At 53.7% G+C, this 144,179-nt stretch overlaps 2 protein-coding genes across 4 annotated transcripts in view; both read left to right on the top strand.

Annotated features, from left to right (window-relative positions):
* The window catches only part of LOC116937853 (uncharacterized), a 29,599-nt gene extending 26,138 nt beyond the window's left edge, over positions 1-3,461 (top strand). Inside the window, exon 4 of the mRNA XM_032944968.2 lies at positions 591-3,461. Within this exon, the coding sequence (XP_032800859.2) occupies positions 591-616 (26 nt within the window). The 3' untranslated portion in view covers positions 617-3,461. The remainder of the gene's footprint in view (positions 1-590) is intronic.
* Positions 3,462-24,997: 21,536 nt separating this feature from the next.
* On the top strand, positions 24,998-86,210 carry LOC116937814 (uncharacterized). Of its 3 annotated transcripts, none has more exons than XM_076059249.1 (10): positions 24,998-25,294; positions 31,079-31,131; positions 37,664-37,711; positions 48,358-48,466; positions 57,316-57,398; positions 62,815-62,891; positions 67,406-67,606; positions 70,559-70,788; positions 75,719-75,996; positions 83,358-86,210. In XM_076059249.1, exons 1-10 carry the CDS (start codon positions 25,236-25,238, stop codon positions 83,450-83,452), a joined length of 1,233 nt encoding a protein of 410 aa, XP_075915364.1. In that variant the 5' UTR covers positions 24,998-25,235; the 3' UTR covers positions 83,453-86,210. The 3 variants fall into 3 exon arrangements, with proteins under 3 accessions (XP_075915364.1, XP_075915365.1, XP_075915366.1); XM_076059251.1 differs by having other exon boundaries at positions 25,278-25,294; positions 37,671-37,711; XM_076059250.1 differs by lacking the exon at positions 37,664-37,711.
* The last annotated feature ends 57,969 nt before the right edge of the window (positions 86,211-144,179 follow it).

Genomic DNA, 144,179 nt, shown 5'->3' with positions numbered 1-144,179 from the left:
TCTCTGTGTGTCTCTGTGTGTCTCTGTGTGAGTCTCTGTGTGAGTCTCTGTTTGAGTCTCTGTGAGTCTCTGTGTGAGTCTCTGTGAGTCTCTGTGTGAGTCTCTGTGTGAGTCTCTCTGAGTCTCTGTGTGCGTCTCTCTGTGTGTGTCTCTGTGTGAGACTCTGTGAGTCTGTGTGTGTGTCTCTGAGTGAGTCTTTGAGTGAGTCTCTGAGTGTGTCTCTGTATGTGTCTCTGAGTGAGTCTCTGAGTGAGTCTCTGTGTCTCTGTGTCTCTCAGTGTGTAGCTGTGTGTCTCGGTGTGTAGCTGTGAGTTTCTGTGTGTCTCTGCGAGTCCCTGTGAGTCTCTGTGTGTCTCTGTGTGTCTCTGCGAGTCTCTGTGAGTCTCTGTGTGTCTCTGTGTGTCTTTGTGTGTCTCTATTTGTCTCTTTGAGTCTCTGTGAGTCTCTGTGTGTCTCTGTGAGTCTCTGATTCTCTCTGTGAGTCTCTGTGAGTCTCTTTGTGTCTCTTTGTGTCTCTGTGTCTCTGTGAGTCTCTGTGTGTCTCTGTGAGTCTCGGTGTCTGTAACTCTGTTTGTGTCTCTGTTTTGCAGGCCTATCGAGCAATGCTGGATTATAAATCACAGACACTCACACACACAGACATACACACATTATAACGCACACACATTATAACACACACATTATAACACACACAGACATTATAACACACAGAGACACACACATTATAACACACACATTATAACGCACACATTATAACACACACACACATTATAACACACATTATAACACACACATTATAACACACACACATTATAACACACACATTATAACACACACATTATAACACACACACATTATAACACACACACATTATAACACACACACACATTATAACACACACATTATAACACACACATTATAACACACACATTATAACACACATTATAACACACACATTATAACACACACATTATAACACACACACCACGCGAATTCAAATGTTAATGTTAACACAACGTTTACTTGATTTAAATGTTAATTTTAACACTCAACGTGTAATCGATTTAAATGTTCATTTTAACTCAACGTTTAATTGATTTAAATGTTAATTTTAACTCAACGTTTAATCGATTTAAAAGTAAATTTTAACACTCAAGGTTTAACTGATTTAATTGTTAATTTTAACACTCACCATAATTTTAACACTCAAAGTTTAATTGATTTCAATGTTAATTTTAACACTCAAAGTTTAATTGATTTAAATGTTAATTTTAACACTCAAAGTTTAATTGATTTAAATGTTAATTTTAACACTCAAGGTTTAATTGATTTAAATGTTAATTTTAACACTCAAAGTTTAATTGATTTAAATGTTAATTTTAACACTCAAGGTTTAATTGATTTAAATGTTAATTTTAACACTCAAAGTTTAATTGATTTAAATGTTAATTTTAACACTCAAAGTTTAATTGATTTAAATGTTAATTTTAACACTCAAAGTTTAATTGATTTAAACGATTTTATTATTCCTGGGGGGTGGGAGTGGGCTAGTGGTCAGATATAAAATATAACCACTTGGGATAATGCATGAACATTCGATAACAATGTTAATAATATTAACGTTTTGATTCAAAGCTTTCGTGACTGCAGTAATTCATATTCTTAGTTTTTTCGGTAAAGTCAAGAAAACTAAGAATATAATATTAACGTTAGCAACAATCCTAAGACATCATTACCACGATTATATAATTATTTTAAACACAAATTTGTGTGTGTGTATATTAGTTAAATTATTTCGATTGCTTTCGAAAGAAGCAATTAAACCGATGATTGCTTATTGATAACCGATCGATAACTCTGTGAGTCTTGAGAATGTCGCCCTAATTGCGGGTTTCTTCATTCAGGGTATCATCATCATCATCAGTAGTAGTATCATCATCAGTAGTATCATCATCAGTAGTAGTATCATCATCATCATCAGTAGTAGTATCATCATCATCAGTAGTATTAGTAGTATCATCATCATCATTAGTATCATAATCATCATCAGTAGTATTAGTAGTATCATCATCATCAGTAGTAGTATCATCATCATCAGTAGTATCATCATCATCAGTAGTAGTATCATCATCAGTAGTAGTATCATCATCATCAGTAGTAGTATCATCATCATCAGTAGTAGTATCATCATCAGTAGTAGTATCATCATCAGTAATAGTATCATCATCAGTAGTGTCATCATCATCATCAGTAGTAGTATCATCATCAGTAGTAGTAGTATCATCATCATCAGTAGTAGTATCATCATTATCAGTAGTATCATCATCAGTAGTAGTATCATCATCATCAGTAGTAGTATCATCATCATGAGTAGTAGTATAATCATCAGGAGTAGTAGTATCATCGTCATCAGTAATAGTATCATCATCTTCAGTAGTATCATCATCATCTGTAGTAGTAGTATCATCATCAGTAGTAGTAGTATCATCATCATCAGTAGTATCATCATCATCAGTAGTAGTATCATCATCATCAGTAGTAGTATCATCATCAGTAGTAGTATCATCATCAGTAATAGTATCATCATCATCAGTAGTGTCATCATCATCATCAGTAGTAGTATCATCATCAGTAGTAGTAGTATCATCATCATCAGTAGTAGTATCATCATCATCAGTAGTATCATCATCAGTAGTATCATCATCATCAGTAGTAGTATCATCATCATGAGTAGTAGTATAATCATCAGTAGTAGTAGTATCATCGTCCTCAGTAATAGTATCATCATCTTCAGTAGTATCATCATCATCATCAGTAGTAGTAGTTTGATCATCAGTAGTAGTATCACCATCAGTAGTAGTAGTATCATCATCATCAGTAGTAGTATCATCATCAGTAGTATCATCATCATCAGTAGTAGTATCATCATCAGCAGCAGTAGTAGTATCATCATCATCAGCAGCAGTAGTAGTTGTTCTTGTTTGGATGAATTAACTTTTGTAAGAGCTCTGAGATATCACATCTCACCCAATTCCCTCAACCACAGATCTGTTGATGATGATCGTGATGATGATCGTGATGATGATTGTCATGGTGATGATTGTGATGATGATCATAATGTTGATTGTGATGATTGGCATGATTGGCATGATGATCATTGTGATGATCATTATTGTAATCATGATTATGATGATTGTGATGATGGTGATTGTAATGATGATGACCATGATGGTGATTGCAATGATGATTATTGTAATTATGATGATTGTAATGACAATGATTGTAATGATGATGATGATGATTGTGATGACCATTTTGGTCATTGTAATGATGATGATTGCAATGATGATCATTGTAACCACTGTGATGATTGTGACGATGACGATGATGATGTATATCGGATGTCCGTGTCACCTTCATCTGTGATTGTGTGCCCAATAAACTCAAAACGAATGGTGAAAGCTCGAGCTGGAGATGTTGACTACCTCGCCTGGTCTACAGGAGGTCGTGGGTTCGATCTCAGACACTTTGAGATGTTGACTACCTCGCTTGGTATACAGGAAGTCGTGGGTTCGATCTCAGACACTTTGAGATGTTGACTACCTCGCCTGGTATACAGGAGGTCGTGGGTTCAATCTCAGACACTGAGAGATGTTGACTACCTCGCCTCGTCTACAGGAGGTCGTGGGTTCGATCTCAGACACTGAGAGATGTTGACTACCTCGCCTGGTCTACAGGAGGTCGTGGGTTCAATCTCAGACACTTTGAGATGTTGCCTACCTCGCCTGGCTACAGGAGGTCGTGGGTTCGATCTCAGACACTGAGAGATGTTGACTACCTCGCCTGGTATACAGGAGGTCGTGGGTTCGATCTCAGACACTGAGAGATGTTGACTACCTCGCCTGGTCTACAGGAAGTCGTGGGTTCAATCTCAGACACTTTGAGATGTTGACTACCTCGCCTGGTATACAGAAGGTCGTGGGTTCTATCTCAGACACTTTGAGATGTTGACTACCTCACCTGGTCTACAGGAGGTCGTGGGTTCGATCTCAGACTCTTTGAGATGTTGACTACCTCGCCTCGTCTACAGGAGGTCGTGGGTTCGATCTCAGACACTGAGAGATGTTGACTACCTCGCCTGGTCTACAGGAGGTCGTGGGTTCAATCTCAGACACTTTGAGATGTTGCCTACCTCGCCTGGCTACAGGAGGTCGTGGGTTCGATCTCAGACACTGAGAGATGTTGACTACCTCGCCTGGTCTACAGGAGGTCGTGGGTTCGATCTCAGACACTGAGAGATGTTGACTACCTCGCCTGGTCTACAGGAAGTCGTGGGTTCAATCTCAGACACTTTGAGATGTTGACTACCTCGCCTGGTCTACAGAAGGTCGTGGGTTCTATCTCAGACACTTTGAGATGTTGACTACCTCACCTGGTCTACAGGAGGTCGTGGGTTCGATCTCAGACTCTTTGAGATGTTGACTACCTCGCCTGGTCTACAGGAGGTCGTGGGTTCTATCTCAGACACTTTGAGATGTTGACTACCTCGTCTGGTATACAGGAGGTCGTGGGTTCAATCTCAGACACTTTGAGATGTTGACTACCTCGCCTGGTCTACAGGAGGTCGTGGGTTCAATCTCAGACACTTTGAGATGTTGACTACCTCGCCTGGTCTACAGGAGGTCGTGGGTTCAATCTCAGACACTTTGAGATGTTGCCTACCTCGCCAGGTCTACAGGAGGTCGTGGGTTCGATCTCAGACACTTTGAGATGTTGACTACCTCGTCTGGTCTACAGGAGGTCATGGGTTCGATCTCAGACACTTTGAGATGTTGACTACCTCGCCTGGTATACAGGAGGTCGTGGGTTCGATCCCCAGATCCTGAGAGATGTTGACTACCTCGCCTGGTCTACAGGAGGTCGTGGGTTCAATCTCAGACACTTTGAGATGTTGACTACCTCGCCTGGTCTACAGGAGGTCGTGGGTTCGATCTCAGACACTTTGAGATGTTGACTACCTCGCCTGGTATACAGGAGGTCGTGGGTTCAATCTCAGACACTTTGAGATGTTGACTACCTCGCCTGGTCTACAAGAGGTCGTGGGTTCAATCTCAGACACTTTGAGATGTTGACTACCTCGCCTGGTCTACAGGAGGTCGTGGGTTCAATCTCAGACACTTTGAGATGTTGACTACCTCGCCTGGTCTACAGGAGGTCGTGGGTTCGATCTCAGACACTTTGAGATGTTGACTACCTCGCCTGGTCTACAGGAGGTCGTGGGTTCCATCCCAGACCCTGAGAGATGTTGACTACCTCGCCTGGTCTACAGGAGGTCGTGGGTTCGATCTCAGACACTGGGAGATGTTGACTACCTCGCCTGGTCTACAGGAGGTCGTGGGTTCAATCTCAGACACTTTGAGATTTTGACTACCTCGCCTGGTCTACAGGAAGTCGTGGGTTCGATCTCAGACACTGAGAGATGTTGACTACCTCGCCTGGTCTACAGGAGGTCGTGGGTTCGATCCCAGACCATGGTAGCGTCCATCTTAGGTAGAGGGGGCGCCATCTTAGGTGGGGGGGGGGGGGAGGCGCCATCTTAGGTGGGGGGGGGCATCTTAGGTGGGCGTAACGCCATCTTCGGTTCGGGGGGGGGGGGGGGGGGACGCCATCTTAGGTGAGGGAGTGACGCCATCTTAGGTGAGGGAGTGACGCCATCTTAGGTGAGGGAGACTCCACGTTAGGTTAGACTTAAAGCTTCACGTGACTGCAGGAATTAATATTCTTTGGGTTTTATCGGTAAAGTCGCGACTGCCGGTTTATTCCAAATGCGCAGCGTTTGCTTGGAAATTGATCTCCACTCAATCGTTACGTTGACCAACAACTCAGACACGTGACAAAAAACTCAGCCACGTGATGAGCAGCTTAGCCACGTGACGAGCAGCTCAGCCACGTGACGAGCAGCTCAGCCACGTGACGAGCAACTCAGACACGTGACGAACAACACACACTACACACACCTGTACACACACACTACACACACCTGTACACACACCTGTACACACACACTACACACACACTACACACGTACACACACCTGTACACACACACTACACACTACACACACACTACACACTACACACACACACTACACACACCTGTACACACACACTACACACTACACACACACACTACACACACCTGTACACACACACTACACACAACACACACCTGTACACACACCTGTACACACACACTACACACTACACACACACACTACACACACCTGTTCACACACACACTACACACACCTGTACACAAACACTACACACACCTGTACACACACACTACACACACCTGTACACACACACACACTACACACACCTGTACACACACACTATACACACCTGTACACAAACACTACACACACCTGTACACACACACACACTACACACACCTGTACACACACACTACACACACCTGTACACACACACTACACACACCTGTACACACACACTACACACACCTGTACACACACACTACACACACCTGTACACACACACTACACACACCTGTACACACACTACACACGTACACACACCTGTACACACACACTACACACACCTGTACACACACACTACACACACCTGTACACTCACACTACACACACCTGTACACTCACACACTACACACACCTGTACACACACCTGTACAAAGACAAAGACAAAGATCCCCCATATAGCCTTAACAGACTGTAGGGGCAAGTGCTGTTAGCGAGCACCTATGAAGGCCGGAACGGTACACGAGGGGGTGGGTGGCCAGCACCACGCCCGACCGCCTTTGTCTCCCTAGTGGCAATGTTTACACACCGCACCAGGTACTCATTTGAGGCTGAGTCGACCTAGGGGAGGCCCGGGACCGGTTCAGATAATCGTCACTGGTGTTGGCCGTGAGCGGGAATCGAACCCGGGTCGCCAGGTTCATAGCGCAGCGTAGCGCTAACCACTACAATATCGCTCCCCACACACCTGGACACACACACTACACACTACACACACCTGTACAGACACCTGTACACACACACTACACACACCTGTACACACTACACACTACACACACCTGTACACACACACTACACACTACACACACACACTACACACACCTGTACACACACACTACACACACCTGTACACACACACTACACACTACACACACCTGTACACACACCTGTACACACACACTACACACACACTACACACTACACACACCTGTACACACACACTACACACACCTGTACACACACACTACACACACCTGTACACACACACACTACACACACCTGTACACACACCTGTACACACACACTACACACACTTGTACACACACCTGTACATACACACTACACACACACTACACACACCTGTACACACACACTACACACACACCTGTACACACACACTACACACACCTGTACAAACACACTACACACACCTGTACACACACCTGTACACACCTGTACACACACACTACACACACCTGTACACACACACACTACACAACAACAACAACAACAACCGCCATTCGCCACTAAGTGGTGGTGACGTCACCACGACGCTTGTGCCAGGCTATGTGCACCCTGAGGCCACGTGAAGTGTCGAACGCCCGCTGGCAGGAGGTCACGGGGCAGACCCAGCAGGTGCCACGGGTCGACTGACTGAGATGAGTGGCTGATGCACCACCTGTGCCCCCTACTGTGCCAACCTGCTGTGCTTTAGCCACCCGGCGCTCCGCTCGTTGTTCTGAGCGTCGCTCCTCCGCCCACCGTTGTTGTTGGAGGGCGACTGCCTCCAACTGCGCAGTAGCATCCTTCACGAGCCTCCTCCACAGAGGCCGATCTTGACACCGCTGGTACCAGTCATCGGCAAGTCCACTCAGCTCCACGTCCTCCTGTACCACGTCACTCCATCTCTTCTCTAGCCCGTGCCGCGCCCGTTTAGCCCCCTCAATCCGGCCGAACAAAAGCTGTTTCGGCATGCGGTGGCTGGGCATGTGGGCTACATGACCCAGCCATCGCAGCCTTGCCTACCGGAGGAGCTCACCGATGGGACCTTGCCCAGATCTTTCAAGGATTTGTGAGCTCCTCACACAATCCAGTCTGGTTAAACCCAGGATGGATCATAGGCAGGCCAGCCTAAATGTTTCTAACCGGCGAAGATGTTCCATTAGGGGGGTCCACGTTTCACAAGCGTAGAGAAGGGAGGGAATGACCGTGGTCGAGAAGACCTGAAGCTTAGTGCGGAGCGACAGACCAGGTAGCTTCCACACAGCGTTACGCAACCGATGAAAAGATATTGCCGCTCGACTGATTCGGAGTGAGACCTCTGCTATTAAACTGGAGCCAGTCATAAGCACACTGCCCAGGTATGGGAAACTCTCCACTCTCTCCACAACTGCCCCATCACCGACTGGGAGTTGTGGGGGTGGAGTGTCCGATGGTACAAAATACCCAGGCAGGTGCTTAGTTTTGGTGGGGCTGATGGTAAGGCCCCACCTCTTAGTGGCACGCTCCAGTCTCAGCAGCAGCGTCTCCAACTCCTCCTCTGACTGAGCAGCTATTACCAAGTCATCAGCATACATAACGTGGTTGAGCAATAGGGAGCCATCCCTTGACCGCACCCGGGCATCGATTAGCCTCCCATTATATCTGTACCATATGGAGATTCCCCCGGTACAGCTATTGAAGGCTTCACGAACTACGTGGTCAAAATAGATGTTAAATAATGTGGGAGCCAGAGGACATCCCTGTCGCACCCCAAGGTGTACAGGGAATGGCTCTGACTCCCGGCCACGTAGTTTTACCCGGGCCCGCTCACCATCATGAAGGTCCTTAATGATCGTGAGCAGAGGGTCAGGTACTCCAAAAGCACGAAGAACGACCCAGAGCCCAGGCCTACTGATGGTATCATAGGCCTTGACCAGGTCAATAAAGCAGAGATGTAGGTCTTGTTGGAATTCCCTACACCTCTGCTGTAGCAGACGGACAGAAAATATGGTATCTGTGCAGGACCGCCCTTTCCTGAAACCGCATTGGGGCTCCACAAGCCTCTCCTCAGCGTGCCTGGCAAGGCGATGCTGAATAATCCTTGCCAGGACCTTTCCCGGCACACTGAGTGAGATGCCCCTGTAGTTGTTACAGTCTGTGCGGTCCCCCTTCTTAAAAAGGGGGACCACCAGGGCATCCTTCCAATCCTGCGGAACCCGTCCAGTGGTCCAGACTGTTGTTATGATGTCATATAGGTCAGTCTGTGCACAAACGCCACCCTCCCTCAGCATTTCGCTTGGGAGATCATCTCTGCCCGCTGGCTTTCCTGGTCTCAGACTCCGGATCGCCTTCAATACTTCCTCAGCAGATGGCACCTCAGCCAGCCACTCACAGGGGGTGACTTCATCCAATATTTGAGGCACCGCAGCCTCAGCAGGGTCATCCTCACTTTGTGCCACGATGTTTTCCTGGCTGAGGGATTTTCCCTCCCCCAGGACCTCACAGAAAGGCTCAGCAAATCTGCGAACCTGTTCCTGGGGGTCGGAAATTGGATCACCGTTTTTTCCCCTAATGATGGTAATAGGTGTGGTGCTGCAGGTTACTTTTTTGATGGAGTTAAATAGAGATTTGTGATCACGGGCCACTGAGGCAGACTCCATCTCCTCAGCAACCCGCGACCACCACCCATCCTTGCAGCGCCTCACGGCTCTCCGAACCTCCGAGCGAAGGCTGCGGTAAGCCTCCTCATTCTCTGACGTGGGATTCTGTAGCCGATGACAGTGGGCCTGTCGCTTTTTCTCAACCATCCTGAACAACTCCTCTGTCATCCAGGGTGTCTGGGGAGGTCTGGACCGCGTACCCAAAGCAGCCATTGCAGCTGCATGAGTCACAGTCCTAAACCTCGCCCATTTACCCTCGACATCAGGAGGAGTCGGGGACGATGCCAATCCCAGCCGCAAGCGATGATGAAATTCTCGCTTGCAACTTTCATCAGATAACTGAGACCAGGCCACTTTAGGTTGGAATGGGGTCCTGGGTGTACACCCACCACCGGAGTGGAAGAATGGCAGGCGCATCTTACAGATGACTAGTCGATGGTCAGAGGGCAGATCAGCTCCACGGTAGGTCCTGGTGTCAAGGACATGGGCTCGCATTCGCTGGTCTGTCACTATGTAGTCCAGCAGATGTTCTTGCTTGGACCCGGCATGCATCCATGATGTTGTGTGGATGCGCCGATGCCGGAACAGCGTGTTGGTAATTACAAGCCCATGGGCTGCACAAAAATCTAGCAGCCTCCTACCGTTGTTATTGAGCTGATCTGGCCCATGCCCTCCAATCACTCCAGACCAGGTGCCAGTATCATGACCAACTCAGGCATTGAAGTCACCCAACATGATGACTCTATCCCGAGGGGCCACTTTAGCCAGCACCTGTGACAGGAGGTCATAGAAGGCATCTGACTCATCGGCTTTGCCTGCATCCCTCCACGGATGTTCATCTTCGGTGGGGGCATAAGTAACCACGACCACCATTCCTCGCCTCCGGTTGATGGGAAGGCGAGCCCAAAGTAGCCTGGGGCTTACAGCTTCCCACACCTCACCGCCACGCTCCCACGCCCCCTTTATTCTTTTGTTCAAAAGAAGACCCACACCCTGTTGTTTGGAGGTCTGCTGCCCCGAGTAGAGGACTGTCCACCCCTCATGGTGGCAGGAGCCAGAGCCGGTCCACCGGACCTCCTGAATGCCGCATAGAATCAGGCGGTACCGGTCCAGCTCCCGACAGAGGAGTGGCAGCCTCTCCTCTGCAGTGAGCGTTCGAACATTCCACGTGGCCACCCGTAGTGGCTTTTCGTTGTTTCTGGAGTAGCCCCGAGGGTAGGTATTCAATCTCCTAGCTCCGCCAATTGGGGTTTGGCCAGGAGACGTCATAGACGCCTGGCCCCCCGAGGCCTCCGGCACAAGCTTAGTTGTTACATATTTCAGTTTAATTCGTGGTTTCGTGGTAATTAATTGAAGGTGGAGGGGTTACCAGCCCCTCGCACTCGTCCAGAGCCCCCGTTTAGCCCCTGTGGTGGACACATATGCCATGAGGGGAGGAGCCAATCAAAATTGGATCTCCCCCCACAGCGCTGTCCACGACAGAGTTGCCCGTCCGGCACCGTGAGGAGGTAGGGGGTTGTTTTGCCGGACACACACACTACACACACACTACACACACCTGTACACACACACTACACACACACTACACACACACTACACACACCTGTACACACACACTACACACACACCTGTACACACACACTACACACACACTACACACACACTACACACACCTGTACACACACCTGTACAAACACACTACACACACTACACACACCTGTACATACACACACACTACACACACCTGTACCCACACATGTACACACACACACCTGTACACACACACACTACACACACACCTGTACACACACCTGTAAACACCTGTACACACACACTACACACACCTGTACACACACACTACACAACAACAACAACCGCCATTCGCCACTAAGTTGCGGTGACGTCACCACGACGCTTGTGCCAGGCTATGTGCACCCTGAGGCCACGTGAAGTGTCGAACGCCCGCTGGCATGAGGTCACGGGGCAGACCCAGCAGGTGCCACGGGTCGACTGACTGAGATGACTGAGATGACTGGCTGATGCACCACCTGTGCCCCCTACTGTGCCAACCTGCTGTGCTTTAGCCACCCGGCGCTCCGCTCGTTGTTCTGAGCGTCGCTCCTCCGCCCACCGTTGTTGTTGGAGGGCGACTGCCTCCAACTGCCCAGTAGCATCCTTCACGAGCCTCCTCCACAGAGGCCGATCTTGACACCGCTGGTACCAGTCATCGGCAAGTCCACTCAGCTCCACGTCCTCCTGTACCACGTCACTCCATCTCTTCTCTAGCCCGTGCCGCGCCCGTTTAGCCCCCTCAATCCGGCCGAACAAAAGCTGTTTCGGCATGCGGTGGCTGGGCATGCGGGCTACATGACCCAGCCATCGCAGCCTTCCCCGCCGGAGGAGCTCACCGATGGGACCTTGCCCAGATCTTTCAAGGATTTGTGAGCTCCTCACACAATCCAGTCTGGTTAAACCCAGGATGGATCATAGGCAGGCCAGCCTAAATGTTTCTAACCGGCGAAGATGTTCCATTAGGGGGGTCCACGTTTCGCAAGCGTAGAGAAGGGAAGGAATGACCGTGGCCAAGAAGACCTGAAGCTTAGTGCGGAGCGACAGACCAGGTAGCTTCCACACAGCGTTACACAACCGATGAAAATATATTGCGGCTCGACTGATTCGGAGTGAGACCTCTGCTGTTAAACTGGAGCCAGTCATAAGCACACTGCCCAGGTATGGGAAACTCTCCACTCTCTCCACAACTGCCCCATCACCGATTGGGAGTTGTGGGGGTGGAGTGTCCGATGGTACAAAATACCCAGGCAGGTGCTTAGTTTTGGTGGGGCTGATGGTAAGGCCCCACCTCTTAGTGGCACGCTCCAGTCTCAGCAGCAGCGTCTCCAATTCCTCCTCTGAATGAGCAGCTATTACCAAATCATCAGCATACATAACGTGGTTGAGCAATAGGGAGCCATCCCTTGACCGCACCCGGGCATCGATCAGCCTCCCATTATATCTGTACCATATGGAGATTCCCCCGGTACAGCTATTGAAGGCTTCACGAACTACGTGGTCAAAATAGATGTTAAATAATGTGGGAGCCAGAGGACATCTCTGTCGCACCCCAAGGTGTACATGGAATGGCTCTGACTCCCGGCCACGTAGTTTTACCCGGGCCCACTCACCATCATGAAGGTCCTTAATGATCGTGAGCAGAGGGTCAGGTACTCCAAAAGCACGAAGAACGACCCAGAGCCCAGGCCTACTGATGGTATCATAGGCCTTGACCAGGTCAATAAAGCAGAGATGTAGGTCTTAACACACACACCTGTACACACACACCTGTACACACACCACACACACACACACCTGTACACACACACACACACCTGTACACACACACACCTATAATCACACACACACCTGTACACACACCACACACACCTGTACACACACACACCTATAAACACACACACACACACCTGTACACACACACCTGTGCACACACACACCTGTACACACACACACACCACACACACACCTGTACACACACACACCTGTACACACAACACACCTGTACACACAACACACCTGTACACACACACCTGTACACACACCTGTACACACACACACCTGTACACACAACACACCTGTACACACACATCTGTACACACAACACACCTGTACACACAACACACCTGTACACACACACCTGTACACACACCTGTACACACACACCTGTACACACACACACACCTGTACACACAACACACCTGTACACACACACACACACACCTGTACACACACCTGTTCACACACACACACACACCCACCTGTACACACACACCTGTACACACACACCACACACACCTGTACACACACCACACATACACACCTGTACACACAACACACCTGTACACACACCACACAACACACCTAAATCTAGGAGAGCAAAACCTGTTAAAGCATCATCACCACACCTCGCCACACAGCAGCAGTCCCAGCATTCGCATTCGGGGCGAGTCAACTAAACGTTTGACCAAATGTAACAATTCACAATAAAGGTTTTTTTCGGTTAGATCGCGTTATTTATAAATGTGTCGTAACCCTCCACCACCCGACACGGCCTATCAGCATTAAAAAAAAGTGTCACGTTGACAAAAGACAAATAATTCACTACTTCAGCCCACCGGTGTGTTGAAGAGTTAATCCACATTTACAGTTTGAGTTGTACTGTGACGTCTCGCTGGTAAATACATCACCAGCATCATCATCATCGGGCAATTCGCCAGAATGGTGAAGTCCTCTCTTGCTCCCGGGTTTTATATGGAGCAGCGGCAAGGTGACATCATCACTTAACTCATATCAGGTGCAGTGATTAGAGGCGGAGGTGGTGGAGGGGGGTATTGTAATTATATAATCGATTAGTAATCAGTCATTGGTTATGATTAGCAATGAGTTGTAGACTAGCAATTAGTTGTAATGCTACTTGTTACTGTGATTATAATGCTACGTTAGTAATCCGTTAATTGGTATGTGTTTCCCCATATAAGGAATTGTAATGTGCATTATTTAACAAAACGCTGGCTTCTAGGCCGCACTAAGCCTGTAGCTGTCAGAGCGATTAAAGTTTCTTTTATTCAAATGTAACAAGGCTAATTTTTTTTCAAAGTTGATGAACTTTGCATGGACACTCGCATGAGGTTACGTGAATATCCAAGTGGCCCTTGGCAGACGAAAAAGGTTCCACACCCCTGCCCTAGCACGTGACGATCCCCTAGCCCACCACCACCCTCTGTGTATACCTTGCCGGTCACGTACCTCCCGGGGTCAAGCCAGAGCGCCGCTGGCCCGGCAAAAACCTCATCCCATTGGCTGACGCTCGCACACTCTCCTGTAGGAGCGGGAAGTGCACTGAGCCCCCTCTACACCTACGCGGTGTTCACTATGACGATTCATCAGACGCCATGCCCCTAGGGCTGGTACTACACCCACCTACGCAGTGTTCGCGATGACGATTCATCTCAAGCCCCTCTAGGGCTGGTACTACACCCACCTACGGAGTGTTCGCGATGACGATTCATCGCTAGCCGTGACCCTCTAGGGCTGGTACTACACCCAGCTACGCGGTGTTCACTATGACGATTCATCAGACACCCCTCTAGGGCTGGTACTACACCCAGCTACGCGGTGTTCACTATGACGATTCATCAGACGCCATGCCCCTAGGGCTGGTACTACACCCAGCTACGGTGTTCGCTATGAGGATTCATCACTCACCTAGGGCTGTACTACACCCACCTAGGGCTGGTACTACACCCACCCACGCGGTGTTCACTATGACGATTCATCAGACACCCCCCTAGGGCTGCTACTACACCCATCTACGGAGTGTTCACTATGACGATTCATCAGACACCCCTCTAGGGCTGGTACTACACCCACCTACGGAGTGTTCACTATGAGGATTCATCAGACACCCCCCTAGGGCTGGTACTACACCCACCTACGCGGTGTTCACTATGACGATTCATCAGACACCCCCCTAGGGCTGGTACTACACCCATCTACGGGGTGTTCGCTATGAGGATTCATCAGACACCCCGCTAGGGCTGGTACTACACCCACCTACGGAGTGTTCGCGATGACGATTCATCAGACACCCCCCTAGGGCTGGTACTACACCCATCTACGGAGTGTTCGCGATGACGATTCATCGCTAGCCCCCACTAGGGCTGGTACTACACCCATCTACGGGGTGTTCGCTATGACGATTCATCAGACACCCCTCTAGGGCTGGTACTACACCCACCTACGGAGTGTTCGCGATGACGATTCATCAGACACCCCGCTAGGGCTGTACTACACCCACCTACGAGGTGTTATCGATGACGATTCATCGCTCACCTAGGGCTGGTACTACACCCACCTATGAGGTGTTCGGGATGACGATTCATCAGACACCCCCCTAGGGCTGGTACTACACCCATCTACGGGGTGTTCGCGATGAGGATTCATCACTCACCGTGACCCGCTGGGGCTGGTACTACACCCACCTACGCGGTGTTCACTATGACGATTCATCACTCACCTAGGGCTGGTACTACACCCAGCTACGCGGTGTTCACTATGACGATTCATCACTCACCTAGGGCTGGTACTACACCCAGCTACGCGGTGTTCACTATGACGATTCATCACTCGCTCCCCACTAGGGCTGTACTACACCCACCTAAGGGGTGTTCGGGATGACGATTCATCAGACACCCCACTAGGGCTGGTACTACACCCAGCTACGCGGTGTTCACTATGACGATTCATCAGACACCCCGCTAGGGCTGTACTACACCCAGCTACGCGGTGTTCACTATGGCGATTCATCAGACACCCCACTAGGGCTGGTACTACACCCAGCTACGCGGTGTTCACTATGACGATTCATCAGACACCCCTCTAGGGCTGGTACTACACCCAGCTACGCGGTGTTCGGGATGACGATTCATCGCTAGCCGTGACCCTCTAGGGCTGGTACTACACCCACCTACGCAGTGTTCGTGATGAGGATTCATCAGACACCCCTCTAGGGCTGGTACTACACCCAGCTACGGGGTGTTCACTATGAGGATTCATCAGACGCCCCTCTAGGGCTGGTACTACACCCAGCTACGGGGTGTTCACTATGACGATTCATCGCTCACCTAGGGCTGTACTACACCCACCTACGCGGTGTTCACTATGACAGATTCATCGCTCACCTAGCCCCCTCTAGGGCTGGTACTACACCCACCTACGGAGTGTTCACTATGACAGATTCATCGCTCGCCTAGCCCCCCTCTAGGGCTGGTACTACACCCACCTACGCGGTCTTCGCGATGATGATTCATCGCTCACCTAGCCCCCCGCTAGGGCTGGTACTACACAGCGACGTCTGAGATGTCACCACACACGGCGACTGACAGCAGGATGGTCAAAACCCAGAGATCTTCAAGGGGGGGGGGGGGGGGGGGGGCTTTTCGAATTCAATGCCGGTGCATTCGTACGTCAATTTTCCCGTTGCGTTTCCACCGATCGTTTCCCCAAGGCAGAGTTCACCTCTTTAACTCGTGTGCAGGACAATGGTGTGCCCCCTGATGCAGAGGCACGTCTCCTTCCCCGCAGCCTTGCGGAAACGATATCCCTCCCCCGGCGGATGGTTTTAAAATCGCGTGTTGCCCATCCGTGCGAACGGGTTGTGTGCAGTGACACGGGCATTCACCCCAGGGCAGAGGTCGACCCACGCACGGGGGCATGGACATCGTTTCGAGACACCACAATGGCTCGGACGGCGGAGCATCTGCTGGTGAAACCATTGCAACATGCCCATTCGGCGGTCGGTTCGTCCGGAGAGGCCTTCACGTACGGGAGGGAGATGAGTTAGACGAAAGAATGCACGAGGTTTCGATTGCAGGACAAGCGGTCGGGTAGGCAGACACACACACACAGAGAGAGACACACAGAGAGACACACAGAGAGACACACAGAGAGAGACACAGAGAGAGAGGCACACACAACGTAGACACACAGACAGAGACATAGCATAGACACACAGAGAGGCACAGAGAGAGACACACAACACAGACACACAGGCAGACACACAAACACAGAGAGAGACACACAGAGAGACACACAGAGAGACACACAGACACAGACACACAGACAGAGAGAGACAACACAGATACACGTAGAGAGAGACACAGCATAGACACACAGACAGGCACACACAAGATAGACACAGAGAGAGACACACAACATAGACACACACAGAGAGAGACACAACATAGACACACAGAGAGGCACACAGAGAGACACACAACACAGACACACAGGCAGACACGCAAACACAGAGAGACACACACAACGTACACACACACAGGGAGAGACACACACAACATAGACACACACAGAGAGACACACAGAGAGAGACACACAACACAGACACACAGACATACACACAAACACAGAGAGACACGCACAACGTACACACACAGAGAGAGACTCACAGAACGTAGACACACACAGAGAGGCACAGAGAGAGACACACAACACAGACACACAGGCAGAGAGACACACAGAGACACACAGAGACACACAGAGAGAGACACACAGAGACACACAGAGAGAGACACAACACAGAGACACACAAGCAGAGACACACAGAGACACACAGAGAGAGACACAGAACATAGACAAACACAGAGAGACACACAACGTAGACACACACACAGAGGCACAGAGAGAGACACACAGACAGAGAGAGACAACACAGATACACGTAGAGAGAGACACACAACACAGACACACAGGCAGACACAGAGAGACACACACAACGTACATACACAGAGAGAGACACACAACGTAGACACACACAGAGAGACACACACAACATAGACACACACACAGAGACACACAGAGAGAGACACACAACAAAGACACACAGACATACACACAAACACAGAGAGACACGCACAACGTAGACACACAGAGAGAGACACACAACGTAGACACACACAGAGAGAGACACACAACGTAGACACACACACAGAGAGACACACAGAGAGAGACACACAACACAGACACACAGGCAGACACACAAACACAGAGAGACACACACAACGTACATACACAAAAAGAGACACACAACGTAGACACACACAGAGAGACACACACAACATAGACAAACACACAGAGACACACAGAGAGAGACACACAACAAAGACACACAGACATACACACAAACACAGAGAGACACGCACAACGTAGACACACACAGAGAGAGAGACACACAACGTAGACACACACAGAGAGAGACACACAACGTAGACACACACAGAGAGACACACAGAGAGAGACACACAACACAGACACACAGGCAGACACACAAACACAGAGAGACACACACAACGTACATACACAGAGAGAGACACACAACGTAGACACACACAGAGAGACACACACAACATAGACAAACACACAGAGACACACAGAGAGAGACACACAACAAAGACACACAGACATACACACAACACATAGAGAGACACGCACAACGTAGACACACAGAGAGAGAGAGACACACAACGTAGACACACACAGAGAGAGACACACAACGTAGACACACACAGAGAGACACACAGAGAGAGACACACAACAAAGACCCACAGACATACACACAAACACAGAGAGACACGCACAACGTAGACACACAGAGAGAGAGACACACAACGTAGACACACACAGAGAGAGACACACAACGTAGACACACACAGAGAGACACACAGAGAGACACACAACACAGACATACACACAAACACAGAGAGACACGCACAATGTAGACACACACACAGAGAGACACACAACGTAGACATACACAGAGAGAGACACACAACGTAGACACACACAGAGAGGCACAGAGAGAGACACACAACACAGACACACAGGCAGACACGCAAACACAGAGAGACACGCACAACGTAGACACACACACAGAGAGACACACAACATAGACACACACAGAGAGGCACAGAGAGAGACACACAGACACAGACACACAGGCAGAGAGAGACAACACAGATACACGTAGAGAGAGAGACACAGCATAGACACACAGACAGGCACACACAAGATAGACACAGAGAGAGAGACACACACACAACGTAGACACACACAGAGAGACACACAGAGAGAGACACACAACACAGACACACAGGCAGACACACAAGCAGAGAGAGACAACACAGAGACACGTAGAGAGAGAGAGACACAGCATAGACACACAGACAGACACACAAACACAGAGAGACACACAGAGAGACACACAGAGAGACACACAACATAGACACACAGACAGAGACACACAGAGACATAGAGAGAGACAACACAGATACACACAGAGAGAGACACACACAGAGACATACAGACAGACACACAGACAGACACACAGAGACACAGAGAGAGACAACACAGAGACACACAACATAGACACAGACACACAGAGAGAGACACACACCATAGACACACAGAGAGACACAACATAGACGCACAGAGACACACAGATAGACACACAACATAGACACACAGACACACAACATAGACACACAGACAGACACACAACATAGACACACAGACACACAGACAGACACACAGACAGACACACACACAGACACACAACATAGACACACAGACAGACACACAAATAGACACACAGACAGACACACAACATAGACACACAGACAGACACACAACATAGACACACAGAGACACACAGATAGACACACAACATAGACACACAAATAGACAGACACACAGACAGACACACAACATAGACACACAGACACACAACATAGACACACACAGATACACAACATAGACACACAGACAAACAGAGAGAGACACACAGACAGACACACAGAGACACATAACATAGACACACAGAGATAGACACACAACATAGACACACAGACACAACATAGACACACAGAGATAGACACACAACATAGACACGCAGACACACAACATAGACACACAGACACACAACATAGACACAGACAGACACACAGACACACAACATAGACACAACACAGACACACAACATAGACACACAGACACACAACATAGACACACAGACACAACATAGACACACAGACACACAACATAGACACAGACAGACACACAGACACACAACACAGAGACACAGACAGACACACAACATAGATACATAGACACACAACATAGACACACAGACAGAGAGAGACACACAGACAGACACACAACATAGACACACAGACACACAACATAGACACACACAGATACACAACATAGACACACAGACAAACAGAGAGAGACACACAGACAGACACACAGAGACACATAACATAGACACACAGAGATAGACACACAACATAGACACACAGACACAACATAGACACACAGAGATAGACACACAACATAGACACACAGACACACAACATAGACACACAGACACACAACATAGACACAGACAGACACACAGACACACAACATAGACACAACACAGACACACAACATAGACACACAGACACACAACATAGACACACAGACACAACATAGACACACAGACACACAACATAGACACAGACAGACACACAGACACACAACACAGAGACACAGACAGACACACAACATAGACACATAGACACACAACATAGACACACAGACAGAGAGAGACACACAGACAGACACACAACATAGACACACAACACAGACACACAACATAGACACACAACATAGACACACAGACACAACATAGACACACAACATAGACACACAACATAGACACACAGACACACAGAGAGAGACACACAGACACACAACACAGACACACAACATAGACACAACACAGACACACAACATAGACACACAACATAGACACACAGACACACAACATAGACACACAACATAGACACACAGACACACAACATAGACACACAGACACAACATAGACACACAACATAGACACACAGACACACAACATAGACACACAACACAGACACACAGACACACATAGACACACAGACAGACACACAACATAGACACACAGACACACAACATAGACACACAGACACACAACATAGACACACAACACAGACACACACAGACACACAACATAGACACACAGACACACAACGTAGACATACAGACACACAACATAGACACACAGACACAACATAGACACGCAGACACACAACATAGACACACAGACACACACAGACACACATAGACACACACACACAGACACACAACATAGACACACAACATAGACACACAGACACAACATAGACACACAACATAGACACACAGACACACAACATAGACACACAGACACAACATAGACACGCAGACACACAACATAGACACGCAGACACACAACATAGACACACAGACACACAACACAGACACAACACAGACACACAACATAGACACGCAGACACACAACATAGACACACAGACACACAACATAGACACACAGACACAACATAGACACACAGACACACAACATAGACACACAGACACACAACATAGACACACAGACACACAACATAGACACACAGACACAACACACACACAACATAGACACACAGACACACAACATAGACACACAGACACACAACATAGACACACAGACACACAACATAGACACACAACATAGACACACAACATAGACACACAGACACACAACATAGACACACTACATAGACACACAGACACAACATAGACACACAACATAGACACACAGACACAACATAGACACACAACATAGACACACAGACACACAACATAGACACACAGACACAACATAGACACACAGACACACAACATAGACACACAGACACACACAACATAGACACACAGACACAACACAGACACAACATAGACACACATAGACACACAACATAGACACACAGACACACAACATAGACACACAGACACAACAGAGACACACAACATAGACACACAGACACACACATAGACACACAGACACAACATAGACACACAGACACAACATAGACACACAGACACACAACATAGACACACAGACACACAACATAGACACACAACATAGACACACAGACACAACACAGACACAACATAGACACACAACATAGACACACAGACACACAACATAGACACACAACATAGACACACAGACACACAACACAGACACACAGACACACAACATAGACACACAGACACACAACATAGACACACAGACACAACATAGACACACAGACAGACACACAGAGAGAGACACACAACATAGACACACAACATAGACACACAGACAGACACACAACATAGACACACAGACACACATAGACACACAGACAGACACACAGACAGACACACAGAGAGAGACACACAACACAGACACACAGACACACAACACAGACACACAACATAGACACACAGACACAACATAGACACACAATATAGACACATAGACACACAACATAGACACACAACATAGACACACAGACACACAGACACACAACATAGACACACAACATAGACACACACAGACACACACAGACACAACATAGACACACAACATAGACACACAGACACACAACATAGACACACAACATAGACACAACATAGACACACAACATAGACACACAGACACAACACAGACACACATAGACACACAGACAGACACACAACATAGACACACAAACACACAACATAGACACACAGACAGACACACAGACACAACATAGACACACCATAGACACACAACATAGACACACAGACACACAACATAGACACACAACATAGACACACAGACACACACAACACAGACACACAACATAGACACACAGACAGACACACAACATAGACACACAGACACACAAGCTGATGAGGCGTTGATTTTTGGTGCTTTTTCTGGAAGATTTTTGCCGGGTTTTTTTTCCTGGATTTTTCTGTCTGCGCGTAAGTCACTTAAAGAAGTTTTCTTGTTCATGTTGTTTGTTTGTTGCGGTTGCACCCGATTCAATAGCCAGAATGGCTCACAGGGCTATTACCAAATAAATTAAACTGAATACTGAAACTGAAAGGTAAGGGAGGGCGCCATCCTAGGTGGGGAGACGCCATCTTAGGAGAGGTGGGGACGCCATCTTAGGAGAGGGGCGACGCCATCTTAGGTGAGTCGGGGGGGGCATCTTAGGTAAGGGAGGGCGCCATCCTAGGTGGAGAGACGCCATCTTAGGAGAGGTGGGGACGCCATCTTAGGAGAGGAAAGACGCCATCTTAGGTGAGTCGGGGGGGCATCTTAGGTAAGGGAGGGCGCCATCCTAGGTGGGGAGACGCCATTTTAGGAGAGGTGGGGACGCCATCTTAGGTGAGTGGGACGCCGTCTTAGGTAAGGGAGGGCGCCATCCTAGGTGGGGAGACGCCATCTTAGGTGAGTGGGGAGACGCCATCTTAGGTGAGTCGGGGGGGGCATCTTAGTTAAGGGAGGGCGCCATCCTAGGTGGGGAAACGCCATCTTAAGAGAGGTGGGGACGCCATCTTAGGAGAGGGGCGACGCCATCTTAGGTGAGTCGGGGGCCATCTTAGGTAAGGGAGGGCGCCATCCTAGGTGGGGAGACGCCATCTTAGGAGAGGGAGGGCGCCTTCTTATGTGAGTGGGACGCCGTCTGAGGTAAGGGAGGGCGCCATCCTCGGTGGGGCGACGCCATCTTAGGAGAGGTGGAGACGCCATCTTAGGTGAGTCGGGGGGCGCAGCTTAGTTAAGGGAGGGCGCCATCCTAGGTGGGGAGACGCCATCTTAGGAGAGGGAGAGCGCCATCTTAGGTGAGTGGGACGCCGTCTTAGGTAAGGGTGGGCGCCATCCTAGGTGGGGAGACGCCATCTTAGGTGAGTGGGGAGACGCCATCTTAGGAGAGGGGAGACGCCATCTTAGGTGAGTCGGAGGCGCATCTTAGTTAAGGGAGGGCGCCATCCTAGGTGGGGAGACGCCATCTTAGGAGAGGGAGGGCGCCATCTTATGTGAGTGGGACGCCGTCTTAGGTAAGGGAGGGCGCCATCCTAGGTGGGAGACGCCATCTTAGGAGAGGCGGAGACGCCATCTTAGGAGAGTCGAGACGCCATCTTAGGTGAGTCGGGGGGCGCATCTTAGTTAAGGGAGGGCGCCATCCTAGGTGGGGAGACGCCATCTTAGGAGAGCGCCATCTTAGGTGAGTGGGACGCCGTCTTAGGTAAGGGAGGGCGCCATCCTCGGTGGGGCGACGCCATCTTAGGAGAGGTGGGGACGCCATCTTAGGAGAGGGGAGACGCCATCTTAGGTGAGTCGGGGGGGGGGGGCATCTTAGTTAAGGGAGGGCGCCATCCTAGGTGGGGAAACGCCATCTTAGGAGAGGTGGGGACGCCATCTTAGGCGAGGGGAGACGCCATCTTAGGTGAGTCGGGGGGCATCTTAGGTAAGGGAGGGCGCCATCCTAGGTGGGGAGACGCCATCTTAGGAGAGGGAGAGCGCCGTCTTAGGTAAGGGAGGGCGCCATCCTAGGTGTGGAGACGCCATCTTAGGTGAGTGGGGAGACGCCATCTTAGGTGAGTGGAGGGCCGCCATCTTAGGTGAGGGTGGTTATTATTACAACTGTTATCATTGATTAATAACAACCACAACAACATCAATAATTATAACACAACCACCAACATATTGTGAAACCATGGAAGCTTTTTTTTATGCGTCAGGGGCGGGGTTACTCAACCTCCACGCAAGTTCCGGTTCCGTTTAGCGGTGGTGGTGGTGTTGGAGGCGGTGGTCGTGGTGCTGGTGCTGGTGGTTGTTGTTGTTGTTGCTTCTTCTCCTGGCGGTGGTGTCGTCTCGATCGCAGCCACGCCATTAAACAACCTGCCACGGCACTCGATCGGAAAAAGGGGGAGAGCGAGCAGAGAGAGAGAGAGGAGAGGCAGGGAGAGGGAGAGACAGAGACGGAGGCAGAGAGAGAGAGACGAGGCGTCAAATGGCGTCCGCCCGACACTTTCGCGTCAACGATGGCGACTGGATCTGCGGCGACAGAAAGTGAGGAGGAGGATGATGAGGAGGAGAAGGAGGAGGAGGGGAGCCTCCCTCCACTCCCTCGAACCGCGTTGATTCGCGTAGAGCGACCCCGACTTTACCTAAGATTTACCACGGGATTCGCTCTAGTCCGTGTGGTTAATGTACAGTGGCCATGTATGTGTGTGTGGCCTATCATTTGAAGGTTTTTACCATGGGCCTTGTCACGTTTACCATGGACGTGAGAGTGAATTCACCGCGAGATTCGCGTAGAGCGGCCACGACTTTACCTCAGATTCACCACGGGCTTCGCTCTAGGACCTGTGGTTAATGTACAGTGGCCATGTGTGTGTGTGGCCTATCATTTGAAGGTTTTTACCATGGGGCTTGTCACGTTTACCATGGACGTGAGAGTGAATTCACCGCGAGATTCGCGTAGAGCGACCACGACTTTACCTCAGATTCACCACGGGATTCGCTCTAGGCCCTGTGGTTAATGTACAGTGGCCATGTGTGTGTCTGTGTGTGGCCTATCATTTCAAGGTTTTTTTACCATGGGCCTTGTCACGTTTACCATGGACGTGAGAGTGAATTCACCGCGAGATTCGCGTAGAGCGACCACGACTTTACCTCAGATTCACCACGGGCGTCGCTCTAGGCCCTGTGGTTAATGTACAGTGGCCATGTGTGTGTGTGTGGCCTATCATTTGAAGGTTTTTACCACAGGCCTTGTCACGTTTACCATGGACGTGAGAGTGAATTCACCGCGAGATTCGCGTAGAGCGGCCACGACTTTACCTCAGATTCACCACGGGATTCGCTCTAGGCCCTGTGGTTAATGTACAGTGGCCATGTGTGTGTATGTGTGGCCTATCATTTGAAGGTTTTTTTTACCATGGGCCTTGTCACGTTTACCTCGGACGTGAGAGTGAATTCACCGCGAGATTCGCGTAGAGCGACCACGACTTTACCTCAGATTCACCACGGGCGTCGCTCTAGGACCTGTGGTTAATGTACAGTGGCCATGTGTGTGTGTGGCCTATCATTTGAAGGGTTTTACCACAGGCCTTGTCACGTTTACCATGGACGTGAGAGTGAATTCACCGCGAGATTCGCGTAGAGCGGCCACGACTTTACCTCAGATTCACCACGGGCGTCGCTCTAGGCCGTGTGGTTAATGTACAGGCGTGGTGTGTGTGTGCGTAGCCTATCATTTGAAAGTTTCCCATGGTCTGAGATTGAATTCACCGCGAGATTCGCGTAGATCCACCCCGACTTTACTTCGGATTCACCACGGGGTTTGCTCTAGGCCGTGTGGTTAATGTACAGGCGTGGTGTGTGTGTGTGTGCGTAGCCTATCATTTGAAAGTTTCCCATGGTCTGAGATTAAATTCACCGCGAGATTCGCGTAGATCCACCCCGACTTTACTTCGGATTCACCACGGGGTTTGCTCTAGGCCGTGTGGTTAATGTACAGGTGTGGTGAGTGTGTGGTATTTGTGCGGTGTGTGTCTGAGTGTGCGTGTGTCTGTGGTGTGGAGTGAGTGAGTGGGTGAGTGAGTGGGTGAGTGAGTGGGTGATTGTGGGGGTGAGTGAGTGGGTGAGTGAGTGGGTGGGTGAGTGTGCGGATGAGTGGGTGAGTGAGTGGCTGGGTGAGTGGCTGGGTGAGTGGGCGGGTGAGTGAGTGGGTGAGTGAGTGAGTGGGTGAGTGAGTGGGTGGGTGAGTGAGTGAGTGGGTGAGTGAGTGAGTGGGTGAGTGAGTGGGTGAGTGAGTGAGTGGGTGAGTGAGTGGGTGAGTGAGTGAGTGGGTGAGTGAGTGAGTGAGTGGGTGAGTGAGTGGGTGAGTGAGTGGGTGAGTGGGCGGGTGAGTGAGTGGGTGAGTGGGTGGGTGAGTGAGTGGGTGAGTGAGTGAGTGGGTGAGTGAGTGGGTGAGTGGGTGGGTGAGTGAGTGGGTGAGTGAGTGAGTGAGTGGGTGAGTGAGTGAGTGGGTGAGTGAGTAAGTGGGTGAGTGGGTGGGTGAGTGAGTGGGTGAGTGAGTGGGTGAGTGAGTGAGTGGGTGAGTGAGTGGGTGATTGTGGGGGTGAGTGAGTGGGTGAGTGAATGGGTGAGTGAGTGAGTGGGTGAGTCAGTGAGTTAGTGAGTGAGTGGGTGAGTGAGTGGGTGAGTGGGCGGGTGAGTGAGTGGGTGAGTGAGTGGGTGAGTGAGTGAGTGGGTGAGTCAATGAGTTAGTGGGTGAGTGGGTGGGTGTGTGGGTGAGTGAGTGAGTGGGTGAGTGAGTGGGTGAGTGAATGAGTGGGTGGGTGAGTGGGTGTGTGGGTGGGTGTGTGGGTGTGTGGGTGGGTGTGTGGGTGGGTGAGTGAGTGAATGGGTGGGTGATTGTGGGAGTGGGTGGGTGTGTCTGTGTGCTGCTGCTACTCACTACTAACAGCACTTGCCCCTACGCCCAGTTACAGGCTACATGGGGTTTCTTTGTCTTTGTGACTACCTTGCATGGTAGGCAGGAGGTCCGTCGGTTCGATCCCGGGCCCTGACGATGCCTAGCTGCTCTATTATTGGTCTATGCGGGTCTCTATGAGTCTACGGGTCTCTATGGGTGTCTGTGGGTCTCTATGGGTGTCTGTGGGAATCTATGAGTGGGGGTCTCTGTGGGTGTCTATGAGTGGGTCTCTGTTTGTCTCTGTGAATCTGTGGGTCTCTGTGAGCCTGGGGTCTCTGTGAGTCTGGGGGTCTCTGTGGGTGTCTATGATTGGTTGTCTGTGGGTCTCTATGGGTGTCTGGGTCTCTGTGAGTCTATGGGTCTCTGTGAGTCTGGGGGTCTCTGTCTGGGGGTCTCTGTGAGTCTATGGGTCTCTGTGAGTCTGGGGGTCTCTGTGGGTGTCTATGATTGGTTGTCTGTGGGTCTATGTGAGTCTGTGGGTCTCTATGGGTGTCTGTGTGACTCTGTGAGTCTATGGGTCTCTGTGAGTCTGGGGGTCTCTGTGGGTGTCTATGAGTGGGTCTCTGTGGGTCTCTGTGAGTCTGGGGGTCTCTGTGGGTGTCTACGATTGGTTGTCTTTGGGTCTCTGCGAGTCTATGGGTCTCTATGGGTGTCTGTGGGTCTCTGTGAGTCTATGGGTCTCTATGAGTGTCTGTGGGTCTCTGTGAGTCTATGGGTATCTGTGAGTCTGGGGGTCTCTGTGAGTGTCTGTGGGTCTCTGTGAGTCTGGGGGTCTCTGTGAGTATGGGGGTCTCTGTGGGTGTCTATGATTGGTTGTCTGTGGGTCTCTGTGAGTCTATGGGTCTCTATGGGTGTCTGTGGGTCTCTGTGAGTCTATGGGTCTCTGTGAGTCTGGGGGTCTCTGTGGGTGTCTATGAGTGGGTCTCTGTTTGTCTCTGTGAGTCTGTGGGTCTCTGTGAGTCTGGGGTCTCTGTGAGTATGGGGGTCTCTGTGGGTGTCTATGATTGGTTGTCTGTGGGTCTCTGTGAGTCTTTGGGTCTCTATGGGTGTCTGTGGGACTCTGTGAGTCTTGGGGTCTCTGTGAGTATGGGGGTCTCTGTGGGTGTCTACGATTGGTTGTCTGTGGGTCTCTGTGAGTCTATGGGTCTTTATGGGTGTCTGGGTCTCTGTGAGTCTATGGGTCTCTGTGAGTCTGGGGTCTCTGTCTGGGGGTCTCTGTGAGTCTATGGGTCTCTGTGAGTCTGGGGGTCTCTGTGGGTGTCTATGAGTGGGTCTCTGTGGGTCTCTGTGAGTCTGGGGGTCTCTGTGGGTGTCTACGATTGGTTGTCTTTTGGTCTCTGCGAGTCTATGGGTCTCTATGGGTGTCTGTGGGTCTCTGTGAGTCTATGGGTCTCTGTGAGTGTCTGTGGGTCTCTGTGAGTCTATGGGTCTCTGTGAGTCTATGGGTCTCTGTGAGTCTGGGGGTCTCTGTGGGTGTCTGATTGGTTGTCTGTGGGTCTCTGTGAGTCAATGGGTCTTTATGGGTGTCTGTGGGTCTCTGTGAGTCTATGGGTCTCTGTGAGTCTATGGGTCTCTATGGGTGTCTGTGGGACTCTGTGAGTATGGGGGTCTCTGTGGGTGTCTGATTGGTTGTCTGTGGGTCTCTGTGAGTCTATGGGTCTCTATGAGTCTGGGAGTCTCTGTGGGTGTCTATGAGTGGGTCTCTGTGAGTCTATGGGTCTCTGTGGGTCTCTATGAGTCTCTGTGGGTCTCTATGAGTCTCTGTGGGTGTCTATGTGTGGGTCTCTGTGGGTGTTTATGAGTCTACGGGTCTCTGTGGATCTCTGTGAGTCTGGGGGTCTCTGTGGGTGTCTACGATTGGTTGTCTGTGGGTCTATGTGAGTCTGTGGGTCTCTATGGGTGTCTGTGTGACTCTGTGAGTCTATGGGTCTCTGTGGGTGTCTATGATTGGTTCTTTGTGGGTCTCTGTGGGTGTCTGAGTCTACTGGTTTCTGTGGGTCTCTGTGAGACTGGGGGTCTCTGTGAGTCTGGGGGTCTCTGTGAGTCTGGGTGTCTCTGTGAGTCTGGGGGTCTCTGTGGGTGTCTATGGGTCTCTGTGAGTCTATGGGTCTCTGTGAGTGTCTGTGGGTATCTATGAGTCTGGGGGTCTCTGGGTGTCTATGAATGGGTCTCTATGGGTGTCTATGGGTCTCTGGGTGACTTTGGGTCTCTATGGGTGTCTATGAGTCTACAGGTCTCTGTGGGTCTCTGTGAGTATGGGGGTCTCTGTGGTTGTCTATGAGTGGGTGTCTGTATGTCTCTGTGAGTCTATGGGTCTCTGTGTGTCTCTGTGTGTCTCTGTGAGTCTCTGTGTGTCTCTGTGAGTCTCTGCGTGTCTGCGAGTCTCTGTGAGTCTGGAGGTCTCTGTGGGTGTCTATGAGTGTCTCTGTGTGTCTCTGTGAGTCTCTGTGGGTCTCTGTGAGTCTATGGGTCTCTGTGTGTCTCTGTGAGTCTATGTGAGTCTCTGTGTGTCTCTGTGAGTCTCTGTGGGTCTCTGTGAGTCTATGGGTCTCTGTGTGTCTCTGAGTGTCTCTGTGAGTCTATGTGAGTCTCTGTGTGTCTCTGTGAGTCTCTGTGGGTCTCTGTGTGTCTCTGAGTGTCTCTGTGAGTCTCTGTGAGTCTCTGTGAGTCTCTGTGTGTCTCTGTGAGTCTCTGTGGGTCTCTGTGAGTCTATGGGTCTCTGTGTGTCTCTGAGTGTCTCTGTGAGTCTATGTGAGTCTCTGTGTGTCTCTGTGAGTCTCTGTGGGTCTCTGTGTGTCTCTGAGTGTCTCTGTGAGTCTATGTGAGTCTCTGTGTGTCTCTGTGAGTCTCTGTAGGTCTCTGTGAGTCTATGGGTCTCTGTGGGTCTCTATGAGTCTCTGTGGGTCTATGTTGGTGTCTGAGTCAACAGGTCTCTTACATTGTGGGTCTCTGTGGGGGATGTTGATGACGATGCTGATGATGTTACTGATGATGATGCTACTGATGATGATGTTACTGATGATGCTACTGATGATGATGCTACTGATGATGATGTTCATGACGATGATGTTCATGAAGTTGAATATAATGATGATGTTACTGATGATGATACTGATGATGATACTTACGATGTTGCTGATGATGCTGATGATGATGTTACTGATGATGATGTTACTCACGATGATGTTCATGATGTTGATGTTGAATATGATAATGATGTTACTGGTGATGCTGATGATGTTACTGATGATGATGTTACTGATGATGATGATGCTGCTGCTGATGATGATGTTACTGATGATGCTGATTCTGCTGATGATGATGTTACTGATGATGCTGCTGCTGATGATGATGTTGCTGCTTCTTTCTAGATGTGGAAATGTTAACTTTGCTCGGAGAACCCACTGCAATCGCTGTGGACAAGGTGAGACACGGGGAGAGAGAGACACGGGGAGAGAGAGACACGGGGAGAGAGACACGGAGAAAGAGAGACACGGGGAGAGAGACACGGGGAGAGAGAGACACGGGGTGAGAGACACGGGGAGAGAGAGACGCGGGGAGAGAGAGACGCAGGGAGAGAGACACGGGGAGAGAGAGACACGGGGAGAGAGACACGGGGAGAGAGACACGGAGAGAGAGAGACACGGGGAGAGAGAGACACGGGGAGAGAGAGACACGGGGAGAGAGAGACACGGGGAGAGAGAGACACGGGGAGAGAGACACGGGGGAGAGAGACACGGAGAGAGAGAGACACGGGGAGAGAGACACGGGGAGAGAGAGACACGGGGTGAGAGACACGGGGAGAGAGAGACGCGGGGAGAGAGAGACACGGGGAGAGAGATACACGGGGAGAGAGAGACACGGGGAGAGAGAGACACGGGGAGAGAGAGACACGGGGAGAGAGAGACACGGGGAGAGAGAGACACGGAGAGAGAGACACGGGGAGAGAGTGAGACACGGGGAGAGAGAGAGACACGGGGAGAGAGAGACACGGGGAGAGAGAGACACGGGGAGAGAGAGACACGGGGAGAGAGACACGGAGAGAGAGAGACACGGGGAGAGAGTGAGACACGGGGAGAGAGAGAGACACGGGGAGAGAGAGACACGGGGAGAGAGAGACACGGAGAGAGAGACACGGGGAGAGAGTGAGACACGGGGAGGTTAGAGAGACACGGGGAGAGAGAGACACGGGGAGAGAGAGACACGGGGAGAGAGACACGGAGAGAGAGAGACACGGAGAGAGAGAGACACGGGGAGAGAGTGAGACACGGGGAGAGAGACACGGGGAGAGAGAGACACGGGGAGAGAGAGACACGGGGAGAGAGAGACACGGGGTGAGAGAGACACGGGGTGAGAGAGACACGGGGAGAGAGTGAGACACGGGGAGAGAGAGACACGGGGAGAGAGAGACACGGGGAGAGAGAGACACGGGGAGAGAGAGACACGGGGAGAGAGAGACACGGGGAGAGAGAGACACGGGGAGAGAGAGACACGGGGAGAGAGAGACACGGGGAGAGAGAGACACGGGGAGAGAGACACGGGGTGAGAGAGACACGGAGAGAGAGACACGGGGTGAGAGGGACGGGGAGAGAGAGACACGGGGAGAGAGAGACACGGGGAGAGAGAGACACGGGGAGAGAGAGACACGGGGAGAGAGAGACACGGGGAGAGAGAGACACGGGGAGAGAGACACGGGGGAGAGAGACACGGAGAGAGAGAGACACGGGGAGAGAGACACGGGGAGAGAGAGACACGGGGTGAGAGACACGGGGAGAGAGAGACGCGGGGAGAGAGAGACACGGGGAGAGAGATACACGGGGAGAGAGAGACACGGGGAGAGAGAGACACGGGGAGAGAGAGACACGGGGAGAGAGAGACACGGGGAGAGAGAGACACGGAGAGAGAGACACGGGGAGAGAGTGAGACACGGGGAGAGAGAGAGACACGGGGAGAGAGAGACACGGGGAGAGAGAGACACGGGGAGAGAGAGACACGGGGAGAGAGACACGGAGAGAGAGAGACATGGGGAGAGAGTGAGACACGGGGAGAGAGAGGGACACGGGGAGAGAGTGAGACACGGGGAGAGAGAGACACGGGGAGAGAGAGACACGGAGAGAGAGACACGGGGAGAGAGTGAGACACGGGGAGGTTAGAGAGACACGGGGAGAGAGAGACACGGGGAGAGAGAGACACGGGGAGAGAGACACGGAGAGAGAGAGACACGGAGAGAGAGAGACACGGGGAGAGAGTGAGACACGGGGAGAGAGACACGGGGAGAGAGAGACACGGGGAGAGAGAGACACGGGGAGAGAGAGACACGGGGAGAGAGAGACACGGAGAGAGAGACACGGGGTGAGAGAGACACGGGGAGAGAGTGAGACATGGGGAGAGAGAGACACGGGGAGAGAGAGACACGGGGAGAGAGACACGGGGAGAGAGAGACACGGGGAGAGAGAGACACGGGGAGAGAGAGACACGGGGAGAGAGAGACACGGGGAGAGAGAGACACGGGGAGAGAGACACGGGGTGAGAGAGACGGGGAGAGAGAGACACGGGGAGAGAGAGACACGGGGAGAGAGAGACGCGGGGAGAAAGAGACGGGGAGAGAGAGACACGGGGAGAGAGAGACACGGGGAGAGAGAGACACGGGGAGAGAGAGACACGGAGAGAGACACGGGGAGAGAGACACGGGGAGAGAGAGACACGGGGGGAGAGAGAGATGGGGAGAGAGAGACACATGGGGAGAGAGAGACACATGGGGAGAGAGACACGGGGAGAGAGAGACACGGGGAGATAGAGATACGGGGAGAGAGACACGGGGAGAGAGACACGGAGAGAGAGACACGGGGAGAGAGACACGGAGAGAGAGAGAGACAGGGAGAGAGAGACACGGGGAGAGAGACACGGGGTAAGAGACACGTGGAGAGAGGCACGTGGAGAGAGACACGGGGAGAGAGACACTGGGAGAGAGAGAGACACGGCGAGAGAGAGAGACACGGGGAGAGAGAGAGACACGGGGAGAGAGACACGGGGAGAGAGAGAGAGACAAGGGGGGAGAGACACGGGGAGAGAGACAAGGGGGGAGAGAGAGACACGGGGTGAGAGAGACACGGGGAGAGAGAGACACGGGGAGAGAGAGACACGGGGAGAGAGAGACATGGGGAGAGAGAGACACGGGGTGAGAGACACGGGGTGAGAGACACACGGGGAGAGAGACACACGGGGAGAGAGACACGGGGAGAGAGACACGGGGAGAGAGACACGGGGAGAGAGACACGGGGAGAGAGACACGGGGAGAGAGAGACACGGTGAGAGGGACACGGGGAGAGGGACATGGGGGGAGAGAGACGGAGATAGACACGAGGATAGACAGGCGTGTTATGTCTGCGTGTGTCTCAAATCATCCTCCACTCATCCCCACAATGTGTGTCCGTGTCTCTCTCTCTCCCCGTGTCTCTCTCTTCCCATGTCTCTCTCTCCCCGTGTCTCTCTCCGTGTCTCTCTCTCCCCGTGTCTCTCTCTCCCCGTGTCTGTGTGTGTGTGTCTCTGTCTGTGTCTTTGTGAGTGTCTCTGTGGCTGGCTCTGTGCTTGTTTCTGTGTCTGTGTGTGTCTCTGTCTCTGTGCGTGTCTGTGTGTGTGTCTTTGCGTGTGTGTCTGTGTCTATGTGCGTGTCTGTGTGTGTGTCTTTGTGTGTGTGTCTGTGTGTCTCTGCGGGTCTCTGTGTCTCTGTGCGTGTCTCTGTGTGTGTGTCTGTGTGAGTCTCTGTCTCTGTGTGTGTCTCTGTCTCTGTGTGTGTCTCTGTGTGTGTGTCTCTGTCTCTGTGTGTGTCTCTGTGTGTGTGTCTGTGTGTCTCTGTGTGTGTGTCTCTGTCTCTGTGTGTGTCTATGTGTGCGTGTCTCTCTGTCTCTGTGTGTGTCTGTGTGCGTGTCTCTGTGTGTGTCTCTGTCTATGTGCGTGTCTCTGTGTGTGTATCTGTGTGTCTGTGTGTGAGTCTCTGTGTTTGTCTCTGTGTGAGTCTCTGTGTGTGTCTCTGTGTGCGTGTCTCTGTGTCTCTGTGCGTGTCTCTGTGTGAGTCTCTGTGTGTGTCTCTATGTGTCTCTGTGTGTGTCTCTGTGTGCGTGTCTCTGTGTGTGTCTCTGTGTGTGTCTCTGTCTCTGTGTGTGTCTCTGTGTGTGTCTCTGTGTGTGTCTCTGTGTGTGTCTCTGTGTGCGTGTCTCTGTGTCTCTGTGTGCGTGTCTCTGTGTGTGTCTCTGTGTGTGTCTCTGTGTGTGTCTCTGTGTGTGTCTCTGTGTGTGTCTCTGTGTGAGTCTCTGTGTGTGTCTCTGTGTGTCTCTGTGTGTGTCTCTGTGTGCGTGTCTCTGTCTCTGTGTGTGTCTCTGTGTGTGTCTCTGTGTGTGTGTCTGTGTGAGTCTCTGTGTGTGTCTCTGTGTGAGTCTCTGTGTGTCTCTGTGTGTGTGTCTCTGTGTGTGTCTCTGTGTGTGTCTCTGTGTGTGTCTCTGTGTGTCTCTCTGTGTGTGTCTGTGTGTGTGTCTCTGTGTGTGTCTCTGTGTGTCTCTCTGTGTGTGTCTCTGTGTGTGTCTCTGTGTGTCTCTCTGTGTGTGTCTCTGTGTGTCTCTGTGCGTGTCTCTGTGTGTGTCTCTGTGTGTGTCTCTGTGTGTGTCTCTGTGTGTGTCTCTGTGTGTGTCTCTGTGTGTGTCTCTGTGTGTGTCTCTGTGTGTGTCTCTGTGTGAGTCTCTGTGTGTGTCTCTCTGTGTGTGTCTCTGTGTGTGTTTGTGTCTCTGTGTGTGTGTCTCTGTGTGTGTCTCTGTGTGTGTGTCTCTGTCTATGTTTGTGTCTCTGTGTGTGTGTCTCTGTGTGTGTGTCTCTGTGTGTGTCTCTGTGTGTGTCTCTGTGTGTGTCTCTGTGTGAGTCTCTGTGTGTGTATCTGTGTGTGTCTCTGTGTGTGTCTCTGTGTGAGTCTCTGTGTGTGTCTCTGTGTGTGTCTCTGTGTGTGTCTCTGTGTGTGTCTCTGTCTCTGTGTGTGTCTCTGTCTCTGTGTGTGTCTCTGTGTGTGTCTCTGTGTGTGTCTCTGTGTGTGTCTCTGTGTCTCTGTGTGCGTGTCTGTGTCTCTGTGTCTCTGTGTGCGTGTCTCTGTCTCTGTGTGTGTCTCTGTGTGTGTCTCTGTGTCTCTGTGTGTGTCTCTGTGTCTCTGTGTGTGTCTCTGTGTCTGTGTGTGTCTCTGTGTGTGTCTCTGTGTCTCTGTGTGTGTCTCTGTGTCTCTGTGTGTGTCTGTGTGTCTCTGTGTGTGTCTCTGTGTGTGTCTCTGTGTGTGTCTCTGTGTGTGTCTCTGTGTGTGAGTCTCTGTGTGTGTCTCTGTGTGTGTCTCTGTGTCTCTGTGAGTGTCTCTGTGTGTGTCTCTGTGTGTGTCTCTGTGTGTGTCTCTGTGTGTGTCTCTGTGTGTGTCTCTGTGTGTGTCTCTCTGTGTGTCTCTGTGTGTGTCTCTGTCTCTGTGTGTGTCTCTGTGTGTGTCTCTGTGTGTGTCTCTGTGTGTGTCTCTGTGTGTGTCTCTGTGTGTGTCTCTGTGTCTCTGTGTGTGTCTCTGTGTGTGTCTCTGTGTGTGAGTCTCTGTGTGTGTCTCTGTGTGTGTCTCTGTGTGTGTCTCTGTGTGTGAGTCTCTGTGTGTGTCTCTGTGTGTCTGTGTGTGTCTGTGTGTGTGTGTCTGTGTCTCTGTGTGTGTCTCTGTGTCTCTGTGTGTGTCTCTGTGTGAGTCTCTGTGTGTGTCTCTGTGTGTGTCTCTGTGTGTGTGTCTCTGTGTGTGTCTCTGTGTGCGTGTCTCTCTGTGTGTGTCTCTGTGTGTGTCTCTCTGTGTGAGTCTCTGTGTGTGTGTCTCTGTGTGTGTGTCTCTGTGTGTGTCTCTGTGTCTCTGTGTGTGTCTCTGTGTCTCTGTGTGTGTCTCTGTGTCTCTGTGTGTGTCTCTGTGTGTGTCTCTGTGTGTGTTTCTGTGTGTGTCTCTGTGTCTCTGTGTGTGTCTCTGTGTGTGTCTCTCTGTGTGAGTCTCTGTGTGTGTCTCTGTGTGAGTCTCTGTGTGTGTCTCTGTGTGTGTCTCTGTGTGTGAGTCTCTGTGTGTGTCTCTGTGTGTGTCTCTGTGTGTGTGTCTCTGTGTGTGTGTCTCTGTGTGTGTCTCTGTGTGTGTCTCTGTGTCTCTGTGTGTGTCTCTGTGTCTCTGTGTGTGTCTCTGTGTGAGTCTCTGTGTGTGTCTCTGTGTGTGTCTCTGTGTGTGTCTCTGTGTGTGTCTCTGTGTCTCTGTGTGTGTCTTTGTGTCTCTGTGTGTGTCTCTGTGTCTCTGTGTGTGTCTCTGTGTCTCTGTGTGTGTCTCTGTGTCTCTGTGTGTGTCTCTGTGTCTCTGTGTGTGTCTCTGTGTGTGTGTCTGTGTCTCTGTGTGTGTGTCTGTGTCTCTGTGTGTGTCTCTGTGTCTCTGTGTGTGTCTCTGTGTGTGTCTCTGTGTGTGTCTCTGTGTGTGTCTCTGTGTGTGTGTCTGTGTCTCTGTGTGTGTGTCTGTGTCTCTGTGTGTGTCTCTGTGTCTCTGTGTGTGTGTCTCTGTGTGTGTCTCTGTGTCTCTGTGTGTGTCTCTGTGTGTGTCTCTGTGTGTGTCTCTGTGTGTGTGTCTGTGTCTCTGTGTGTGTCTCTGTGTGTGTCTCTGTGTGTGTCTCTGTGTGTGTCTGTGTCTCTGTGTGTGTCTCTGTGTGTGTCTCTGTGTGTGTCTCTGTGTGTGTCTCTGTGTGTGTCTCTGTGTGTGTCTCTGTGTGTGTCTCTGTGTGTGTCTCTGTGTGTGTCTCTGTGTGTGTCTCTGTGTGTGTCTCTGTGTCTGTGTGTGTCTCTGTGTGTGTGTCTCTGTGTGTGTCTCTGTGTGTGTCTCTGTGTGTGTCTCTGTGTGTGTCTCTGTGTGTGTCTCTGTGTGTGTCTCTGTGTGTGTCTAGAGCGTAGTGGAGACTCTCGGCAGATGAAGCCGGGGGGAGTGGAGATCGGTAAACAGTCTCCTGTTGTCTCTCTGTTGTCTCTCTGTCTGTGTGTCTCTCTGTCTCTCTGTTGTCTCTCTCTGTGTCTCTCTCTGTGTCTCTCTGTCTCTCTCTGTTGTCTCTCTGTCTGTCTCTGTTGTCTCTCTCTGTCTCTCTGTCTCTCTGTTGTCTCTGTCTCTCTGTCTCTCTCTGTCTGTCTCTTCCTGTTGTCTCTCTGTCTCTCTCTGTCTCTCTGTTGTCTCTCTGTTGTCTCTCTGTTGTCTCTCTGTCTCTCTGTGTGTCTCTCTGTCTCTCTGTCTCTCTGTCTCTCTCTGTCTGTCTCTCTGTTGTCTCTCTGTCTCTCTCTGTCTCTCTGTTGTCTCTCTCTGTCTCTCTGTTGTCTCTCTCTGTCTCTCTGTTGTCTCTCTGTTGTCTCTCTGTCTCTCTGTCTCTCTGTTGTCTCTCTGTTGTCTCTCTGTCTCTCTCTGTTGTCTCTCTGTGTTGTCTCTCTGTTGTCTCTCTGTCTCTCTGTTGTCTCTCTGTTGTCTCTCTGTTGTCTCTCTGTTGTCTCCTGTTGTCTCTCTGTTGTCTCTCTCTGTGTCTCTCTGTGTCTCTCTGTCTCTCTGTTGTCTCTCTCTGTCTCTCTGTTGTCTCTCTGTTGTCTCTCTGTCTCTCTCTGTCTGTCTCTGTCTCTTCCTGTTGTCTCTCTCTGTCTCTGTGTCTCTGTTGTCTCTCTGTTGTCTCTGTCTCTCTGTCTCTCTCTGTCTGTCTCTTCCTGTTGTCTCTCTGTCTCTCTCTGTCTCTCTGTTGTCTCTCTCTGTCTCTCTGTTGTCTCTCTCTGTCTCTCTCTGTCTCTCTGTTGTCTCTCTGTTGTCTCTCTGTCTCTCTGTGTGTCTCTCTGTCTCTCTCTTGTCTCTCTGTTGTCTCTCTCTGTCTCTCTCTCTCTCTGTTGTCTCTCTCTGTCTCTGTCTGTGTGTCTCTCTGTCTCTCTGTTGTCTCTCTGTCTCTCTGTCTCTCTCTGTCTCTCTGTTGTCTCTCTCTCTGTCTCTCTGTGTCTCTCTGTTGTCTCTGTCTCTCTGTCTCTCTCTGTCTGTCTCTTCCTGTTGTCTCTCTGTTGTCTCTCTGTCTCTGTTGTCTCTCTGTTGTCTCTCTCTGTCTCTCTGTGTCTCTGTTGTCTCTCTGTTGTCTCTCTGTCTCTCTGTTGTCTCTGTCTCTCTGTCTCTCTCTGTCTGTCTCTTCCTGTTGTCTCTCTGTCTCTCTCTGTCTCTCTGTTGTCTCTCTCTGTCTCTCTGTTGTCTCTCTCTGTGTCTCTCTCTGTGTCTCTCTGTCTCTCTGTTGTCTCTCTCTGTTGTCTCCTGTTGTCTCTCTGTCTCTCTGTTGTCTCTCTGTTGTCTCTCTGTTGTCTCTGTCTCTCTGTTGTCTCTCTGTTGTCTCTGTCTCTCTCTGTCTCTCTGTTGTCTCTCTCTGTCTCTCTGTTGTCTCTCTCTGTCTCTCTCTGTCTCTCTGTTGTCTCTCTGTGTGTCTCTCTGTTGTCTCTCTCTGTTGTCTCTCTGTTGTCTCTCTGTTGTCTCTCTGTTGTCTCTCTGTCTCTCTGTTGTCTCTCTCTGTGTCTCTCTGTTGTCTCTCTGTCTCTCTGTTGTCTCTCTCTGTTGTCTCCTGTTGTCTCTCTGTTGTCTCTCTCTGTGTCTCTCTGTGTCTCTGTCTGTCTCTCTGTCTCTCTGTCTCTCTGTTGTCTCTCTGTTGTCTCTCTCTGTGTCTCTCTGTGTCTCTCTGTTGTCTCTCTGTCTCTCTGTTGTCTCTCTGTCTCTGTTGTCTCTATGTTGTCTCTCTCTGTCTCTCTCTTGTCTCTCTGTCTCTCTGTTGTCTCTCTGTCTCTCTGTTGTCTCTCTCTGTCTCTCTGTTGTCTCTCTGTTGTCTCTCTGTTGTCTCTCTGTTGTCTCTCTGTTGTCTCTCTCTGTCTCTCTGTTGTCTCTCTGTCTCTCTGTTGTCTCTCTGTTGTCTCTCTGTCTCTCTGTTGTCTCTCTGTTGTCTCTGTCTCTCTCTGTCTCTCTGTTGTCTCTCTCTGTCTCTCTCTGTCTCTCTGTTGTCTCTCTGTGTGTCTCTCTGTTGTCTCTCTCTGTTGTCTCTCTGTTGTCTCTCTGTTGTCTCTCTGTCTCTCTGTTGTCTCTCTGTTGTCTCTCTGTTGTCTCTGTCTCTCTGTTGTCTCTCTGTTGTCTCTGTCTCTCTCTGTCTCTCTGTTGTCTCTCTCTGTCTCTCTGTTGTCTCTCTCTGTCTCTCTCTGTCTCTCTGTTGTCTCTCTGTGTGTCTCTCTGTTGTCTCTCTCTGTTGTCTCTCTGTTGTCTCTCTGTTGTCTCTCTGTTGTCTCTCTGTCTCTCTGTTGTCTCTCTGTTGTCTCTCTGTTGTCTCTGTCTCTCTGTCTCTCTCTGTCTGTCTCTTCCTGTTGTCTCTCTGTCTCTCTCTGTCTCTCTGTTGTCTCTCTCTGTCTCTCTCTGTCTCTCTGTTGTCTCTCTGTGTGTCTCTCTGTTGTCTCTCTCTGTTGTCTCTCTGTTGTCTCTCTGTTGTCTCTCTGTTGTCTCTCTGTCTCTCTGTTGTCTCTCTGTCTCTCTGTTGTCTCTCTGTTGTCTCTGTCTCTCTGTCTCTCTGTTGTCTCTCTGTCTGTCTCTTCCTGTTGTCTCTCTGTCTCTCTCTGTCTCTGTTGTCTCTCTGTCTCTCTGTTGTCTCTCTCTGTCTCTCTGTTGTCTCTCTCTGTCTCTCTCTGTCTCTCTGTTGTCTCTCTGTTGTCTCTCTGTCTCTCTCTGTCTCTCTGTTGTCTCTCTCTGTCTCTCTGTTGTCTCTCTCTGTCTCTCTGTTGTCTCTCTCTGTCTCTCTCTGTCTCTCTGTTGTCTCTCTGTTGTCTCTCTGTCTCTCTGTGTGTCTCTCTGTCTCTCTCTTGTCTCTCTGTTGTCTCTCTCTGTCTCTCTCTCTCTCTGTTGTCTCTCTCTGTCTCTCTCTGTTGTCTCTCTGTCTCTCTGTTGTCTCTCTGTTGTCTCTCTGTCTCTCTGTTGTCTCTCTCTGTCTCTCTGTGTCTCTCTGTTGTCTCTCTGTGTGTCTCTCTGTTGTCTCTCTCTGTCTCTCTCTGTTGTCTCTCTGTCTCTGTGTTGTCTCTCTCTGTCTCTCTGTTGTCTCTCTGTTGTCTCTCTGTTGTCTCTCTGTCTCTCTGTTGTCTCTCTCTGTCTCTCTGTTGTCTCTCTGTTGTCTCTCTGTCTCTCTGTTGTCTCTCTGTTGTCTCTCTGTTGTCTCTCTGTTGTCTCTCTGTTGTCTCTCGCTGTCTCTCTGTCTCTCTGTGTCTCTGTTGTCTCTCTGTTGTCTCTCTGTTGTCTCTCTGTTGTCTCTCTGTCTCTCTGTTGTCTCTCTGTTGTCTCTCTGTTGTCTCTCTGTTGTCTCTCTGTCTCTCTGTTGTCTCTCTGTTGTCTCTCTGTCTCTCTGTTGTCTCTCTCTGTGTCTCTCTGTGTCTCTCTGTTGTCTCTGTCTCTCTGTCTCTCTCTGTCTGTCTCTTCCTGTTGTCTCTCTGTCTCTCTCTGTCTCTCTGTCTCTCTCTTGTCTCTCTCTGTGTCTCTCTGTGTGTCTCTCTGTCTCATCCTGTTGTCTCTCTGTCTCTCTGTTGTCTCTCTGTTGTCTCTCTGTTGTCTCTCTGTCTCTCTGTGTCTCTCTGTCTCTCTGTTGTCTCTCTGTTGTCTCTCTCTGTTGTCTCTCTGTTGTCTCTCTGTTGTCTCTGTCTCTCTGTTGTCTCTCTGTTGTCTCTCTGTTGTCTCTCTGTCTGTGTGTCTCTCTGTCTCTCTGTTGTCTCTCTGTTGTCTCTCTGTCTCTCTGTGTCTCTGTTGTCTCTCTGTTGTCTCTCTCTGTCTCTCTGTCTCTCTGTTGTCTCTCTGTTGTCTCTCTGTTGTCTCTGTCTCTCTGTTGTCTCTCTGTTGTCTCTCTGTTGTCTCTCTGTCTCTCTGTTGTCTCTGTCTCTCTGTTGTCTCTCTGTTGTCTCTCTGTTGTCTCTCTGTCTGTGTGTCTCTCTGTCTCTCTGTTGTCTCTCTGTTGTCTCTCTGTCTCTCTGTGTCTCTGTTGTCTCTCTGTTGTCTCTCTCTGTCTCTCTGTCTCTCTGTTGTCTCTCTGTTGTCTCTCTGTTGTCTCTGTCTCTCTGTTGTCTCTCTGTTGTCTCTCTGTTGTCTCTCTGTCTGTGTGTCTCTCTGTCTCTCTGTTGTCTCTCTGTCTCTCTGTCTCTGTGTCTCTCTGTCTCTCTGTTGTCTCTCTGTTGTCTCTCTGTTGTCTCTCTCTGTGTCTCCCAGTTGTCTCTCTCTGTGTCTCTCTGTCTCTCTGTTGTCTCTCTGTCTCTCTGTTGTCTCTCTGTCTCTCTCTTGTCTCTCTGTGTGTCTCTCTGTCTCTCTGTTGTCTCTCTGTCTCTCTGTCTCTGTGTCTCTCTGTTGTCTCTCTCTGTCTCTCTGTTGTCTCTCTGTCTCTCTGTTGTCTCTCTGTTGTCTCTCTCTGTGTCTCTCTGTGTCTCTCTGTGTGTCTCTCTGTCTCATCCTGTTGTCTCTCTGTCTCTCTCTGTCTGTCTCTGTCTCTCTGTTGTCTCTCTCTGTCTCTCTGTTGTCTCTCTCTGTCTCTCTCTGTCTCTCTGTTGTCTCTCTGTTGTCTCTCTGTCTCTCTGTGTGTCTCTCTGTCTCTCTCTTGTCTCTCTGTTGTCTCTCTCTGTCTCTCTCTCTCTCTGTTGTCTCTCTCTGTCTCTCTCTGTTGTCTCTCTGTCTCTCTGTTGTCTCTCTGTTGTCTCTCTGTCTCTCTGTTGTCTCTCTCTGTCTCTCTGTGTCTCTCTGTTGTCTCTCTGTGTGTCTCTCTGTTGTCTCTCTCTGTCTCTCTCTGTTGTCTCTCTGTCTCTGTGTTGTCTCTCTCTGTCTCTCTGTTGTCTCTCTGTTGTCTCTCTGTTGTCTCTCTGTCTCTCTGTTGTCTCTCTCTGTCTCTCTGTTGTCTCTCTGTTGTCTCTCTGTCTCTCTGTTGTCTCTCTGTTGTCTCTCTGTTGTCTCTCTGTTGTCTCTCTGTTGTCTCTCGCTGTCTCTCTGTCTCTCTGTGTCTCTGTTGTCTCTCTGTTGTCTCTCTGTTGTCTCTCTGTTGTCTCTCTGTCTCTCTGTTGTCTCTCTGTTGTCTCTCTGTTGTCTCTCTGTTGTCTCTCTGTCTCTCTGTTGTCTCTCTGTTGTCTCTCTGTCTCTCTGTTGTCTCTCTCTGTGTCTCTCTGTGTCTCTCTGTTGTCTCTGTCTCTCTGTCTCTCTCTGTCTGTCTCTTCCTGTTGTCTCTCTGTCTCTCTCTGTCTCTCTGTCTCTCTCTTGTCTCTCTCTGTGTCTCTCTGTGTGTCTCTCTGTCTCATCCTGTTGTCTCTCTGTCTCTCTGTTGTCTCTCTGTTGTCTCTCTGTTGTCTCTCTGTCTCTCTGTGTCTCTCTGTCTCTCTGTTGTCTCTCTGTTGTCTCTCTCTGTTGTCTCTCTGTTGTCTCTCTGTTGTCTCTGTCTCTCTGTTGTCTCTCTGTTGTCTCTCTGTTGTCTCTCTGTCTGTGTGTCTCTCTGTCTCTCTGTTGTCTCTCTGTTGTCTCTCTGTCTCTCTGTGTCTCTGTTGTCTCTCTGTTGTCTCTCTCTGTCTCTCTGTCTCTCTGTTGTCTCTCTGTTGTCTCTCTGTTGTCTCTGTCTCTCTGTTGTCTCTCTGTTGTCTCTCTGTTGTCTCTCTGTCTCTCTGTTGTCTCTGTCTCTCTGTTGTCTCTCTGTTGTCTCTCTGTTGTCTCTCTGTCTGTGTGTCTCTCTGTCTCTCTGTTGTCTCTCTGTTGTCTCTCTGTCTCTCTGTGTCTCTGTTGTCTCTCTGTTGTCTCTCTCTGTCTCTCTGTCTCTCTGTTGTCTCTCTGTTGTCTCTCTGTTGTCTCTGTCTCTCTGTTGTCTCTCTGTTGTCTCTCTGTTGTCTCTCTGTCTGTGTGTCTCTCTGTCTCTCTGTTGTCTCTCTGTCTCTCTGTCTCTGTGTCTCTCTGTCTCTCTGTTGTCTCTCTGTTGTCTCTCTGTTGTCTCTCTCTGTGTCTCCCAGTTGTCTCTCTCTGTGTCTCTCTGTCTCTCTGTTGTCTCTCTGTCTCTCTGTTGTCTCTCTGTCTCTCTCTTGTCTCTCTGTGTGTCTCTCTGTCTCTCTGTTGTCTCTCTGTCTCTCTGTCTCTGTGTCTCTCTGTTGTCTCTCTCTGTCTCTCTGTTGTCTCTCTGTCTCTCTGTTGTCTCTCTGTTGTCTCTCTCTGTGTCTCTCTGTGTCTCTCTGTGTGTCTCTCTGTCTCATCCTGTTGTCTCTCTGTCTCTCTCTGTCTGTCTCTGTCTCTCTGTTGTCTCTCTGTCTCTCTGTTGTCTCTCTGTTGTCTCTCTCTGTGTCTCTCTGTGTCTCTCTGTTGTCTCTGTCTCTCTGTCTCTCTCTGTCTGTCTCTTCCTGTTGTCTCTCTGTCTCTCTCTGTCTCTGTGTCTCTCTGTCTGTCTCTGTCTCTCCCTGTTGACTCTCTCTGTCTCTCTCTGTCTCTGTGTGTCTCTCTGTCTCTGTGTGTCTCTCTGTTGTCTCTCTGTCTCTCTCTGTCTCTGTGTCTCTCTCTCTGTCTGTCTCTGTCTCTCCCTGTTGGCTATCTGTCTCTCTCTGTCTCTGTGTGTCTCTCTGTGTCTCTCTCTGTCTATGTGTCTCTCTCTGTCTCTGTGTGTCTCTCTGTATCTGTGTGTCTCTCTCTGTGTCTGTGTGCCTCTGTGTCTCTCCCTGTCTCTGTGTGTCTCTGTGAGTCTCTGTGTGTTTCTGTGTCTCTCTGTGAGTCTGTGTGTCTCTGTGAGTCTGTGTGTCTGTGAGTCTGTGTGTCTCTGTGTGTCTCTGAGTCTGTGTGTTTCTGTGTCTCTGTGTGTCTCTGTGAATCTCTGCGTGTCTCTGAGTCTCTGTGTGTCTCTGTCAGTCTCTGTGTGTCTCCGCTTGTCTCTGAGTCTCTGTGTGTCTCTGTGTGTCTCTGTGAGTCTCCGTGAGTCTCTGTGTGTCTCTGTGTGTCTCTGTGAGTCTCTGTGAGTCTCTGTGTGTCTCTGTGCGTCTCTGTGTGTCTCTGTGAGTCTCTGTGTGTCTCTGTGAGTCTGTGTGTCTCTGCGAGTCTCTGTGTGTCTCTGTGTGTCTCTGTGAGTCTGTGAGTCTCTGTCTCTCTGAGTCTCTCTTTGCGTCTCTGTGAGTCTCTGTGTGTCTCTGTGTGTCTCTGTGAGTCTGTGAGTCTCTGCGTGTCTCCGAGTCTCTGTGTGCCTCTGCGAGTCTCTGTGTGTCTCTGAGTGTGTGTCTCTGTGAGTCTCTGTGTGTCTCTGTGAGTGTCTCTGTGTGTCTCTGTGTGTCTCTGTGAGTCTCTGTGTGTCTCTGAGTCTCTGTGTGTCTCTGTGTGTCTCTGTGAGTCTCTGTGTGTCTCTGCGAGTCTCTGTGTCTCTGTGTGTCTCTCCCTGTCTCTCTTTGTCTCTGTCTCTATCTGTCTCTTTCTCGCTCTGTGTCTCTCTGTCTCCGAGTCTCTGCGTGAGCCTCTCTGTGAGTCTTTGTGAGTCTCTTAGTGAGTCTCTGTGCGAGTCTCTGAGTGTCTCTGTGTGAGTCTCTGTGTGTCTCTGTGTGAGTCTCTGAGTGATTCTCTGAGTGAGTCTCTGAGTGTCTCTGTGTGAGTCTCTGTGCGAGTCTCTGTGTGTCTCTGTGAGTCTCTGTGTGAGTCTCTGTGTGAGTCTCTGTGCGAGTCTCTGTGTGTCTCTGTGAGTCTCTGTGTGAGTCTCTGTGTGAGTCTCTGAGTGAGTCTCTGTGTGAGTCTCTGTGTGTGTCTCTGTGTGAGTCTCTGTGTGTGTCTGTGTGTGTGTCTCTGTGTGAGTCTCTGTGTGAGTCTCTGTGTGAGTCTTTGTGTGTGTCTCTGAGTGAGTCTCTGTGTGAGTCTCTGTGTGTCTCTGTGTGTGTCTCTGTGTGAGTCTCTCTGTGTGTCTCTGTGTCTCTGTGTGTGTCTCTGTGTGAGTCTCTGTGTGCGTCTGTGTGTGAGTCTCTGTGTGAGTCTCTGTGTGTGTCTCTGTGTGTGTCTCTGTGTGTGTGTCTGTGTGTGTCTCTGTGTGTGTCTCTGAGTGAATCTCTGTGTGTGTCTCTGTGTGAGTCTCTGTGTGAGTCTCTGTGTGTGTCTCTGAGTGAGTCTCTGAGTGAGTCTCTGAGTGAGTCTCTGTGTGAGTCTCTGTGTGTGTCTCTGTGTGAGTCTCTGTGTGTCTCTGTGTGTGTCTCTGTGTGTGTCTCTGTGTTTCTCTCTGTGTGAGTCTCTGTGTGTGTCTCTGTGTGTGTCTCTGAGTGAGTCTCTGTGTGAGTCTCTGTGTGAGTCTCTGTGTGTGTCTCTGTGTGTGTCTCGGTGTGAGTCTCTGTGTGTGTCTCTGTGTGTGTGTCTCTGTGTGTGTCTCTGAGTGAGTCTCTGTGTGTGTCTCTGTGTAAGTCTCTGTGTGTGTCTCTGTGTGTGTCTCTGTGTGAGTCTCTGTGTGTCTCTGTGTGTGTCTCTGTGTGTCTGTGTGTGTGTCTCTGTGTGTGTCTCTGTGTGAGTCTCTGTGTGTCTCTGTGTGTGTCTCTGTGTGAGTCTCTGTGTGTGTCTCTGTGTGTGTGTCTGTGTGTGTCTCTGTGTGTGTCTCTGAGTGAATCTCTCTGTGTGTCTCTGTGTGAGTCTCTGTGTGTGTCTCTGTGTGTGTCTCTGTGTGTGTGTCTGTGTGTGTCTCTGTGTGTGTCTCTGTGTGAGTCTCTGTGTGAGTCTCTGTGTGAGTCTCTGTGTGTGTCTCTGTGTGAGTCTCTGTGTGAGTCTCTGTGTGTGTCTCTGTGTGTGTCTCGGTGTGAGTCTCTGTGTGTGTCGCTGTGTGTGTGTCTCTGTGTGTGTGTCTCTGTGTGTGTCTCTGTGTGAGTCTCTGTGTGTGTCTCTGTGTGAGTCTCTGTGTGTGTCTGTGTGTGTGTCTCTGTGTGAGTCTCTGTGTGTGTCTCTATGTGTGTCTGTGTGTGTGTCTCTGTGTGTGTCTCTGTGTGAGTCTCTGTGTGTCTCTGTGTGTGTCTCTGTGTGAGTCTCTGTGTGTGTCTCTGTGTGTGTGTCTGTGTGTGTCTCTGTGTGTGTCTCTGAGTGAATCTCTGTGTGTGTCTCTGTGTGTCTCTGTGTGTGTCTCTGTGTGTGTGTCTGTGTGTGTCTCTGTGTGTGTCTCTGAGTGAGTCTCTGTGTGAGTCTCTGTGTGAGTCTCTGTGTGTGTCTCTGTGTGTGTCTCTGTGTGTGTCTCTGAGTGAGTCTCTGAGTGAGTCTCTGTGTGAGTCTCTGTGTGTGTCTCTGTGTGTGTCTCTGTGTGTGTCTCTGTGTGAGTCTCTGTGTGTGTCTCTGTGTGTGTCTCTGTGTGTGTGTCTCTGTGTGTGTCTCTGAGTGAATCTCTCTGTGTGTCTCTGTGTGTGTGTCTGTGTGTGTCTCTGTGTGTGTCTCTGAGTGAATCTCTCTGTGTGTCTCTGTGTGAGTCTCTGTGTGTCTCTGTGTGTGTCTCTGTGTGTCTCTGAGTGAATCTCTGAGTGAGTCTGTGTGTGTGTCTCTGAGTGAGTCTCTGAGTGAGTCTCTGAGTGTCTCTGTGTGAGTCTCTGTGTGAGTCTCTGTGTGAGTCTCTGTGTGTGTCTCTGAGTGAATCTCTGTGTGTGTCTCTGTGTGTGTCTCTGTGTGTGTCTCTGTGTGTCTCTGTGTGAGTCTCTGTGTGTCTCTGTGTGAGTCTCTGTGTGAGTCTCTGTGTGTGTCTCTGAGTGAATCTCTGAGTGAGTCTCTGTGTGTCTCTGTGTGAGTCTCTGTGTGAGTCTCTGTGTGAGTCTCTGAGTGAATCTCTGAGTGAGTCTCTGTGTGTCTCTCTGTGTGAGTCTCTGTGTGTCTCTGTGTGTCTCTGTGTGTGTCTCTGAGTGAATCTCTGTGTGTGTCTCTGTGTGTGTCTCTGTGTGTCTCTGCGTGTGTCTCTGCGCGTGTCTCTGTGCGTGTCTCTGTGTGAGTCTCTGTGTGAGTCTCTGTGTGAGTCTCTGTGTTTGTCTCTGTGTGTGTCTCTGTGTGTGTCTATCTGTGTGTGTCTATCTGTGTGTCTCTGTGTAAGTCTCTGTGTGAGTGAGTCTCTGTGTGAGTCTCTGTGTGAGTCTCTGTGTGAGTCTCTGAGTGAATCTCTGAGTGAGTCTCTGTGTGTCTCTGTGTGTGTCTCTGTGTGTGTCTCTGTGTGTCTCTGTGTGTCTCTGTGCGTGTCTCTGTGCGTGTCTCTGCGCGTGTCTCTGTGTGAGTCTCTGTGTGAGTCTCTGTGTGGGTCTCTGTGTGTGTCTCTGTATGTGTCTCTGTGTGTCTCTCTGTGTGTGTCTCTGTGTGAGTCTCTGTGTGAGTCTCTGTGTGAGTCTCTCTGTGTGAGTCTCTGTGTGAGTCTCTCTGTGTGTGTCTCTGTGTGAGTCTCTGTGTGAGTCTCTGAGTTAGTCTCTGTGTGTGTCTCTGTGTGTGTCTCTGTGTGAGTCTCTGAGTGACTCTCTGAGTGAGTCTCTGAGTGAGTCTCTGTGTGTCTCTGTGCGTGTCTCTGCGCGTGTCTCTGCGCGTGTGTCTGCGCGTGTCTCTGCGTGTCTCTGTGTGTGTCTGCGCGTGTCGCTGTGCGTGTCTCTGCGTGTGTAGAGCGGAGTGGAGAATCGAGGCAGATGAAGTCAGGCGGAGTGGAGATTGGGAAGGCACTCGCTGATAAGTCCAAGGGCCTCTTCAGTGCCAACGACTGGCAGTGCAAGACGTGAGACACGCACAGAGACACAGAGACACACACAGACACGCACACAGACACACACAGAGACACACACAGAGACTCACACAGAGACTCACACAGAGACTCACACAGAGACACAGAGAGACACAGAGACACACACAGAGACACACACAGAGACACAGAGACACACACAGAGACACACACAGAGACTCACAGAGACACGCAGAGACACGCACAGACACGCACAGACACACAGAGACACACACAGAGACACACAGAGACACACAGAGACACACACAGAAACTCACACAGAGACACACAGAGACACACAGAGACACAGAGACACACAGAGACACACAGAGACTCACAGACACACACAGAGACACACACAGAGACACACAGAGACACACAGAGACACACACAGAGACACACAGAGACACACAGAGACACACACAGAAACTCACACAGAGACACACAGAGACACACAGAGACACAGAGACACACAGAGACACACAGAGACTCACAGACACACACAGAGACACACACAGAGACACACAGAGACACACAGAGACACACACAGAGACACACAGACACAGAGACACACAGAGACACACAGAGACAACAACAACAACAACAACAACCGCCATTCGCCACTAAGTGGCGGTGACGTCACCACGACGCTTGTGCCAGGCTATGTGCACCCTGAGGCCACGTGAAGTGTCGAACGCCCGCTGGCAGGAGGTCACGGGGCAAACCCAGGTGCCACGGGTCAACTGACTGAGATGACTGGCTGATGCACCACCTGTGCCCCCTACTGTGCCAACCTGCTGTGCTTTAGCCACCCGGCGCTCCGCTCGCTGTTGTGAGCGTCGCTCCTCCGCCCTCCGTTGTTGTTGGAGGGCGACTGCCTCCAACTGCCCAGTAGCGTCCTTCACGAGCCTCCTCCACAGAGGCCGATCTTGACACCGCTGGTACCAGTCATCGGCAAGTCCACTCAGCTCCACGTCCTCCTGTACCACATCACTCCATCTCTTCTCTAGCCCGTGCCGCGCCCGCTTAGCCCCCTCAATCCGGCCAAACAAAAGCTGTTTCGGCATGCGGTGGCTGGGCATGCGGGCTACATGACCCAGCCATCGCAGCCTTGCCTGCCGGAGGAGCTCACCGATGGGACCCTGCCCAGATCTTTCAAGGATTTGTGAGCTCCTCACACAATCCAGTCTGGTTAAACCCAGGATGGATCGTAGGCAGGCCAGCCTAAATGTTTCTAACCGGCGAAGATGTTCCATTAGGGGGGTCCACGTTTCGCAAGCGTAGAGAAGGGAGGGAATGACCGTGGCCGAGAAGACCTGAAGCTTAGTGCGGAGCGACAGACCAGGTAGCTTCCACACAGCGTTACGCAACCGATGAAAAGATATTGCCGCTCGACTGATTCGGAGTGAGACCTCTGCTGTTAAACTGGAGCCAGTCATAAGCACACTGCCCAGGTATGGGAAACTCTCCACTCTCTCCACAACTGCCCCATCACCGATTGGGAGTTGTGGGGGTGGAGTGTCCGATGGTACAAAATACCCAGGCAGGTGCTTAGTTTTGGTGGGGCTGATGGTAAGGCCCCACCTCTTAGTGGCACGCTCCAGTCTCAGCAGCAGCGTCTCCAACTCCTCCTCTGACTGAGCAGCTATTACCAAATCATCAGCATACATAACGTGGTTGAGCAATAGGGAGCCATCCCTTGACCGCACCCGGGCATCGATTACCCTCCCATTATATCTGTACCATATGGAGATTCCCCCGGTACAGCTATTGAAGGCTTCACGAACTACGTGGTCAAAATAGATGTTAAATAATGTGGGAGCCAGAGGACATCCCTGTCGCACCCCAAGGTGTACAGGGAATGGCTCTGACTCCCGGCCACGTAGTTTTACCCGGGCCCGCTCACCATCCTGAAGGTCCTTAATGATCGTGAGCAGAGGGTCAGGTACTCCAAAAGCACGAAGAACGACCCAGAGCCCAGGCCTACTGATGGTATCATAGGCCTTGACCAGGTCAATAAAGCAGAGATGTAGGTCTTGTTGGAATTCCCTACACCTCTGCTGTAGCAGACGGACAGAAAATATGGCATCTGTGCAGGACCGCCCTTTCCTGAAACCACATTGGGGCTCCGCAAGCCTCTCCTCGGCGTGCCTGGCAAGGCGATGCTGAATAATCCTTGCCAGGACCTTTCCCGGCACACTGAGGAGTGAGATGCCCCTGTAGTTGTTACAGTCTGTGCGGTCCCCCTTCTTAAAAAGGGGGACCACCAGGGCATCCTTCCAATCCTGCGGAACCCGTCCAGTGGTCCAGACTGTTGTTATGATGTCATATAGGGCAGTCTGTGCACAAACGCCACCCTCCCTCAGCATTTCGCTTGGGAGATCATCTCTGCCCGCTGCCTTTCCTGGTCTCAGACTCCAGATCGCCTTCAATACTTCCTCAGCAGATGGCACCTCAGCAAGCTACTCACAGGGGGTGACTTCTTCCAATATTTGAGGCACCGCAGCCTCAGCAGGGTCATCCTCACTTTGTGCCACGATGTTTTCCTGGCTGAGGGATTTTCCCTCCCCCAGGACCTCACAGAAATGCTCAGCAAATCTGCGAACCTGTTCCTGGGGGTCGGAAATTGGATCACCGTTTTTTCCCCTAATGATGGTAATAGGTGTGGCGCTGCAGGTTACTTTTTTGATGGAGTTAAATAGAGATTTGTGATCACGGGTCACTGAGGCAGACTCCATCTCCTCAGCAACCCGCGACCACCACCCATCCTTGCAGCGCCTCACGGCTCTCCGAACCTCCGAGCGAAGGCTGCTGTAAGCCTCCTCATTCTCTGACGTGGGATTCTGTAGCCGATGACAGTGGGCCTGTCGCTTTTTCTCAACCATCGTGAACAACTCCTCTGTCATCCAGGGTGTCTGGGGAGGTCTGGACCGCGTACCCAAAGCAGCCATTGCAGCTGCATGAGTCACAGTCCTAAACCTCGCCCATTTACCCTCGACATCAGGGTGAGTCGGGGACGATGCCAATCCCAGCCGCAAGCGATGATGAAATTCTCGCTTGCAACTTTCATCAGATAACTGAGACCAGGCCACTTTAGGTTGGAATGGGGTCCTGGGTGTACACCCACCACCGGAGTGGAAGAATGGCAGGCGCATCTTACAGATGACTAGTCGATGGTCAGAGGGCAGATCAGCTCCACGGTAGGTCCTGGTGTCAAGGACATGGGCTCGCATTCGCTGGTCCGTCACTATGTAGTCCAGCAGATGTTCTTGCTTGGACCCGGCATGCATCCATGATGTTGTGTGGATGCGCCGATGCCGGAACAGCGTGTTGGTAATTACAAGCCCATGGGCTGCACAAAAATCTAGCAGCCTCCTACCGTTGTTATTGAGCTGATCTGGCCCATGCCCTCCAATCACTCCAGACCAGGTGCCAGTATAATGACCAACTCGGGCATTGAAGTCACCCAACATGATGACTCTATCCCGAGGGGCCACTTTAGCCAGCACCTGTGACAGGAGGTCATAGAAGGCATCTGACTCATCGGCTTTGCCTGCATCCCTCCACGGATGTTCATCTTCGGTGGGGGCATAAGTAACCACGACCACCATTCCTCGCCTCCGGTTGATGGGAAGGCGAGCCCAAAGTAGCCTGGGGCTTACAGCTTCCCACACCTCATCGCCACGCTCCCACGCCCCCTTCATTCTTTTGTTCAAAAGAAGACCCACACCCTGTTGTTTGGCAGTCTGCTGCCCCGAGTAGAGGACTGTCCACCCCTCATGGTGGCAGGAGCCAGAGCCGGTCCACCGGACCTCCTGAATGCCGCATAGATCCAGGCGGTACCGGTCCAGCTCCCGACAGAGGAGTGGCAGCCTCTCCTCTGCAGTGAGCGTTCGAACATTCCACGTGGCCACCCGTAGTGGCTTTTCGTTGTTTCTGGAGTAGCCCCGAGGGTAGGTATTCAATCTCCTGGCTCCGCCAATTGGGGTTTGGCCAGGAGACGTCATAGACGCCTGGCCCCCCGGGGCCTCCGGCACAAGCTTAGTTGTTACATATTTCAGTTTAATTCGTAGTTTCGTGGTAATTAATTGAAGGTGGAGGGGTTACCAGCCCCTCGCACCCGTCCAGAGCCCCCGTTTAGCCCCTGTGGTGGTCACAGACGCCATGAGGGGAGGAGCCAATCAAAATTGGATCTCCCCCCACAGCGCTGTCCACGACAGAGTTGCCCGTCCGGCACCGCGAGGAGGTAGGGGGTTGTTTTGCCGGACACACACAGAGACACAGACACACAGAGACACACACAGAGACACACACAGAGACACACAGACACACACACGGAGACACACACAGACACACACACAGAGACACACAGACACACACAGAGACACACAGAGACACAGACTCACAGAGACACGCACAGAGACACACACAGAGACACAGACACACACAGAGACACACAGACACACGCACAGAGACACACACAGAGACACACACAGAGACACACACAGAGACACACAGACACACACACGGAGACACACACAGACACACACACAGAGACACACAGACACACACAGAGACACACAGAGACACAGACTCACAGAGACACGCACAGAGACACACACAGAGACACAGACACACAGACACACACAGAGACACACAGACACACGCACAGAGACACGCACAGAGACACACACAGAGACACAGAGACACAGACAGAGACACACACAGAGACACACACAGAGACACACACAGAGACACACAGAGACACACAGAGACACACACAGAGACACACACAGAAACTCACACAGAGACACACAGAGACACACAGAGACACACAGAGACACACAGAGACTCACAGACACACACAGAGACACACACAGAGACACACAGACACACACAGAGACACACACAGAGACACACAGAGACACACACAGAGACACACAGACACAGAGACACACAGAGACACACACAGAGACACAGACACACACAGAGACACAGACACACAGAGACACACACAGACACACACACGGAGACACACACAGAGACACACAGACACACACAGAGACACACAGACACACGCACAGAGACACGCACAGAGACACACACAGAGACACACACAGAAACACAGAGACACACACAGAGACACGCACAGACACACGCACAGAGACACACAGAGACACACAGACACACACAGACACACACAGAGACTCACAGAGACACAGACAGAGACACACACAGAGACACACACAGAGACACACACACAGACACACAGAGACACACACAGAGACACACACAGAGACACACAGACACGCACACAGACACGCACAGAGACACACAGAGACACACACAGAGACACACACAGAGACACACACAGAGACACACACAGAGACACACACAGAGACTCACAGAGACACACACAGACACACAGAGACACACAGAGACACAGAGACACACAGAGACACACACAGAGACACGCACAGAGACACACAGACACTCAGAGACTCACAGAGACACACAGAGACACACACAGACACACACACAGAGACACACACAGACACACACAGACACACACAGACACACACAGAGACACACACAGAGACACACAGACACACAGAGACACATAGACACAGACACACAGAGACACACACATAGACTCACACAGAGACTCACACAGAGACACGCACAGAGACACAGACACACACACACAGACACACACAGAGACACACAGACACACACAGACACACACACAGACACACACACAGAGACACACACAGAGACACACACAGAGACACACACCTAGACTCGCAGAGACTCACAGAGACACACAGAGACACACAGAGACACAGAGATTCACACAGAGACACACACATAGACTCACAGAGACACACAGACACCCACAGAGACACACAGAGACACACGGACACACAGAAACACACAGACATATAGACACAGAAACACAGAGAAACAGACACACAGATACAGAGAGACACAGAGATAGACAGACACGCACAGACACACAGAGACATGCACAGAGACACGCAGAGACACACAAACAGAGACACACAGACACACAGACTCACAGACACAGACACACAGTGACACACAGACACACAGACTTACTCACTGAATCACATATTGGTTGTAATGCATTGATGATGATGATGGTGGTAGTGATGATGGTGGTGGTAGTGATGATGGTGGTGGCGGTAGTGATGGTGGTGGTGGTAATGATGATGATGGTGGTAGTGATGATGATGGTGGTAGTGATGGTGGTGGTAGTAGTGATGATGGTGGTGGTAGTGATGATGATGGTGGTAGTGATGATGGTGGTGGTAGTGATGATGATGGTGGTAGTGATGATGATGGTGGTAGTGATGATGATGGTGGTAGTGATGATGGTGGTGGTAGTGATGATGGTGGTGGTAGTGATGATGGTGGTGGTGGTAGTGATGGTGGTGGTGGTAGTGATGATGGTTGTGGTAGTGATGGTGTTGGTAGTGATGATGGTTGTGGTAGTGATGATGGTGGTAGTGATGATGGTGGTGGTAGTGGTGATGGTGGTGATAGTGATGATGGTGGTTATAGTGATGATGGTTGTAGTAGTGATGGTGGTGGTAGTGATGATGATGGTGGTGGTAGTGATGGTGGTAGTAGTGATGATGGTGATGGTAGTGATGATGGTGGTGGTGGTAGTGATGATGATGATGGTGGTGGAGGTAGTGATGATGGTGGTAGTGATGATGGTGGTGGTAGTGATGATGGTGGTAGTGATGATGATGGTGGTAGTGATGATGATGGTGGTAGTGATGATGATGGTGGTAGTGATGATGGTGGTGGTAGTGATGATGGTGGTGGTGGTAGTGATGATGATGATGGTGGTGGAGGTAGTGATGATGGTGGTAGTGATGATGGTGGTGGTAGTGATGATGATGGTGGTAGTGATGATGGTGGTGGTAGTGATGTTGATGGTGGTAGTCATAATGGTGGTGGTAGCGATGATGATGATGGTGGTGGTGGTGGTGGTGATGGTGGTGGTGATGGTGGTGGTGGTAGTGATGATGGTGGTGGTGGTGGTGATGGTGGTGTTGGTGGTGATGGTGGTGATGGTGGTGGTGGTGATGGTGGTGATGGTAGTGATGATGGTGGTGGTGGTGGTGATGGTGGTGGTGGTGATGGTAGTGGTGATGGTGGTGGTAGTGATGATGGTGGTGGTAGTGATGGTGGTGGTAGTGATGATGATGGTGGTGGTAGTGATGATGATGGTGGTGGTAGTGATGATGATGTTGTTGGTGGTAATGATAATGATGTTGGTGGTAATGATAATGATGGTGGTGGTAGTGATGGTGGTGGTGATGGTGGTAGTGATGATGGTGGTGGTAGTGATGATGATGATGGTGGTGGTAGTGATGATGGTGGTGGTGGGAGTGATGATGGTGGTTGTGATGTTGATGATGGTGGTTGTGATGTTGATGATGATGATGGTGGTTGTGATGTTGATGGTGGTGGTAGTGATGTTGATGATGGTGGTTGTGATGTTGATGATGATGATGGTGGTAGTGATGTTGATGATGGTGGTTGTGATGATGATGATGATGATGGTGGTAGTGATGTTGATGATGGTGGTAGTGATGTTGATGATGGTGGTTGTGATGTTGATGATGGTGGTTGTGATGTTGATGGTGGTGTTGGTAGTGATGATGATGGTGGTGTTGGTAGTGATGATGGTGGTTGTGATGTTGATGATGATGGTGGTAGTGATGATGATGATGATGGTGGTTGTGATGTTGATGTTGATGGTGGTGTTGGTAGTGATGATGATGGTGGTGTTGGTAGTGATGATGGTGGTTGTGATGTTGATGTTGATGATGGTGGTAGTGATGTTGATGATGGTGGTAGTGATGTTGATGATGATGGTGGTTGTGATGTTGATGGTGGTGGTGGTGATGATGATGATGGTGGTAGTGATGATGGTGGTGGTAGTGATGATGATGGTAGTGATGATGGTGGTGGTAGTGATGATGGTGGTAGTGATGATGGTGGTGGTAGTGATGATGGTGGTAGTGATGATGGTGGTGGTGGTAGTGATGATGGTGGTAGTGATGTTGATGATGATGGTGGTTGTGATGTTGATGATGGTGGTTGTGATGTTGATGTTGATGGTGGTGTTGGTAGTGATGATGATGGTGGTGTTGGTAGTGATGATGGTGGTTGTGATGTTGATGATGATGGTGGTAGTGATGATGATGATGGTGGTTGTGATGTTGATGTTGATGGTAGTGTTGGTAGTGATGATGATGGTGGTGTTGGTAGTGATGATGGTGGTTGTGATGTTGATGATGGTGGTAGTGATGTTGATGATGGTGGTAGTGATGTTGATGATGATGGTGGTTGTGATGTTGATGGTGGTGGTGGTGATGATGATGGTGGTTGTGATGTTGATGATGATGATGATGGTGGTAGTGATGATGGTGGTGGTAGTGATGATGATGATGATGGTGGTAGTGATGATGGTGGTGGTAGTGATGATGGTGGTAGTGATGATGGTGGTGGTAGTGATGATGGTGGTAGTGATGATGGTGGTGGTAGTGATGATGGTGGTAGTGATGATGGTGGTGGTAGTGATGATGGTGGTAGTGATGATGGTGGTGGTGGTAGTGATGATGGTGGTTGTGATGTTGATGATGATGGTGGTAGTGATGTTGATGATGGTGGTAGTGATGATGGTGTTTGTGATGTTGATGATGATGGTGGTAGTGATGTTGATGATGGTGGTAGTGATGATGGTGGTAGTGATGATGGTTGTGTGTGATGTTGATGATGGCTGCTGTTGTTGTTGTTGTTGACAGCTGCGGCAACGTGAACTGGGCCCGCCGCAGTGACTGTAACATGTGCAACACTCCCAAGTTCGGCAAGCTGGAAGAGCGTACCGGTGACTACCAACAACCACCACCACCACTCACATACCTCACATACCTACACTCAACTACACACACACACACCTCACGTACCTACACACTCACGTACCGGTGACTACCAACAACCACCACCACCACCACTCACATATCTCACCTACCTCACGTAGCTACACACTCACACACCTCACGTACCTCACGTACCTACACACACACACACCTCACGTACCTACACACACCTCACGTACCTACACACTCACACACCTCACGTACCTACACACTCACACACACACCTCACGTACCTACACACACCTCACGTACCTACACACTCACACACACTCACACACCTCACGTACCTACACACACCTCACGTACCTACACACTCACACACCTCACGTACCTACACACACCTCACATACCTACACACTCACACACACTCACACACCTCACGTACCTCACGTACCTACACACACCTCACGTACCTACACACACCTCACGTACCTACACACACCTCACGTACCTACACACTCACACACACTCACACACCTCACGTACCTCACGTACCTACACACTCACGTACCTACACACACCTCACGTACCTACACACTCACCTCACGTACCTACACACTCACACACTCACGTACCTACACACTCACCTCACGTACCTACACACTCACGTACCTACACACTCACGTACCTACACACACCTCACGTACCTACACACACCTCACGTACCTACACACACCTCACGTACCTACACACTCACACTCCTCACGTACCTACACACTCACGTACCTACACACCTCACGTACCTCACGTACCTACACACACCTACACTCACCTCACGTACCTACACACACCTCACGTACCTACACACACCTCACGTACCTACACACACCTCACGTACCTACACACTCACACACACTCACACACCTCACGTACCTCACGTACCTACACACTCACGTACCTACACACACCTCACGTACCTACACACTCACGTACCTACACACACCTCACGTACCTACACACTCACCTCACGTACCTACACACTCACACACTCATGTACCTACACACTCACCTCACTTACCTACACACTCACGTACCTACACACTCACGTACCTACACACACCTCACGTACCTACACACACCTCACGTACCTACACACACCTCACGTACCTACACACTCACACTCCTCACGTACCTACACACTCACGTACCTACACACCTCACGTACCTCACGTACCTACACACACCTACACTCACCTCACGTACCTACACACACCTCACGTACCTACACACACCTCACGTACCTACACACACCTCACGTACCTACACACTCACTCACCTCACGTACCTCACGTACCTACACACACACCTCACGTACCTCACGTACCTACACACTCACACACCTCACATACCTACACACACCTCACGTACCTCACGTACCCACACACTCACGTACCTACACACTCACACTCCTCACGTACCTACACACACCTCACGTACCTACACACTCACACCTCACGTACCTACACACCTCACATACCTACACACCTCACGTACCTACACACTCACACACCTCACGTACCTACACACTCACACACCTCACGTACCTACACACCCCTCACGTACCTACACACTCACACCTCACGTACCTACACACCTCACATACCTACACACCTCACGTACCTACACACTCACACACCTCACGTACCTACACACTCACGTACCTACACACCTCACATACCTACACACTCACACACCTCACGTACCTACACACTCACGTACCTACACACTCACGTACCTACACACTCGCACACACTCACGTACCTACACATTCACGTACCTACACACTCACACACACTCACGTACCTACACACTCACGTACCTACACACTCACGTACCTACACACACCTCACCTACACACACTCACGTACCTACACACTCACGTACCTACACACTCACCTCACGTACCTACACACACCTCACGTACCTACACACTCACCTCACGTACCTACACACTCACGTACCTCACGTACCTACACACTCACCTCACGTACCTACACACTCACGTACCTCACGTACCTACACACGTACCTCACGTACCTACACACTCACACACTCACGTACCTCACGTACCTCACATACCTACACACTCACACACCTCACGTACCTACACACTCACACACTTCACGTACCTACACACACCTCACGTACCTACACACTCACGTACCTACACAAACCTCACGTACCTACACACTCACACACTTCACGTACCTACACACACCTCACGTACCTACACACTCACGTACCTACACAAACCTCACGTACCTACACACTCACCTCACGTACCTACACACTCACACACCTCACGTACCTACACACACCTCACGTACTTACTCACACACTCACGTACCTACACACCTCACACACCTCACGTACCTCACGTACCTACACACCCCTCACGTACCTACACACACCTCACTCACCTCACGTACCTACACACACCTCACACACCTCACGTACCTCACGTACCTACACACCCCTCACGTACCTACACACTCACACACTCGCGTACCTACACAACTCACACACCTCACGTACCTACACACACCTCACGTACCTACACACACCTCACGTACCTCACGTACCTACACACACCTCACGTACCTACACACACCTCACGTACCTACACACTCACGTACCTACACACTCACGTACCTCACGTACCTCACGTACCTACACACATCTCACGTACCTACACACTCACACACCTCACGTACCTACACACATCTCACGTACCTACACTCACCTCACGTACCTACACACTCACACACCTACACACACCTCATGTACCTCACGTACCTACACACTCACACACCTACACACACCTCACATACTTACACACTCACTCACCTCATGTACCAACACACTCACACACCTCACGTACCTCACGTACCCACACATACCTCACGTACCTACACACTCACACACCTCACGTACCTACACACTCACGTACCTCACGTACCCACACACATCTCACATACCTACACACTCACGTACCTACACACACCTCACGTACCCACACACACCTCACATACCTACACACTCACGTACCTAAACACTCACGTACCTCCACTCACCTCACGTATCTACACACACCTCACGTACCTAAACACTCACGTACCTCCACTCACCTCACGTACCTACACACACCTCACGTACCTACACACTCACGTACCTACACACACCTCACGTACCTACACACTCACGTACCTACACACACCTCACGTACCTACACACTCACGTACCTACACACACCTCACGTACCTACACACTCACGTACCTACACACACCTCACGTACCTACACACTCACGTACCTACACACACCTCACGTATCTACACACTCACGTACCTACACACACCTCACGTACCTACACACTCACGTACCTACACACACCTCACGTACCTACACACTCACGTACCTACACACACCTCACGTACCTACACACTCACGTACCTACACACACCTCACGTACCTACACACTCACGTACCTACACACACCTCACGTACCTACACACTCACGTACCTACACACACCTCACGTATCTACACACTCGCGTACCTACACACACCTCACGTATCTACACACTCACGTACCTACACACACCTCACGTACCTACACACTCACGTACCTACACACACCTCACGTACCTACACACTCACGTACCTACACACACCTCACGTACCTACACACTCACGTACCTACACACACCTCACGTACCTACACACTCACGTACCTACACACACCTCACGTACCTACACACTCACGTACCTACACACACCTCACGTACCTACACACTCACGTACCTACACACACCTCACGTACCTACACACTCACGTACCTACACACACCTCACGTACCTACACACTCACGTACCTACACACACCTCACGTACCTACACACTCACGTACCTACACACACCTCACGTACCTACACACTCACATACCTACACACACCTCACGTACCCACACACACCTCACATACCTACACACCTCACGTACCTACACACTCACACACCTCACGTACCTACACACTCACGTACCTACACACTCACACACCTCACGTACCTATACAACTACCACCACCATAACTACCAACACCACCACACCTACCACTCTGAGTACCACCGCTACCACCACTACTACCACTGGGCACTATTGCCAACGTGCTGATGGTGATGCTGCTGCTGATGATGATGATGATGTTACTGACGATGCTGATTATGTTAATTATGTTAATGATGTTACTGATGATGCTGATGATGTTACTGATGATGCTGATGATGTTACTGACCACGATGATGATGCTGATGGTGATGCTGCTGCTGATGATGATGCTGTTACTGATGATGCTGATTATGTTAATTATGTTAATGATGTTATTGATGATGCTGATGATGTTACTGACGATGATGATGATGATGCTGATGGTGATGCTGCTGATGATGATGATGTTGTTGTTACTGATGATGCTGATTATGTTAATTATGTTAATGATGTTACTGATGATGCTGATGATGTTACTGATGATGATGATGATGCTGATGGTGATGCTGCTGATGATGATGTTGTTGTTACTGATGATGCTGATTATGTTAATGATGTTACTGATGATGCTGATGATGTTACTGACGATGATGATGCTGATGGTGATGGTGATGCTGCTGCTGATGATGATGTTGTTACTGATGATGCTGATTATGTTAATTATGTTAATGATGTTACTGATGATGCTGATGATGTTACTGACGATGATGATGATGATGCTGATGGTGATGCTGCTGCTGATGATGTTGTTGTTACTGATGATGCTGATTATGTTAATTATGCTAATGATGTTGCTGATGATGTTACTGATGATGTTACTGATGATGATGATGATGCTGATGGTGATGCTGATGATGATGTTGTTACTGATGCTGATGATGATGTTGTTACTGATGATGCTGATTATGTTAATGATGTTACTGATGATGCTGATTATGTTAATGATGTTACTGATGATGCTGATGATGTTACTGACGATGATGATGTTACTGATGATGATGATGATGTTACTGACGATGATGATGTTACTGATGATGATGATGTTACTGATGATGATGATGTTACTGATGATGATGATGATGTTACTGATGATGATGATGCTGATTATGTTAATGATGTTACTGATGATGCTGATGATGTTACTGACCACGATGATGATGCTGATGATGCTGATTATGTTAATGATGTTACTGATGATGCTGATGATGTTACTGACGACGATGATGATGCTGATGCTGATGATGCTGATTATGTTAATGATGTTACTGATGATGCTGATGATGTTACTGATGATGATGATGCTGATGCTGATGCTGCTCCAGGCTACGGAGGAGGATTCAATGAGCGTGAGAACGTTGAGTACATAGAGAGAGAGGAGTCTGATGGCGAATACGATGAGGTGAGTGTCTCTCTCTGTCTCTGTCTGTCTGTGTCTCTCTGTGTCTCTGTGTGTCTCTCTGTGTCTCTGTCTGTGTCTGTCTCTCTGTGTCTCTGTCTGTGTCTGTCTCTCTGTGTCTCCGTCTGTGTCTGTCTGTCTCTCTGTGTCTCTGTGTGTCTCTGTCTGTCTCTCTGTGTCTCTGTCTGTGTCTGTCTCTCTGTGTCTCTGTGTGTCTCTCTGTGTCTCTGTGTGTCTCTGTCTGTCTCTCTGTGTCTCTGTCTGTCTCTCTGTGCCTCTGTCTGTGTCTGTCTGTCTCTCTGTGTCTCTGTGTGTCTCTGTCTCTCTCTGTGTCTCTTGTCTCTCTGTGTCTCTGTCTGTCTCTCTGTGTCTCTCTGTGCCTCTGTCTGTCTCTGTCTGTCTCTCTGTGTCTCTGTGTGTCTCTGTCTCTCTCTGTGTCTCTCTGTGTGTCTCTGTCTGTGTCTGTCTCTCTGTGTCTCTGTGTGTCTCTGTCTGTGTCTGTCTCTCTGTGTCTCTGTGTGTCTCTGTCTCTCTCTGTGTCTATTGTCTCTCTCTGTTTCTCTGTGTCTCTCTGTCTCTTCCTGTTGTCTCTCTGTGTCTCTCTGTGCCTTTGTCTCTGTCTGTGTCTGTCTCTCTGTGGCTTTGTCTCTCTGTGTCTCTGTGTGTCTCTGTCTCTCTCTGTGTCTATTGTCTCTCTGTTTCTCTGTGTCTCTCTGTCTCTGCCTGTCTCTGTCTCTCTGTCTGTCTCTCTCTGTCTCTCTGTGCCTGTCTGTCTCTGTCTGTCTGTCTGTGTCTGTCTCTGTCTCTCTGTCTTTGTCTTTGTCTCTCTCTTTGTCTTTGTCTGTCTCTCTCTGTCTGTCTCTGTCTCTCTCTTTGTCTCTGTCTGTCTGTCTCTGTCTCTCCGTGCCTCTGTCTCTCTCTCTCTGTTTCTTTGTCTCTGTGTCTCTGTATCTGTCTGTCTCTGTGTCTCCGTGTGTCTCTGTGTGTGTCTGTGTCTCTCTGTAAGTATATGTCTGTCTCTGTCTGTGTGTCTCTGTCTCTGTATCTCTCTCTCCCCGTGTCTTTCTAACCGTGTCTCTCTCCCCGTGTCTCTCTCTCCCCGTGTCTCTCTCTCTCTCCCCGTGTATCTCTCTCCCCGTGTCTCTCTCTCCCCGTGTCTCTCTCACCGTGTCTCTCTCTCCCCGTGTCTCTCTCCCCGTGTCTCTCTCCCCGTGTCTCTCTCCCCGTGTCTCTCTCCCCGTGTCTCTCTCCCCGTGTCTCTTCCCGTGTCTCTCTCTCCCTGTGTGTCTCTCCCCGTGTCTCTCTCACCCCGTGTCTCTCTCACCCCGTGTCTCTCTCATCCCGTGTCTCTCTCTCCGTGTCTCTCCCCGTGTCTCTCTCTCCCCACGTGTCTCTCTCTCTCTCTCCACGTGTCTCTCTCTCCCCGTGTCTCTCCCCGTGTCTCTCTCCCCGTGTCTCTCTCCCCCCATGTCTCTCCCCGTGTCTCTCACTCACCGTGTCTCTCTCTCACCGTGTCTCTCTCTCCCGTGTCTCTCTCTCTCCCGTGTCTCTCTCTCCCCGTGTCTCTCTCTCCCGTGTCTCTCTCTCCCCATGTCTCTCTCTCTCCCTGTGTCTCTCTCTCTCTCTCCCCATGTCTCTCCCTGTGTCTCTCACCGTGTTTCTCTCACCGTGTCTCTCTCACCGTGTCTCTCTCTCTCCCCACGTGTCTCTCTCTCTCCCCATGTCTCTCTCTCCCCGTGTCTCTCTCTCTCTCTCTCCCCGTGTCTCTCTCTCACCCCGTGTCTCTCTCTCCCCGTGTCTCTCTCTCCCCGTGTCTCTCTCTCCCCGTGTCTCTATCTCCCTGTGTCTCTCTCTCTCCCCATGTCTCTCTCTCCCCGTGTATCTCTCTCTCTCTCTCTCCCCGTGTCTCTCTCTCACCCCGTGTCTCTCTCTCCCCGTGTCTCTCTCTCCCCGTGTCTCTCTCTCCCCGTGTCTCTCTCTCCCCGTGTCTCTCCCCGTGTCTCTCTCCCCGTGTCTCTCTCCCACTGTGTCTCTCCCCGTGTCTCTCACTCACCGTTTCTCTCTCTCACCGTGTCTCTCTCTCCCGTGTCTCTCTCTCCCCGTGTCTCTCTCTCCCGTGTCTCTCTCCCTGTGTTTCTCACTGTGTCTCTCTCCCCATGTCTCTCTCTCTCCCTGTGTCTCTCTCTCCCCATGTCTCTCTCTCTGTCTCTCCCTGTGTCTCTCCCCGTGTCTCTCTCTCCCCGTGTCTCTCTCTCCACGTGTCTCTCTCTCTCCCCGTGTCTCTCTCCCCACATGTCTCTCTCACCACGTGTCTCTCTCCCCGTGTCTCTCTCTCCCCGTGTCTCTCTCCCCGTGTCTCTCTCTCCCCGTGTCTCTCTCTCTCCACGTGTCTCTCTCTCTCTCTCTCCACGTGTCTCTCTCTCTCCACGTGTCTTTCTCTCCACGTGTCTCTCTCACCGTGTCTCTCTCTCCCCGTGTCTCTCTCCCCGTGTCTCTCTCTCCCCATGTCTCTCTCTCTCTCTTCACGTGTCTCTCTCTCTCCCCGTGTCTCTCTCACCGTGTCTCTCTCTCCCCGTGTCTCTCTCTCCCCGTGTCTCTCTCTCCGTGTGTCTCTCTCCCCGTGTCTCTCTCTCTCTCTCTCCCCGTGTCTCTCTCTCCCCGTGTCTCTCTCTCCCCGTGTCTCTCTCTCCCCGTGTCTCTCTCTCCCCGTGTCTCTCTCTCCCCGTGTCTCTCTCTCCCCGTGTCTCTCTCTCTCTCTCCCCGTGTCTCTCTCTCTCTCACCTCGTGTCTCTCTCCCCGTGTCTCTCTCTCTCCCCGTGTCTCTCTCACCCCGTGTCTCTCTCCCCGTGTCTCTCTCTCCCCGTGTCTCTCTCTCCCCGTGTCTCTCTCTCTCCCCGTGTCTCTCTCTCACCGTGTCTCTCTCTCCCCGTGTCTCTCCCCGTGTCTCTCTCTCCCCGTGTCTCTCTCTCCCCGTCTCTCTCTCCCCGTGTCTCTCTGTCCCCGTGTCTCTCTCTCTCCCCGTGTCTCTCTCTCCCCGTGTCTCTCTCTCTCCCCGTGTCTCTCTCTCCCCGTGTCTCTCTCTCCCCGTGTCTCTCTCTCACCGTGTCTCTCTCTCTCTCTCCCCGTGTTTCTCTCTCCCCGTGTCTCTCTCCCCGTGTCTCCCCGTGTCTCTCTCTCCCCGTCTCTCTCTCCCCATGTCTCTCTCTCTCCCCGTGTCTCTCTCCCCGTGTCTCTCTCTCCCCGTGTCTCTCTCTCACCGTGTCTCTCTCTCTCTCTCCCCGTCTCTCTCTCTCCCCGTGTCTCTCTCTCCCCGTGTCTCTCTCTCCCCGTGTCTCCCCGTGTCTCTCTCTCCCCGTGTCTCTCACCACGTGTCTCTCTCACCGTGTCTCTCTCTCTCTCCCCGTGTCTCTCCCCATGTCTCTCTCCCCGTGTCTCTCTCTCTCCCCGTGTCTCTCTCTCCCCGTGTCTCTCTCTCCCCGTGTCTCTCTCTCACCGTGTCTCTCTCTCTCTCTCCCCGTGTTTCTCTCTCCCCGTGTCTCTCTCCCCGTGTCTCCCCGTGTCTCTCTCTCCCCGTGTCTCTCTCCCCGTGTCTCTCTCTCCCCATGTCTCTCTCTCTCCCCGCGTCTCTCTCTCCCCGTGTCTCTCCCCATGTCTCTCTCCCCGTGTCTCTCTCCCCGTGTCTCTCTCTCCCCGTGTCTCTCTCTCACCGTGTCTCTCTCTCTCTCTCCCCGTCTCTCTCTCTCCCCGTGTCTCTCTCTCCCCGTGTCTCTCTCTCCCCGTGTCTCCCCGTGTCTCTCTCTCCCCGTGTCTCTCTCTCTCCCCGTGTCTCTCACCACGTGTCTCTCTCACCGTGTCTCTCTCTCTCTCACCGTGTCTCCCCGTGTCTCTCTCCCCGTGTTTCTCTCTCCCCGTGTCTCTCTCTCCGTGTCTCTCTCTCCCCGTGTCTCTCTCTCTCCGTGTCTCTCTCTCTCCGTGTCTCTCTCCCCGTGTCTCTCTCTCCCCGTGTCTCTCTAACCTCCCCGTGTCTCACTCTCTCCCCGTGTCTCTCTCTCCGTGTCTCTCTCTCCCCGTGTCTCTCTCTCCCCGTGTCTCTCTCTCCCCTTGTGTCTCTCTCTCCCCTTGTGTCTCTCTCTCCCCGTGTCTCTCCCCGTGTGTCTCTCTCCTCGTGTCTCTCTCTCCCCGTGTCTCTCTCTCCCCGTGTCTCTCTCTCTCTCTCACCGTGTCTCTCTCTCTCTCCCCGTGTCTCTCCCCGTGTCTCTCTCTCTCCCCGTGTCTCTCTCTCCCCGTGTCTCTCTCTCCCCGTGTCTCTCTCTCCCCGTGTCTCTCTCTCTCCCCGTGTCTCTCTCTCTCCCCGTGTCTCTCTCCCCGTGTCTCTCTCTCTCCCCGTGTCTCTCTCTCACCGTGTCTCTCTCTCTCTCTCCCCGTGTTTCTCTCTCCCCGTGTCTCTCTCCCCGTGTCTCCCCGTGTCTCTCTCTCCCCGTGTCTCTCTCTCTCTCCCCGTGTCTCTCTCCCCGCAGTTTGGCCGTAAGAAGAAACGCTTCCGTGGGTCTCTCTCGGCTTCGGGCTCCACCGAGACACGAGGACACGGAGGGAGACATCAGCGGGCAGACAACGCCCGGAGACACGGCGAGAGAGACACGAAGGGGCCGGAGGAGGAGGAGGAGGAGGAGGAGGAGGAGGACGAGGAGGAGGCGGATTTGTCTAAATACAAACTGGACGTAAGAGAGACACGGGGAGAGAGAGAGACACGGGGAGAGGGGAGAGAGACACGGGTAGAGAGAGAGACACGGGGCGAGAGAGAGACACGGGGAGAGAGAGAGACACGGGGAGAGAGACACGGGGAGAGAGAGACACGGGGAGAGAGAGACATGTGGGGAGAGAGAGACACGGGGGGAGAAAGACACGGGGGGAGAGAGACACGGGGAGAGAGAGAGACACACGGGGAGAGAGAGAGACACGGGGGGGGGAGAGACACGGGGAGAGAGAGACACGGGGAGAGAGACACGGGGGGAGAGAGAGACACGGGGAGAGAGACACGGGGAGAGAGAGACACGGGGGGAGAGAGAGACACGGGGGGAGAGAGACACGGAGAGAGAGACACGGGGAGAGAGAGACACGGGGAGAGAGAGAGACACGGGGAGAGAGAGAGACACGGGGAGAGGGGAGAGAGAGAGACACGGGGAGAGAGAGAGACACGGGGAGAGGGGAGAGGGGAGAGAGAGAGACACACGGGGAGAGAGAGAGACACGGGGAGAGAGAGAGACACGGGGAGAGAGAGAGACACGGGGAGAGAGAGACACGGGTAGAGAGACATGGAGAGAGAGAGACACGGGGAGAGAGAGACACGGGGAGAGAGAGAGACACGGAGAGAGAGACACGGGGAGAGAGAGAGACACGGGGAGAGAGAGAGACACGGGGAGAGAGAGACACGGGTAGAGAGACATGGAGAGAGAGAGACACGGGGAGAGAGAGACACGGGGAGAGAGAGAGACACGGAGAGAGAGAGACACGGGGAGAGAGAGACACGGGGGGAGAGAGAGACACGGGGAGAGAGAGACACGGGGAGAGAGACACGGAGAGAGAGAGACACGGAGAGAGAGAGACACACGGGGAGAGAGAGACACGGGGAGAGAGAGACACGGGGAGAGAGACACAGGGAAAGAGAGACACGGGGAGAGAGAGACACGGAGAGAGAGACACACGGGGAGAGAGAGAGACACGGGGGGAGAGAGAGACACGGGGAGAGAGAGACACGGGGAGAGAGAGACACGGGGAGAGAGAGACACGGAGAGAGAAAGACACAGGGAGAGAGAGACACGGGGGGAGAGAGAGACACGGGGAGAGAGAGACACGGGGAGAGAGACACGGAGAGAGAGAGACACACGGGGAGAGAGAGACACACGGGGAGAGAGAGACACGGGGAGAGAGAGAGACACGGGGAGAGAGAGAGACATGTGGAGAGAGAGACACGGGGAGAGAGAGAGACACGGGGAGAGAGAGACACGGGGAGAGAGAGACACGGGGAGAGAGAGACACGGGGAGAGAGAGACACGGGGAGAGAGAGACACGGGGAGAGAGAGACACGGGGAGAGAGAGAGACACGGGGGGAGAGAGACACGGGGAGAGAGAGACACGGGGGTAGAGACACGGGGAGAGAGACACGGGGAGAGAGACACGGGGAGAGAGAGAGACATGTGGAGAGAGAGACACGGGGAGAGAGAGACACGGGGAGAGAGAGACATGGGGAGAGAGAGACACGGGGAGAGAGAGAGACATGTGGTGAGAGAGACACGGGGAGAGAGAGACACGGGGAGAGAGAGACATGGGGTGAGAGAGACACGGGGAGAGAGAGACACGGGGAGAGAGAGAGACACGGGGAGAGAGAGACACGGGGAGAGAGACACGGGGAGAGAGAGACACGGGGAGAGAGAGACACGGGGAGAGAGAGAGACACGAGGTGAGAGAGACACGGGGAGAGAGAGACACGGGGAGAGAGAGAGACACGGGGAGAGAGAGACACGGGTAGAGAGACATGGAGAGAGAGAGACACGGGGAGAGAGAGACACGGGGAGAGAGAGACACGGGGAGAGAGAGACACGGGTAGAGAGACATGGAGAGAGAGAGACACGGGGAGAAGAGAGAGACACGGGGGAGAGAGAGAGACACGAGAGAGAGAGACATGGGGAGAGAGAGACACGGGGTGAGAGAGACACGGGGAGAGAGACACGGGGAGAGAGAGAGACATGTGGAGAGAGAGACACGGGGAGAGAGAGACACGGGGAGAGAGAGACACGGGGAGAGAGAGACACGGGGAGAGAGACACGGGGAGAGAGAGAGACACGGAGAGAGAGACACGGGGAGAGAGAGACACGGGGAGAGAGAGACACGGGGGAGAGAGAGACACGGGGAGAGAGAGACACGGGGAGAGAGAGACACACAGGGAGAGAGAGACACGGGGAGAGAGAGACACGGGGGAGAGAGAGACACGGGGGAGAGAGACACGGAGAGAGAGAGACACACGGGGAGAGAGAGACACGGGGGAGAGAGAGAGACACGGGGGAGAGAGAGAGACACGGGGGAGAGAGACACGGGGAGAGAGAGACACGGGAGAGAGAGAGACACGGGAGAGAGAGAGACACGGGGGGAGAGAGACACGGGGAGAGAGAGACACGGGGAGAGAGAGACACGGGGGAGAGAGAGACACGGGGAGAGAGAGAGACACGGGGAGAGAGAGAGACACGGGGGAGAGAGACACCGGGGGAGAGAGACACCGGGGGAGAGAAACACGGGGAGAGAGAGACACGGGGAGAGAGAGACACGGGGAGGGAGAGACACGGGGAGAGAGAGACACGGGGAGGGAGAGACACGGGGTGAGAGAGACACGGGGAGAGAGAGACACGGGTGAGAGAGACACGGGGAGAGAGAGACACGGGGAGAGAGAGACACGGGGAGGGAGAGACACGGGGAGAGAGAGACACGGGGAGAGAGAGACACGGGGAGAGAGAGAGACACGGGGAGAGAGAGACACGGGGAGGGAGAGACACGGGGAGAGAGAGACACGGGGTGAGAGAGACACGGGGAAGAGAGACACGGGGGAGAGAGAGAGAGAGACACGGGTAGTGTTTAGTATTCGCTGTTGATGATGCTGATGATGCTGATTGTGTCTGCAGGATGACGATGATGACGATGATGACGATGATGACGATGACGTGGACTTGTCTAAGTACGCCCTGGACGACGAGGAGGAGGAGGAGCCGGGCGTGAAGGAGGCGGACAAGCCGAGAGACAGCGAGGACAAGCCGGTAGACACCGCGGACAAGCCGAGAGACAGCGAGGACAAGCCGGTAGACACCGCGGACAAGCAGAGAGACACTGACGATGCAGAGAAAGACGGAAAAGGGTGAGTGAGTGGGTGAGTGGGTGGGTGAGTGAGTAGGTGAGTGAGTGGGCGAGTGAGTAGGTGAGTGAGTGGGTGAGGTGGGTGAGTGAGTGAGTGAGTGGGTGAGTGAGTGAGGTAGGTGAGTGAGTGAATAGGTGAGTGAGTGAGTAGGTGAGTGAGTGGGCGAGTGAGTAGGTGAGTGAGTGAGTGGGTGAGTGAGTGAGTGGGTGAGTGAGTGAGTAGGTGAGTGAGTGAGTAGGTGAGTGAGTGAGTAGGTGAGTGAGTGGGCGAGTGAGTAGGTGAGTGAGTGGGTGAGTGGGTGAGTGAGTGAGTGGGTGAGTGAGTGAGTAGGTGAGTGAGTGGGTGAGTGAGTGGGTGAGTGGGCAGGTGGGTGGGTGAGTGGGTGAGTGGGTGGGTGAGTGAGTGGGTGAGTGAGTGAGTGAGTGGGCGGGTGGGTGGGTGAGTGGGTGACTGAGTAGGTGAGTGAGTGGGTGAGTGAGTAGGTGGGTGGGTGAGTGAGTGGGTGAGTGAGGGAGTGAGTAGGCGAGTGAGTAGGTGGGTGAGTGAGTAGGCGAGTGAGTAGGCGAGTGAGTGAGGGGTGACTGAGTAGGTGAGTGGGTGACTGAGTAGGTGAGTGAGTAGGCGAGTGAGTGAGTGGGTGAGTAGGTGACTGAGTAGGTGAGTGAGTAGGCGAGTGAGTTGAGTGAGTGGGTGAGTAGGTGACTGAGTAGGTGAATGAGTAAGTGAGTGGGTGAGTGGGTGACTGAGTAGGTGAGTGAGTAAGTGAGTGAGTGGGTGACTGAGTAGGTGAGTGAGTAGGCGAGTGAGTGAGTGGGTGAGTGGGTGACTGAGTAGGTGAGTGGGTGACTGAGTAGGTGAGTGAGTAGGCGAGTGAGTGAGTGCCTGAGTGAGTGGGTGAGTGAGTAGGTGAGTGAGTGAGTGGGTGAGTGAGTAGGTGAGTGAGTGACTGAGTAGGTGAGTGGTGGGTGAGTGAGTGAGTGAGTAGGTGAGTGGGTGACTGAGTAGGTGAGTGAGTAGGCGAGGTGGGTGAGTGAGTGAGTGAGTAGGCGAGTGAGTAGGTGAGTGGGTGACTGAGTAGGTGAGTGAGTGGGTGACTGAGTAGGTGAGTGAGTAGGCGAGTGGGTGAGTGGGTGACTGAGTAGGTGAGTGGGTGACTGAGTAGGTGAGTGAGTGGGTGAGTGAGTGGGTGAGTGAGTGAGTGGGTGAGTGAGTGAGTGGGTGAGTGAGTAGGTGAGTAGGTGAGTGAGTGAGTGGTGAGGAGTGAGTGGTGAGTGAGTGGTGAGTGAGTGGGTGGTGAGTGAGTGGTGAGTGAGTGGGTGAGTGAGTGGGTGAGTGAGTGAGTGGTGAGTGAATGAGTGGGGTGAGTGAGTGGTGAGTGAGTGGTGAGTGAGTGAGTAGGTGAGTGAGTGGTGAGTGAGTGGTGAGTGAGTAGGTGAGTGAGTGGTGAGTGAGTGGTGAGTGAGTGGTGAGTGGTGAGTGAGTGGTGAGTGAGTGGTGAGTGAGTGGGTGAGTGAGTGGTGAGTGAGTGGTGAGTGAGTGGTGAGTGAGTGGTGAGTGAGTGGCGAGTGAGTGGGTGAGTGAGTGGGTGAGTGAGTTAGTGGTGAGTGAGTGTTTGAGTGGTGAGTGAGTGGTGAGTGAGTGGTGAGTGGTGAGTGAGTGGTGAGTGAGTGAGTGAGTGGTGAGTGGGTGGTGAGTGAGTGAGTGGGTGAGTGGGTGAGTGAGTAAGTGAGTGGTGAGTGAGTGGTGAGTGAGTGGTGAGTGAGTGGGTGAGTGAGTGGTGAGTGAGTGGTGAGTGAGTGGTGAGTGAGTGGGTGAGTGGTGAGTGAGTGGTGAGTGAGTGGTGAGTGAGTGGGTGAGTGGTGAGTGAGTGGTGAGTGAGTGGGTGAGTGAGTGGTGAGTGAGTGAGTGGTGAGTGAGTGAGTGGTGAGTGAGTGAGTGGTGAGTGAGTGGTGAGTGAGTGAGTGGTGAGTGAGTGGTGAGTGAGTGGTGTGTGAGTGGTGAGTGAGTGGTGAGTGAGTGAGTGGTGAGTGAGTGGTGAGTGAGGGGTGAGGGGTGAGTGAGTGAGTGGTGAGTGAGTGAGTGAGTGGTGAGTGAGTGAGTGGTGAGTGAGTGGTGAGTGAGTGAGTTGGTGAGTGAGTTGGTGAGTGAGTGGTGAGTGAGTGGTGAGTGAGTGGTGAGTGGTGAGGTGAGTGGTGAGTGAGTGAGTGGTGAGTGAGTGGTAAGTGAGTGGGTGGGTGAGGGGAGTGGGTGAGTGAGTGGGTGAGTGAGTGGGTGAGTGAGTGGGTGAGTGAGCGAGTAGGCGAGTGAGCGAGTAGGCGAGTGAGCGAGTGGGCGAGTGAGTGAGTGGTGAGTGAGTGTGTGGTGAGTGAGTGGTGAGTGGGTGAGTGGTGAGTGAGTGGTGAGTGAGTGAGTGGTGAGAGTGGGTGAGTGGTGAGTGAGTGGGTGAGTGAGTGGTGTGAGTGAGTGGTGAGTGAGTGGTGAGTGAGTGGTGAATGAGTAGGTGAGTGAGTGGTGAGTGAGTGGTGAGTGAGTGAGTGGTGAGTGAGTGGTGAGTGAGGGGTGAGTGAGTGGTGAGTGAGTGGTGAGTGAGTGGTGAGTGAGTAGGTGAGTGAGTGGTGAGTGAGTGGTGAGTGAGTGAGTGAGTGGTGAGTGAGTGGGTGAGTGAGTGGGTGAGTGAGTGGGTGAGTGAGTGAGGGGTGAGTGAGTGGGTGAGTGAGTGAGTGGTGAGTGAGTGGGCGAGTGAGTGGGCGAGTGAGTGGGCGAGTGGTGAGCGAGTGGTGAGCGAGTGAGTGGTGAGTGAGTGGTGAGTGAGTGGCTGGATGAGTGAGTGTGCGAGTGAGTGTGCGAGTGAGTGGTGAGTGAGTGAGTGAGTGGTGAGTGAGTGAGTGGTGAGTGAGTGGTGAGTGAGTGAGTGGTGAGTGAGTGGTGAGTGAGTGGTGAGTGAGTGGTGAGTGAGTGGTGAGTGAGTGAGTGGTGAGTGAGTGAGTGAGTGGTGAGTGAGTGGTGAGTGAGTGGTGAGTGGTGAGTGAGTGGTGAGTGAGTGGTGAGTGAGTGAGTGGTGAGTGAGTGGTGGGTGAGTAGTGAGTGGTGAGTGAGTGGTGAGTGAGTGGTGAGTGAGTGAGTGGTGAGTGAGTGAGTGGTGAGTGAGTGGTGAGTGAGTGGTGAGTGGTGAGTGAGTGGTGAGTGATTGGTGAGTGATTGGTGAGTGAGTGGTGAGTGAGTGGTGAGTGGTGAGTGAGTGGTGAGTGAGTGGTGAGTGATTGGTGAGTGATTGGTGAGTGATTGGTGAGTGATTGGTGAGTGATTGGTGAGTGATTGGTGAGTGAGTGGTGAGTGAGTGGTGAGTGAGTGAGTGGGTGAGTGAGTGGTGAGTGAGTGAGTGAGTGGTGAGTGAGTGGTGAGTGAGTGAGTGAGTGGTGAGTGAGTGGTGAGTGAGTGGTGAGTGAGTGAGTGGTGAGTGATTGGTGAGTGAGTGGTGAGTGAGTGAGTGAGTGGTGAGTGAGTGGTGAGTGAGTGGTGAGTGAGTGGTGAGTGATGTGAGTGAGTGAGTGGTGAGTGATTGGTGAGTGATTGGTGAGTGAGTGGTGAGTGAGTGGTGAGTGGTGAGTGAGTGGTGAGTGAGTGGTGAGTGGTGAGTGAGTGGTGAGTGAGTGGTGAGTGGTGAGTGAGTGTGAGTGAGTGGTGAGTGAGTGGTGAGTGAGTGGTGAGTGAGTGAGTGGTGAGTGAGTGAGTGGTGAGTGAGTGGTGAGTGAGTGGGTGAGTGAGTGAGTGGTGAGTGAGTGAGTGGGCGAGTGAGTGAGTGAGTGAGTGAGTGAGTGAAGTGAGTGAGTGAGTGAGTGAGTGGTGAGAGAGGTGGTGAGTGAGTGGTGAGTGAGTGAGTGGTGAGTGAGTGGTGAGTGAGTGGTGGTGAGTGAGTGGTGAGTGAGTGGTGAGTGAGTGGTGAGTGAGTGGGTGAGTGAGTGGTGAGTGAGTGGTGAGTGAGTGGTGAGTGAGTGGGTGAGTGGTGGGTGAGTGAGTGGTGAGTGAGTGGTGAGTGAGTGGGTGAGTGAGTGGTGAGTGAGTGGTGAGTGAGTGGTGAGTGAGCGGGTGAGTGAGTGGTGAGTGAGTGGGTGAGTGAGTGGGTGAGTGAGTGGTGAGTGAGTGGTGAGTGAGTGGTGGTGAGTGTGAGTGAGTGAGTGAGTGAGTGGTGAGTGAGTGGTGAGTGAGTGAGTGGGGGTGAGTGGATGGTGAGTGAGTGGTGAGTGAGGATGGGTGAGTGAGGTGAGTGAGTGGTTGAGTGAGTGTTGAGTGAGTGTGGTGAGTGTGAGTGAGTGGGTGAGTGAGTGGGTGAGTGAGTGGGTGAGTGAGTGGTGAGTGAGTGGTGAGTGAGTGGGTGAGTGAGTGGTGAGTGAGTGGTGAGTGAGTGGTGAGTGAGTGAGTGGTGAGTGAGTGGTGAGTGAGTGGGTGAGTGAGTGGTGAGTGAGTGGTGAGTGAGTGAGTGGTGAGTGAGTGGTGAGTGAGTGGGTGAGTGAGTGGGTGAGTGAGTGGTGAGTGAGTGGTGAGTGAGTGGTGAGTGAGTGGTGAGTGAGTGAGTGGTGAGTGAGTGGTGAGTGAGTGGTGAGTGAGTGGTGAGTGAGTGAGGAGTGAGTGAGTGGTGAGTGAGTGGTGAGTGAGTGGGTGAGTGAGTTGAGTGAGTGGGTGAGTGAGTGGGTGAGTGGTGAGTGAGTGGGTGAGTGAGTGGTGAGTGAGTGGTGAGTGAGTGGGTGAGTGAGTGTGTGAGTGGTGAGTGAGTGGTGAGTGAGTGAGTGAGTGGTGAGTGAGTGGTGAGTGAGTGGTGAGTGAGTGTGTGAGTGGTGAGTGAGTGGTGAGTGAGTGAGTGAGTGGTGAGTGAGTGGTGAGTGAGTGGTGAGTGAGTGGTGAGTATCTCCACACCCCTCCCTACACCCTGCAGGTCCGAGTCTCTTAAACGTCGCCATCGCTCCTCCAGCTCCTCCGGCTCCTCCAAATCCCTCCGGTTCTCGTCCTCAGCGTCGCTCCTCGTCCACCTCCTCGTCCACCTCCTCGTCCACCTCCTCCTCCACCTCCTCCTCCTCCAGCTCCACACCAGCTCACCCCTCCCCAGGCCACTCCTCCAGCTCCTCACCCCCCGGCCGCTCACCACCATCACCACCACCACCACCACAAGCGGCAGAAGCAGCAACAGCAGCAGCAGCGTGGCTCACGGGACAGGTTTGGTCGCACGGTCACACGGTCACACGGTCACGAGGTCACGAGGTGACACTGTCACGAGGTCACGTGGTCACGAGGTCACACGGTCACGTGATGACACAGTCACGTGATGACACGGTCACGTGATGACACAGTCACAAGGTCACGTGATGACACAGTCACACAGTCACGTGATCACAAGGTCACGTGATCACACGGTCACGTGATGACACGGTCACACGGTCACATGGTCACGTGATGACACAGTCACGTGATCACATGGTCACGTGGTGACACTGTCACGTGATCACACGGTCACACGGTCACATGGTCACAAGGTCACGCGATGACACAGTCACATGGTCACGTGATCACAAGGTCACGTGATGACACGGTCACGAGGTCACGTGGTGACACGGTCACGTGATGACACGGTCACATGGTCATGCACGGTCACCACCGTCACCCATCACCACCACCATCACCACCACCATCACCACCACCATCACCACCATCATCACCATCACCACCACCATCACCACCACCATCACCACCACCATCACCACCACCATCACCACCACCATCATCACCACCATCACCACCACCATCACCACCATCACCACCACCACCATCACCACCATCACCACCATCACCACCACCATCACCACCGTCACCCATCACCATCACCACCATCACCACCACCATCACCACCATCATCACCATCACCACCACCATCACCACCACCACCACCATCATCACCACCATCACCACCACCATCACCACCACCATCATCACCACCATCACCACCACCATCACCACCACCACCATCACCACCATCACCACCACCACCATCACCACCATCATCACCATCACCACCATCACCACCACCATCACCACCGTCACCCATCACCATCACCACCATCACCACCATCACCACCACCACCATCATCACCATCACCACCATCACCACCATCACCACCACCATCACCACCACCGTCACCCATCACCACCATCACCACCACCACCATCATCACCACCACCACCATCACCACCACCATCACCACCACCACCACCATCACCACCACCACCATCATCACCACCACCATCATCACCATCACCACCACCATCACCACCATCACCACCATCACCACCACCATCACCACCACCATCACCACCATCACCACCATCATCACCACCATCACCACCATCATCACCACCATCACCACCACCACCATCATCATCACCACCACCACCATCACCACCACCACCATCATCACCACCACCACCATCACCACCATCATCACCACCACCATCACCATCACCACCACCATCACCACCATCACTACCACCACCATCACCACCATCACCATCACCACCATCACCACCATCATCACCACCACCATCATCACCACCACCATCACCACCACCACCACCATCACCACCATCACCACCACCATCACTACCACCATCACCACCATCATCACCACCACCACCATCATCACCACCACCACCATCACCACCATCACCACCACCATCACCACCACCACCATCACCACCACCATCACCACCACCATCACTACCACCACCATCACCACCATCACTACCACCACCATCACCACCATCACCACCATCACCACCATCATCACCACCATCACCACCACCATCACCACCACCATCACCACCATCATCACCATCACCACCATTACCACCATCACCACCATCACCACCATCATCACCATCACCACCATCACCACCATCACCACCACCATCACCACCACCACCATCACCACCACCATCACCACCATCACCACCACCATCAAAGACAAAGAACAACAAAGATCCCCCATATAGCCTTAACAGACTGTAGGGGCAAGTGCTGTTAGCGAGCACCTATGAAGGCCGGAACGGTACACGAGGGGGTGGGTGGCCAGCACCACGCCCGACCGCCTTTGTCTCCCTAGTGGCAATGGTTACACACCGCACCAGGTACTCATTTGAGGCTGAGTCGACCTAGGGGAGGCCCGGGACCGGTTCAGATAATCGTCACTGGTGTTGGCCGTGAGCGGGAATCGAACCCGGGTCGCCAGGTTCATAGCACAGCGTAGCGCTAACCGCTACACTATCGCTCCCCATACCACCACCATCATCACCATCATCACCACCATCACCACCATCACCACCACCATCACCACCATCATCACCACCACCACCACCATCACCACCATCATCACCACCACCACCACCATCACCACCACCATCACCACCACCATCACCACCACCACCATCACCACCACCATCACCACCACCATCATCACCACCATCACCACCACCACCATCATCACCATCACTACCACCATCACCACCACCATCACCACCATCACCACCACCATCACCACCATCACCACCATCACCACCACCATCACCACCACCACCACCATCACCACCATCACCACCATCACCACTACAATATCGCTCCCCATACCACCACCATCACCACCATCATCACCACCACCATCACCACCACCCACCACCATCACCACCACCATCACCACCACCATCACCACCACCATCACCACCACCATCACCACCACCATCACCACCACCACCATCATCACCACCATCACCACCATCACCACCACCATCACCACCACCACCATCACCACCACCATCACCACCACCATCACCACCATCACCACCATCACCACCACCATCACCACCACCATCACCACCACCACCACCATCATCACCATCACCACCATCACTACCACCACCATCACCACCACCACCACCATCACCACCACCATCACCACCACCACCACCACCATCACCACCACCACCATCACCACCATCATCACCACCATCACCACCACCACCATCACCACCACCACCATCACCACCATCACCACCACCACCATCATCACCATCACCACCACCACCACCATCACCACCACCACCATCACCACCATCATCACCACCATCACCACCACCACCATCACCACCACCACCATCACCACCATCACCACCACCATCACCACCATCACCACCACCATCATCACCACCACCAGGACCGGTTGAGATGATCGCTCTCACCGGTGTTGGCCTTGAGCGGGAATCCAACTCGGCTCACCGTGTTTGACGCGCTGTCTGCTCCACGACCCCTAACCCCACGACCCCTAACCCCACGACCCCTAACCCCACGACCCCTAACCCCACGGTGACACCGACACACTCATCAGCCAACCTAGCCAGTTAGGACGTCTCTCTAGCCAAGCCACCTAGACCCATAATGTGGTGTCATTCCATGTTACTTTGACGTCACTGTCACCGTGATGTCACCGTGATGTCACCGTGACGTCACCGTGATGTCACCGTGATGTCGCCGTGATGTCACCGTGATGTCACCGTGATGTCACCGTGATGTCACTGTGATGTCACCGTGATGTCACTGATGTCACCGTGATGTCACCGTGATGTCACCGTGATGTCACCGTGATTTCACCGTGATTTCACGGTGATATCACCGATGTAACTGATGTCACGCCACGTGACTGTGATGTCATTGCGATGTCACTGATGTCACCGTGATGTCACCGTGATGTCACTGATGTCACCGTGATGTCACTCTGTGTCACTGAACAAGATTAACAAAATATCTCTTCCCTGTCTCTCTCTGTCTCTGTCTGTCTCTGTCTGTGTCTCTGTCTGTCTATCTCTGTGTCTGTCTGTGTATGTCTCTGTGTCTGTCTGTGTGTGTCTCTGTGTCTGTCTGTGTGTGTCTCTGTGTCTGTCTGTGTGTGTCTCTGTGTCTGTCTGTGCGTGTCTCTGTCTCTGTCTGTCTATCTCTGTGTCTGTCTGTGTGTGTCTCTGTGTCTGTCTGTGTGTGTCTCTGTGTCTGTCTGTGTGTGTCTCTGTGTCTGTCTGTGTGTGTCTCTGTGTCTGTGTGTCTCTGTGTCTGTGTGTCTCTGTGTCTGTGTGTCTCTGTGTCTGTCTCTGTGTCTGTCTCTGTGTCTGTCTCTCTTTGTGTCTCTGTGTGTGTCTGTGTGTCTGTCTCTGTGTCTATCTCTGTGTCTCTGTCTGTCTCTGTGTCTGTCTCTCTCTGTGTCTGTCTCTGTGTCTGTCTCTGTGTCTATCTCTGTGTCTCTGTGTGTCTCTCTCTGTGTCTCTGTGTGTGTCTGTGTGTCTGTCTCTGTGTCTATCTATGTGTCTGTCTCTGTGTCTGTCTCTCTCTGTCTCTGTGTCTGTCTCTGTGTCTGTCTCTCTCTGTGTCTGTCTCTGTGTCTGTGTCTCTCTGTCTCTCTCTGTCTGTCTATCTCTGTGTCTGTCTAACCCTGTCTATCTCTATCTCTGTGTCTGTCTCTGTGTCTCTCTGTCTCTGTCTCTCTCTGTCTGTCTCTGTCTATCTCTGTCTCTGTGTCTGTCTCTGTCTGTCTCTGTCTGTCTATCTCTGTGTCTGTCTCTGTCTGTCTATCTCTGTGTCTGTCTCTGTCTATCTCTGTGTCTGTCTATCTCTGTGTCTGTGTGTCTATCTATCTCTGTGTCTGTGTCTCTGTGTCTGTCTCTGTCTGTGTCTCTGTGTCTGTCTCTGTCTGCCTATCTCTGTGTCTGTCTCTGTGTCTATCTCTGTGTCTGTCTGTGTGTCTCTGTCTCTCTGTGTCTGTGTGTCTCTGTGTCTGTGTGTCTCTGTGTCTGTCTTTGTGTCTCTCTGTCTATCTCTGTGTCTGTGTGTCTCTGTGTCTGTCTGTGTGTGTCTATCTCTGTGTCTGTCTCTGTGTCTCTATGTCTATCTCTGTCTGTCTCTGTGTCTCTGTGTCTGTCTCTGTGTCTCTGTGTCTGTCTCTGTGTCTGTCTGTGTGTCTCTGTGTCTGTCTCTGTGTCTCTGTCTGTGTCTCTGTGTCTGTCTGTGTGTCTCTGTGTCTGTCTCTGTGTCTCTGTGTCTGTGTGTCTGTCTGTGTCTCTGTGTCTGTCTCTCTGTCTGTCTATCTGTGTCTGTCTCTGTGTCTGTCTCTGTGTCTCTGTGTCTGTTTGTCTGTCTGTGTCGCTGTGTCTGTCTATCTCTGTGTCTGTCTCTGTGTCTGTGTGTCTGTCTCTGTGTCTCTGTGTCTGTGTGTCTGTCTGTGTCTGTGTGTCTCTTTGTGTCTCTTTCTGTCTCTCTGTCTCTGTGTCTCTGTGTCTGTGTATCTGTCTGTGTCTGTGTGTCTCTTTGTGTCTCTCTGTCTCTTTCTGTCTCTCTGTGTCTGTGTATCTGTCTGTGTCTGTGTGTCTCTTTGTGTCTCTCTGTCTCTTTCTGTCTCTCTGTTTCTGTGTCTCTCCGTCTGCCTCTCCGTGTCTCTGTCTCTCCGTGTCTCTCCGTGTGTCTCTGTCTCTCCGTTTGTCTCTTGTCTCTCCGTGTGTCTCTGTCTCTCCGTGTCTCTCCGTGTCTCTCCGTGTGTCTCTGTCTCTCTGTGTCTCTCCGTCTGTCTCTCCGTGTCTCTCCGTGTCTCTCCGTGTGTCTCCGTGTGTCTCTGTCTCTCCGTGTCTCTCCGTGTGTCTCTGTCTCTCCGTCTGTCTCTCCGTGTCTCTCCGTGTCTCTCCGTGTGTCTCTGTCTCTCCGTGTCTCTCTGTCTCTCCGTGTCTCTCCGTGTGTCTCTGTCTCTCCGTCTGTCTCTGTCTCTCTGTGTGTCTCTGTCTCTCCGTGTCTCTCCGTGTGTCTCTGTCTCTCCGTGTCTCTCCGTGTCTCTCCGTGTCTCTCCGTGTGTCTCTGTCTCTCCGTGTGTCTCTGTCTCTCCGTGTGTCTCTGTCTCTCCGTGTGTCTCTGTCTCTCCGTGTCTCTCCGTGTCTCTCCGTGTCTCTCCGTGTCTCTCTGTCTCTCCGTGTCTCTCCGTGTGTCTCTCCGTGTGTCTCTATCTCTCCGTGTGTCTCTGTCTCTCCGTGTCTCTCCGTGTCTCTCCGTGTGTCTCTGTCTCTCCGTGTCTCTCCGTGTCTCTCTGTCTCTCCGTGTGTCTCTGTCTCTCCGTGTGTCTCTGTCTCTCCGTGTCTCTCCGTGTCTCTCCGTGTGTCTCTCTCTCCGTGTGTCTCTGTCTCTCCGTGTCTCTCCGTGTCTCTCCGTGTGTCTCCGTGTCTCTGTGTGTCTCTCTGTCTCTCCGTGTGTCTCTGTCTCTCCGTGTGTCTCCGTGTCTCTCCGTGTGTCTCTGTCTCTCTCCGTGTGTCTCCGTGTCTCTCTGTGTCTCTCCGTGTGTCTCTGTCTCTCCGTGTGTCTCTGTCTCTCCGTGTGTCTCTGTCTCTCCGTGTCTCTCCGTGTGTCTCTATCTCTCCGTGTCTCTCTGTCTCTCCGTGTCTCTCCGTGTGTCTCTCCGTGTCTCTCCGTGTGTCTCTGTCTCTCCGTGTGTCTCTGTCTCTCTGTGTCTCTCCGTGTGTCTCTGTCTCTCCGTGTCTCTCCGTGTCTCTCTGTCTCTCCGTGTGTCTCTGTCTCTCCGTGTGTCTCTGTCTCTCCGTGTCTCTCCGTGTCTCTCCGTGTGTCTCTCTCTCCGTGTGTCTCTGTCTCTCCGTGTCTCTCCGTGTCTCTCCGTGTGTCTCTGTCTCTCCGTGTGTCTCTCCGTGTGTCTCTGTCTCTCCGTGTGTCTCCGTGTGTCTCTGTGTGTCTCTGTCTCTCCGTGTGTCTCTGTCTCTCCGTGTGTCTCTGTCTCTCCGTGTCTCTCCGTGTGTCTCTATCTCTCCGTGTCTCTCTGTCTCTCCGTGTCTCTCCGTGTGTCTCTCCGTGTCTCTCCGTGTGTCTCTGTCTCTCCGTGTGTCTCTGTCTCTCTGTGTCTCTCCGTGTGTCTCTGTCTCTCCGTGTCTCTCCGTGTCTCTCTGTCTCTCCGTGTGTCTCTGTCTCTCCGTGTGTCTCTGTCTCTCCGTGTCTCTCCGTGTCTCTCCGTGTGTCTCTCTCTCCGTGTGTCTCTGTCTCTCCGTGTCTCTCCGTGTCTCTCCGTGTGTCTCTGTCTCTCCGTGTGTCTCTCCGTGTGTCTCTGTCTCTCCGTGTGTCTCCGTGTGTCTCTGTGTGTCTCTGTCTCTCCATGTGTCTCTGTCTCTCCGTGTCTCTCCGTGTCTCTCTGTCTCTCCGTGTCTCTCCGTGTGTCTCTGTCTCTCCGTGTGTCTCTGTCTCTCCGTGTCTCTCCGTGTCTCTCCGTGTCTCTCCGTGTGTCTCTGTCTCTCTGTCTCTCCGTGTGTCTCTGTCTCTCTGTCTCTCCGTGTGTCTCTGTCTCTCCGTGTCTCTCCGTGTCTCTCCGTGTGTCTCTGTCTCTCCGTGTCTCTCCGTGTCTCTCCGTGTGTCTCTGTCTCTCCGTGTCTCTCTGTCTCTCCGTGTCTCTCCGTGTGTCTCTGTCTCTCCGTGTCTCTCCGTGTGTCTCTGTCTCTCTTGTCTCCAGATCCTCCAAGTCGTCCTCGGCATCGCGATCTCCCAAAAAAACTACTTAGACACAGACACAGATTGACACAGACACAGACAGACACGGATACATAGATACTCAGACAGGACGCAGAGTTATAACTCGCACACATAGACACACAGAGTTATAACTCGCACACATAGACACACAGAGTTATAACTCACACAGACACCCAGAGTTATAACTCGCACACATAGACACACAGAGTTATAACTCACACAGACACCCAGAGTTATAACTCGCACACATAGACACACAGAGTAATAACTCACACAGACACCCAGAGTTATAACTCGCACACATAGACACACAGAGTTATAACTTACACAGACACCCAGAGTTATAACTCGCACACATAGACACACAGAGTTATAACTCACACAGACACCCAGAGTTATAACTCGCACACATAGACACACAGAGTTATAACTCACACAGACACCCAGAGTTATAACTCGCACACATAGACACACAGAGTTATAACTCACACAGACACCCAGAGTTATAACTCGCACACATAGACACACAGAGTTATAACTCACACAGACACCCAGAGTTATAACTCGCACACATAGACACACAGAGTTATAACTCATACAGACACCCAGAGTTATAACTCGCACACATAGACACACAGAGTAATAACTCACACAGACACCCAGAGTTATAACTCGCACACATAGACACACAGTTATAACTCACACAGACACCCAGAGTTATAACTCGCACACATAGACACACAGTTATAACTCACACAGACACCCAGAGTTATAACTCGCACACATAGACACACAGAGTTATAACTCACACAGACACACACAGACGTTCACGTTTAGAGACACACACACAGACACACCCAGAGTTATAACTCACACACAGAGACACACAGACACACACACACAGAGTTATAACTCACACACAGAGACACACACAGAGTTATAGCTCGCACACAGACACACACACAGAGTTATAACTCACACACAGAGACACACACAGAGTTATAACCCACACACAGACACACACACAGAGTTATAACTTACACACAGACACACACACAGAGTTATAACTTACACACAGACACACACACAGAGTTATAACTCACACACAGAGACACACACACAGACACACACACAGAGTTATAACTCACACACAGACACACACACAGAGTTATAACTCACACAGACACACACACAGAGTTATAACTCAGACAAACAGAGTTATAACTCACACACAGACACACACACATAGACACACAGAGTTATAACTCACACAGACACACACACAGAGTTATAACTCACACAGACACACACACAGTTATAACTCACACACAGACACACACACAGAGTTATAACTCACACACAGACACACACACAGACACACACACACAGTTATAACTCGCACACACACTCACACACAGACACACACAGAGTTATAACTCACACACAGACACACACACACAGACACACACACACACAGAGTTATAACTCACACACACACACAGACACACACAGTTATAACTCACACACAGACACACACAGACACACACACAGAGTTATAACTCACACACAGACACACACACAGAGTTATAACTCACACACATAGACACACACAGACACACACACAGAGTTATAACTCACACACAGACACACACACACAGAGACACACACACAGAGTTATAACTCACACACAGACACACACACACAGAGTTATAACTCACACACAGACACACACACACAGAGTTATAACAAACACACACACAGAGTTATAACTCACACACAGACACACACACAGACACACACACAGAGTTATAACTCACAGACACACACAGACACACACACAGAGTTATAACTCACACACAGACACACACACACAGAGACACACACACAGAGTTATAACTCACACACAGACACACACACACACAGAGTTATAACTCACACACACACAGAGTTATAACTCGCAAAGACAAAGATCCCCCGTATAGCCTGTGACAGACTGCAGGGGCAAGTGCTGTTAGCGAGTAGCAGCACCTATGAAGGCCGGCACGGTACACGAAGGGGTTGGGTGGCCACGCCCGGCCGCCTTTGTCTTCCCAGTGCTAGCGATGTTCACTACACCATCACCACCATCACCGCTACACCAGGTACTCATTTGAGGCTGAGTCGACCTAGGGGAGGCCCAGGACCGGTTCAGATAATCGTCACTGAGTGGTGTTGGCCGTGAGCGGGAATCGAACTCAGGTGGCCAGGTTCGTAGCGCAGCTTAGCGCTGACCACCACACACAGACACACACACAGACACACAGACACACACACAGACACCCACACAGAGACACACAGACACACACACAGACACACAGACACACACACAGACACACACGCACACAGACACACACACACAGACACACACAGACACGCACACAGACACGCACACAGACACACACAGACACACATACAGACACATACAGACACACACAGACACACAGACACACACAGACACACACAGACACACACACAGACACACACACAGACGCACACACAGACACAGACACACACAGACACACAGACAGACGTACACACACACAGTCACACACAGACACACAGACGTACAGTCACACAGACACACGCACACACAGACGTACACACACAGACAGACACACACACGCACACACACAGTTACACACAGACAGACTCACAGACACACACAGACAGAAGACAGACACACACAGACACACACACACAGTCACAGACAGACACACACACAGACACACAGGTACACACACAGACTGTGAACTGGCCATTATTAAATCTGAATAAAATTCACTACCACACAGACTCCCAGCTTTCTCTGTGTGGGTGGCTGACTGAGTGGGTCAGTGAGTGGTGAGTCGTGGGTGGGTGGTGAGTGGGTGGGTGAGGTGAGTGAGTGGTGAGTGGATGGGTGAGTGGTGAGTGGATGGGTGATTGAGTGGTGAGTGAGTGGTGAGTGGGTGAGTCGTGAGTGGGTGGTGAGTGGATGGGTGAGTGGTGAGTGGATGAGTCGTGAGTGGGTGGGTGAGGTGAGTGAGTGGTGAGTAGATGGGTGAGTTAGTGGTGAGTGGATGGGTGAGTGAGTGGTGAGTGGATGGGTGAGGTGAGTGAGTGGATGAGTGAGTGGTGAGTGGATGGGTGAGTGAGTGGTGAGTGGATGGGTGAGGTGAGTGGATGGGTGAGGTGAGTGAGTGGGTGGGTGAGGTGAGTGGATGGGTGAGTGGTGAATGGGTGGGTGAGGTGAGTGGATGGGTGAGGTGAGTGGTGAATGGGTGGGTGAGGTGAGTGAGTGGCACAGGAGGCTGCCCGTTACGACGAAGGCGGCGCAGGCGGAGGGAGGCTCAACAGCCTGGGCTAGGCCTCGACTAGAGCCAAGCCTGGGCTAGGCCTCCAATAGAACCAAGCCTGGGCTAGGCCTCGACTAAAACCAAGCCTGGGCTAGGCCTCGACTAAAACCAAGCCTGGGCTAGGCCTCGACTAGAGCCAAGCCTGGGCTAGGCCTCCAATAGATCCAAGCCTGGGCTAGGCCTCGACTAGAACCAAGCCTGGGCTAGGCCTCGACTAGAACCAAGCCTGGGCTAGGCCTCGACTAGAGCCAAGCCTGGGCTAGGCCTCGACTAGAGCCAGCCTGGGCTAGGCCTCGACTAGAGCCAAGCCTGGGCTAGGCCTCGACTAGAGCCAGCCTGGGCTAGGCCTCGACTAGAGCCAAGCCTGGGCTAGGCCTCGACTAGAGCCAAGCCTGGGCTAGGCCTCGACTAGAATGAACCCTGGACTAGGCCTCGACTAAAACCCAGCCTGGGTTAGGCCTCCAATAGAACCAAGCCTGGGCTAGGCCGCGAATTAAACAAACCCTAGGCTAGGCATCCACTAGAACTAGGACTGGGTTAGGACTCGAATAGATCTAGGCCTGGGCAAAGCCTCGACTAGAACTAGGCCTCCACTAGAACCAGGCCTGGGCAAAGCCTCGACTAGAACCAGGCCTGGGCTAGGCCTCGACTAGAACCAGGCCTGGTCAAAGCCTCGACTAGACCCAGGCCTGGACTAGGCCTCGACTAGAATCATGCCTGGGCAAGGCCGAGACTAGATCCAGGCCTGGACTAGGCCTCACCTAGGGCAAGGCCTGACTAAATCCAGGCCTCTCGTATCCTAGGTTGAGCCTGAACTAGGCCGCACATATCCTAAGTTGAGCCTGATTCAGGCCTCGACTAGAACCAGGCCTGGGCAAGGCCTCGTCAAGAACCAGGCCTGGGCTAGGCCTTGCCTAGAGCAAGGCCTCGTCAAGAACCAGGCCTGGGCTAGGCCTCGCCTAGAACCAGACCTGGGTAAGGCCTCGACTAGAACCAGGAGTGGACTAGGCCTCGACTAGAACCAGGCTTGGGCTAGGCTTCGACTAGAAACAGGCCTGGGCAAGGCCTCGTCAAGAACCAGGCCTGGGCTAGGCCTCGCCTAGAACCAGGCCTGGGTAAGGCCTCGACTAGAACCAGGCCTGGGCAAGGCATCGTCAAGAACCAGGCCTGGGCAAGGCCTCAGTTACAACCAGGCCCGGGCAAAGCCTCGACTAGAACCAGGCCTGGGCTAGGTCTCGACTAGAACCAAGCCTGGGCTAGGCCTCGCCTGGAACCAGGCCTGGGTAAGGCCTTGACTAGAACCAGGAGTGGACTAGGCCTCGACTAGACCCAGGCCTGGGCTAGGCCTCGCCTAGATCCAGACCTGGACTAGTCCTCGAATAGAACCAGGCCTGCACAAGGGCTCTTCAAGAACCAGGCCTGGGCAAGGCCTCGGTTACAACCAGGCCTGGGCAAGGCATCGACTAGAACCAGGCCTGGGCAAGGCCTCGACAAGAACCAGGCCCGGGCTAGGTCTCGACTAGACCCAGGCCTGAGCAATGCCTTGACTGGAACCACGCCTGGTCAAGGCCTCGACTAGAACCAGGTTTAGACTAGGCCTCGACTAGAATGAACCCTGGGCTAGGCCGCGACTTAAACAAACCCTGGGCTAGGCCTCCACCAGAACCAGGCCTGGGTTAGGCCTCGAATAGAACTAGGCCTGGGCTAGGCCTCCACTAGATCCTGGCCTGGGCAACGCCTCGACTAGAGCCAGGTTTGGGCTAGGCCTCAACTAGATCCAGGCCTTGGCTGGCCTCGCCTAGAACCAGGCCTGGGTAAGGCCTCGACTAGAAGTAGGAGTGTACTAGGCCTCGACTAGAACCAGACCTGGGCTAGGCCTCGTCTAGATCCAGGCCTGGGCTAGTCCTCGACTAGAACCAGGCCTGCACAAGGCCTCTTCAAGAACCAGGCCTGGGCAAGGCCTCAGTTACAACCAGGCCTGGGCAAGGCATCGACTAGAACCAGTCCTGGGCTAGGCCTCGACTAGAAACAGGCTAGAGCAAGGCCTCGACTAGAACCAGGCCTGGGCTAGGCCTCGACTAGAACCAGGCCTGGGTAAGGCTTTGACTAGAACCAGGAGTGGACTAGGCCTCGACTAGAACCAGGCCTGGGCTAGGCCTCGACTAGAACCAGGCCTGGGCAAGGCCTCGTCAAGACCCAGGCCTGGGCAAGGCCTCGACTAGAACCAGGCCTGGGCAAGGCCTCGACTAGAACCAGGCCTGGGCAAGGCCTTGTCAAGAACCAGGCCCGGGCAAGGACTCGACTAGAACCAGGCCTGGGCAAGGCCTCGGTTACAACCAGGCCTGGGCAAGGCATCGAATAGAACCAGGCCCGGGCAAGGCCTCGACTTGAACCAGTCCTGGGCTAGGCCTCGACTAGAAACAGGCTAGAGCAAGGCCTCGACTAGAACCAGGCCTGCACAAGGCCTCTTCAAGAACCAGGCCTGGGCAAGGCCTCGGTTACAACCAGGCCTGGGCAAGGCATCGAATAGAACCAGGCCCGGGCAAGGCCTCGACTTGAACCAGTCCTGGGCTAGGCCTCGACTAGAAACAGGCTAGAGCAAGGCCTCGACTAGAACCAGGCCTGGGCTAGGCCTCGACTAGAACCAGGTCTGGGCAATGCCTCAACTGGCACCAGGCCTGGTCAAGGCCTCGACTAGAACTAGGCCTCGACTAGTTCAAAGCCTGGGCAAGGCCTCGACTAGAACCAGGCCTGGGCAAGGCCTCGACTAGATCCAGGCCTGGACTAGGCCTCACCCAGAACCAGGTCAGGGCAAGGCCTGACTAGATCCAGGCCTCTCGTATCCTATGCTGAGCCTGAACTAGGCCGCTCATATCCTAGGTTGAGCCTGAATCAGGCGTCGACTAGAACCAGGCCTGGGCTAGGCCTCGACTAGAACCAGGCCTGGGCAAGGCCTCATCTAGAGCCAGGCCTGGGAAATGCCTGACTAGATCCAGGCCTCTCGTATCCTAGGCTGAGCCTGAACTAGGCCGCACATATCCTAAGTTGAGCCTGAATGAGGCCTCGATTATGCTGGGTAACTGAGTGGGTGAATGGGTGAGTGAGTGGGTTGGTGAGTGGGTGAGTGAGTGAGTGAATGGGTGAGAGCGTGGGTGAATGGGTGGGTGAGTGAGTGGGTGAGTGAGTGGTGAGTGAGTGGGTTGTTGAGTGGGTGGGTGAATTAATGGGTGAGTGAGTGGGTAAGTGGCTGGGCTGGTGGCTTAGTGGGTGAGTGAGTGGGTGGGTTTGTGGGTAAGTGAGTGAGTGAGTCGATGAGTGAGTGGGTGGGGTATTGGGTGAGTGAGGTGCTGCTGCTACTCGCTACTAACAGCACTTGCCCCAACAGTCTGCGAAAGGCTACAGGTGGGAGCTTTGGGTGAGTCTGTGAGTGAGTCTGTGAGTGACTCTGTGGGTGAGTCTGTGAGTGAGTCTGTGGCTGAGTTAAGTGAGTCTGAGTGAGTCTGGGTGAGTCTGTGAGTGATTCTTTGGGTAATGTTCAGATGTAAATACACAAATAAAGCATTTGCATTCAGTTTACAAGTGTCTGGTTGGTTTTGTGTGAGGGTGGGTGGGTGAGTGAGTGGGTGAGTGGGTAGGTGCGTGGGTGGGTGGGTGAGTGAGTGGGTGAGTGGGTGGGTGAGTGGGTGAGTGAGTGGGTGGTTGAGTGGGTGAGTGAGTTTGTGAGTGGGTGAGTGACTGGGTGGGTGATTGAGTGGGTGGTTGCGTGAGTGAGTGGGTGAGTGGGTGGGTGAGTGAGTGGGTGAGTGAGGTGAGTGAGTGGGTGAGTGAGTGATTTGGTGAGTGAGTGGGTGGGTGCGTGGGTGGGTGAGTGAGTTGGTGAGTTAGTGAGTGGGTGGATGAGTGGGTGAATGAGTGGCGAGTGGGTGAGGTGAGTGGGTGCGTGGGAGGGTGAGTGATGAGTGGGTGAGTGGGTGAATGAGTGAGTGGGTGATGAGTGTGTGATGAGTGAGTGATTGTGAGTGGTGAGTGTGTGGGTGTGTGTGATTGAGTATGTAACTCCAAACATCTCCATTGCTTCAATTATTTAATTCAAACAATGGCAAACTTCATCAGCAACATCATAACCTTGGTAACATCAGAAAATATTAATACCACCATCATCACCATCACCGTGATCACAGCTCTTTCCATGTGACAGCTTTTCATTACCTCCTCGCGGTGCCGGACGGGCAACTCTGTCGTGGACAGTGCTGTGGAGTGAGGTCCAATTTTGATTGGCTCCTCCCCTTATGGCGTCTGTGACCACCACAGTGGCTATACGGGGGCTCTGGACGGGTGCGAGGGGGCTGGTAACCCCTCCACCTTCAATAAATTACCACTAAACCGCGAATTAAGTATATAACTAATAAGCTTGTGCCGGAGGCCCCGGGGGGACAGGCGTCTATGACGTCTCCTGGCCAAACCCCAATTGGCGGAGCCAGGAGATTGAATCTCTACCCTCGGGGCTCCTCCAGAAACAACGAAAAACCACTACGGGTGGCGACGTGGAATGTTTGAACGCTCACTGCGGAGGAGAGGCTGCCACTCCTCTGTCGGGAGCTGGACCGGTACCGCCTGGATCTCTGTGGCATTCAGGAGGTCCGGTGGACCGGTTCTGGTTCCTGCCACCATGAGGGGTGGACAGTCCTCTACTCGGGGCAGCAGAACCAGGCCCGGGCTAGGCCTCGACTAGAACCAGGCCTGGACAATGCCTCGACTAGAACCAGGCCTGGTCAAGGCCTCGACTAGAACCACGCCTGGACTAGGCCTCGACTAGAACCAGGCCTGGACTAGGCCTCGACTAGATCCAGGCCTGGCTAGGCCTCGACTAGACCCAGGCCTGGGCTATGCCTCCACTACGACCAAGCCTGGGCTAGGCCTCCTCTAGAACGAACCCTGGGCTAGGCCTCAACTAGAACCAAGCCCTAGGCTAGGCCTCCATTAGATCCAAGCCTGGGCTAGGCCTCCATTAGAACCAAGCCTGGGCTAGGCCTCGACTAGAATGAACGCTGGGCTAGGTCTCCAATAGAACCAAGCCTGGGCTAGGCCTCGACTAGAATGAACCCTGGGCTAGGCCTCCACTACAACCAGCCTGGGTTAGGCCTCGAATAGAACTAGGCTTGGGCTAGGCCTCCACTAGAACCAGGCCTGCACAAGGCCTCTTCAAGAACCAGGCCTGGGCAAGGCCTCAGTTACAACCAGGCCTGGGAAAGGCATCGAATAGAACCAGGCCTGGCCTAGGCCTCGACTATAAGTAGGCCTGGGCAAGACCTTGTCGAGAACCAGGCCCGGGCAAGGCCTCGATTTGAACCAGTCCTGGGCTAGGCCTCGACTAGAAACAGGCTAGAGCAAGGTCTCGACTAGAACCAGGCCTGGGCTAGGCCTCGAGTAGAACCAGGCCTGGGCAATGCCTCAACTGGAACCAGGCCTGGTCAAGGCCTCGTCTAGAACCAGGCCTGGACTAGTCCTCGACTAGTGCCAAGCCTGGGCAAGGCCTCGACTAGAACCAGGCCTGGGCAATTCTTTGACTAGAACCAGGCCTGGTCAAGGCCTCGACTAGATCCAGGCCTGGGCAAGGCCTCGACTAGATCCAGGCCTGGACTAGGCCTCACCTAGAACCAGGTCAGGGCAAGGCCTGACTAGATCCAGGCCTCTCGTATCCTAGGCTGAGCCTGAACTAGGCTGCACATATCCTAAGTTGAGCCTGAATCAGGCCTCGACTACAACCAGGCCTCGGCAATCCCTCGACTAGAACCAGTCCTGGGGTAGGCCTCGACTAGAAACAGGCTAGAGCAAGGTCTCGACTAGAACCAGGCCTGGGCTAGGCCTCGACTAGAACCAGGCCTGGGAAATGCCTCAACTGGAGCCTGGCCTGGTCAAGGCCTTGTCTAGAAACAGGCCTGGACTAGGCCTAGACTAGTACCAAGCCTGGGCAAGGCCTCGACTAGAACCAGGCCTGGGCAATTCTTTGACTAGACCAGGCCTGGTCAAGGCCTCGACTAGAACCAGGCCTGGGCAAGGCCTCGACTAGAACCAGGCCTGGGCAAGGCCTCGACTAGATCCAGGCCTGGACTAGGCCTCACCTAGAACCAGGTCAGGGCAAGGCCTGACTAGATCCAGGCCTCTCGTATCCTAGGCTGAGCCTGAACTAGGCCGCACATATCCTAAGTTGAGCCTGAATGAGGCCTCGATTATGCTGGGTGAGTGGGTGAGTGAGTGGGTTGGTGAGTGGGTGGGTGAGTGAGTGGGTGGGTGGTGAGTGGGTGAATGGGTGAGGGAGTGGGTGAATGGTTGGGTGAGTGAGTGGATTGGTGAGTGGGTTGTTGAGTGGGTGGGTGAATGAATGGGTGAGTGAGTGGGTTAGTGGCTGGGCTGGCGGCTTAGTGGGTGAGTGAGTGGGTGGGTTTGTGGGTAAGTGAGTGAGTGAGTCGATGAGTGAGTGGGTGGGGTATTGGGTGAGTGAGGTGCTGCTGCTACTCGCTACTAACAGCACTTGCCCCAACAGTCTGCGAAAGGCTACAGGTGGGAGCTTTGGGTGAGTCTGTGAGTGAGTCTGGGTGAGTCTGTGAGTGAGTCTGTGGGTGAGTCTGTGAGTGAGTCTGTGGGTGAGTCTGTGAGTGACTCTGTGGGTGAGTCTGTGAGTGAGTCTGTGGCTGAGTTAAGTGAGTCTGAGTGAGTCTGGGTGAGTCTGTGGGTGATTCTTTGGGTAATGTTCAGATGTAAATACACAAATAAAGCATTTGCATTCAGTTTACAAGTGTCTGGTTGGTTTTGTGTGAGGGTGGGTGGGTGAGTGAGTGAGTGGGTAGGTGCGTGGGTGGGTGGGTGAGTGAGTGAGTGGGTCGGTGCGTTGGTGGGTGGGTGGGTGAGTGAGTGAGTGGGTAGGTGCGTGGGTGGGTGGGTGGGTGAGTGAGTGGGTAGGTGCGTTGGTGGGTGGGTGGGTGAGTGAGTGGGTAGGTGCGTGGGTGGGTGGGTGAGTGGGTGGGTGAGTGAGTGGGTGAGTGAGTGGGTGGTTGAGTGGGTGAGTGAGTTTGTGAGTGGGTGAGTGACTGGGTGAGTGGGTGGGTGATTGAGTGGGTGAGTGGGTGAGTGAGTGGGTGAGTGGGTGGGTGAGTGAGTGGGTGGGTGCGTGGGTGGGTGAGTGAGTTGGTGAGTTAGTGGGTGGTTGAGTGGGTGGATGAGTGGATGAGTGGCGAGTGGGTGAGGTGAGTGGGTGCGTGGGAGGGTGAGTGAGTGATACGTGGGTGAGTGGGTGAATGAGTGAGTGGGTGATGAGTGATTGTGAGTGGTGAGTGTGTGAGTGTGTGTGATTGAGTATGTGAGTAACTCCAAACATCTCCATTGCTTCAATTATTTCATTCAAACAATGGCAACTTCATCAGCAACATCATAACCTTGGTAACATCAGAAAATATTAATACCACCATCATCACCATCACCGTGATCACAGCTCTTTCCATGTGACAGCTTTTCATTACCTCCTCGCGGTGCCGGACGGGCAACTCTGTCGTGGACAGTGCTGTGGGGTGAGGTCCAATTTTGATTGGCTCCTCCCCTCATGGCGTCTGTGACCACCACAGTGGCTAAACGGGGGCTCTGGACGGGTGCGAGGGGCTGGTAACCCCTCCACCTTCAATAAATTACCACTAAACCGCGAATTAAGTATATAACTAATAAGCTTGTGCCAGAGGCCCCGGGGGGACAGGCGTCTATGACGTCTCCTGGCCAAACCCCAATTGGCGGAGCCAGGAGATTGAATCTCTACCCTCGGGGCTCCTCCAGAAACAACGAAAAACCACTACGGGTGGCCACGTGGAATGTTCGAACGCTCACTGCGGAGGAGAGCCTGCCACTCCTCTGTTGGGAGCTGGACCGGTGCCGCCTGGATCTCTGTGGCATTCAGGAGGTCCGGTGGACCGGTTCTGGTTCCTGCCACCATGAGGGGTGGACAGTCCTCTACTCGGGGCAGCAGAACCAGGCCTGGGCTAGGCCTCGACTAGAACCAGGCCTGGCAATGCCTCGACTAGAACCAGGCCTGGTCAAGGCCTCGACTAGAACCACGCCTGGACTAGGCCTCGACTAGAACCAGGCCTGGACTAGGCCTCGACTAGATCCAGGCCTGGCTAGGCCTCGACTAGAACCAGGCCTGGGCTAGGCCTCCACTACGACCAAGCCTGGGCTAGGCCTCCTCTAGAACGAACCCTGGGCTAGGCCTCAACTAGAACCAAGCCCTAGGCTAGGCCTCCATTAGATCCAAGCCTGGGCTAGGCCTCCATTAGAACCAAGCCTGGGTTAGGCCTCGACTAGAATGAACGCTGGGCTAGGTCTCCAATAGAACCAAGCCTGGGCTAGGCCTCGACTAGAATGAACCCTGGGCTAGGCCTCCACTACAACCAGCCTGGGTTAGGCCTCGAATAGAACTAGGCCTGGGCTAGGCCTCCACTAGAACCAGGCCTGCACAAGGCCTCTTCAAGAACCAGGCCTGGGCAAGGCCTCAGTTACAACCAGGCCTGGGAAAGGGATCGAATAGAACCAGGCCTGGGCTAGGCCTCGACTATAAGTAGGCCTGGGCAAGACCTTGTCGAGAACCAGGCCCGGTTAAGGCCTCGACTTGAACCAATCCTGGGCTAGGCCTCGACTAGAAACAGGCTAGAGCAAGGTCTCGACTAGAACCAGGCCTGGGCTAGGCCTCGACTAGAACCAGGCCTGGGCAATGCCTCAACTGGAACCAGGCCTGGTCAAGTCCTCGTCTAGAACCAGGCCTGGACTAGGCCTCGACTAGTGCCAAGCCTGGGCAAAGCCTCGACTAGAACCAGGCCTGGGCAATTCTTTGACTAGAACCAGGCCTGGTGAAGGCCTCGACTAGAACCAGGCCTCGGCAAGGCCTCGACTAGAGCCAGGCCTGGGCAAGGCCTCGACTAGATCCAGGCCTGGACTAGGCCTCACCTAGAACCAGGTCAGGGCAAGGCCTGACTAGATCCAGGCCTCTCGTATCCCAGGCTGAGCCTGAACTAGGCTGCACATATCCTAAGTTGAGCCTGAATCAGGCCTCGACTAGAACCAGGCCTCGGCAATGCCTCAACTGGAACCAGGCCTGGTCAAGTCCTCGTCTAGAACCAGGCCTGAACTAGGCCGCGACTAGTGCCAAGCCTGGGCAAGGCCTCGACTAGAACCAGGCCTGGCCAATTCTTTGACTAGAACCAGGCCTGGTCAAGGCCTCGACTAGAACCAGGCCTGGGCAAGGCCTCGACTAGAACCAGGCCTGGGCAAGGCCTCGACTAGATCCAGGCCTGGACTAGGCCTCACCTAGAACCAGGTCAGGGCAAGGCCTGACTAGATCCAGGCCTCTCGTATCCTAGGCTGAGCCTGAACTAGGCTGCACATATCCTAAGTTGAGCCTGAATCAGGCCTCGACTAGAACCAGGCCTCGGCAATGCCTCAACTAGAACCAGGCCTGGTCAAGGCCTCGACTAGAACCAGGCCTGGACTAGGCCTGGACTAGAACCAGACCTGGGCAAGGCCTCGACTAGAACCAGGCCTGGGCAATGCTTTGACTAGAACCAGGCCTGGGCAATGCTTTGACTAGAACCAGGCCTGGGCTAGGCGTCGACTAGAAACAGACCTGGGCAAGGCCTCGACTAGATTCAGGCCTGGGCTAGGCCTCGACTAGAACCAGGCCTAGGCTAGGCCTCGACTAGAACCAGGCCTGGGAAAGGCCTCATCTAGAACCAGGCCTGGGAAATGCCTGACTAGATCCAGGCCTCTCGTATCCTAGGCTGAGCCTGAACTAGGCCGCACATATCCTAAGTTGAGCCTGAATGAGGCCTCGATTATGCTGGGTGAGTGAGTGGGTGAGTGAGTGGGTTGGTGAGTGGGTGGGTGAGTGAGTGGGTGGGTGGTGAGTGGGTGAATGGGTGAGAGAGTGGGTGAATGGTTGGGTGAGTGAGTGAGTGGATTGGTGAGTGGGTTGTTGAGTGGGTGGGTGAATGAATGGGTGAGTGAGTGGGTTAGTGGCTGGGCTTGCGGCTTAGTGGGTGAGTGAGTGGGTGGGTTTGTGGGTAAGTGAGTGAGTGAGTCGATGAGTGAGTGGGTGGGGTATTGGGTGAGTGAGGTGCTGCTGCTACTCGCTACTAACAGCACTTGCCCCAACAGTCTGCGAAAGGCTACAGGTGGGAGCTTTGGGTGAGTCTGTGAGTGAGTCTGTGGGTGAGTCTGTGAGTGAGTCTGTGGGTGAGTCTGTGAGTGACTCTGTGGGTGAGTCTGTGAGTGAGTCTGTGGCTGAGTTAAGTGAGTCTGAGTGAGTCTGGGTGAGTCTGTGGGTGATTCTTTGGGTAATGTTCAGATGTAAATACACAAATAAAGCATTTGCATTCAGTTTACAAGTGTCTGGTTGGTTTTGTGTGAGGGTGGGTGGGTGAGTGAGTGAGTGGGTGAGTGGGTAGGTGCGTGGGTGGGTGGGTGAGTGAGTGGGTGAGTGGGTGGGTGAGTGGGTGAGTGAGTGAGTGGGTGGTTGAGTGGGTGAGTGAGTTTGTGAGTGGGTGAGTGACTGGGTGGGTGATTGAGTGGGTGGTTGCGTGAGTGAGTGGGTGAGTGGGTGGGTGAGTGAGTGGGTGAGTGAGGTGAGTGAGTGGGTGAGTGAGTGATTTGGTGAGTGAGTGAGTGGGTGCGTGGGTGGGTGAGTGAGTTGGTGAGTTAGTGAGTGGGTGGATGAGTGGGTGAATGAGTGGCGAGTGGGTGAGGTGAGTGGGTGCGTGGGAGCGTGAGTGATGAGTGGGTGAGTGGGTGAATGAGTGAGTGGGTGATGAGTGTGTGATGAGTGAGTGATTGTGAGTGGTGAGTTTGTGTGTGTGATTGAGTATGTAACTCCAAACATCTCCATTGCTTCAATTATTTAATTCAAACAATGGCAAACTTCATCAGCAACATCATAACCTTGGTAACATCAGAAAATATTAATACCACCATCATCACCATCACCGTGATCACAGCTCTTTCCATGTGACAGCTTTTCATTACCTCCTCGCGGTGCCGGACTGGCAACTCTGTCGTGGACAGTGCTGTGGGGGGAGGGCCAATTGTGATTGGCTCCTCCCCTCATGGCGTCTGTGACCACCACAGTGGCTAAACGGGGGCTCTGGACGGGTGCGAGGGGCTGGTAACCACTCCACCTTCAATGAATTACCACTAAACCGGTAATTAAGTATATAACTAATAAGCTTGTGCCGGAGGCCCCGGGGGGCCAGGCGTCTATGACGTTTCCTGGCCAAATCCCAATTGGCGGAGCCAGGAGATTGAATATCTACCCTCGGGGCTCTTCCAGAAACAACGAAAAGCCATTATGGGTGGCCACATGGAATGTTCGAATGCTCACTGCGGAGGAGAGGCTGCCACTCCTCTGTCGGGAGCTGGACCGGTACCACCTGGATCTATGTGGCATTTAGGAGGTCCGGTGGACCAGCTCTGGCTCCTGCCACCATGAGGGGTGGACAGTCCTCTACTCGGGGCAGCAGACTGCCAAACAACAGGGTGTGGCTCTTCTTTTGAACAAAATAATGTAGGGGGCGTGAGAGCGTGGCGGTGAGGTGTGGGAAGCTGTAAGCCCCAGGGTACTTTGGGCTCGCCTTCCCATCAACCGGAGGCGAGGAATGGTGGTCGTGGTTACTTATGCCCCCACCGAAGATGAACATCCGTGGAGGGATGCAGGCAAAGCCGATGAGTCAGATGCCTTCTATGACCTCCTGTCACAGGTGCTGGCTAAAGTGGCCCCTCGGGATAGAGTCATCTTGGTGGGTGACTTCAATACCCGAGTTGTTCATGACTCTGGGACCTGGTCTGGAGTGATTGGAGGGCATGGGCCAGATCAGCTCAATAACAACGGTAGGAGGCTGCTAGATTTTTGTGCAGCCCATGGGCTTGTAATTACCAACACGCTGTTCCGGCATCGGCGCATCCACACAACATCATGGATGCATGCCGGGTCCAAGCAAGAACATCTGCTGGACTACATAGTGACGGACCAGCGGATGCGAGCCCATGTCCTTGACATCAGGACCTACCGTGGAGCTGATCTGCCCTCTGACCATCGACTAGTCATCTGTAAGATGCGCCTGCCATTCTTCCACTCCGGTGGTGGGTGTACACCCAGGACCCCATTTCAACCTAAAGTGGCCTGGTCTCAGTTATTTGATGAAAGTTGCAAGCGAGAATTTCATCATCGCTTGCAGCTGGGATTGGCATCGTCCCCGACTCCTCCTGATGTCGAGGGTAAATGGGCGAGGTTTAGGACTGTGACTCATGCAGCTGCAATGGCTGCTTTGGGTACGCGGTCCAGACCTCCCCAGAGACCCTGGCTGACAGAGGAGGTGTTCAGGATGGTTCAGAAAAAGCGACAGGCCCACTGTCATCGGCTACAGAATCCCACGTCAGAGAATGAGGAGGCTTACCGCAGCCTTCGCTCGGAGGTTCGGAGAGCCGTGAGGCGCTGCAAGGATGGGTGGTGGTCGCGGGTTGCTGAGAAGATGGATTCTGCCTCAGTGGCCCGTGATCACAAATCTCTATTTAACTCCATCAAAAAGTAATCTGCAGCACCACACCTATTACCATCATTAGGGGAAAAAACGGTGACCCAATCTCCAACCCCCAGGAACAGGTTTGCTGATTTGCTGAGCATTTCTGTGAGGTCCTGGGGGAGGGAAAATCCCTAAGCCAGGAAAACATCGTGGCACAAAGTGAGGATGACCCTGCTGAGGCTGCGGTGCCTCAAATATTGGAAGAAGTCACCCCCTGTGAGTGGCTGGCTGAGGTGCCATCTTTTGAAGAAGTACTGAAGGCGATCCGGAGTCTGAGACCAGGAAAGGCACCGGGCAGAGATGATCTCCCAAGCGAAATGCTGAGGGAGGGCGGCGTTTGTGCACAGACTGCCCTATATGACATCATAACAACAGTCTGGACCACTGGACGGGTTCTGCAGGATTGGAAGGATGCCCTGGTGGTCCCCCTTTTTAAGAAGGGGGACCGCACAGACTGTAACAACTACAGGGGCATCTCACTCTTCAGTGTGCCGGGAAAGGTCCTGGCAAGGATTATTCAACATTGCCTTGCCAGGCACGCTGGCCATTATTAAATCTGAATATAATTCACTACCACACAGACTCCCTGCTTTCTCTGTGTGGGTGGGTGGGTGGGTGAGTGGGTGGCTGAGTGGGTCAGTGAGTGGTGAGTGGGTGAGTCGTGAGTGGGTGGTGAGTGGATGAATGAGTGGTGAGTGGATGGGTGATTGAGTGGTGAGTGGATGGGTGAGTGGTGAGTGGATGGGTGGGTGAGTGGTGAGTGGGTGAGTCTTGAGTGGATGGGTGGGTGAGTGGTGAGTGGGTGGGTGAGATGAGTGAGTGGGTGGGTGAGGTGAGTGAGTGGTGAGTGGATGGGTGAGTGGTGAGTGGATGAGGTGAGTGGATGGGTGAGTGGTGAGTGGATGGGTGGGTGAGTGGGTGAGTCGTGATTGGGTGGGTGAGTGGGTGGCTGACTGAGTGGGTCATTGAGTGGGTGAGTCGTGAGTGGGTGATGAGTGGATGAGTGAGTGATGAGTGGATGGGTGATTGAGTGGTGAGTGAGTGAGTGGTGAGTCGTGAGTGGGTGGGTGAGGTGAGTGGTGAGTGGATGGGTGGGTGAGTCGTGAGTGGGTGGGTGAGTGGTGAGTGGGTGGGTGAGGTGAGTGAGTGGTGAGTGGATGGGTGAGTGGTGAGTGGGTGAGGTGAGTGGGGTGAGTGGATGGGTGAGTGGTGAGTGGATGGGTGGGTGAGTGGATGGGTGGGTGAATGGTGAGTGGGTGAGTCGTGGGTGGGTGAGGTGAGTGGATTGGTGAGTGGGGTGAGTGGATGGGTGAGTGAGTGGATGGGTGAGTGATTGGATGGGTGAGTGAGTGGTGAGTGGGTGAGTGGATGGGTCGTGAATGGGTGGGTGAGATGAGTGAGTGGTGAGTGGATGGGTGAGTGGTGAGTGGATGAGTGGGTGAGCGGGTGAGTGGATGGGTGAGTGATTGGTGAGTGGATGGGTGAGTGATTGGTGAGTGGATGGGTGGGTGAGTGGTGAGTGGATGGGTGAGTGAGTGGTGAGTGAGTGGATGGGTGAGTGGTGAATGGGTGGGTGAGGTGAGTGAGTGATGAGTGGATGGGTGAGTGGTGAGTGGGTGGGTGAGGTGAGTGGTGAGTGGGTGGGTGAGGTGAGTGGTGAGTGGATGGGTGAGTTACTGGTGAGTGGATGGGTGAGTGGTGAGTGAGTGGTGAGTGGGTGGGTGAGGTGAGTGGTGAGTGGATGGGTGAGTGAGTGGTGAGTGGATGGGTGAGTGAGTGGTGAGTGAATGGGTGAGTGGTGAGTGGGTGGGTGAGGTGAGTGGTGAGTGGATGGGTGAGTGATTGGTAAGTGGATGGGTGAGTGGTGAGTGGATGGGTGAGTGAGTGGTGAGTGGATGGGTGAGTGGTGAGTGGATGGGTGAGGTGAGTGGTGAGTGAATGGGTGAGTGGTGAGTGGATGGGTGAGGTGAGTGATGAGTGGATGGGTGATGTGAGTGGTGAGTGAGTGGGTGGGGGAGGTGAGTGGTGAATGGGTGGGTGAGGTGAGTGGTGAATGGGTGGGTGAGGTGAGTGGATGGGTGAGTGAGTGGATGGGTGAGGTGAGTGGTGAGTGGGTGAGGTGAGTGAGTGGCACAGCAGGCTGCTCGCTACGACGAAGGCTGCGCAGGCGGAGGGAGGCTCAACAGCCTGGGCTAGGCCTCGACTAGAGCCAAGCCTGGGCTAGGCCTCCAATAGATCCAAGCCTGGGCTAGGCCTCGACTAGAACCAGGCCTGGGCTAGGCCTCGCCTAGATCCAGACCTGGGCTAGTCCTCGAATAGAACCAGGCCTGCACAAGGCCTCTTCAAGAACCAGGCCTGGGCTAGGCCTCGCCTAGAACCAGGCCTGGGCAATGCTTTGACTAGAACCAGGCCTGGTCAAGGCCTCGACTAGAACCAGGCCTGGGCTATGCCTCGACTAGAACCAGGCCTGGGCAATGCTTTGACTAGAACCAGGCCTGGTCAAGGCCTCGACTAGAACCAGGCCTGGACTAGGCCTCGACTAGAACCATGCCTGGGCAAGGCCGAGACTAGATCCAGGCCTGGACTAGGCCTCACCTAGAACCAGGCCAGGGCAAGGCCTGACTAGATCCAGGCCTCTCGTATCCTAGGTTGAGCCTGAACTAGGCCGCACATATCCTAAGTTGAGCCTGAATCAGGCCTCGACTAGAACCAGGCCTGGGCAATGCCTCGACTAGAACCAGGCCTGGTCAAGGCCTCGACTAGAACCAGGCCTGGACTAGGCCTCCACTAGATACAGGCCTGGGCTAGGCCTCGACTAGAACCAGGCCTGGGCTAGGCCTCCACTAGAACCAAGCCTGGGCTAGGCCTCCACTAGAACCAAGCCTGGGCTAGGCCTCGATTAGAATGAACGCTGGGCTAGGTCTCCAATAGAACCAAGCCTGGGCTAGGCCTCCATTAGAACCAAGCCTGGGCTAAACCTCGACTAGAATGAACCCTGGGCTAGGCCTCCACTACAAACAGCCTGGGTTAGGCCTCGAAAAGATCTAGGCCTGGGCAAAGCCTCGACTAGAACCAGGCCTGGGCTAGGCCTCGCCTAGAGCAAGGCCTGGGTAAGGCCTCGACTAAAACCAGGAGTGGACTAGGCCTCGACTAGAACCAGGCCTGGGCTAGGCCTCCACTACGACCAAGCCTGGGCTAGGCCTCGACTAGAAAGAACCCTGGGCTATGCCTCCTCTACGACCAAGCCTGGGCTAGGCCTCGACTAGAAAGAAACCTGGGCTAGGCCTCCACTAGAAACAAGCCTGGGCTAGGCCTCGATTAGAATGAAACCTGGGCTAGGCCTCCACTAGAAACAAGCCTGGGCTAGGCCTCGATTAGAATGAACGCTGGGCTAGGTCTCCAATAGAACCAAGCCTGGGCTAGGCCTCCATTAGAACCAAGCCTGGGCTAAACCTCGACTAGAATGAACCCTGGGCTAGGCCTCCACTACAACCAGCCTGGGTTAGGCCTCGAAAAGATCTAGGCCTGGGTGAAGCCTCGACTAGAACCAGGCCTGGGCTAGGCCTCGCCTAGAGCAAGGCCTGGGTAAGGCCTCGACTAAAACCAGGAGTGGACTAGGCCTCGACTAGAACCAGGCCTGGGCCAGGCCTCGACTAGAACCAGGCCTGGGCTAGGCCTCGCCTAGAACCAGACCTGGGTAAGGCCTCGACTAGAACCAGGAGTGGACTAGGCCTCGACTAGAACCAGGCTTGGGCTAGGCCTCGACTAGAAACAGGCCTGGGCAAGGCCTCGTCAAGAACCAGGCCTGGGCTAGGCCTCGCCTAGAACCAGGCCTGGGCTAGGCCTCGACTAGAACGAGGCCTGGGCAAGGCATCGTCAAGAACCTGGCCTGGGCAAGGCCTCGCTCACAACCAGGCCCGGGCAAAGCCTCGACTAGATCCAGGCCTGGGCTAGGTCTCGACTAGAACAGGCCTGGGTAAGACCTCGACTAGAACCAGGAGTGGACTAGGCCTCGACTAGAACCAAGCCTGGGCTAGGCCTCGACTAGTGCCAAGCCTGGGCAAGGCCTCGACTAGAACTAGGCCTGGGCAATTCTTTGACTAGAACCAGACCTGCTCAAGGCCTCGACTAGAACCAGGCCTGGGCTAGGCCTCGACTAGAACCAGGCCTGGTCAAGGCCTCGACTAGATACAGGCCTGGACTAGGCCTCACCTAGAACCAGGTCAGGGCAAGGCCTGACTAGATCCAGGCCTCTCGTATCCTAGGCTGAGCCTGAACTAGGCCGCACATATCATAAGGTGAGCCTGAATCAGGCCTCGACTAGAACCAGGCCTCGGCAATGCCTCGACTAGAACCAGGCCTGGACTAGGCCTGTACTAGAACCAGACCTGGGCAAGGTCTCGACTAGAACCAGGCCTGGGCAATGTTTTGACTAGAACCAGGCCTGCGCAAGGCCTCGACTAGATCCAGGCCTGGGCTAGGCGTCGACTAGAACCAGACCTGGGCAAGGCCTCGACTAGATCCAGGCCTGGGCTAGGCCTCGACTAGAACCAGGCCTGGGCAAGGCCTCATCTAGAGCCAGGCCTGGGAAATGCCTGACTAGATCCAGGCCTCTCGTATCCTAGGCTGAGCCTGAACTAGGCCGCACATATCCTAAGTTGAGCCTGAATGAGGCCTCGATTATGCTGGGTGAGTGAGTGGGTGAGTGAGTGGGTTGGTGAGTGGGTGGGTGAGTGGGTGGGTGGGTGGTGAGTGGGTGAATGGGTGAGAGAGTGGGTGAATGGGTGGGTGAGTGAGTGGGTTAGTGGCTGGGCTGGTGGCTTAGTGGGTGAGTGAGTGGGTGGGTTTGTGGGTAAGTGAGTGAGTGAGTCGATGAGTGAGTGGGTGGGGTATTGGGTGAGTGAGGTGCTGCTGCTACCCGCTACTAACAGCACTTGCCCCAACAGTCTGCGAAAGGCTACAGGTGGGAGCTTTGGGTGAGTCTGTGAGTGAGTCTGGGTGAGTCTGTGAGTGAGTCTGTGAGTGACTCTGTGGGTGAGTCTGTGAGTGAGACTGTGGCTGAGTTAAGTAAGTCTGAGTGAGTCTGGGTGAGTCTGTGAGTGATTATTTGGGTAATGTTCAGATGTAAATACACAAATAAAGCATTTGCATTCAGTTTACAAGTGTCTGGTTGGTTTTGTGTGAGGGTGGGTGGGTGAGTGAGTGAGTGAGTAGGTGCGTGGGTGGGTGGGTGAGTGAGTGGGTGGGTGAGTGAGTGGGTGAGTGACTGGGTGAGTGGGTGGGTGATTGAGTGGTTGGGTGGGTGAGTGATTGGGTGAGTGGGTGGGTGAGTGAGTGGGTGAGTGAGGTGAGTGAGTGTGTGAGTGAGTGAGTGGGTGAGTGCGTGGGTGGGTGCGTGGGTGGGTGTGTGAGTTGGTGAGTTAGTGGGTGGATGAGTGGATGAATGGCGAGTGGGTGAGGTGAGTGGGTGCGTGGGAGGGTGAGTGAGTGATGGGTGGGTGAGTGGGTGAATGAGTGAGTGGGTGATGAGTGTGTGATGAGTGAGTGATTGTGAGTGGTGAGTGTGTGAGTGTGTGTGATTGAGTATGTAACTCCAAACATCTCCATTGCTTCAATTATTTAATTCAAACAATGGCAACTTCATCAGCAACATCATAACCTTGGTAACATCAGAAAATATTAATACCACCATCATCACCATCACCGTGATCACAGCTCTTTCCATGTGACAGCTTTTCATTACCTCCTCGCGGTGCCAGACTGGCAACTCTGTCGTGGACAGTGCTGTGGGGGGAGGTCCAATTGTGATTGGCTCCTCCCCTCATGGCGTCTGTGACCACCACAGGGGCTAAACGGGGGCTTTGGACGGGTGCGAGGGGCTGGTAACCCCTCCACCTTCAATGAATTACCACTAAACCGCGAATTAAGTATATAACTAATAAGCTTGTGCCGGAGGCCCCGGGGGGACAGGCGTCTATGACGTCTCCTGGCCAAACCCCAATTGGCGGAGCCAGGAGATTGAATCTCTACACTCGGGGCTCCTCCAGAAACAACGAAAAACCACTACGGGTGGCCACCTGGAATGTTCGAACGCTCACTGCGGAGGAGAGGCTGCCACTCCTCTGTTGGGAGCTGGACCGGTACCGCCTGGATCTCTGTGGCATTCAGGAGGTCCGGTGGACCGATTCTGGTTCCTGCCACCATGAGGGGTGGACAGTCCTCTACTCGGGGCAGCAGACTGCCAAACAACAGGGTGTGGCTCTTCTTTTGAACAAAAGAATGAAGGGGGCGTGGGAGCGTGGCGGTGAGGTTTGGGAAGCTGTAAGCCCCAGGCTACTTTGGGCTCGCCTTCCCATCAACCGGAGGCGAGGAATGGTGGTCGTGGTTACTTATGCCACCACCGAAGATGAACATCCGTGGAGGGATGCAGGCAAAACCGATGAGTCAGATGCCTTCTATGACCTCCTGTCACAGGTGCTGGCTAAAGTGGCCCCTCGGGATAGAGTCATCATGTTGGGTGACTTCAATGCCCGAGTTGGTCATGATGCTGGCACCTGGTCTGGAGTGATTGGAGGGCATGGGCCAGATCAGCTCAATAACAACGGTAGGAGGCTGCTAGATTTTTGTGCAGCCCATGGGCTTGTAATTACCAACACGCTGTTCCGGCATCGGCGCATCCACACAACATCATGGATGCATGCCGGGTCCAAGCAAGAACATTTGCTTGACTACATAGTGACGGGCCAGCGGATGCGAGCCCATGTCCTTGACACCAGGACCTACCGTGGAGCTGATCTGCCCTCTGACCATCGACTAGTCATCTGTAAGATGCCCCTGCCATTCTTCCACTCCGGTGGTGGGTGTACACCCAGGACCCCATTCCAACCTAAAGTGGCCTGGTCTCAGTTATCTGATGAAAGTTGCAAGCGAGAATTTCATCATCGCTTGCGGCTGGGATTGGCATCATCCCCGACTCCTCCTGATGTCGAGGGTAAATGGGCGAGGTTTAGGACTGACTCATGCAGCTGCAATGGCTGCTTTGGGTACGCGGTCCAGACCTCCCCAGAGACCCTGGCTGAAAGAGGAGGTGTTAAGGATGGTTGAGAAAAAGCGACAGGCCCACTGTCATCGGCTACAGAATCCCACGTCAGAGAATGAGGAGGCTTACCGCAGCCTTCGCTCGGAGGTTCGGAGAGCCGTGAGGCGCTGCAAGGATGGGTGGTGGTCGCGGGTTGCTGAGGAGATGGAGTCTGCCTCATTGGCCCGTGATCACAAATCTCTAGTTAACTCCATCAAAAAAGTAACCTGCAGCGCCACACCTATTACCATCATTAGGGGAAAAAACGGTGATCCAATCTCCCACCCCCAGGAACAGGTTTGCAGATTTGCTGAGCATTTCTGTGAGGTCCTGGGGGAGGGAAAATCCCTCAGCCAGGAAAACATCGTGGCACAAAGTGAGGATGACCCTGCTTAGGCTGCGGTGCCTCGCCTAGAACCAGGCCTGGGTAAGGCTTTGACTAGAACCAGGAGTGGACTAGGCCTCGACTAGAACCAAGCCTGGGCAAGGCCTCGTCAAGAACCAGGCCTGGGTAAGGCCTCGACTAGAACCAGGCCTGGGCAAGGCCTCGACTAGAACCAGGCCTGGGCAAGGCCTTGTCAAGAACCAGGCCCGGGCAAGGCCTCGACTAGAACCAGGCCTGGGCAAGGCCTCGACAAGAACCAGGCCCGGGCAAGGCCTCGACTAGAACCAGGCTTGGGCTAGGTCTCGACTAGACCCAGGCCTGGGCAATGCCTCGACTGGACCCAGGCTTGGTCAAGGCCTCGACTAGAACCAGGCCTGGACTAGGCCTCGACTAGTACCATGCCTGGGCAAGGCCGAGACCAGATCCAGGCCTGGACTAGGCCTCACCTAGAACCAGGCCAGGGCAAGGCCTGACTAGTTCCAGGCCTCTCGTTTTCTAGGCTGAGCCTGAACTAGGTCGCACATATCCTAAGTTGAGCCTCAATCAGGCCTTGAATATAACCAGGCCTGGGCAATTCCTCGACTAGAACCAGGCCTGGTGAAGGCTTCGACTAGAACCAGGCCTGGACTAGGCCTCGACTAGAACCAGGCCTGGACTAGGCCTCGACTAGAACCAGGCCTGGACTAGGCCTCGCCTAGATCCAGGCCTGGGCTAGGCCTCGACTAGAACCAGGCCTGGGCTATGCCTCCACTACGACCAAGCCTGGGCTAGGCCTTGACTAGAAAGAACCCTGGGCTAGGCCTCAACTAGAACCAAGCCCTGGGCTAGGCCTATATTAGAACCAAGCCTGGGCTAGGCCTCGACTAGAATGAACCCTGGGCTAGGCCTCCACTACAAACAGCCTGGGTTAGGCCTCGAAACGATCTAGGTCTGGGCAAAGCCTTGACTAGAACCAGGCCTGGGCTAGGCCTCGCCTAGAACCTGGCCTGGGTAAGGCCTCGACTAGAACCAGGAGTGGACTAGGCCTCGACTAGAACCAGGCCTGGGCTGGGCCTCGAGCAGAACGAGGCCTGGGTAAGGCCTCGACTAGAACCAGGAGTGGACTAGGCATCGTCAAGAACCAGGCCTGGGCAAGGCCTCCGTTACAACCAGGCCCGGGCAAAGCCTCGAATAGAACCAGGCCTGGGCTAGGTCTCGACTAGAACCAGGGCTGGGCAATGCCTCGACTGGAACCAGGCCTGGTCAAGGCCTCGACTAGAACCAGGCCTAGACTAGGCCTCGACTAGAACGAACCCTGGGCTAGGCCTCCACTAGAACCAAGTCTGGGCTAGGCCTCCTCTAGAACGAACCCTGCGCTAGGCCTCAACTAGAACCAATCCCAGGGCTAAGCCTCGACTAAAACCAAGCCTGGGCTAGGCCTCAATTAGAACCAAGCCTTGGCTAGGCCTCGACTAAAACCAAGCCCCGGCTAGGCCTCGACTAGAACCAGGCCTGGTCAAGGCCTCGACTAGAACCAGGCTTGGGCAAGGCCTCGACTAGATCCAGGCCTGGGCAAGGCCTCGACTAGATCCAGGCCTGGACTAGGCCTCACCTAGAACCAGGTCAGGGCAAGGCCTGACTATATCCAGGCCTCTCGTATCCTAGGCTGAGCCTGAACTAGGCCGCACATATCATAAGTTGAGCCTGAATCAGGCCTCGACTAGAACCAGGCCTCGGCAATGCCTCGACTAGAACCAGGCCTGGACTAGGCATGGACTAGAACCAGACCTGGGCAAGGTCTCGACTAGAACCAGGCCTGGGCAATGTTTTGACTAGAACCAGGCCTGGGCAAGGCCTCGACTAGATCCAGGCCTGGGCTAGGCGTCGACTAGATCCAGACCTGGGCAAGGCCTCGACTAGATCCAGGCCTGGGCTAGGCCTCGACTAGAACCAGGCCTGGGCAAGGCCTCATCTAGAGCCAGGCCTGGGAAATGCCTGACTAGATCCAGGCCTCTCGTATCCTAGGCTGAGCCTGAACTAGGCCGCACATATCCTAAGTTGAGCCTGAATGAGGCCTTGATTATGCTGGGTGAGTGAGTGGGTGAGTGAGTGGGTTGGTGAGTGGGTGGGTGAGTGGGTGGGTGGGTGGTGAGTGGGTGAATGGGTGAGAGAGTGGGTGAATGGGTGGGTGAGTGAGTGGGTGAGTGGTGAGTGAGTGGGTTGTTGAGTGGGTGGGTGAATGAATGGGTGAGTGAGTGGGTTAGTGGCTGGGCTGGTGGCTTAGTGGGTGAGTGAGTGGGTGGGTTTGTGGGTAAGTGAGTGAGTGAGTCGATGAGTGAGTGGGTGGGGTATTGGGTGAGTGAGGTGCTGCTGCTAATCGCTACTAACAGCACTTGCCCCAACAGTCTGCGAAAGGCTACAGGTGGGAGCTTTGGGTGAGTCTGTGAGTGAGTCTGGGTGAGTCTGTGAGTGAGTCTGTGGGTGAGTCTGTGAGTGACTCTGTGGGTGAGTCTGTGAGTCAGTCTGTGGCTGAGTTAAGTGAGTCTGAGTGAGTCTGGGTGAGTCTGTGAGTGATTCTTTGGGTAATGTTCAGATGTAAATACACAAATAAAGCATTTGCATTCAGTTTACAAGTGTCTGGTTGGTTTTGTGTGAGGGTGGGTGAGTGAGTGAGTGAGTAGGTGCGTGGGTGGGTGGGTGAGTGAGTGGGTGGGTGAGTGAGTGGGTGAGTGACTGGGTGAGTGGGTGGGTGATTGAGTGGTTGGGTGGGTGAGTGATTGGGTGAGTGGGTGGGTGAGTGAGTGGGTGAGTGGGTGGGTGGGTGAGTGAGTGAGTGGGTGGGTGAGTGAGTGAGTGTGTGAGTGAGTGAGTGGGTGAGTGCGTGGGTGGGTGCGTGGGTGGGTGTGTGAGTTGGTGAGTTAGTGGGTGGATGAGTGGATGAATGGCGAGTGGGTGAGGTGAGTGGGTGCGTGGGAGGGTGAGTGAGTGATGGGTGGGTGAGTGGGTGAATGAGTGAGTGGGTGATGAGTGTGTGATGAGTGAGTGATTGTGAGTGGTGAGTGTGTGAGTGTGTGTGATTGAGTATGTAACTCCAAACATCTCCATTGCTTCAATTATTTAATTCAAACAATGGCAAACTTCATCAGCAACATCATAACCTTGGTAACATCAGAAAATATTAATACCACCATCATCACCATCACCGTGATCACAGCTCTTTCCATGTGACAGCTTTTCATTACCTCCTTGCAGTGCCGGACGGGCAACTCTGTCGTGGACAGTGCTGTGGGGTGAGGTCCAATTTTGATTGGCTCCTCCCCTTATGGCGTCTGTGACCACCACAGTGGCTAAACGGGGGCTCTGGACGGGTGCGAGGGGCTGGTAACCCCTCCACCTTCAATGAATTACCACTAAACCGCGAATTAAGTATATAACTAATACGCTTGTGCCGGAGGCCCCGGGGGGACAGGCGTCTATGACGTCTCCTGGCCAAACCCCAATTGGCGGAGCCAGGAGATTGAATCTCTACCCTCGGGGCTCCTCCAGAAACAACGAAAAACCACTACGGGTGGCCACCTGGAATGTTCGAACGCTCACTGCGGAGGAGAGGCTGCCACTCCTCTGTTGGGAGCTGGACCGGTACCGCCTGGATCTCTGTGGCATTCAGGAGGTCCGGTGGACCGATTCTGGTTCCTGCCACCATGAGGGGTGGACAGTCCTCTACTCGGGGCAGCAGACTGCCAAACAACAGGGTGTGGCTCTTCTTTTGAACAAAAGAATGAAGGGGGCGTGGGAGCGTGGCGGTGAGGTTTGGGAAGCTGTAAGCCCCAGGCTACTTTGGGCTCGCCTTCCCATCAACCGGAGGCGAGGAATGGTGGTCGTGGTTACTTATGCCACCACCGAAGATGAACATCCGTGGAGGGATGCAGGCAAAACCGATGAGTCAGATGCCTTCTATGACCTCCTGTCACAGGTGCTGGCTAAAGTGGCCCCTCGGGATAGAGTCATCATGTTGGGTGACTTCAATGCCCGAGTTGGTCATGATGCTGGCACCTGGTCTGGAGTGATTGGAGGGCATGGGCCAGATCAGCTCAATAACAACGGTAGGAGGCTGCTAGATTTTTGTGCAGCCCATGGGCTTGTAATTACCAACACGCTGTTCCGGCATCGGCGCATCCACACAACATCATGGATGCATGCCGGGTCCAAGCAAGAACATTTGCTTGACTACATAGTGACGGGCCAGCGGATGCGAGCCCATGTCCTTGACACCAGGACCTACCGTGGAGCTGATCTGCCCTCTGACCATCGACTAGTCATCTGTAAGATGCCCCTGCCATTCTTCCACTCCGGTGGTGGGTGTACACCCAGGACCCCATTCCAACCTAAAGTGGCCTGGTCTCAGTTATCTGATGAAAGTTGCAAGCGAGAATTTCATCATCGCTTGCGGCTGGGATTGGCATCATCCCCGACTCCTCCTGATGTCGAGGGTAAATGGGCGAGGTTTAGGACTGACTCATGCAGCTGCAATGGCTGCTTTGGGTACGCGGTCCAGACCTCCCCAGAGACCCTGGCTGAAAGAGGAGGTGTTAAGGATGGTTGAGAAAAAGCGACAGGCCCACTGTCATCGGCTACAGAATCCCACGTCAGAGAATGAGGAGGCTTACCGCAGCCTTCGCTCGGAGGTTCGGAGAGCCGTGAGGCGCTGCAAGGATGGGTGGTGGTCGCGGGTTGCTGAGGAGATGGAGTCTGCCTCAGTGGCCCGTGATCACAAATCTCTAGTTAACTCCATCAAAAAAGTAACCTGCAGCGCCACACCTATTACCATCATTAGGGGAAAAAACGGTGATCCAATCTCCCACCCCCAGGAACAGGTTTGCAGATTTGCTGAGCATTTCTGTGAGGTCCTGGGGGAGGGAAAATCCCTCAGCCAGGAAAACATCGTGGCACAAAGTGAGGATGACCCTGCTGAGGCTGCGGTGCCTCGCCTAGAACCAGGCCTGGGTAAGGCTTTGACTAGAACCAGGAGTGGACTAGGCCTCGACTAGAACCAAGCCTGGGCAAGGCCTCGTCAAGAACCAGGCCTGGGTAAGGCCTCGACTAGAACCAGGCCTGGGCAAGGCCTCGACTAGAACCAGGCCTGGGCAAGGCCTTGTCAAGAACCAGGCCCGGGCAAGGCCTCGACTAGAACCAGGCCTGGGCAAGGCCTCGACAAGAACCAGGCCCGGGCAAGGCCTCGACTAGAACCAGGCCTGGGCTAGGTCTCGACTAGACCCAGGCCTGGGCAATGCCTCGACTGGACCCAGGCCTGGTCAAGGCCTCGACTAGAACCACGCCTGGACTAGGCCTCGACTAGTACCATGCCTGGGCAAGGCCGAGACCAGATCCAGGCCTGGACTAGGCCTCACCTAGAACCAGGCCAGGGCAAGGCCTGACTAGATCCAGGCCTCTCGTTTTCTAGGCTGAGCCTGAACTAGGTCGCACATATCCTAAGTTGAGCCTCAATCAGGCCTTGAATATAACCAGGCCTGGGCAATTCCTCGACTAGAACCAGGCCTGGTGAAGGCTTCGACTAGAACCAGGCCTGGACTAGGCCTCGACTAGAACCAGGCCTGGACTAGGCCTCGACTAGAACCAGGCCTGGACTAGGCCTCGCCTAGATCCAGGCCTGGGCTAGGCCTCGACTAGAACCAGGCCTGGGCTATGCCTCCACTACGACCAAGCCTGGGCTAGGCCTTGACTAGAAAGAACCCTGGGCTAGGCCTCAACTAGAACCAAGCCCTGGGCTAGGCCTCTATTAGAACCAAGCCTGGGCTAGGCCTCGACTAGAATGAACCCTGGGCTAGGCCTCCACTACAAACAGCCTGGGTTAGGCCTCGAAACGATCTAGGTCTGGGCAAAGCCTTGACTAGAACCAGGCCTGGGCTAGGCCTCGCCTAGAACTTGGCCTGGGTAAGGCCTCGACTAGAACCAGGAGTGGACTAGGCCTCGACTAGAACCAGGCCTGGGCTGGGCCTCGAGCAGAACGAGGCCTGGGTAAGGCCTCGACTAGAACCAGGAGTGGACTAGGCATCGTCAAGAACAAGGCCTGGGCAAGGCCTCCGTTACAACCAGGCCCGGGCAAAGCCTCGAATAGAACCAGGCCTGGGCTAGGTCTCGACTAGAACCAGGGCTGGGCAATGCCTCGACTGGAACCAGGCCTGGGCAATTCCTCGACTAGAACCAGGCCTGGTGAAGGCTTCGACTAGAACCAGGCCTGGACTAGGCCTCGACTAGAACCAGGCCTGGACTAGGCCTCGACTAGAACCAGGCCTGGACTAGGCCTCGCCTAGATCCAGGCCTGGGCTAGGCCTCGACTAGAACCAGGCCTGGGCTATGCCTCCACTACGACCAAGCCTGGGCTAGGCCTTGACTAGAAAGAACCCTGGGCTAGGCCTCAACTAGAACCAAGCCCTGGGCTAGGCCTCTATTAGAACCAAGCCTGGGCTAGGCCTCGACTAGAATGAACCCTGGGCTAGGCCTCCACTACAAACAGCCTGGGTTAGGCCTCGAAACGATCTAGGTCTGGGCAAAGCCTTGACTAGAACCAGGCCTGGGCTAGGCCTCGCCTAGAACCTGGCCTGGGTAAGGCCTCGACTAGAACCAGGAGTGGACTAGGCCTCGACTAGAACCAGGCCTGGGCTGGGCCTCGAGCAGAACGAGGCCTGGGTAAGGCCTCGACTAGAACCAGGAGTGGACTAGGCATCGTCAAGAACAAGGCCTGGGCAAGGCCTCCGTTACAACCAGGCCCGGGCAAAGCCTCGAATAGAACCAGGCCTGGGCTAGGTCTCGACTAGAACCAGGGCTGGGCAATGCCTCGACTGGAACCAGGCCTGGTCAAGGCCTCGACTAGAACCAGGCCTAGACTAGGCCTCGACTAGAACGAACCCTGGGCTAGGCCTCCACTAGAACCAAGTCTGGGCTAGGCCTCCTCTAGAACGAACCCTGCGCTAGGCCTCAACTAGAACCAATCCCAGGGCTAAGCCTCGACTAAAACCAAGCCTGGGCTAGGCCTCAATTAGAACCAAGCCTTGGCTAGGCCTCGACTAAAACCAAGCCCCGGCTAGGCCTCCAATAGAAACAAGCCTGGGCTAGGCCGCGACTTAAACAAACCCTGGGCTAGGCCTCAACTACAACCAGGACTTGGCTGGCCTCGCCGAGAACCAGGCCTGGGTAAGACCTCGACTAGAACCAGGAGTGGACTAGGCCTCGACTAGAACCAGGCCTCGGTAAGGCCACGACTAGAACCAGGCCTGGGCTAGGCCTCGACTAGAACCAGGCCTGGGCTAGGCCTCCACTACGACCAAGCCTGGGCTAGGCCTCGACTAGAATGAACCCTGGGCTAGGCCTCCATTAGAACCAAGCCTGGGCTAGGCCTCCTCTAGAACGAACCCTGGGCTAGGCCTCAACTAGAACCAAGCCTGGGCTAGGCCTCAATTTAAACCAAGCCTGGGCTAGGCCTCGACTAAAACCAAGCCTGGGCTAGGCCTCAATTTAAACCAAGCCTAGGCTAGGCCGCGACTTAAACAAACCCTGGGCTAGGCCTCCACTACAACCAGGCCTGGGTTAGGCCTCGAGAAGATCTAGCCCTGGGCAAAGCCTCGACTAGAACTAGGCCTGGGCTAGGCCTCCACTAGTACCAGGCCTGGGCAAAGCCTCGACTAGAGCCAGGAGTGGACTAGGCCTCGACTAGAACCAAGTCTGGGCTAGGCCTCGCCTGGAACCAGGCCTGGGTAAGGCCTCGACTAGAACCAGGAGTGGACTAGGCTTAGACTAGAACCAGGCCTGGGCTAGGCCACGCCTAGATCCAGGCCTGGACTAGTCCTCGACTAGAACCAGGCCTGCACAAGGCCTCTTCAAGAACCAGGCCTGGGCAAGGCCTCGGTTACAACCAGACCTGGGCAAGGCATCGAATAGAACCAGGCCCGGGCAAGGCCTCGACTAGAACCAGTCCTGGGCTAGGCCTCGACTAGAAACAGGCTAGAGCAAGGCCTCGACTAGAACCAGGCCTGGGCTAGGCCTCGACTAGAACCAGGCCTGGGCAATGCCTCAACTGGAACCAGGCCTGGTCAAGGCCTCGACTAGAACTAGGCCTGGACTAGGCCTCGACTAGTGCCAAGCCTGGGCAAGGCCTCGACTAGAACTAGGCCTGGGCAATTCTTTGACTAGAACCAGGCCTGGTCAAGGCCTCGACTAGATCCAGGCGTGGGCTAGGCCTCGACTAGAACCAGGCCCTGTGAAGGCTTCGACTACAACCAGGCCTGGGCAAGGCCTCGACTAGAACCAGGCCTGGGCAAGGCCTCGACTAGATCCAGGCCTGGACTAGGCCTCACCTAGAACCAGGTCAGGGCAAGGCCTGACTAGATCCAGGCCTCTCGTATCCTAGGCTGAGCCTGAACTAGGCCGCACATATCCTAAGTTGAGCCTGAATCAGGCGTCGACTAGAACGAGGCCTCGGCAATGCCTCGACTAGAACCAGGCCTGGTCAAGGCCTCGACTAGAACCAGGCCCGGGCAAGGCCTCGACTAGATCCAGGCCTGGACTAGGCCTCACCTAGAACCAGGTCAGGGCAAGGCCTGACTAGATCCAGGCCTCTCGTATCCTAGGCTGAGCCTGAACTAGGCCGCACATATCCTAAGTTGAGCCTGAATCAGGCATCGACTAGAACCAGGCCTCGGCAATGCCTCGACTAGAACCAGGCCTGGTCAAGGCCTCGACTAGAACCAGGCCTGGGCTAGGCCTCGACTAGAACCAGGCCTGGTCAAGGCCTCGACTAGAACCAGGCCTGGTCAAGGCCTCGACTAGAACCAGGCCTGGGCAAGGCCTCGACTAGAGCCAGGCTTGGACTAGGCCTCACCTAGAACCAGGTCAGGGCAAGGCCTGACTAGATCCAGGCCTCTCGTATCCTAGGCTGAGCCTGAACTAGGCCGCACATATCATAAGTTGAGCCTGAATCAGGCGTCGACTAGAACCAGGCCTCGGCAATGCCTCGACTAGAACCAGGCCTGGTCAAGGCCTCGACTAGAACCAGGCCTGGACTAGAACCAGACCTGGGCAAGGCCTCGACTAGAACCAGGCCTGGGCAATGCTTTGACTAGAACCAGGCCTGGACAATGCTTTGACTAGAACCAGGGCTGGGCAAGGCCTCGACTAGATCCAGGCCTGGGCTAGGCCTCTACTAGAACCAGGCCTGGGCAAGGCCTCATCTAGAACCAGGCCTGGGAAATGCCTGACTAGATCCAGGCCTCTCGTATCCTAGGCTGAGCCTGAACTAGGCCGCACATATCCTAAGTTGAGCCTGAATGAGGCCTCGATTATGCTGAGTGAGTGAGTGGGTGAATGGGTGAGTGAGTGGCTTGGTGAGTGGGTGGGTGGGTGGTGAGTGGGTGAATGGGTGAGAGAGTGGGTGAATGGTTGGGTGAGTGGGTGAGTGAGTGGTGAGTGAGTGGGTTGGTGAGTGGGTTGTTGAGTGGGTGGGTGAATGAATGGGTGAGTGAGTGGGTTAGTGGCTGGGCTGGTGGCTTAGTGGGTGAGTGAGTGGGTGGGTTTGTGGGTAAGTGAGTGAGTCGATGAGTGAGTGGGTGGGGTATTGGGTGAGTGAGGTGCTGCTGCTACTCGCTACTAACAGCACTTGCCCCAACAGTCTGCGAAAGGCTACAGGTGGGAGCTTTGGGTGAGTCTGTGAGTGAGTCTGGGTGAGTCTGTGAGTGAGTCTGTGGGTGAGTATGTGAGTGACTCTGTGGGTGAGTCTGTGAGTGACTCTGTGGGTGAGTCTGGTGCGTTGGTGGGTGGGTGGGTGAGTGAGTGGGTAGGTGCGTGGGTGGGTGGGTGAGTGAGTGGGTGAGTGGGTGGGTGAGTGAGTGGGTGAGTGAGTGAGTGAGTGGGTGGTTGAGTGGGTGAGTGAGTTTGTGAGTGGGTGAGTGGGTGGGTGATTGAGTGGGTGGGTGGGTGAGTGAGTGGGTGAGTGAGTGGGTGGGTGCGTGGGTGGGTGAGTGAGTTGGTGAGTTAGTGGGTGGTTGAGTGGGTGGATGAGTGGATGAGTGGCGAGTGGGTGAGGTGAGTGGGTGCGTGGGAGGGTGAGTGAGTGATGTGGGTGAGTGGGTGAATGAGTGAGTGGGTGATGAGTGATTGTGAGTGGTGAGTGTGTGAGTGTGTGTGATTGAGTATGTGAGTAACTCAAACATCTCCATTGCTTCAATTATTTAATTCAAACAATGGCAAACTTCATCAGCAACATCATAACCTTGGTAACATCAGAAAATATTAATACCACCATCATCACCATCACCGTGATCACAGCTCTTTCCATGTGACAGCTTTTCATTACCTCCTCGAGGTGCCGGACTGGCAACTCTGTCGTGGACAGTGCTGTGGGGGGAGGTCCAATTGTGATTGGCTCCTCCCCTCATGGCGTCTGTGACCACCACAGGGGCTAAACGGGGGCTCTGGACGGGTGCGAGGGGCTGGTAACCCCTCCACCTTCAATGAATTACCACTAAACCGCGAATTAAGTATATAACTAATACGCTTGTGCCGGAGGCCCCGGGGGGACAGGCGTCTATGACGTCTCCTGGCCAAACCCCAATTGGCGGAGCCAGGAGATTGAATCTCTACCCTCGGGGCTCCTCCAGAAACAACGAAAAACCACTACGGGTGGCCACCTGGAATGTTCGAACGCTCACTGCGGAGGAGAGGCTGCCACTCCTCTGTTGGGAGCTGGACCGGTACCGCCTGGATCTCTGTGGCATTCAGGAGGTCCGGTGGACCGATTCTGGTTCCTGCCACCATGAGGGGTGGACAGTCCTCTACTCGGGGCAGCAGACTGCCAAACAACAGGGTGTGGCTCTTCTTTTGAACAAAAGAATGAAGGGGGCGTGGGAGCGTGGCGGTGAGGTTTGGGAAGCTGTAAGCCCCAGGCTACTTTGGGCTCGCCTTCCCATCAACCGGAGGCGAGGAATGGTGGTCGTGGTTACTTATGCCACCACCGAAGATGAACATCCGTGGAGGGATGCAGGCAAAACCGATGAGTCAGATGCCTTCTATGACCTCCTGTCACAGGTGCTGGCTAAAGTGGCCCCTCGGGATAGAGTCATCATGTTGGGTGACTTCAATGCCCGAGTTGGTCATGATGCTGGCACCTGGTCTGGAGTGATTGGAGGGCATGGGCCAGATCAGCTCAATAACAACGGTAGGAGGCTGCTAGATTTTTGTGCAGCCCATGGGCTTGTAATTACCAACACGCTGTTCCGGCATCGGCGCATCCACACAACATCATGGATGCATGCCGGGTCCAAGCAAGAACATTTGCTTGACTACATAGTGACGGGCCAGCGGATGCGAGCCCATGTCCTTGACACCAGGACCTACCGTGGAGCTGATCTGCCCTCTGACCATCGACTAGTCATCTGTAAGATGCCCCTGCCATTCTTCCACTCCGGTGGTGGGTGTACACCCAGGACCCCATTCCAACCTAAAGTGGCCTGGTCTCAGTTATCTGATGAAAGTTGCAAGCGAGAATTTCATCATCGCTTGCGGCTGGGATTGGCATCATCCCCGACTCCTCCTGATGTCGAGGGTAAATGGGCGAGGTTTAGGACTGACTCATGCAGCTGCAATGGCTGCTTTGGGTACGCGGTCCAGACCTCCCCAGAGACCCTGGCTGAAAGAGGAGGTGTTAAGGATGGTTGAGAAAAAGCGACAGGCCCACTGTCATCGGCTACAGAATCCCACGTCAGAGAATGAGGAGGCTTACCGCAGCCTTCGCTCGGAGGTTCGGAGAGCCGTGAGGCGCTGCAAGGATGGGTGGTGGTCGCGGGTTGCTGAGGAGATGGAGTCTGCCTCAGTGGCCCGTGATCACAAATCTCTAGTTAACTCCATCAAAAAAGTAACCTGCAGCGCCACACCTATTACCATCATTAGGGGAAAAAACGGTGATCCAATCTCCCACCCCCAGGAACAGGTTTGCAGATTTGCTGAGCATTTCTGTGAGGTCCTGGGGGAGGGAAAATCCCTCAGCCAGGAAAACATCGTGGCACAAAGTGAGGATGACCCTGCTGAGGCTGCGGTGCCTCGCCTAGAACCAGGCCTGGGTAAGGCTTTGACTAGAACCAGGAGTGGACTAGGCCTCGACTAGAACCAAGCCTGGGCAAGGCCTTGTCAAGAACCAGGCCTGGGCAAGGCCTCGACTAGAACCAGGCCTGGGCAAGGCCTCGACTAGAACCAGGCCTGGGCAAGGCCTTGTCAAGAACCAGGCCCGGGCAAGGCCTCGACTAGAAACAGGCCTGGGCAAGGCCTCGACAAGAACCAGGCCCGGGCAAGGCCTCGACTAGAACCAGGCCTGGGCTAGGTCTCGACTAGACCCAGGCGTGGGCAATGCCTCGACTGGACCCAGGCCTGGTCAAGGCCTCGACTAGAACCAGGCCTGGACTAGGCCTCGACTAGTACCATGCCTGGGCAAGGCCGAGACCAGATCCAGGCCTGGACTAGGCCTCACCTAGAACCAGGCCAGGGCAAGGCCTGACTAGATCCAGGCCTCTCGTTTTCTAGGCTGAGCCTGAACTAGGTCGCACATATCCTAAGTTGAGCCTCAATCAGGCCTTGAATATAACCAGGCCTGGGCAATTCCTCGACTAGAACCAGGCCTGGTGAAGGCTTGGACTAGAACCAGGCCTGGACTAGGCCTCGACTAGATCCAGGCCTGGGCTAGGCCTCGACTAGAACCAGGCCTGGGCTATGCCTCCACTACGACAAAGCCTGGGCTAGGCCTTGACTAGAAAGAACCCTGGGCTAGGCCTCAACTAGAACCAAGCCCTGGGCTAGGCCTCCATTAGAACCAAGCCTGGGCTAGGCCTCGACTAGAATGAACCCTGGGCTAGGCCTCCACAACAAACAGCCTGGGTTAGGCCTCGAAAAGATCTAGGTCTGGGCAAAGCCTTGACTAGAACCAGGCCTGGGCTAGGCCTCGCCTAGAACCTGGCCTGGGTAAGGCCTCGAGCAGAACGAGGCCTGGGTAAGGCCTCGACTAGAACCAGGAGTGGACTAGGCATCGTCAAGAACCAGGCCTGGGCAAGGCCTCCGTTACAACCAGGCCCGGGCAAAGCCTCGACTAGAACCAGGCCTGGGCTAGGTCTCGACTAGAACCAGGGCTGGGCAATGCCTCGACTGGAACCAGGCCTGGTCAAGGCCTCGACTAGAACCAGGCCTAGACTAGGCCTCGACTAGAACGAACCCTGGGCTAGGCCTCCACTAGAACCAAGTCTGGGCTAGGCCTCCTCTAGAACGAACCCTGCGCTAGGCCTCAACTAGAACCAATCCCAGGGCTAAGCCTCGACTAAAACCAAGCCTGGGCTAGGCCTCAATTAGAACCAAGCCTGGGCTAGGCCTCGACTAAAACCAAGCCCCGGCTAGGCCTCCAATAGAAACAAGCCTGGGCTAGGCCGCGACTTAAACAAACGCTGGGCTAGGCCTCAACTACAACCAGGACTTGCCTGGCCTCGCCGAGAACCAGGCCTGGGTAAGACCTCGACTAGAACCAGGAGTGGACTAGGCCTCGACTAGAACCAGGCCTCGGTAAGGCCTCGACTAGAACCAGGCCTGGGCTAGGCCTCGACTAGAACCAGGCCTGGGCTAGGCCTCCACTACGACCAAGCCTGGGCTAGGCCTCGACTAGAATGAACCCTGGGCTAGGCCTCCATTAGAACCAAGCCTGGGCTAGGCCTCCTCTAGAACGAACCCTGGGCTAGGCCTCAACTAGAACCAAGCCTGGGCTAGGCCTCAATTTAAACCAAGCCTGGGCTAGGCCTCGACTAAAACCAAGCCTGGGCTAGGCCTCAATTTTAACCAAGCCTAGGCTAGGCCGCGACTTAAACAAACCCTGGGCTAGGCCTCCACTACAACCAGGCCTGGGTTAGGCCTCGAGAAGATCTAGCCCTGGGCAAAGCCTCGACTAGAACTAGGCCTGGGCTAGGCCTCCACTAGTGCCAGGCCTGGGCAAAGCCTCGACTAGAACCAGGAGTGGACTAGGCCTCGACTAGAACCAGGCCTGGGCTAGGCTTCGCCTGGATCCAGGCCTGGGCAAGGCCTCGTCAAGAACCAAGCCTGGGCTAGGCCTCGCCTAGAAACAGGCCTGGGTAAGACTTTGACTAGAACCAGGAGCGGATTAGGCCTCGACTAGAACCAGGCCTGGGCTAGGCCTCGACTAGAACCAGGCCTGGGCTAGGCGTCGACTAGAACCAGACCTGGGCAAGGCCTCGACTAGATCCAGGCCTGGGCTAGGCCTCGACTAGAACCAGGCCTGGGCAAGGCCTCATCTAGAGCCAGGCCTGGGAAATGCCTGACTAGATCCAGGCCTCTCGTATCCTAGGCTGAGCCTGAACTAGGCCGCACATATCCTAAGTTGAGCCTGAATGAGGCCTCGATTATGCTGGGTGAGTGAGTGGATGAGTGAGTGGGTTGGTGAGTGGGTGGGTGAGTGGGTGGGTGGGTGGTGAGTGGGTGAGAGAGTGGGTGAATGGGTGGGTGAGTGAGTGGGTGAGTGGTGAGTGAGTGGGTTGTTGAGTGGGTGGGTGAATGAATGGGTGAGTGAGTGGGTTAGTGGCTGGGCTGGTGGCTTAGTGGGTGAGTGAGTGGGTGGGTTTGTGGGTAAGTGAGTGAGTGAGTCGATGAGTGAGTGGGTGGGGTATTGGGTGAGTGAGGTGCTGCTGCTACCCGCTACTAACAGCACTTGCCCCAACAGTCTGCAAAAGGCTACAGGTGGGAGCTTTGGGTGAGTCTGTGAGTGAGTCTGGGTGAGTCTGTGAGTGAGTCTGTGAGTGACTCTGTGGGTGAGTCTGTGAGTGAGTCTGTGGCTGAGTTAAGTGAGTCTGAGTGAGTCTGGGTGAGTCTGTGAGTGATTCTTTGGGTAATGTTCAGATGTAAATACACAAAAAAAGCATTTGCATTCAGTTTACAAGTGTCTGGTTGGTTTTGTGTGAGGGTGGGTGGGTGAGTGAGTGAGTGGGTGAGTGGGTAGGTGCGTGGGTGGGTGGGTGAGTGAGTGGGTGAGTGGGTGGGTGAGTGGGTGAGTGAGTGAGTGAGTGGGTGGTTGAGTGGGTGAGTGAGTTTGTGAGTGGGTGAGTGACTGGGTGAGTGGGTGGGTGATTGAGTGGGTGGTTGCGTGAGTGAGTGGGTGAGTGGGTGGGTGAGTGAGTGGGTGAGTGAGGTGAGTGAGTGGGTGAGTGAGTGATTTGGTGAGTGCGTGGGTGGGTGCGTGGGTGGGTGAGTGAGTTGGTGAGTTAGTGAGTGGGTGGATGAGTGGGTGAATGAGTGGCGAGTGGGTGAGGTGAGTGGGTGCGTGGGAGGGTGAGTGATGAGTGGGTGAGTGGGTGAATGAGTGAGTGGGTGATGAGTGTGTGATGAGTGAGTGATTGTGAGTGGTGAGTGTGTGAGTGTGTGTGATTGAGTATGTAACTCCAAACATCTCCATTGCTTCAATTATTTAATTCAAACAATGGCAAACTTCATCAGCAACATCATAACCTTGGTAACATCAGAAAATATTAATACCACCATCATCACCATCACCGTGATCACAGCTCTTTCCATGTGACAGCTTTTCATTACCTCCTTGCAGTGCCGGACGGGCAACTCTGTCGTGGACAGTGCTGTGGGGTGAGGTCCAATTTTGATTGGCTCCTCCCCTTATGGCGTCTGTGACCACCACAGTGGCTAAACGGGGGCTCTGGACGGGTGCGAGGGGCTGGTAACCCCTCCACCTTCAATAAATTACCACTAAACCGCGAATTAAGTATATAACTAATAAGCTTGTGCCGAAGGCCCCGGGGGGACAGGCGTCTATGACGTCTCCTGGCCAAACCCCAATTGGCGGAGCCAGGAGATTGAATCTCTACCCTCGGGGCTCCTCCAGAAACAACGAAAAACCACTACGGGTGGCCACGTGGAATGTTCGAACGCTCACTGCGGAGGAGAGGCTGCCACTCCTCTGTTGGGAGCTGGACCGGTGCCGCCTGGATCTCTGTGGCATTCAGGAGGTCCGGTGGACCGGTTCTGGTTCCTGCCACCATGAGGGGTGGACAGTCCTCTACTCGGGGCAGCAGAACCAGGCCTGGGCTAGGCCTCGACTAGAACCAGGCCTGGGCAATGCCTCGACTAGAACCAGGCCTGGTCAAGGCCTCGACTAGAACCACGCCTGGACTAGGCCTCGACTAGAACCAGGCCTGGACTAGGCCTCGACTAGAACCAGGCCTGGGCAATGCCTCGACTAGAACCAGGCCTGGTCAAGGCCTCGACTAGAACCACGCCTGGACTAGGCCTCGACTAGAACCAGGCCTGGACTAGGCCTCGACTAGATCCAGGCCTGGCTAGGCCTCGACTAGAACCAGGCCTGGGCTATGCCTCCACTACGACCAAGCCTGGGCTAGGCCTCCTCTAGAACGAACCCTGGGCTAGGCCTCAACTAGAACCAAGCCCTAGGCTAGGCCTCCATTAGATCCAAGCCTGGGCTAGGCCTCCATTAGAACCAAGCCTGGGCTAGGCCTCGACTAGAATGAACGCTGGGCTAGGTCTCCAATAGAACCAAGCCTGGGCTAGGCCTCGACTAGAATGAACCCTGGGCTAGGCCTCCACTACAACCAGCCTGGGTTAGGCCTCGAATAGAACTAGGCCTGGGCTAGGCCTCCACTAGAACCAGGCCTGCACAAGGCCTCTTCAAGAACCAGGCCTGGGCAAGGCCTCAGTTACAACCAGGCCTGGGAAAGGCATCGAATAGAACCAGGCCTGGCCTAGGCCTCGACTATAAGTAGGCCTGGGCAAGACCTTGTCGAGAACCAGGCCCGGGAAAGGCCTCGATTTGAACCAGTCCTGGGCTAGGCCTCGACTAGAAACAGGCTAGAGCAAGGTCTCGAGTAGAACTAGGCCTGGGCTAGGCCTCGACTAGAACCAGGCCTGGGCAATGCCTCAACTGGAACCAGGCCTGGTCAAGGCCTCGTCTAGGACCAGGCCTGGACTAGTCCTCGACTAGTGCCAAGCCTGGGCAAGGCCTCGACTAGAACCAGGCCTGGGAAATTCTTTGACTAGAACCAGGCCTGGTCAAGGCCTCGACTAGATCCAGGCCCGGGCAAGGCCTCGACTAGATCCAGGCCTGGACTAGGCCTCACCTAGAACCAGGTCAGGGCAAGGCCTGACTAGATCCAGGCCTCTCGTATCCTAGGCTGAGCCTGAACTAGGCTGCACATATCCTAAGTTGAGCCTGAATCAGGCCTCGACTACAACCAGGCCTCGGCAATGCCTCGACTAGAACCAGTCCTGGGCTAGGCCTCGACTAGAAACAGGCTAGAGCAAGGTCTCGACTAGAACCAGGCCTGGGCTAGGCCTCGACTAGAACCAGGCCTGGGAAATGCCTCAACTGGAGCCTGGCCTGGTCAAGGCCTCGTCTAGAAACAGGCCTGGACTAGGCCTAGACTAGTACCAAGCCTGGGCAAGGCCTCGACTAGAACCAGGCCTGGGCAATTCTTTGACTAGACCAGGCCTGGTCAAGGCCTCGACTAGAACCAGGCCTGGGCAAGGCCTCGACTAGAACCAGGCCTGGGCAAGGCCTCGACTAGATCCAGGCCTCTCGTATCCTAGGCTGAGCCTGAACTAGGCCGCACATATCCTAAGTTGAGCCTGAATGAGGCCTCGATTATGCTGGGTGAGTGAGTGGGTGAGTGAGTGGGTTGGTGAGTGGGTGGGTGAGTGAGTGGGTGGGTGGTGAGTGGGTGAATGGGTGGGAGAGTGGGTGAATGGGTGGGTGAGTGAGTGGGTGAGTGGTGAGTGAGTGGATTGGTGAGTGGGTTGTTGAGTGGGTGGGTGAATGAATGGGTGAGTGAGTGGGTTAGTGGCTGGGCTGGCGGCTTAGTGGGTGAGTGAGTGGGTGGGTTTGTGGGTAAGTGAGTGAGTGAGTCGATGAGTGAGTGGGTGGGGTATTGGGTGAGTGAGGTGCTGCTGCTACTCGCTACTAACAGCACTTGCCCCAGCAGTCTGCGAAAGGCTACAGGTGGGAGCTTTGGGTGAGTCTGTGAGTGAGTCTGTGGGTGAGTCTGTGAGTGACTCTGTGGGTGAGTCTGTGAGTGAGTCTGTGGCTGAGTTAAGTGAGTCTGAGTGAGTCTGGGTGAGTCTGTGAGTGATTCTTTGGGTAATGTTCAGATGTAAATACACAAATAAAGCATTTGCATTCAGTTTACAAGTGTCTGGTTGGTTTTATGTGAGGGTGGGTGGGTGAGTGAGTGAGTAGGTGCGTGGGTGGGTGGGTGAGTGAGTGGTTGAGTGGGTGGGTGAGTGAGTGGGTGAGTGACTGGGTGAGTGGGTGGGTGATTGAGTGGTTGGGTGGGTGAGTGATTGGGTGAGTGGGTGGGTGAGTGAGTGGGTGAGTGAGGTGAGTGAGTGTGTGAGTGAGTGAGTGGGTGAGTGCGTGGGTGGGTGCGTGGGTGGGTGGGTGTGTGAGTTGGTGAGTTAGTGGGTGGATGAGTGGATGAATGGCGAGTGGGTGAGGTGAGTGGGTGCGTGGGAGGGTGAGTGAGTGATGGGTGGGTGAGTGGGTGAATGAGTGAGTGGGTGATGAGTGTGTGATGAGTGAGTGATTGTGAGTGGTGAGTGTGTGAGTGTGTGTGATTGAGTATGTAACTCCAAACATCTCCATTGCTTCAATTATTTAATTCAAACAATGGCAACTTCATCAGCAACATCATAACCTTGGTAACATCAGAAAATATTAATACCACCATCATCACCATCACCGTGATCACAGCTCTTTCCATGTGACAGCTTTTCATTACCTCCTCGAGGTGCCGGACGGGCAACTCTGTCGTGGACAGTGCTGTGGGGGGAGGTCCAATTGTGATTGGCTCCTCCCCTCATGGCGTCTGTGACCACCACAGGGGCTAAACGGGGGCTCTGGACGGGTGCGAGGGGCTGGTAACCCCTCCACCTTCAATAAATTACCACTAAATCGCGAATTAAGTATATAACTAATAAGCTTGTGCCGGAGACCCCGGGGGGACAGGCGTCTATGACGTCTCCTGGCCAAACCCCAATTGGTGGAGCCAGGAGATTGAATCTCTACCCTCGGGGCTCCTCCAGAAACAACGAAAAACCACTACGGGTGGCCACCTGGAATGTTCGAACGCTCACTGCGGAGGAGAGGCTGCCACTCCTCTGTTGGGAGCTGGACCGGTACCGCCTTGATCTCTGTGGCATTCAGGAGGTCCGGTGGACCGATTCTAGTTCCTGCCACCATGAGGGGTGGACAGTCCTCTACTCGGGGCAGCAGACTGCCAAACAACAGGGTGTGGCTCTTCTTTTGAACAAAAGAATGAAGGGGGCGTGGGAGCGTGACGGTGAGGTTTGGGAAGCTGTAATCCCCAGGCTACTTTGGGCTCGCCTTCCCATCAACCGGAGGCGAGGAATGGTGGTCGTGGTTACTTATGCCACCACCGAAGATGAACATCCGTGGAGGGATGGGCAAGGCCTCGACTAGAACCAGACCTGGGCAAGGCCTCGACTAGATCCAGGCCTGGGCTAGGCCTCGACTAGAACCAGGCCTGGGCTAGGCCTCGACTAGATCGAGGCCTGGGCTAGGCCTCGACTAGAACCAGGCCTGGGCAAGGCCTCATCTAGAGCCAGGCCTGGGAAATGCCTGACTAGATCCAGGCCTCTCGTATCCTAGGCTGAGCCTGAACTAGGCCGCACATATCCTAAGTTGAGCCTGAATGAGGCCTCGATCATGCTGGGTGACTGAGTGGGTGAATGGGTGAGTGAGTGGGTTGGTGAGTGGGTGGGTGAGTGAGTGAGTGAATGGGTGAGAGAGTGGGTGAATGGGTGGGTGAGTGAGTGGGTGAGTGGTGAGTGAGTGGTGAGTGAGTGGGTTGTTGAGTGGGTGGGTGAATGAATGGGTGAGTGAGTGGGTTAGTGGCTGGGCTGGTGGCTTAGTGGGTGAGTGAGTGGGTGGGTTTGTGGGTAAGTGAGTGAGTGAGTCGATGAGTGAGTGGGTGGGGTATTGGGTGAGTGAGGTGCTGCTGCTACTCGCTACTAACAGCACTTGCCCCAACAGTCTGCGAAAGGCTACAGGTGGGAGCTTTGGGTGAGTCTGTGAGTGAGTCTGGGTGAGTCTGTGAGTGAGTCTGTGGGTGAGTCTGTGAGTGACTCTGTGGCTGAGTTAAGTGAGTCTGAGTGAGTCTGGGTGAGTCTGTGGGTGATTCTTTGGGTAATGTTCAGATGTAAGTACACAAATAAAGCATTTGCATTCAGTTTACAAGTGTCTGGTTGGGTTTGTGTGAGGGTGGGTGAGTGAGTGAGTGGGTAGGTGCGTGGGTGGGTGGGTGGGTGAGTGAGTGGGTAGGTGCGTTGGTGGGTGGGTGTGTGAGTGAGTGAGTGGGTAGGTGCGTGGGTGGGTGGGTGAGTGAGTGGGTGGGTGAGTGAGTGGGTGATTGAGTGAGTGGGTGGTTGAGTGGGTGAGTGAGTTTGTGAGTGGGTGAGTGACTAGGTGAGTGGGTGGGTGATTGAGTGGGTGGGTGGGTGAGTGAGTGGGTGAGTGGGTGGGTGAGTGGGTGGGTGCGTGGGTGGGTGAGTTGGTGAGTTAGTGGGTGGTTGAGTGGGTGGATGAGTGGATGAGTGGCGAGTGGGTGAGGTGAGTGGGTGCGTGGGAGGGTGAGTGAGTGATAAGTGGGTGAGTGGGTGAATGAGTGAGTGGGTGATGAGTGATTGTGAGTGGTGAGTGTGTGTGATTGAGTATGTGAGTAACTCCAAACATCTCCATTGCTTCAATTATTTAATTCAAACAATGGCAAACTTCATCAGCAACATCATAACCTTGGTAACATCAGAAAATATTAATACCACCATCATCACCATCACCGTGATCACAGCTCTTTCCATGTGACAGCTTTTCATTACCTCCTCGCGGTGCCGGACGGGCAACTCTGTCGTGGACAGTGCTGTGGGGGGAGGTCCAATTGTGATTGGCTCCTCCCCTCATGGCGTCTGTGACCACCACAGGGGCTAAACGGGGGCTCTGGACGGGTGCGAGGGGCTGGTAACCCCTCCACCTTCAATGAATTACCACTAAACCGCGAATTAAGTATATAACTAATAATCTTGTGCCGGAGGCCCCGGGGGGACAGGCGTCTATGACGTCTCCTGGCCAAACCCCAATTGGCGGAGCCAGGAGATTGAATCTCTACCCTCGGGGCTCCTCCAGAAACAACGAAAAACCACTACGGATGGCCACGTGGAATGTTCGAATGCTCACTGCGGAGGAGAGGCTGCCACTCCTCTGTTGGGAGCTGGACCGGTACCGCCTGGATCTCTGTGGCATTCAGGAGGTCCGGTGGACCGATTCTGGTTCCTGCCACCATGAGGGGTGGACAGTCCTCTACTCGGGGCAGCAGACTGCCAAACAACAGGGTGTGGCTCTTCTTTTGAACAAAAGAATGAAGGGGGCGTGGGAGCGTGGCGGTGAGGTTTGGGAAGCTGTAAGCCCCAGGCTACTTTGGGCTCGCCTTCCCATCAACCGGAGGCGAGGAATGGTGGTCGTGGTTACTTATGCCACCACCGAAGATGAACATTCGTGGAGGGATGCAGGCAAAACCGATGAGTCAGATGCCTTCTATGACCTCCTGTCACAGGTGCTGGCTAAAGTGGCCCCTCGGGATAGAGTCATCATGTTGGGTGACTTCAATGCCCGAGTTGGTCATGATGCTGGCACCTGGTCTGGAGTGATTGGAGGGCATGGGCCAGATCAGCTCAATAACAACGGTAGGAGGCTGCTAGATTTTTGTGCAGCCCATGGGCTTGTAATTACCAACACGCTGTTCCGGCATCGGCGCATCCACACAACATAATGGATGCATGCCGGGTCCAAGCAAGAACATTTGCTTGACTACATAGTGACGGACCAGCGGATGCGAGCCCATGTCCTTGACACCAGGACCTACCATGGAGCTGATCTGCCCTCTGACCATCGACTAGTCATCTGTAAGATGCCCCTGCCATTCTTCCACTCCGGTGGTGGGTGTACACCCAGGACCCCATTCCAACCTAAAGTGGCCTGGTCTCAGTTATCTGATGAAAGTTGCAAGCGAGAATTTCATCATCGCTTGCGGCTGGGATTGGCATCATCCCCGACTCCTCCTGATGTCGAGGGTAAATGGGCGAGGTTTAGGACTGACTCATGCAGCTGCAATGGCTGCTTTGGGTACGCGGTCCAGACCTCCCCAGAGACCCTGGCTGAAAGAGGAGGTGTTAAGGATGGTTGAGAAAAAGCGACAGGCCCACTGTCATCGGCTACAGAATCCCACGTCAGAGAATGAGGAGGCTTACCGCAGCCTTCGCTCGGAGGTTCGGAGAGCCGTGAGGCGCTGCAAGGATGGGTGGTGGTCGCGGGTTGCTGAGGAGATGGAGTCTGCCTCAGTGGCCCGTGATCACAAATCTCTAGTTAACTCCATTAAAAAAGTAACCTGCAGCGCCACACCTATTACCATCATTAGGGGAAAAAACGGTGATCCAATCTCCCACCCCCAGGAACAGGTTTGCAGATTTGCTGAGCATTTCTGTGAGGTCCTGGGGGAGGGAAAATCCCTCAGCCAGGAAAACATCGTGGCACAAAGTGAGGATGACCCTGCTGAGGCTGCGGTGCCTCGCCTAGAACCAGGCCTGGGTAAGGCTTTGACTAGAACCAGGAGTGGACTAGGCCTCGACTAGAACCAAGCCTGGGCAAGGCCTCGTCAAGAACCAGGCCTGGGCAAGGCCTCGACTAGAACCAGGCCTGGGCAAGGCCTCGACTAGAACCAGGCCTGGGCAAGGCCTTGTCAAGAACCAGGCCCGGGCAAGGCCTCGACTAGAACCAGGTCTGGGCAAGGCCTCGACAAGAACCAGGCCCGGGCAAGGCCTCGAATAGAACCAGGCCTGGGCTAGGTCTCGACTAGACCCAGGCCTGGGCAATGCCTCGACTGGACCCAGGCCTGGTCAAGGCCTCGACTAGAACCAGGCCTGGACTAGGCCTCGACTAGTACCATGCCTGGGCAAGGCCGAGACCAGATCCAGGCCTGGACTAGGCCTCACCTAGAACCAGGCCAGGGCAAGGCCTGACTAGATCCAGGCCTCTCGTTTTCTAGGCTGAGCCTGAACTAGGTCGCACATATCCTAAGTTGAGCCTCAATCAGGCCTTGAATATAACCAGGCCTGGGCAATTCCTCGACTAGAACCAGGCCTGGTGAAGGCTTGGACTAGAACCAGGCCTGGACTAGGCCTCGACTAGAACCAGGCCTGGACTAGGCCTCGACTAGAACCAGGCCTGGACTAGGCCTCGACTAGATCCAGGCCTGGGCTAGGCCTCGACTAGAACCAGGCCTGGGTTATGCCTCCACTACGACCAAGCCTGGGCTAGGCCTTGACTAGAAAGAACCCTGGGCTAGGCCTCAACTAGAACCAAGCCCTGGGCTAGGCCTCCATTAGAACCAAGCCTGGGCTAGGCCTCGACTAGAATGAACCCTGGGCTAGGCCTCCACTACAAACAGCCTGGGTTAGGCCTCGAAAAGATCTAGGTCTGGGCAAAGCCTTAACTAGAACCAGGCCTGGGCTAGGCCTCGCCTAGAACCTGGCCTGGGTAAGGCCTCGACTAGAACCAGGAGTGGACTAGGCCTCGACTAGAACCAGGCCTGGGCTAGGCCTCGAGCAGAACGAGGCCTGGGTAAGGCCTCGACTAGAACCAGGAGTGGACTAGGCATCGTCAAGAACCAGGCCTGGGCAAGGCCTCCGTTACAACCAGGCCCGGGCAAAGCCTCGACTAGAACCAGGCCTGGGCTAGGTCTCGACTAGAACCAGGGCTGGGAAATGCCTCGACTGGAACCAGGCCTGGTCAAGGCCTCGACTAGAACCAGGCCTAGACTAGGCCTCGACTAGAACGAACCCTGGGCTAGGCCTCCACTAGAACCAAGTCTGGGCTAGGCCTCCTCTAGAACGAACCCTGCGCTAGGCCTCAACTAGAACCAATCCCAGGGCTAAGCCTCGACTAAAACCAAGCCTGGGCTAGGCCTCAATTAGAACCAAGCCTGGGCTAGGCCTCGACTAAAACCAAGCCCCAGCTAGGCCTCCAATAGAAACAAGCCTGGGCTAGGCCGCGACTTAAACAAACCCTGGGCTAGGCCTCAACTACAACCACGACTTGCCTGGCCTCGCCGAGAACCAGGCCTGGGTAAGACCTCGACTAGAACCAGGAGTGGACTAGGCCTCGACTAGAATCAGGCCTCGGTAAGGCCTCGACTAGAACCAGGCCTGGGCTAGGCCTCGACTAGAACCAGGCCTGGGCTAGGCCTCCACTACGACCAAGCCTGGGCTAGGCCTCGACTAGAATGAACCCTGGGCTAGGCCTCCATTAGAACCAAGCCTGGGCTAGGCCTCCTCTAGAACGAACCCTGGGCTAGGCCTCTACTAGAACCAAGCCTGGGCTAGGCCTCAACTAGAACCAAGCCTGGGCTAGGCCTCAATTTAAACCAAGCCTGGGCTAGGCCTCGACTAAAACCAAGCCTGGGCTAGGCCTCAATTTTAACCAAGCCTAGGCTAGGCCGCGACTTAAACAAACCCTGGGCTAGGCCTCCACTACAACCAGGCCTGGGTTAGGCCTCGAGAAGATCTAGCCCTGGGCAAAGCCTCGACTAGAACTAGGCCTGGGCTAGGCCTCCACTAGTACCAGGCCTTGGCAAAGCCTCGACTAGAACCAGGAGTGGACTAGGCCTCGACTAGAACCAGGCCTGGGCTAGGCCTCGCCTAGAAACAGGCCTGGGTAAGACTTTGACTAGAACCAGGAGCGGACTAGGCCTCGACTAGAACCAGGCCTGAGCTAGGCCTCGACTAGAACCAGGCCTGGGCAAGGCCTCGTCAAGACCCAGGCCTGGGCGAGGCCTCGACTAGAACCAGGCCTGGGCAAGGCCTCGACTAGAACCAGGCCTGGGCAAGGCCTTGTCAAGAACCAGGCCCGGGCAAGGCCTCGACTAGAACCAGGCCTGGGCAAGGCCTCGACAAGAACCAGGCCCGGGCTAGGTCTCGACTAGACCCAGGCCTGGGCAATGCCTCGACTGGAACCACGCCTGGTCAAGGCCTCGACTAGAACCAGGTTTAGACTAGGCCTCGACTAGAATGAACCCTGGGCTAGGCCGCGACTTAAACAAACCCTGGGCTAGGCCTCCACCAGAACCAGGCCTGGGTTAGGCCTCGAATAGAACTAGGCCTGGGTTAGGCCTTTACTAGATCCTGGCCTGGGCAACGCCTCGACTAGAGCCAGGTTTGGGCTAGGCCTCAACTAGATACAGGCCTTGGCTGGCCTCGCCTAGAACCAGGCCTGGGTAAGGCCTCGACTAGAAGTAGGAGTGTACTAGGCCTCGACTAGAACCAGACCTGGGCTAGGCCTCGTCTAGATCCAGGCCTGGGCTAGTCCTCGACTAGAACCAGGCCTGCACAAGGCCTCTTCAAGAACCAGGCCTGGGCAAGGCCTCGGTTACAACCAGGCCTGGGCAAGGCATCGACTAGAACCAGTCCTGGGCTAGGCCTCGACTAGAAACAGGCTAGAGCAAGGCCTCGACTAGAACCAGGCCTGGGCTAGGCCTCGACTAGAACCAGGCCTGGACAATGCCTCAACTGGAACCAGGCCTGATCAATGCCTCGACTAGAACTAGGCCTGGACTAGGCCTCGACTAGAACCAGGCCTGGGTAAGGCTTTGACTAGAACCAGGCCTGGGCTAGGCCTCGACTAGAACCAGGCCTGGGCAAGGCCTCGTCAAGACCCAGGCCTGGGCAAGGCCTCGACTAGAACCAGGCCTGGGCAAGGCCTCGACTAGAACCAGGCCTGGGCAAGGCCTTGTCAAGAACCAGGCCCGGGCAAGGCCTCGACTAGAACCAGGCCTGGGCAAGGCCTCGGTTACAACCAGGCCTGGGCAAGGCATCGAATAGAACCAGGCCCGGGCAAGGCCTCGACTTGAACCAGTCCTGGGCTAGGCCTCGACTAGAAACAGGCTAGAGCAAGGCCTCGACTAGAACCAGGCCTGCACAAGGCCTCTTCAAGAACCAGGCCTGGGCAAGGCCTCGGTTACAACCAGGCCTGGGCAAGGCATCGAATAGAACCAGGCCCGGGCAAGGCCTCGACTTGAACCAGTCCTGGGTTAGGCCTCGACTAGAAACAGGCTAGAGCAAGGCCTCGACTAGAACCAGGCCTGGGCTAGGCCTCGACTAGACCAGGTCTGGGCAATGCCTCAACTGGCACCAGGCCTGGTCAAGGCCTCGACTAGAACTAGGCCTCGACTAGTTCAAAGCCTGGGCAAGGCCTCGACTAGAACCAGGCCTGGGCAAGGCCTCGACTAGATCCAGGCCTGGACTAGGCCTCACCCAGAACCAGGTCAGGGCAAGGCCTGACTAGATCCAGGCCTCTCGTATCCTAGGCTGAGCCTGAACTAGGCCGCTCATATCCTAGGTTGAGCCTGAATCAGGCGTCGACTAGAACCAGGCCTCGGCAATGCCTCGACTAGAACCAGGCCTGGACTAGGCCTGGACTAGAACCAGACCTGGGCAAGGCCTCGACTAGAACCAGACCTGGGCAAGGCCTCGACTAGATCCAGGCCTGGGCAAGGCCTCGACTAGAACCAGGCCTGGGCTAGGCCTCGACTAGATCCAGGCCTGGGCTAGGCCTCGACGAGAACCAGGCCTGGGCAAGGCCTCATCTAGAGCCAGGCCTGGGAAATGCCTGACTAGATCCAGGCCTCTCGTATCCTAGGCTGAGCCTGAACTAGGCCGCACATATCCTAAGTTGAGCCTGAATGAGGCCTCGATTATGCTGGGTGACTGAGTGGGTGAATGGGTGAGTGAGTGGGTTGGTGAGTGGGTGGGTGAGTGAGTGAGTGAATGGGTGAGAGAGTGGGTGAATGGGTGGGTGAGTGAGTGGGTGAGTGGTGAGTGAGTGGTGAGTGAGTGGGTTGTTGAGTGGGTGGGTGAATGAATGGGTGAGTGAGTGGGTAAGTGGCTGGGCTGGTGGCTTAGTGGGTGAGTGAGTGGGTGGGTTTGTGGGTAAGTGAGTGAGTGAGTCGATGAGTGAGTGGGTGGGGTATTGGGTGAGTGAGGTGCTGCTGCTACTCGCTACTAACAGCACTTGCCCCAACAGTCTGCGAAAGGCTACAGGTGGGAGCTTTGGGTGAGTCTGTGAGTGAGTCTGGGTGAGTCTGTGAGTGAGTCTGTGGGTGAGTCTGTGAGTGACTCTGTGGGTGAGTCTGTGAGTGAGTCTGTGGCTGAGTTAAGTAAGTCTGAGTGAGTCTGGGTGAGTCTGTGAGTGATTCTTTGGGTAATGTTCAGATGTAAATACACAAATAAAGCATTTGCATTCAGTTTACAAGTGTCTGGTTGGTTTTGTGTGAGGGTGGGTGGGTGAGTGAGTGAGTGGGTAGGTGCGTGGGTGGGTGGGTGGGTGAGTGAGTGGGTGAGTGGGTGGGTGAGTGAGTGGGTGAGTGAGTGAGTGGGTGGTTGAGTGGATGAGTGAGTTTGTGAGTGGGTGAGTGACTGGGTGAGTGGGTGGGTGATTGAGTGGGTGGGTGGGTGAGTGAGTGGGTGAGTGGGTGGGTGAGTGAGTGGGTGAGTGAGGTGAGTGAGTGGGTGAGTGAGTGATTTGGTGAGTGCGTGGGTGGGTGCGTGGGTGGGTGAGTGAGTTGGTGAGTTAGTGCGTGGGTGGGTGAGTGGGTGGATGAGTGAGTGAATGAGTGGCGAGTGGGTGAGGTGAGTGGGTGAGTGGGTGAGTGAGTGATGAGTGGGTGATTGGCTGAATGAGTGAGTGGGTGATGAGTGTGTGATGAGTGAGTGATTGTGAGTGGTGAGTGTGTGAGTGTGTGTGATTGAGTATGTAACTCCAAACATCTCCATTGCTGCAATTATTTAATTCAAACAATGGCAAACTTCATCAGCAACATCATAACCTTGGTAACATCAGAAAATATTAATACCACCATCATCACCATCACCGTGATCACAGCTCTTTCCATGTGACAGCTTTTCATTACCTCCTCGCGGTGCCGGACTGGCAACTCTGTCGTGGACAGTGCTGTGGGGTGAGGTCCAATTTTGATTGGCTCCTCCCCTTATGGCGTCTGTGACCACCACAGTGGCTAAACGGGGGCTCTGGACGGGTGCGAGGGGCTGGTAACCCCTCCACCTTCAATAAATTACCACTAAACCGCGAATTAAGTATATAACTAATAAGCTTGTGCCGGAGGCCCCGGGGGGACAGGCGTCTATGACGTCTCCTGGCCAAACCCCAATTGGCGGAGCCAGGAGATTGAATCTCTACCCTCGGGGCTCCTCCAGAAACAACGAAAAACCACTACGGGTGGCCACGTGGAATGTTCGAACGCTCACTGCGGAGGAGAGCCTGCCACTCCTCTGTTGGGAGCTGGACCGGTGCCGCCTGGATCTCTGTGGCATTCAGGAGGTCCGGTGGACCGGTTCTGGTTCCTGCCACCATGAGGGGTGGACAGTCCTCTACTCGGGGCAGCAGAACCAGGCCTGGGCTAGGCCTCGACTAGAACCAGGCCTGGGCAATGCCTCGACTAGAACCAGGCCTGGTCAAGGCCTCGACTAGAACCACGCCTGGACTAGGCCTCGACTAGAACCAGGCCTGGACTAGGCCTCGACTAGATCCAGGCCTGGCTAGGCCTCGACTAGAACCAGGCCTGGGCTATGCCTCCACTACGACCAAGCCTGGGCTAGGCCTCCTCTAGAACGAACCCTGGGCTAGGCCTCAACTAGAACCATGCCCTAGGCTAGGCCTCCATTATATCCAAGCCTGGGCTAGGCCTCCATTAGAACCAAGCCTGGGCTAGGCCTCGACTAGAATGAACGCTGGGCTAGGTCTCCAATAGAACCAAGCCTGGGCTAGGCCTCGACTAGAATGAACCCTGGGCTAGGCCTCCACTACAACCAGCCTGGGTTAGGCCTCGAATAGAACTAGGCCTGGGCTAGGCCTCCACTAGAACCAGGCCTGCACAAGGCCTCTTCAAGAACCAGGCCTGGGCAAGGCCTCAGTTACAACCAGGCCTGGGAAAGGCATCGAATAGAACCAGGCCTGGCCTAGGCCTCGACTATAAGTAGGCCTGGGCAAGACCTTGTCGAGAACCAGGCCCGGGCAAGGCCTCGATTTGAACCAGTCCTGGGCTAGGCCTCGACTAGAAACAGGCTAGAGCAAGGTCTCGACTAGAACCAGGCCTGGGCTAGGCCTCGACTAGAACCAGGCCTGGGCAATGCCTCAACTGGAACCAGGCCTGGTCAAGGCCTCGTCTAGAACCAGGCCTGGACTAGTCCTCGACTAGTGCCAAGCCTGGGCAAGGCCTCGACTAGAACCAGGCCTGGGCAATTCTTTGACTAGAACCAGGCCTGGTCAAGGCCTCGACTAGATCCAGGCCTGGGCAAGGCCTCGATTAGATCCAGGCCTGGACTAGGCCTCACCTAGAACCAGGTCAGGGCAAGGCCTGACTAGATCCAGGCCTCTCGTATCCTAGGCTGAGCCTGAACTAGGCTGCACATATACTAAGTTGAGCCTGAATCAGGCCTCGACTACAACCAGGCCTCGGCAATGCCTCGACTAGAACCAGTCCTGGGCTAGGCCTCGACTAGAAACAGGCTAGAGCAAGGTCTCGACTAGAACCAGGCCTGGGCTAGGCCTCGACTAGAACCAGGCCTGGGAAATGCCTCAACTGGAGCCTGGCCTGGTCAAGGCCTCGTCTAGAAACAGGCCTGGACTAGGCCTAGACTAGTACCAAGCCTGGGCAAGGCCTCGACTAGAACCAGGCCTGGGCAATTCTTTGACTAGACCAGGCCTGGTCAAGGCCTCGACTAGAACCAGGCCTGGGCAAGGCCTCGACTAGAACCAGGCCTGGGCAAGGCCTCGACTAGATCCAGGCCTGGACTAGGCCTCACCTAGAACCAGGTCAGGGCAAGGCCTGACTAGATCCAGGCCTCTCGTATCCTAGGCTGAGCCTGAACTAGGCCGCACATATCCTAAGTTGAGCCTGAATGAGGCCTCGATTATGATGGGTGAGTGAGTGGGTGAGTGAGTGGGTTGGTGAGTGGGTGGGTGAGTGAGTGGGTGGGTGGTGAGTGGGTGAATGGGTGAGAGAGTGGGTGAATGGTTGGGTGAGTGGATTGGAGAGTGGGTTGTTGAGTGGGTGGGTGAATGAATGGGTGAGTGAGTGGGTTAGTGGCTGGGCTGGCGGCTTAGTGGGTGAGTGAGTGGGTGGGTTTGTGGGTAAGTGAGTGAGTGAGTCGATGAGTGAGTGGGTGGGGTATTGGGTGAGTGAGGTGCTGCTGCTACTCGCTACTAACAGCACTTGCCCCAACAGTCTGCGAAAGGCTACAGGTGGGAGCTTTGGGTGAGTCTGTGAGTGAGTCTGGGTGAGTCTGTGAGTGACTCTGTGGGTGAGTCTGTGAGTGAGTCTGTGGCTGAGTTAAGTGAGTCTGAGTGAGTCTGGGTGAGTCTGTGGGTGATTATTTGGGTAATGTTCAGATGTAAATACACAAATAAAGCATTTGCATTCAGTTTACAAGTGTCTGGTTGGTTTTGTGTGAGGGTGGGTGGGTGAGTGAGTGGGTCGGTGCGTTGGTGGGTGGGTGGGTGAGTGAGTGAGTGGGTAGGTGCGTGGGTGGGTGGGTGGGTGAGTGAGTGGGTAGGTGCATTGGTGGGTGGGTGGGTGAGTGAGTGGGTAGGTGCGTGGGTGGGTGGGTGAGTGGGTGGGTGAGTGAGTGGGTGAGTGAGTGAGTGGGTGGTTGAGTGAGTTTGTGAGTGGGTGAGTGACTGGGTGAGTGGGTGGGTGATTGAGTGGGTGAGTGGGTGAGTGAGTGGGTGAGTGGGTGGGTGAGTGAGTGGGTGGGTGCGTGGGTGGGTGAGTGAGTTGGTGAGTTAGTGGGTGGTTGAGTGGGTGGATGAGTGGATGAGTGGCGAGTGGGTGAGGTGAGTGGGTGCGTGGGAGGGTGAGTGAGTGATAAGTGGGTGAGTGGGTGAATGAGTGAGTGGGTGATGAGTGATTGTAAGTGGTGAGTGTGTGAGTGTGTGTGATTGAGTATGTAACTCCAAACATCTCCATTGCTTCAATTATTTAATTCAAACAATGGCAAACTTCATCAGCAACATCATAACCTTGGTAACATCAGAAAATATTAATACCACCATCATCACCATCACCGTGATCACAGCTCTTTCCATGTGACAGCTTTTCATTACCTCCTCGCGGTGCCGGACGGGCAACTCTGTCGTGGACAGTGCTGTGGAGTGAGGTCCAATTTTGATTGGCTCCTCCCCTCATGGCGTCTGTGACCACCACAGGGGCTAAACGGGGGCTCTGGACGGGTGCGAGGGGCTGGTAACCCCTCCACCTTAAATAAATTACCACTAAACCGCGAATTAAGTATATAACTAATAAGCTTGTGCCGGAGGCCCCAGGGGGACAGGCGTCTATGACGTCTCCTGGCCAAACCCCAATTGGCGGAGCCAGGAGATTGAATCTCTACCCTCGGGGCTCCTCCAGAAACAACGAAAAACCACTACGGGTGGCCACGTGGAATGTTCGAACGCTCACTGCGGAGGAGAGCCTGCCACTCCTCTGTTGGGAGCTGGACCGGTGCCGCCTGGATCTCTGTGGCATTCAGGAGGTCCGGTGGACCGGTTCTGGTTCCTGCCACCATGAGGGGTGGACAGTCCTCTACTCGGGGCAGCAGAACCAGGCCTGGGCTAGGCCTCGACTAGAACCAGGCCTGGGCAATGCCTCGACTAGAACCAGGCCTGGTCAAGGCCTCGACTAGAACCACGCCTGGACTAGGCCTCGACTAGAACCAGGCCTGGACTAGGCCTCGACTAGATCCAGGCCTGGCTAGGCCTCGACTAGAACCAGGCCTGGGCTATGCCTCCACTACGACCAAGCCTGGGCTAGGCCTCCTCTAGAACGAACCCTGGGCTAGGCCTCAACTAGAACCAAGCCCTAGGCTAGGCCTCCATTAGATCCAAGCCTGGGCTAGGCCTCCATTAGAACCAAGCCTGGGCTAGGCCTCGACTAGAATGAACGCTGGGCTAGGTCTCCAATAGAACCAAGCCTGGGCTAGGCCTCGACTAGAATGAACCCTGGGCTAGGCCTCCACTACAACCAGCCTGGGTTAGGCCTCGAATAGAACTAGGCCTGGGCTAGGCCTCCACTAGAACCAGGCCTGCACAAGGCCTCTTCAAGAACCAGGCCTGGGCAAGGCCTCAGTTACAACCAGGCCTGGGAAAGGCATCGAATAGAACCAGGCCTGGCCTAGGCCTCGACTATAAGTAGGCCTGGGCAAGACCTTGTCGAGAACCAGGCCCGGGCAAGGCCTCGATTTGAACCAGTCCTGGGCTAGGCCTCGACTAGAAACAGGCTAGAGCAAGGTCTCGACTAGAACCAGGCCTGGGCTAGGCCTCGACTAGAACCAGGCCTGGGCAATGCCTCAACTGGAACCAGGCCTGGTCAAGGCCTCGTCTAGAACCAGGCCTGGACTAGTCCTCGACTAGTGCCAAGCCTGGGCAAGGCCTCGACTAGAACCAGGCCTGGGCAATTCTTTGACTAGAACCAGGCCTGGTCAAGGCCTCGACTAGATCCAGGCCTGGGCAAGGCCTCGATTAGATCCAGGCCTGGACTAGGCCTCACCTAGAACCAGGTCAGGGCAAGGCCTGACTAGATCCAGGCCTCTCGTATCCTAGGCTGAGCCTGAACTAGGCTGCACATATACTAAGTTGAGCCTGAATCAGGCCTCGACTACAACCAGGCCTCGGCAATGCCTCGACTAGAACCAGTCCTGGGCTAGGCCTCGACTAGAAACAGGCTAGAGCAAGGTCTCGACTAGAACCAGGCCTGGGCTAGGCCTCGACTAGAACCAGGCCTGGGAAATGCCTCAACTGGAGCCTGGCCTGGTCAAGGCCTCGTCTAGAAACAGGCCTGGACTAGGCCTAGACTAGTACCAAGCCTGGGCAAGGCCTCGACTAGAACCAGGCCTGGGCAATTCTTTGACTAGACCAGGCCTGGTCAAGGCCTCGACTAGAACCAGGCCTGGGCAAGGCCTCGACTAGAACCAGGCCTGGGCAAGGCCTCGACTAGATCCAGGCCTGGACTAGGCCTCACCTAGAACCAGGTCAGGGCAAGGCCTGACTAGATCCAGGCCTCTCGTATCCTAGGCTGAGCCTGAACTAGGCCGCACATATCCTAAGTTGAGCCTGAATGAGGCCTCGATTATGCTGGGTGAGTGAGTGGGTGAGTGAGTGGGTTGGTGAATGGGTGGGTGAGTGAGTGGGTGGGTGGTGAGTGGGTGAATGGGTGAGAGAGTGGGTGAATGGTTGGGTGAGTGGATTGGTGAGTGGGTTGTTGAGTGGGTGGGTGAATGAATGGGTGAGTGAGTGGGTTAGTGGCTGGGCTGGCGGCTTAGTGGGTGAGTGAGTGGGTGGGTTTGTGGGTAAGTGAGTGAGTGAGTCGATGAGTGAGTGGGTGGGGTATTGGGTGAGTGAGGTGCTGCTGCTACTCGCTACTAACAGCACTTGCCCCAGCAGTCTGCGAAAGGCTACAGGTGGGAGCTTTGGGTGAGTCTGTGAGTGAGTCTGGGTGAGTCTGTGAGTGACTCTGTGGGTGAGTCTGTGAGTGAGTCTGTGGGTGAGTCTGTGAGTGACTCTGTGGGTGAGTCTGTGAGTGAGTCTGTGGCTGAGTTAAGTGAGTCTGAGTGAGTCTGGGTGAGTCTGTGGGTGATTCTTTGGGTAATGTTCAGATGTAAATACACAAATAAAGCATTTGCATTCAGTTTACAAGTGTCTGGTTGGTTTTGTGTGAGGGTGGGTGGGTGAGTGAGTGAGTGGGTAGGTGCGTGGGTGGGTGGGTGGGTGAGTGAGTGAGTGGGTCGGTGCGTTGGTGGGTTGGTGGGTGAGTGAGTGAGTGGGTAGGTGCGTGGGTGGGTGGGTGAGTGAGTGAATGGGTAGGTGCGTTGGTGGGTGGGTGGGTGGGTGAGTGAGTGAGTGAGTGGGTAGGTGCGTGGGTGGGTGGGTGAGTGGGTGAGTGGGTGGGTGAGTGAGTGAGTGGGTGAGTGAGTGAGTGAGTGGGTGAGTGGGTGGGTGAGTGAGTGGGTGGGTGCGTGGGTGGGTGAGTGAGTTGGTGAGTTAGTGGGTGGTTGAGTGGGTGGATGAGTGGATGAGTGGCGAGTGGGTGAGGTGAGTGGGTGCGTGGGAGGGTGAGTGAGTGATAAGTGGGTGAGTGGGTGAATGAGTGAGTGGGTGATGAGTGATTGTGAGTGGTGAGTGTGTGAGTGTGTGTGATTGAGTATGTGAGTAACTCCAAACATCTCCATTGCTTCAATTATTTAATTCAAACAATGGCAAACTTCATCAGCAACATCATAACCTTGGTAACATCAGAAAATACTAATACCACCATCATCACCATCACCGTGATCACAGCTCTTTCCATGTGACAGCTTTTCATTACCTCCTCGCGGTGCCGGACGGGCAACTCTGTCGTGGACAGTGCTGTGGGGTGAGGTCCAATTTTGATTGGCTCCTCCCCTTATGGCGTCTGTGACCACCACAGTGGCTAAACGGGGGCTCTGGACGGGTGCGAGGGGCTGGTAACCCCTCCACCTTCAATAAATTACCACTAAACCGCGAATTAAGTATATAACTAATAAGCTTGTGCCGAAGGCCCCGGGGGGACAGGCGTCTATGACGTCTCCTGGCCAAACCCCAATTGGCGGAGCCAGGAGATTGAATCTCTACCCTCGGGGCTCCTCCAGAAACAACGAAAAACCACTACGGGTGGCCACGTGGAATGTTCGAACGCTCACTGCGGAGGAGAGGCTGCCACTCCTCTGTTGGGAGCTGGACCGGTGCCGCCTGGATCTCTGTGGCATTCAGGAGGTCCGGTGGACCGGTTCTGGTTCCTGCCACCATGAGGGGTGGAGTGTCCTCTACTCGGGGCAGCAGAACCAGGCCTGGGCTAGGCCTCGACTAGAACCAGGCCTGGGCAATGCCTCGACTAGAACCAGGCCTGGTCAAGGCCTCGACTAGAACCACGCCTGGACTAGGCCTCGACTAGAACCAGGCCTGGACTAGACCTCGACTAGATCCAGGCCTGGCTAGGCCTCGACTAGAACCAGGCCTGGGCTATGCCTCCACTACGACCAAGCCTGGGCTAGGCCTCAACTAGAACCAAGCCCTAGGCTAGGCCTCCATTAGATCCAAGCCTGGGCTAGGCCTCCATTAGAACCAAGCCTGGGCTAGGCCTCGACTAGAATGAACCCTGGGCTAGGCCTCCACTACAACCAGCCTGGGTTAGGCCTCGAATAGAACTAGGCCTGGGCTAGGCCTCCACTAGAACCAGGCCTGCACAAGGCCTCTTCAAGAACCAGGCCTGGGCAAGGCCTCAGTTACAACCAGGCCTGGGAAAGGCATCGAATAGAACCAGGCCTGGCCTAGGCCTCGACTATAAGTAGGCCTGGGCAAGACCTTGTCGAGAACCAGGCCCGGGCAAGGCCTCGATTTGAACCAGTCCTGGGCTAGGCCTCGACTAGAAACAGGCTAGAGCAAGGTCTCGACTAGAACCAGGCCTGGGCTAGGCCTCGACTAGAACCAGGCCTGGGCAATGCCTCAACTGGAACCAGGCCTGGTCAAGGCCTCGTCTAGAACCAGGCCTGGACTAGTCCTCGACTAGTGCCAAGCCTGGGCAAGGCCTCGACTAGAACCAGGCCTGGGCAATTCTTTGACTAGAACCAGGCCTGGTCAAGGCCTCGACTAGATCCAGGCCTGGGCAAGGCCTCGATTAGATCCAGGCCTGGACTAGGCCTCACCTAGAACCAGGTCAGGGCAAGGCCTGACTAGATCCAGGCCTCTCGTATCCTAGGCTGAGCCTGAACTAGGCTGCACATATACTAAGTTGAGCCTGAATCAGGCCTCGACTACAACCAGGCCTCGGCAATGCCTCGACTAGAACCAGTCCTGGGCTAGGCCTCGACTAGAAACAGGCTAGAGCAAGGTCTCGACTAGAACCAGGCCTGGGCTAGGCCTCGACTAGAACCAGGCCTGGGAAATGCCTCAACTGGAGCCTGGCCTGGTCAAGGCCTCGTCTAGAAACAGGCCTGGACTAGGCCTAGACTAGTACCAAGCCTGGGCAAGGCCTCGACTAGAACCAGGCCTGGGCAATTCTTTGACTAGACCAGGCCTGGTCAAGGCCTCGACTAGAACCAGGCCTGGGCAAGGCCTCGACTAGAACCAGGCCTGGGCAAGGCCTCGACTAGATCCAGGCCTGGACTAGGCCTCACCTAGAACCAGGTCAGGGCAAGGCCTGACTAGATCCAGGCCTCTCGTATCCTAGGCTGAGCCTGAACTAGGCCGCACATATCCTAAGTTGAGCCTGAATGAGGCCTCGATTATGATGGGTGAGTGAGTGGGTGAGTGAGTGGGTTGGTGAGTGGGTGGGTGAGTGAGTGGGTGGGTGGTGAGTGGGTGAATGGGTGAGAGAGTGGGTGAATGGTTGGGTGAGTGGATTGGTGAGTGGGTTGTTGAGTGGGTGGGTGAATGAATGGGTGAGTGAGTGGGTTAGTGGCTGGGCTGGCGGCTTAGTGGGTGAGTGAGTGGGTGGGTTTGTGGGTAAGTGAGTGAGTGAGTCGATGAGTGAGTGGGTGGGGTATTGGGTGAGTGAGGTGCTGCTGCTACTCGCTACTAACAGCACTTGCCCCAACAGTCTGCGAAAGGCTACAGGTGGGAGCTTTGGGTGAGTCTGTGAGTGAGTCTGGGTGAGTCTGTGAGTGAGTCTGTGGGTGAGTCTGTGAGTGACTCTGTGGGTGAGTCTGTGAGTGAGTCTGTGGCTGAGTTAAGTGAGTCTGAGTGAGTCTGGGTGAGTCTGTGGGTGATTATTTGGGTAATGTTCAGATGTAAATACACAAATAAAGCATTTGCATTCAGTTTACAAGTGTCTGGTTGGTTTTGTGTGAGGGTGGGTGGGTGAGTGAGTGGGTAGGTGCGTGGGTGGGTGGGTGAGTGAGTGAGTGGGTCGGTGCGTTGGTGGGTGGGTGGGTGAGTGAGTGAGTGGGTAGGTGCGTGGGTGGGTGGGTGGGTGAGTGAGTGGGTAGGTGCATTGGTGGGTGGGTGGGTGAGTGAGTGAGTGGGTAGGTGCGTGGGTGGGTGGGTGAGTGGGTGGGTGAGTGAGTGGGTGAGTGAGTGAGTGGGTGGTTGAGTGAGTTTGTGAGTGGGTGAGTGACTGGGTGAGTGGGTGGGTGATTGAGTGGGTGAGTGGGTGAGTGA

This window comes from Petromyzon marinus (assembly GCF_048934315.1).
Source record: "Petromyzon marinus isolate PM22_M1 ecotype Great Lakes invasive population chromosome 85 unlocalized genomic scaffold, UKy_Petmar_22M1.pri1.0 chr85_unloc.1, whole genome shotgun sequence".
Taxonomy (NCBI): Eukaryota; Metazoa; Chordata; class Hyperoartia; order Petromyzontiformes; family Petromyzontidae; genus Petromyzon; species Petromyzon marinus.
The sequence above is the reverse complement of the archived record's forward strand: the minus strand, read 5'-3'. Positions and strand labels throughout refer to the sequence as shown.

Excerpts from the sequence above, each read along its gene's own strand:
- LOC116937814 (XM_076059249.1), top strand. The coding sequence starts at position 25,236 with ATGGCGTCCGCCCGACACTTTCGCGTCAACGATGGCGACTGGATCTGC. Across the intron at positions 25,295-31,078 it reads TGGATCTGCGGCGACAGAAA|ATGTGGAAATGTTAACTTTG; the intron begins GTGAGGAGGAGG and ends GCTTCTTTCTAG. Across the intron at positions 48,467-57,315 it reads AACGACTGGCAGTGCAAGAC|CTGCGGCAACGTGAACTGGG; the intron begins GTGAGACACGCA and ends TGTTGTTGACAG.